We start from the raw sequence: 144179 nt of genomic DNA, 5'->3' as shown, positions 1-144179 counted from the left end.
CCGGGCGCGCAACGTACACTTTTAATAAATAATGTATGCTGCGTGTCAGTCGCTTCGAGTGAACATTTTAGCTCCGACTCTGTATCAGGCCTACTTTTGCGCTAAAAATTACAAAAAAAAAAGTATTTTTAATCTTTGATTAAAATATAACCATTGCACTAATTTTTGACATTCTTTGTGAGTAATTAGTTTGTACCATAGACTCACATTTAAGCTTTGAAACAATTAAAACAAATTATAAACAACGGAGAACTCGTATATTAACTTTGCTGTTTCATAACTTTTTTGCAAATGGTTATAAACAATTTTTAAAGCATTCATTTTCAAGACCTTTAAGTATTTTTTAAAATTAGAATATAATAAACAATTTCTGAGAAATGTTAATTTGTTTATAACAATTTTTTTAAACATTTAAAGATTATGCAAAAAAATGAAAAATTTATATTTTGTCGACAAAATATTAAATAGGCATCACACCTTTATAGTCTTTCTAAGTTTGATCAATGTCTCATTATTATTTTGGTTGTTATTGCGACTGTAAATTGTTAATTAACAATTGAATTATTGCTAAAATATTCGTTTCATTTTCACTTTTCGCTTCTGAATTTATAATCTATACCATATAGAAAGAAAACTTTTATTTCACCAAGCTATATAATTATTGATAAATAATTACTGGCCCAAAAAATTTATTTGATAATTCGAGATTTTGTTGGGAATACCCACATTTTCCGAGGAAAATTTTCGTCGGAGCAAATCGGGAAAAACTTGCCACTATGTAGAATTAAATTGGGGTGAATTTTTTATTTTTGGTGTAAAGCTAAAATCTTCGGAGTTATAGAGCAATAATTAAAAAAAATACAATTTGTCGGCGCCATTTTGTTTATAAAAAGTAGCACACTATCTGCGGACTTTGCATACCTATATTAATAATATATACGATCTTATAATTCGATTACAGCAATAAAATTGCTGGTAAATAACCTTTCTTTGTACTTTACTAATTAGACCAGCGTATTATAACTATTTTTTTTTCAGAATTTAAAGATTATGCAAAAAAAAGAAAACTTTATATTTTGTCGTATATAATATCACAAGAGAGAAAATTTTGCCGGCAATATTTTCGACTAGTATGAAAGTTTGTTGCCTGGCAATTTTCGCGTATTAAATTTTGACTTAAATCACGAGACGTCAGTCGAGTGATTTTGTCAAAATTTCATAAGCGAAAATTACCAAAAGGCAACGAACTTGAATGAAACCAGGAGAAAATTTTGCCGGAAATAATTTTCTCTCGAATGATATTCGACAAGACTATTTCACGAGACAATTAATGCACCATATCAACGAAATATAATCTTTATTTATTTGTTATTACCATACACTTTCGTGACGGATCTGTCATAATTTTTTGCTGAAATTTCACGTCGTTAACCCCCCGTTACTCGCACAGAAATAGGTCCAGATGCGGTCGTTGCATATGCGGTCAAGGTAATTTTCGTTGCAAAAGCGGTCAATCCAAGATATTTTGGCAGGTAACGTTGCACTTGCGATCAGACATTTTACTTAAAAGCTAGAAATGTAAGAAGGTCGTAAATTAGTAACCACCCGAGTTATTAGCAGGCCCGATCGACCCTATTGAAATATTTTAATCCGCTTATCTATATTTCCAACAATAGGTAATGAAAACAGTAATGACTAAACCACAATAATCCCCTCATTACGGATTTTTGGAAAGTTTGTATTTGCCTAATTATAAAGGTTGGGGGAGAATTACCAAAATGTAAACATAAAAACAAATGCATATTGTTTGTATATTAATAACAACAATATATTAATAATAACAGTAACAACTTTTAATAATGGAAAATTTTGAAGTGATTGAAACTACCAAGGGAAAACCTTCTGCTCTTCACGCTGGATATCAGTATCGAAAATATGGGAAGAATAAAGAAGATGTTGTAACTTGGGTTGTAGCGTTTTACATGTCTGCTCAGATGGGGACAGGGATAAGACTAACTATTTAGATACTGGAGGGTCGAAATAGGGCTAATAGAATCTTCATGCGAGACGGCAGCTCATGGGTTGTGCGGTGGCGGGTCGTAAAATCGTTAGGGAGGTGATTAGCATGAATATGTGGAACTGCCATGGCCTCCGGCACCGAACAAATAATGCCGCCGTGGAAGGATGGAACAACCGGTTAAACAGAATGTTAAAGAAACCTTATCCAAACATATACATTCTCATGCTATATTCTCATGCTATTCTCATTCTCAACTATTGCAGCGCTCTTGTGATATAAAATCATTTTTGGTGTCCTTGGCAAATATTCAAAAATTTCACTAAAAAAACATTAAAATAAAAAAAGACAATAAAAAATAGAGAAAATATATCAAAAAAGCTAAAAAAAAATTAAACATGCCTATGATTCATCATAGCCAGTCCTAAGCCTGGATAAAATATGAAGGATTTTTTTAAATGTTTGTACTTAACTAATACACATTAAATATAAAAAGACATGAAAGCATCTTAGACAAGGAACTCCCATTTTTAAATTTATAATACTTTTTAACATTTGACGCAAACAGTAAGCTAGCCAATTTATATAGAAATAATCAACAATTCGCTAATATTTTATTTATGTGACACTAAGGTTTATTAAATCAACTATCTTCATTTTTTTAATTAGTGCACATAATCTCACTAAACTCTCAAAAGAAGCAAGTTTTTTATATCAAAATACTTTTTGCCGTAATAAAATTATTAGTAAGCATTTTCTCCTCTTATAAACGCCTATGGTAAATATTATTTAAATCTTAAAAAAATTTGGTTATACAATTATTCATGTGATAGTGGTAGAAAAAGGTAAAAATATTATTTGTTTATTAGGCAATGACCGCACATGCAACGATAAAATCAACATATTTTTGTATGACCGCAAATGCAACGATAATAGCCGTGATCGCAAATGCTACGACCTCATCTGCAACGACACCCTCGCACACGGTGTATGAGACCGGGCCTCTAAATAACTGCCTGTAACTCTGATTGCAGTGCATATTTTCAATTACTGCTGCATATACCTCTTCAGTCATCAGTCAACTGTGTGTGAAGTCCACGTGCAGTGTAAAAAAGTGTATTGTACTTTAATTATTAGACAAGACCTATTAATTAGTCAGATAATTAAAAGTAGTAAGTTTTAATTAGTCCGGTATTTTAAGGTCTTTTTCTTATTTTTAATGCTTATATATTTGTTTATTTATATTTAGATATGGATTACGAGAAGGAGAAGCAAAGATTATTAAAATTATTTGAGGAAGTATCGACTGACGAGGAAACGTATGAAGATGATGATTAACAAAATTACTTTTTGTTAAAGTAATATAATGTTGACACAAACGCATATTTACACAATTATATGATCATATATTCATTAAATAATATTGTACACAATTTTGCAAAAAAAAATTTTTTTCAAATATTGCTGACCCATATTTTTGGACCCGGTCGTCTGCACCGTGCGCGAGTAACGGAAGGTTAAGGAGTTTTGTCAGTAGGAAACGAAGCGTTGCTATGCCGTTTTTTTTTTTTTTTTTTTTTTTTTTTATGGCATAGACTTGGGTGTCATTTAGCCAGTCACAACTTTTTTTGTTTTCTGTTCATACATAAGGAAGGCAATGAGGTCCTTAGAGTTCCATAGCAAACTCTTCTACAGCTCTCTACTCAGTTCAAAAGCTGGCCGCTATGGACTGTCCAAGTTGCTCGCCACATTTTCCATTATGTATCTTCTTCTTCTTCTTTTTTCATATGTACATAATATACCAAATTATCAGGATTAATAAGTTTAGAGGTTAATTTTAGTTTCACAGATAAATTTCATTAAACAGTCATATATGTTCTTGCTGTTCAGAGACAATAGATAGGATACATTGAAAGGTGGAAAAACATTACATTTTATTAAATCTTGGATTAAATTATATGTGCATGGAATATATTTTGCGCACTCAAAGAAAGTATGATTTAAGTCACCAACCTTCTGACATTCTGTACAAAGATTTGAATCAAAAACTTTAATTCTTGCTAGATGTAGAGGGAAACATGCATGTCCAAACTTCATTCTAATTAATGTTGTTATATATCTTCGAGGTACTACATAATTTTTAAACCAATATATTTTTGGAACAGAAGGTTGAATCAGTGAATACTGAGATTTGGATTGTTTACAAAGATCTCGCCAAGATTGACTCCACTGATTTTTAACTCGATGCTTAATAGTGTTAACTAAGTCAGATATGCAAAACTTACGATTATGTGAAGTACCATATTCAATAGCTTTTTTAGCCAAACTATCAACATATTCATTATGCGTTAGTCCTATATGAGCCTTAACCCATAAAAAGTTCACTCTTCTTTTATTTTTATGAATTTCAAAAAGGATTTTCTTAATTAGTAGGATATAAATATTTGAATTGTTATTGGGAAAATCTATAGTTTGAATAGCAAGAAGAACAGAGAGTGAATCGGAAATAATTGTTGCAGATATCTCTTCTGATTCTTTAAAATATTGCAGGGCCTCATAAATTGCTATGGCTTCAGCACTGAAGATAGAAAAATCATGGCCTAACTTAAATATTTTTTCTGTTTTAGTAGCAGGTATGAAAAAGGCACATCCAGTGCCAACTAACGTCTTAGATGCATCTGTATATATATTTATAGAATCTGGCCAATTATCTAAGAATGTTCTTAAGATGTTAGAGCTAATATTACTGTTTTCATGGTAACTTGGTTTTACTAATTTAACTGTATGTAAAAAAGAATGAAAATCTTCAAGTCCAAAACTATCAATCATGTTAAAATCACAGTCAAAATTTAACAGATCTCGAAAAGCCTCGCAAAGTGGAGGAGAGTTCTTTAGCTTCCAGTATTTATTAGTTAAATCCGCTACATTCAGCTTGTTAATATTTTGGTAAAGACCGATATTTAGGTAACGAATTTTCATTAAAAATTTCTGGCTGAGATATTTCCTTCTATAATTAAGTGGAATTTCTAAAGCTTCTACATGTAAAGCTTTATTTGGAGTTGATTTCATAGCTCCCAAACAGATACGGAGTCCTAAGTTCTGTACAACGTCTACTTTGTTTAAAATATGTTTAGAAGCTGAGCCATATAGAATACTACCATAATCAATTATAGATCTAATATATGATCGATAGAAAAGCAAGGAAGTTTCAACATCAGCTCCCCACCAAATCCTTGAAACTGATTTAAGAAAATTTAGACCCTTATTACATCGATTTATTATAAAGTCAATATGTAATTTCCAAGTCAATTTACGATCCAAAATCATTCCCAAATACCTAATGGAAGAAGCAAATGCGTAGTCGTAGCCATTAAGTTTTAAATTTTCTATTTTTGGGATATTATGTCGAGTGAAAATACAGACAGTAGATTTATTTTGAGCTATTTCGAATCCGTTTTGATTGAACCATAAATTAACACAACATTGAATTCGTCCTAAGGTTTGAACCGAGTTATCATAAGTTTTGGCCTGTGAATACAGGAGAAAATCATCAGCATATTGTATTATTTGAAATTTAAAAATGTCAGTAGGGACTTTATGCAAATCCGCAGTATACATATTAAACAAAAGGGGACTCAATACTGATCCCTGTGGTAGTCCTAAATTATTATATCTAGGGCCTATCAGTTTATTATTATTAGTTCTTAGATATATCTTTCTGCAGGAATAAAAATTATAAAGGGCTTCAGCCAACTGAGGCGGTATATGAAAATGTTTTATCAATTTTTCCCTTAAAATGTCAAGACTGACATTGTCATATGCACTTTCAATGTCTAAGCATATAGTAGGTAAATAGGTGTTGTTGGAAAATGTGTTTTGAATGTCTGTTACTAGTGAAGAAAGTGCGTCTAAAGTACCATATCCTTTTTTATAACCAAACTGAAAATCTGGAAGAAGTTTATTTTTTTCTACCCACCATTCCAACCTGTGTTTTATCATTCGTTCTAGAGTTTTCAACATACAGGACATAAGAGAAATCGGTCTATATGACTGAGCCAAATTTGAGTTTTTACCTGGTTTTAATATTGGTAAAACAATTACATCGTGAAATTGATCAATAACTGATTTAATGCTGATTACACAATTAAAAATATCTAACATTAGAAGTTTGGCAATTTTAGGGAGATGTTGAATCATTGGATATTTAATATTATCAAATCCTGGACTCGTGTTATTTCGATTTTTTAGAACATATTCTAGTTCTGTAATATTAAAAGGTTCTAGTAAAAAATGGCTTTGTTTATCTGGAATATAATTATGAGTATTAGGTGGTTTAACAGATGGCGGAGCAATTTTATCAAAGATTTCATCCTCTAAGGTGTTATCCAAATTGTATGCATTTGGAATTGATTTTCTATTTAGTTTTCTGGCTTGCTTCCACAACGTTGTAGTTGGAGTATTTTTGTTTAGAGAAGACACAAAATCTTTCCAACTCTTTTTAGCTATCAATTTTAGATTCTTCTTAGTTTTAGCCATGCTAGCTTGACACTTTATATAATTATTAAAATTAGCATTTTTTTTATATTCTGTCAGTGCTTCTTGCCTTTCTTTAATAATTGTATCACATTCTGTATTCCACCAAGGTGGGGAACAACGAATTTTACTTTTAAAAGTTTTATATTGCGGGATTGAAATGTGCGCAGCATGATTCATACTATCTATTAGAAAGCTATATTTATCAGATGTTCTGTCCATTTCGTAAACACTATTAAAAAAATTTTCAACTGATGTTGTGTATAGAGTCCAATTGGCTTTTCTAATGTTCCACTTACTTCTGGGTATAAACTCTTCAGTTGTAGTACTATCTAATATTTCCATATTGATAATAAAATGATTAGAGCCTAGTGTGTCAGAATGTATGTACCAGTGGATTTTATTAGCTATGTCAGGAGTAACAAAAGTTACATCAATTGCTGAACTATTTTGATCTGGTCGAGTAAGAACAGTAGGCTCGCCATTATTTATTACGATAAGGTTGAGATCATCTGCAGTATTAATAAGCTGTGTTCCAACTGTGTCATTGTAACTAGATCCCCAAATAGTATGGTGAGCATTAAAATCTCCTCCTATAATTGCTGGATTATTAACTTGCGAGAAGATGTTTGTCCAATCATTTACTGAACTTTTACTTTTAGGTGGTCTATATATAGATAAAATATTCAGATCCTTTGTTTTATATTTAATTGTTACACCACAAACTTCTATTTCCGTATTAAAATTAGAGTTTAAATTTAATTCACTAAAAGTAATTGAATTGTGGATGAGAATAGCTACACCACCGAAGCCATCATTTCTGTCTTTTCTAACCAAATTATAATTTTTAAAATGATAACTAATATCTTTTTTGAACCATGTTTCACTAATTAGGAGGATGTCTATACTTTTATTATTTAAATAATGCATTAAACTACCTTTGTTTGATATAGCAGATCTGGAATTCCACTGACTTATTTTTAAATTATGTTGTATTGACATTATGAATTAATTATGAACTGTTCTACTTCTTTAATAATTATTTTGTTGTCTAAGGTTTTTATGTCTTCTACTGTATGAATATTTTTTAAAAAGTTTATTATAAATGTTGCTACAGATTTAGCTAGTTCAATTTTATTTTCGATATTATTATTCGGTGTATAAGAATTAGTTGGCAAAGGTTGAGACGGTCCAAAAGTGAAGGGGAACTTCGGTTTATGAGATGTTGATTCTAAAATAGGTGAATTTGCTTTTCTTTTCTTTCCTGAGTGTTCATTTGAATTATTTATATTAGAGTTTGATTGAGTCAAAAATTGAGATCTATTAATTTCTACAGTTGGCCGAGTCGGACCAAGATTTTTATCTTTATTATTAATTGGTAGGGATGGAAATTCTTTTTCATTATTATTTAAACAAGAGAAAGAGTTGGGACTGATGAGTGCTGAAAAGGAGTTTTCACATATTAATCTAGCTTCCACAAAAGTAGTTTTTTGTTCTATCATAATATTCTTAATTTTCTTTTGTTTTTCATAAAATGGACATTTTTTGATATTGTCACATGTTCGTTATTTTTGCAATGTATACAAAACATACTTTTTTCGCAATGATGGTCTTTATTTTTAATTTCACCGCACTGTATACATAGTTCCTGTGTACTTCGGCATTGCCCTGAAACATGCCCAAATTTTAAACACTTATAACATTGAACAACTCGGCCAAAAAACTGTTCAACAGAAAAATATACTCTATTAAAGGCAACATAATTCGGTAAAATATTGCCTTCAAAAGTTATAATTATAGTTTTTTTGTCCACATATTCAATTTTATCTTCTTTCTGTACCCTACGCTTAGTCCTATATATACTCAAAACATTAGAAGGAGTTTCGATGTTATCCATGAGATATTTCACATCATATCTAGTGTCAACGTCTTTCACCACACCTTTTATTTCTAGTAAATGACTAGGAATATATGCTTTCAAATTTTGTTCTTTAAGTGAGCTGTTATTGACGAGGTTATTTGCCTCTAACCGAGAAGTAAGCAAAACTTTTACACGGTTCCTACCTATACTTTTAATTTCTCGAACATTCGTTAATTTTAATTTTTTAAAAATAAGGTGCCCAATCGTCATTGCATGTAATTTTCCCAAATTAAGATCATCACCAATCCTTTCAATGTAAACCCAAATATTATCAAGATTATACTTATCTGAAAGCAAATTGAATTGTTTAATGTTCTGTCTCGTATTTTGTCCATCATCTTGCATATTCAATTCCATTTTACTAATAATATCACCATTATCCGCAGTCACTCGCGTCAAAAGAGACGTCCCTGACTCACTTTTATCCCCCATTTAGGGGGAAATAAGTTTTAAACCACTATATACTGAAATGTTTTTGTTTATAAACACTAAACTAATTATTAACCACTACTTTATCTTCCAAAAAACACCAAAACTTTTATCTTTTACAGGAGCAGATCAAAATATCAACATCAACTTTGACAGTTGTTGCTATGCCGTTTTATCAGTTAAAAACAGTCTAGTGAAATAGTCGATAAAATATTAAATGAGCATCTCATCTTTATAATCTTTATAAGTTTGATCAATGTATCATTATTATTTTGGTTATTATTGCGATCGTAAATTGTTAATTAACAATTGAATTGTTGCTAAAATACTCGTTTAATTTTTACCGGCTTCTGGAATTACAATCTATACCAAGAAAGCTTTGATGTCACTAAGTTATTTAAGTATTGATTAATAATTACTTACCTAAAACTTTATTTGAAAATTAGAGTTTTTGTTAGGAAAACCCGCATTTTCCGAGGAAAATTTTCGTCAAAACAAATCGTGAAAAACAGATCTCTATGCAAAATTTAATTGCGGTGAATTTTTATTTGAGTGTTTTTGTTGTAAAGTTAAAATCTTCGGAGTTATAGAGTTATAATTGAAAAAAATACGATTTGTCGGCGCCATTTTGTTTATAAAAAAAGTAGCACACTATCTGCGGACTTTGCATATCTATATTATTAATATATAGGATCTTATAATTCCATTCCAGCAATAAAATTGCTGGTAAATAACTTTTCCATGAATTTTGCTAATTAGCCCAGAGTATATCTTTACTCTATTTACTGCTGTTCTGAAGAGTTCTGTAAAACTGCATTTAAACCAGTCTCCCTTGAATTTATCAACCATGACACTCTCCTTCTTCCTACACTACTACTTTCTCCTCTTATCTTTCTTTGTATTATTATTAGTCTTAGCCTTTCATATCGTTGTACCCTCATTACGTGTCCCAGATATTGTAACTTTCTTATTTTTATCGTGTTTATTATTCAGTATTCTTTACTCATTTTGTATATTTCCGTGTCCGTGTTAGTTTCCTTCTATGTCCATGCTATTCTAAGCATCCATCTGTAACACCACATTTCATTGTAATGTGTCTCTGGTCAGGAGATTCTAAGATTATCTGTCATTCCATCACCCAAACTACGACGCATACACGCACTCACTAGTGAGTGCAGAAAGATAGTAGGTAACGAGAACCTGCCAATCCAAGATATAGATGCCACCAACGGTAACCGTCTACGCTCCAGACGACCACCAATAAAAACAGCAAAGATTGCTGTGGAGGGTGAGTTCAATTTAACGACAACATGGACTCGAGAATGGATGGAACAACAAAATAGCAACTTACCCTGCATCACACAAAAACCACCAGGCTTTGACTTACCACGCAACACATGGTCTGTGCTGAACCGAATCAGAACCCAACACGGCAGATGTGGTTACATGATGCACAAATGGGGTAAACGACCATCCCCACTCTGTGACTGTGGACAACCGCAAACCATCTATCACATCACAGAACAGTGTCCCACAAGATTATATCATGGCAGGTCAGAGGATTTCCTGATGGCGACTCCAGAGTCGATAGACTATGTAAATAAGTTAGATGTGCGTTTGTGAACCTATGTATTGTCTTATACAAAATATATGTAAATGTAAATGTGTCAGGTGCCATATGCTAAATAAAATAAATAAATAAATAACCACATTTCAAATGAATGTAATTTATTAATATGTTCTTGCTTCAATGTCCAGCTTTCAAGTCCATATTGCAGTTTCGAGAACAAGTAGCATCTCAAAGTTCTTACTCTCAGTTTTATTCTAAGATCTTTATTGCAGAGAATTGTTTTCATTTTTACAAACGCATTTCTTACTACTTCTATCCTGGCCTTTATTTCTGTTGTTTGATCATTATGGTCTGAAATCCAGGTTCGTAGTTATTCGTATTTACCAACCCTTTCTATCGGTATATTTCCCAAATGTATGCTTATTGATATACAGTGTGGGCCAAAGAAAAGAGTCCACCTCGATATTTGGCAGTATTTATTAGATTTTAAGTAAATGAAGAAACAGGTCGATTTTTTATTTAAAGGGGGCACATCTTGACGGTACATACATATGTCATTTATTTGTCAACCTCCTCCCTTCCACTTTCCCCTCCACTTATTTTTAAATAGGGAATAGGGGTCGTGTGCTAGATCATTTGAAAGGTTATTCAATTCTCTATTCAGTAATATTAACATTGATATAATTATTTATACAGAGTGTCCAAGAAAAATTATTTTGAATTAAATTAATTAACACAAAAAGAAGAATGTATGTAATTATTTATTTAATTCAAAATAAATTCTACTACTGACAGAAAACAAAAATAATGTTTATTTGATAAATACACATTGTTTGTTGCTTAAATCCAATATTCAACCTACCAAAAGGCAGATGGGTGGCAGCTTGAACATTGAAATTAAGCGAAAAGCAATGTTTATTTATCAAAACACATTTTTTCTCTTTTGTGACAGCAGTAGAATGTATTTTGAATTAAATAAATTACATACATTCTTCTTTTTGTGTCAATTCATTTAATTCAAAATAATTTTTCTTGGACACCCTGTATAAATAAATACGTTAATGTTAATATTACTAAATAGAGAATTGAATAACCTTTCACATGAGCTAGCATACGACACCTATTCCCAATTTAAAAATAAGGGGTGGGTGAAGTGGAAGGGAGGGGGTTGACAAATGACAGATGTATGTACCGTAAAAACGTGTCCCGCTTAGTTCAAAAATCGACCTGTTTCTTCATTTCCTTAAAATATAATAAATACTGCCAAATATCGAGGTGAACTGTTTTCTTTGGCCCACACTGTATGTAAACTGCTCGTCAAAAGATAGGGATATAGAAAATTCTGCTGATTTTTTCGTGGCCAGATTAACGGATTCCGCTAATTTTTTTTTAATATTTTAGACTTTTCTTTAGTATTTACACAGTTATGCAAAGGTTTACTCAAACTTTTTTTTGTACTTATACCGGGTAGAAGAAAAGAAATGTTTTTCTTATGTTAACTTTAAAATGCCTTGTAGGGAGGACGAGGTACAAATGGGAGTAAATATCGAAATCGTATTGTAGTCTTATATTTTGTAAACATTTTGTTTTTTCAATGTCCTTGGTATCTTTAGAAATAAAAAAATAGACGGTTTTTGTAATTTAACATGTGTTTTAACCGAAACAAAAGTTTGAGACACCTTGTAGGGAGAAAAAGGCACACAGGTATACCTCGATATTTTGTTGTAGTCTCATATTTTGTGAATATTTTATTTTTTAAATTTCTCTGATATCTTTAACAACAAAGAAACTAGACGATATTACTCTTTAATATGTGTTTTAACTGACGACATTCGTCACATCACACATGTGAAACATAGAAAAACATATTAAAGAGTAATACCGTCTAGTTTCTTTGTTATTAAAGATATCAGAGAAATTAAAGAAATTAAATATTCAAAAAATATGAGACTACAACATGATTTTTGGGTATATCCACCTTTCTGCCTTTTTCTCCCTACAAGGTGTCTCAAACTTTTGTTTCGGTTAAAACACATGTTAAATTACAAAACCGTCTATTTTTTTTGTTTCTAAAGATATCAGGGACATTCAAACAACAGCATGTCCACAAAGCATGAGACTACAATATTATTCTGATGTATACTCACATTTGTACCTCGTTCTCCCTACAGGGTGTCTCAAACTTAACACAAGAAAAACATATTTTTTTCTTCCACCCGGTACAAGTACAAAAAATAAATTTAAGTAAACCTTTGCGCAACTGTGTAAATACTAAAGAAAAGGCTAAAATAAAAAGAAGTAGCGGAATCCATCTGTTCGCGAAAAAATCAACTATGAAAATCAGCAGAATTTTCTATATCCCTAACTTTTGAAGAGCAGTTTATTTCTTATATCTATTTTTTTGTATATTTATTTTGTAAAATTATTTATATACGGGCAATTTTTTTTTTAATTAAATTAATTGACAGAAGAAGTGTGTGTTGTAATTTGTTTAATTCAAAATACCTTTTACTGCTGTCCGAAGATTGAAAAAAAGTTTATATTTGACAATTGAATACTGTTTTTCGCTTAAATTAAATGTTCAAACTGCAATCCACTTGTGGATCATTTCTGGAGTTATACTACGAATTTTAAATTTAATTATATTTTTTAGTCTTGTAAATTTTGTAGTTATAACAAGGATGTAAAAATAAAACAAAATAAATAAAAAAGAAAAATACATTGAACAAGTGGACAAAATAACATACATATTATTATGTTCTGCATTTTCTCTCTGTCATGAGATTGATCAGCATCTTATTAATTAAATTAATTAATTAATTATTTTAATTACTACTCACGGAAACAAAAACAAAACCCAATAAAACTTTCCAATAAAAAATATTCTTAGGGCTAATTGATCTTAATGTATCACCTTTAGTTTGTGGCTTCTAGTATTCCTCGTTGCTTACTTTATCCAGGACAAACAGGGAAAATAAATATACTCAAAATCATAAAACTTTTATAAATATTATTTATTTATATACTATACCATAAATGTAAGATTCAAAGTGTATGCTAAAACTTTATTCTGTTGTCAAATTTTCTTATCTAATAAAAATAATCTTTAATTCTGCTATCTACTTTTCCTTTTAACAAATTTTCATTTAAATGATTCGGTAGACTGTTCTTATTATTAAAAAAACAATATTTAATTTACCTTTTAAATAGATTATTTATCTCTTCTATAAATTTATGAATGAATAAATTATGCTGTAAAAACTGTTAAATTGACAAAAAAACAAATATGGTATGTAATATACAACAACTCTCTCCTTTTCACAGATAATCTGACTAACCTTTTTATCTTCTTTATTTCTTCTTATGTATTCTTTATTTCTTCTTATTATGATTTCTTCTTATGTTGTCCTCGGTTCTCCCACACGTGCTCCTCGGATGCTGCTACGGTCTTTCTCTTCCAAACTGTTTCACAAACAAAAAACAGCACTCGCTCGTAATCTCTCCTCTATTTAGTCTCCGACTCGATACAAACAATATCAATCTTTATAATTCCAAGATTTTTTCTCTCAGCTCGATATCTTGTGCAAAATTGATACAAACCGGCTACTCGTTCCAGACAGAAAACTGGAATCTCTTCGGACACAAGGAGATTGTACTTCTCGACTCGATCACGATTTCGTCTCAACAGGAATCTGCTTACACGGCCACCAAATTCACCACTTTCCACAAAATTACTATTTTTCTAACTGGACGGCTCCCTTCCGATCTTAATTACAGAGTAAATATTTTTACTTTCGTTCGTTGCAATTCGGGACTGCACGCTGGGGTTTGTTTTGGTTGGATCAGGGAGAGCAGCATATGTGCCTCCTGATGAGAGACTAATAAGTTTCGAAACCGGTAGAGGTGCTTGCGGCACTCTCTGATTGGACTGGAATATGGTTCGGCTGTATTTTCGTTTTGCAACGAAATTGAAAATGGTTATTCATTTTTTAAATATTTTTACTTCATCAATCTGAGACTCAACCACTCTGTTCTCCCTCCATCCATCTCTTCGCCAACCACAAGCATTCTCTCTACACGTTACATCCCTACTTTCATTTCTTAAGAACAAATAGTCTTTTATACAAATTTTCTGTCTTGTCAAATTTCCAGGAGATATTAAAATTAAATGTTTTCTTACATTTTACAAAAACTCTATATTCTAAAACTAAACAAATTGTTTATCGTCGATTCTTTCTAGGAAACCATTTAGAAACGTTTTATTGTCTACTCCAACCGCGAGTACATTCACTTTCTAATCCGCTCGCATTTTAGTTTATTGTTTAATTTTTATAAGTTCGTTCGTAGAATCTTTATCACTAAACATTTCCTCTTTCCACGAAACACTGCTTACGGCTAAATTGTATGATTTACAAATTTTGGCTATATACAGGGCGATGAAAATTTACGATATCGTGGTCTTTGACATAAAATTAATTCTCTAAATTTTCCTTATAAAAATGATTTAACAATACTTAGGAGTCTGGATTACGAAAGATCTAAATCCGAAATCAGAAATTCGGTCAAGAATAGAGCAATCAACAGCAGCCTTTTGGAAGGAGAGAAAATTTCTGAGTAACCGAAGGCTCAATCTGCAAACACGAGGTGCCGAAGCTTGGATTGTTAATGTTGACTTAATGTGAAAGCTGGATGCTTTTGAGATGTAGCTTTTTAGGATAAATTTGAATACACCACGGACCGATCATATTATGAACGAAAGATGGTATTATGGTGTTGCACAGAATGGGACCAAAGAACTTTTGACCACCAGTAAAAGCAGAAAGACTGCATGTTTGGGGCACATACTTAGAAATGATAAGTACGAGTTGTTGCAGCTGATTATGAAGGGTTAAATCGAAGGAGAAAGGGATCCTGTAGACGACAGATATCCTGGCTGAAAAAAATTCGTGACTGGACCAGGTTAAACACACAGACAACCGCTTTTAAGAAAATCAGAAGATAGATACGAATTTGCAATGGGTATAGCCAACCTTCATTAATGGAGTCGGCTCTAGAAGTAAATTTTGTGGTCGATGAGTCATCCAGATCATCCTCATTGATTTCTTAAAATGATTTATTTAATATAAAATTTAATATCCTTGTACGACTATCACACAATTCATTGTTAGTAAAATTGAGAAGAAATTTAGAAAAATTGTTCATGCGAAACATGTTGATCGTGTAAATAATGTAAACTTTGATGTATTATTAAGTGCAGCAGATAATGCTTAATTTAGTTCACGACAAATTGCAGCTGATACAAAAATGTTTCTATTAAAGTCTGTTTTGCGTATACTAACACAGCGACATATCAAAAATCTATTATATTATTATGTGTATACATACCAAAGTAAAAATCAATTTAAAATAATATCTTTTGTTAGCATTAGGAAAGATGTTTTCAAGGTAATACTGCCAATATGGTTAACAGCATATTTGCTTTATTGTTGATATTTTATAGACAACAATTATTATAAGAAACTGATGTATTTGGAGCTTGTTTAGATGCCTGTCCATTTTAACATTATTCTTTGCTTCACCTGTTTGCCATTAATAATACATTCAAAGATCTTACACAATTAGGTACTCACGTGCAGCTGGAAGTAAACATTTATATTGTCTTAACAATGACAAAATATGTAACTTCTGTAATTTGAAATGAACAATTAAAATATTATTGTTAATGCGTAATTATACAACAGAATTGGTACAGAACGACAACTGCTATGCACAATTAAACAGAGAAAAACGGCATACCTGGGGCATGTAATTAGAAACGAAAGATACCAATTTCTGCAAACCTTAATTGAAGAAGAGATCGAAGGAAGAAGAGAAGTGGGCAGGAAGAAAATGTCATGGCTCCATAATGTCAAACAATGGACAGGGCTAAGAAACATAGACCTAATACACACTGCAAGGGATAGAGAACAATGGTCAAACGTGTTCGCGAACATCCATTAGTGGATTGCATAAGAAGAAGAAGAAGAATTATATAACTGTAAAGACAGGACTTTTTATCTTTGTAAATTTCTGATTAAAACCTATATAATTTGTAATTTACACATTTTTGTATTTAGTTGCTCCGCTATTAGTTGCTCTGCTATTAGTACGGGATCCGAATAGGAGGTCAAAATGTACCCCAGAGATCAACGTGGTTGATAAAAGACACATTTTTTCTGAAAGCCGTCCTGTACCTGTTCTAAAGGTCTCGTGTATGTGTTTTTTTAATACATAATATGTTTTTCATAAAATATGATGGACTGTTATTTAGGATGTACACTTCGCGTCAAAAAAAACTGGTACAACTCTTATAACCGAAAATCGTGTTTTTCAAGTTGTGTAAGTTGATCTTGTCAAAAGTGTCATTCTAATTTATAGGGCAACGTTGCCAGTTCAACGAAAATATTATATCAAACTAGGTAAAAACGGGGCTGTGCGACAGACCGCATTTTTTAATATACTAAAAACTAAAACAATTGTAATTTTCCATCATCTCAATTAAGTATTCATACATTGATTCGTGTTTAATTATAATTTATGAAAATATTTCAATTCAAAAATAATGATAGATAATAAATCTTGACATGACTTTAAATTATTATGTTTAATGTCAAATCGAGAGGTGTGATTGGTTTCTCGTAAATTGTAGGACAAAACTGCATTAAGTTGTGTAGAATAAATAAAACACACTGGAAAAATTAAAAATTTAATTTGAAATTATTACAAAATAAATAACTTTTACTGTGAACAAGTGTGGAATTTAAATATATGTACATATTACAATTGGAAATATACATTTTAAACGTTATTTTTTTGTATTTAGATTTAGTGCAATTCCGTTGTCGGTGATGGCAACAACGAAGGGATTCACGAACAATAATTGTCAGTCTGAACACAGGTTTACATTGGGAAAAAAAAGTGTACCAGTTTTATATGACGCGAAGTGTACGTCACAGAGTCCACAACTTGAGCCTCCACGGAACATCTCCATGCTCCGATGCATAATCTTGTTGAAGTTATACTTCTTTACGCGCGATATGAGGGTGAATTTTTATATGTTAAAACCTACGATCCCGGCGCATGCGCATTATAACTTTGTTCTGATTGGATGTTCAAATGACATGTCAAAAATTATCCAATATGGCAGCTGTAGCGCAGCTGTGGTTTGGACGGTTGACGGTTTGGTTATTTATGGTTCTTGCGTTTTAAAATTTGTGGGAATAGAAACAACAAAGGTTAGTTAATAGTTATACAGCCTTTTTAAATAGTTTTCATATTATATTTGTGAAGTTATACTCCAAAATGTTTTAATTTATGTGTGTATCAGTCCAGAAAAGGTGTGGAAAGAATATATTAGTGTTTTTAAATATATTTTTCTACAAACGTGTTAAAAATGCAATTTTTAGGACTCCACAGGCGCGTTAAAAATGCTACTTTAAGGCACTAGTGCTTTAAAAATTTTAAGGCACTGCAGTTAAAAGTGAATTGTCAAATTGTGAAACGTCAAAATATTTATATTTCATTGATTAACATTAATATTAAAAATACAACTTGCGCAATTTGAAAAAGGTGGTTTAAAAGGTTTTTTATTATAATTTTGTGTCTTTGGATTTGTCTTCCTTGGGCGTAAAATAATAAAACATCTATTTTTATATTTCACTTGTCACCGTGATGTATAATTATGTATATCTGAAAGGTAAGTAGCATGCGGCTTGATGGCCTTGTTGGTAGACCATTGGACCAGAGATCAAAAAATCGCGAGGTTGCGGGTTCAAATCCCGGACGATTCATATTTTTTTCTTTTTTTTTAATATTTGGCATTGTTAATTTTGGTTCATTTTTGGTAATTATTGTTAATTTTTTGTATTGTAACTGTTAAGTAGGTATATTTATTTCGTTGAAATTATATTATAATAGAAGTATAACTTCTTACGTGCATACAAAGTACACACACATTCTTTTTTCTATAAGCTGTATTTTTTTAAAGTCTATCAGTAAGATGCTAAGCTGGTTGTAGACCCTCTCCCTTTATCTGGGCTTGTTATAGGCAGTAGTTCTGTCGAGCTACTTGATCCATCCAATAAAACTGCAGAGGATAACTTTAGCAGATAAACAACAGGGTTCTCGTACTGGAAGATAGTGTACAGATGCAATATTCGTCATAAAGTAAATTAATATACTGAGGAATCACTAGAATATAGTAGACCAGCATTTCTATGTCTGATTGACTTGACGGAAGCATTTGACAGAGCAGACTCCAAGATGTAATCCATCTTTTGTATAATAGAGACGTTTCCCTAGATATCATAAAAACTATTGAAAATATCTAACAAATCAACAAAACGAAAGTCAGAATAATGGACAACGTACACAAACTATAGACATGGGCAACGGAATAAGGCAGAAAGACTCATTGAGACCTTTTCTCTTCAAAAAGAACAGAATATCCACATAATCAGAACCATATCAAGGACTTCAATAGTGGTAATGAGATGGAGAAGACATTTTTGTGGTCAAAATAACTAGAGATAAATCACCAATCGGTAGAAGAAATATAGGCCGACCGCTCAAAAAATGGAGTGACAACCTTCAATAGAGGTACCAATCCACCAATGAACCAATCCACCAGAAATAAGAAGAAGAAAAACAAATTTAAATGGCTTTGCAATTATTAGGTTTTCAGAAGCAAACAACTCAAAATAATCATATCAAAATCGTCCCTTTATAGTGTAGAAACCGAAGCTATTCAAATCGCAATTTTTACAGAATGGATCGATTTGCTTGAAAATTTGAGACTAAGGGCCGGTTGTTCGAACGCTAATTAACAATGATCATTATCAAATATTTAATTACTGTCACCAACTGTCAATGTCTACTTTGTTTGGGTTGCTGAAAACATAATTGATTACAATTATGAAATTACTTAATCAATTATGTTAATAATTGTTATGTTAATTGATTAACTAATCTCATAATTATAATCAATTATGTTTTCAGCAACCCAATCAAAGTTGACATTGACAGTTTTGGTGAGAGTAATTAAATATTTGATAGTGATCATTGTTGATTAGCGTTCGAACAACCGGCTTTAAGTAATGGATAGGGCTTTTCGTTCACAGTCATTTGTTTCGAGCTTCTGTCATGTGTCACATAATATTAATATATTTACGTCATACGTTATTGGTATATACCTTGACACAAACCAAAGACGTATGACGTAGATATATTAATATTATGTGACACATGACAGAAGCTCGAAACAAATGACAATCGATGAAAAGCCCTATAGTCCAAGGATCAACATCTATATGATGCCGAAAGGCGCTTTTACCATGGGGGTGGTTGCCACCCCATCTCAGAGCTGGATATTTTTTATTATATTTTGACTGCAAAATTTGATAAAAACATTCATTCTAAGCAAAAAACTGTCTATACATTTTTTTTTTGATAAAACTTTTTAGTAGATTTATTCGCTATCGAATATGTTAGTTTTATATCGAAAAAATCAATGTTTTTCAATATTATACTCATTTACGATTCACTCAATTTTTGCCGTAGAAAAAATTTTTTCAGACCAAATTCTTGGGAATTTCAATTTCATATTTAAACATTTTTTCGTATCTCTGATGCTGATCTTTCAATTCAGAAAAAAAGTGCATTTTTTACCAAACTACACAAATTCGATATTCGCTTTTAACTCTAGTTTTTTGAAAACTAATAATTTTAAGCTAGTCAAACTTCTAAAATCTGTTAATAATAATAAATAAAGAAGAATGAGTAAGGCTTATGACTAAAAACACCACTAAATTACATTATTATGCTTCCAGCTGGATTTCTCCTTTTTTTTTTTCAAAAAAATATATTGATATTTTAACCGTAATTTTTTTATTAGGTAAGGAAAATTATAAGGAAATTATTAGGAAAGTTAGGTAAAAAAGAATTTTGTAGGTTTTTACAAGATCTATAAGGCTGTTAATATTAAACCTTTTTAAAATCCTCAGTCGCAAAAAGATGTGACTTTGAAAGGGTTGGTAAAGGTGGTTTTGCATGTTATTAAAAGTTTTAGTTTTAATAGCTCACTCAATTTGCATTTTTTTGCCAATAAACTTTTTGGGAATTAAATAAGCTACAATTTCGTATTTAAACTTTTTCGTATTTCTAATGCAAATCTTTTTATACTGAAGAAAATGGCATTTTTTACGAACCTACAAAAATTCGTTATTCGCTTCTAACTCCATTTTTTTAAATAATCATTCTAATCCGGTCAAACTTCTAGAACCTATTAATAATACATAAATAAAGAAGACCAAATAAATGACTAATTTAAATTAGGGTGGTGATTAGGAGGTTGTGTCGGATCACTTTTTTGCCGAAAAAATAGGGACTGAGCTTCATTACAAGTTACTTAATTTTTAAGCTAGTGACTTTTTTTATTTCTGGAGATAGATATTTTTAAATACTTTAAATTAGTTTCAACAAGCTATCCTCGAAAAATGCATAGTTTTCCCGTCTTTTGACTTTGAAACTACAATATTTAGCATTTGACGAAGAAGAGCTACCATATAATAAAGTATAGCTAGATTACTATTGGTTATAAAGAAAATTAGAAAAAAGATTTTATTTATTTTTTCAATAGATACATTTTTGTTAAGCGAAGTTGTTTTGATAAAACGAAAACTTTTTGAGTTATTAGTAGAAAACTGATTAAAAACATTGATTTTTTCGATATAAAACTAACATATTCGATAGCGAATAAATCGAAAACTATTAATTTTATCAAAAAAATGTATAGAGCATTTTTTGCTTAGAATGAATGTTTTACCAACGTTTATGGTAAAAATATAATAAAAAATTTTCACCCCCGAGATGGGGCGGCAACCACTCCCATGGTAAAAGCGCCTTTCGGCATCATATAGATTTTGATCCATGGACTATCCACTACTCAGTCTCAAATTTTCAAGCAAATCTATCCATTCTGTAAAAATTGCGAGGTTTTCTTCTATTTTAATTACTTGGATTATTAATTTTTTACTCGTTTATACAAACAATAAGGCTGATTTGACGTGCCCATAGATTCCCTAACTAAATAAATTATGAATTATGTATATTTAAGGTGTTTAATCCTTGAATTTTTTATTGAACATTGCTTTTGTTATTTTCCAATAGTCAAAGTTCAACCTTATTACAATGTACATTGCATTGAATACAACTGACAACTCATGTTAACCAAAATCAATAAACCTTATAATAGTATAAATTATCTTATATTTTATTTATATTTCAAAAATATCGCATTTCTTATAATGCAGAAACTTTTTATAATATAAATATTTGATGGGATACAGAGTAAGTGCAACAGTAAGAAAGCGGCTATAAAAGTTTTGAAATGGACATATCAGGGTTATTTGTTTGATAGCATTTGAACGGTGCGTCCGGCACAAGGCTTTTGAAGTTCTGCACTCGGCGCGAGTGATTGTGGTGATTGTTTTTGGTTTTAGTGTGTTTTCGAAAAGGATTTAGGTAACAATGGTCAAAGGTAAATATCTTCACTTCATTTTATATTATATTAATAATATATAAATGCCATCCAATATGCCAGATGTGTTCAAAATCAGTTTAAACATCCCTTTGATTATCTACTGGTACTGAGAGAAATCCAGGCACTGATTTTACATTTTTGTAAATTTTCACAGCATGCATATATTAATTATAAAGGAATATAGAGTAAGTGTAGAGGGAATGAAGCATGGAGCTTTACTAAAAACACGCCATCGAGTTCTTTTCTGCGTTAAGATATTCACACCTCATTCCAAGACTTTCTTTGACATGTTATCTCGTCCAAGTTTGTTCTTTTTCAAGTTTGTGCGGGGATCTGTTTCTGTTTCCTTGGAGATTTCTCTCTAGGGTAGTCTGTGTAATAGTGGAGCGTGGAGCTAGTTTTTCGAAGTGTACGGACTTTTTTTACTGGACTTTATTTCATTTTCTATCCTCCTTTATTCTTTCAGGTGTAGCAGATCTTTGTTTCTGATTATGTTAAAAATGATTACGCCAAAAAATAAGAAAAATTCTTCGTTGTCATTTGATAACAAAGGCTGGAAATTTGTATGAAAGAGTTTTTGATATTTTCTGTTAGGAGAACAAGAACAGACATGACATTTGACTGGAACATTCAGATCTTTGTCTATGTACTATACTAGGCAGATCTCCAAAAAGGTTTGATTATACTGAATGCTTGTTGAGCTTTCCGTATCGTCATATCAATATCGTCTTCTGTACTACTTTCTGTTATAAAACGTCCAAGTTACGTAAAATTTTCCACATTTTTAATTTAAATGTTGTTAATGGTAAATACTATATTGTTCTAACAATAAAACACTGAAAACTTTTGTTTTCTATACTTCCACAAAATTTATTACAACTATGTGACTACAGCTGTTTCGGCAGAGTGCCTTTCTCAAGTGATTTAGATTACTATGGGTTTGCCTTTTTAAAGTCTTTAACTAAAGAGGTTGAGGAGTGGGGAGCTGTTTGTCTCGAGTTGGCCATTCAGAATTATATCTGTATTTTCAATTTATTAATTTCCATAGATTCTAATAAAGATAGCTTAGGGCCTTTATTTTGAATATACAGAATTTGAAACTGTTCATTAAAAGAATGATTATGATCTAGATCTAGAAGGTGAAGTGCGTATGTAGAAGTGTCTGTTTTTCTATTGTTGAAAGCCCTTTTGTGTTCTGCTATCCGTTTGTCAAAGGTTCTGCCAGTTTGACCGATGTAAGTTTTCGGACAGTCACCACAAGTTAGTTTGTAAACACGACTCTGTAGTTGTTTTTTCTTTCGGCTCTTATTGTTCTTAATATATTTGTTTAAGTTGTTGTTACTTCTGAAAGCTGGTGTTATTCCTTTCTTTTTTATGTATCTGGCTATTTTTCTTGTTATCTTGCCAGTATATGTGACAGAAGAAGGTACTGGGTTCTTTCTGTGGTGGTGGATAAACTAATTTCAGGGATTTCTTATGGAGTTTTTGGTTTAAAATTTTTTGAATTGTTTGTTCTTTATAGCCATTGTTTATTGCTATTTGTTTAATGGTGTTCAGTTCTATCTCGAAGTTATTTTTTGGCATGGGAATTTCTGTCAGTCTATGTATCATGCTGTGGTAGGCTGCTAATTTGTGTTGTGTAGGATGGGATGATGAATTGTGTATAGTTGTGTCAGTATGGGTGGGTTTATGATATACGGAGAACTCGTGTTTGTTGTGTAGTTTGGTAATTGATACATTTCGAAAGTTTATAGACTTATTCTGTTCTGTTTCTATTGTAAACTCAATATTACTATGAAGTGAATTAATGTATGATAGAAATTGGTCAAGTTGCCTAATAGTTCCTGTAAAGCATACTAGTATATCATCCACGTATCTCCACCAATATAAGAACTGTTTAAATACGGGATGTTTAGAAATTGTTGTTTCAAGCTGGTGCATAAATATATCTGGTAGCAATGGGCTTAGTTAGAGGATTACCCATAATAAATCCTGCACTGTTGTTTGTGTATATTTGATTATTGAATTCAAAATAGTCTTGATCTATGCAAATCTGAAGAAGGTGTAAAATTCCAGATGCAATGATCGGATTTGTACTACTATGGTCTAAAAGATTTTTAACTAAAACAATAGTTCCTCTGGGAGGAACATTAGGAAAAAGATTTTTACGTCAAATGAGATTAGTCTGGAGTTGTGGGGCAATTGAAAATGTTGTATTTTATTAATTTTAGTGTATTTTTTACGGTGAATTTAGAAAATTTAGTTTATTCCGTAATAATATCCGACAGTTTTTTTGAAAGATTATATGACGGAGCTGTATAAAAAAACTACAGGTCTTATTGGGTGGTTTAAAAAGGCAAACCCAAAATCACTTGAGAAAGGCAATCTGGCGAAACAGCTGTAGTCACATAATTGGAAGTAGAAAAAACAAAAGTTTTCAGTGTTTTATTGTTAGATAAAATGAACTTCCATCAAGTAACGGTCAAATCCATCAATTGATATATTGTTTCTAGCATTTATCTCATGGATTTGGTTTTATTAATATTAATTTTCAAACCTATTTTATTGGCTTAAATGGAAAATAATTTCAGTTGGTCAGCCAGATCTTGGAACCTTTGTCCAAAGAGGCAGGTATCTTAGGCGTATTCTACGTAACGTTCTTTTTATACCTGTTGTATCGAAGTCTAGTTTAGAGATAACATTGTCTTGAGCTATGTTGAAAAAAAAACGGACAAAGTACGCATCCCTGTCTAACTCCAGTAAGTATATTAAATTCTTCACTATTAATCCTACTGTTTCATTGTGTATCACGCTGTATTCCTTTTCAGTGTAAGTGACTTTATAATGGAAATGATTTTTTTGGGATGTTCTCTAGCTCTCAAATTTTCCATATAGCAGCATGAGAGTGTCAAAGGCACGCTCGAAATCAACAGAAACCATGTTTAAGGGTTTATTTTATTTAACCTATTGTCCCATTATTACCCTAACAATATTGATGTTGTCTACACAGAAGGGTTCTGGTCTAAAGCCTACTTTAGCTTATAACTTATAAAACTATCTAATTTCTTATAATGCAGAAACTTTTTATATTATAAATATTTGATGGGATACAGAGCAAGTGCAATGGTAAGAATGTGGCTATAAAAGTATTGAAATGGACGTATCAGGGTTATTTGTTTGATAGCATTTGAACGGTGCGTCCGGTACAAGGCTTTTGAAGTTCTGCACTCGGCGCGAGTGATTGTGGTGATTGTTTTTGGTTTTGGTGTGTTTTTGAAAAGGATTTAGATAACAATGGTCAAGGGTAAATATTTTCACTTAATATTATAATGTATTTGGTGTGTAAAATAATTAGAAATATTAAAAATCTTCACCTAAGGAGCTGATTTTAAAGCATTAGCAGGCATGATTTTCTAGCATAACTTTACTTTTGGTTTCATTCAGAAAGGATTTGGTTAATCGTATTATGTTATCCGAAAAGTCAAAATATTTTAATGTTTCGGTCATTTATGTTGCTTTATTTTGCCATATAACCGACCCCCGGGCACCAGGTGCTGCTTTGTCGGTTCTGATAGTGTATTCGTGTTCAACGACCCCGAAAACCCCGAGTAATATATTCGCATTAACCCTTAAACGCCCAAGGGTTTACGTGTTTAAATTTTTTTTAAAAATTATTTATTGTTAAAAAGACAGCCCATTATTGAATGTTAATTTGGTTCTACCAATATTTTTGAAAATAAAAGCAGCATCTTGAGTTAAATATGGATGGGCATAAAAAGTACACCCTTGGCAAAACTTGTTACTAAAGGTTTCTATATAATTTCTCGTTGGTAGGAAGATAATCCATATAATTATCAATGTATAATTACATAATCTACATAATTATCAGCCAATGAGGAGGCTGAAAGAAAGAATATGGAGAAAATCGACAAATCTGAATTACTGGTATGTTAATTTTGATGTACATTGTAATTTTGTTGTAAGGTTTGTAAATTGTTTATATTAATATTTTAGAAGATGCTGTGTTTATTAAGCATAAGATTCTTAAGTTTAATCTATTTTCAACAACTCTCAATAAATATATTAGCTATTTTCGAGGTGGACATTTTATACCCACCCTTGGGCGTACATGGAACCTAAAAAAGGTTGGGCGTTTAAGGGTTAAATTAGTGTCGAAAATCATCGAAACTACAGAAGATGACGTGCCTTAGGAATGACTCTAGACAACAAGTGCTCCGGGAGTCAGTTCAGTTCTGATGGCCTATTAATGTTCAGCTACCCCAAAAACCATCGAGTAACAAAATGTGGCCCTTAATACATATATTGATTTTGACATATTTATGCACTTTTGGATGCATTTTATGCACTGTAAATGCAGTTATACATTTCCACCCATTTTTTTATTGTAGACTTTTTTCCTGACGTTATTGCGAACACAATGCAAAAAGTTGCAAGTCTCTATAGTCCAGTCGGGTTAGACGAATAACAGGCCTAACTTTGCATTAGGAACTGACCCAAATTTTATTTTTCTAATCTTTAGGGAGGGTCAATATTAGTATAAATTTAAAATCTCGACTGAATTCCACCGTTGCGTTAGCCGCCATCTTGATTTTAAACGAGAACTGTTTTTGCTCAATATCTCCGCCATTTTCAATTTTTTGACAAAAAGTGTAGAAACTGAAATTGTTGAAAATACGATTTTCTATAATTTCATTTATTATAATTTTTTTCATGAGGTCGATATTTTCCGAGTTATGAGGGGAAAATAGTGACAGTTATAGCATAATTATTGAATTATTGAATTATCTCGTTTATTATTAGTTTTACAACAAATATGTACCTGTATAAAAATGAAGAGAATTAAATTCTACACAATTTTGATCTCTTTCATTTTTTTTCTAAAATTAATATTTAAGGTAGTACGTATGCGGTAATGGCGCGAGCGTAAGACCGGATTGATTTTATAGCAATTGTTTTTGTTCAATATCTACGCCATTTTCAACTAAAATTGTTCAAAATATAATTTCCTACAATTTCTTTTTAACAATTTTTTCATGCGGTTGATATTTTCCGAGTTACATGGGAAAATAGTAAAAAGTGGTGGGGGGACCATAATTATTGAATTGAATTTTCTATCCGAGCTGCCCCAAATTTTATAATTATATCCTTTAGGAGAGATCAATACTATGTAGTGTAAATTTAAAATCTCGACTGAATTCCGCGGTTGCATTAGCCGCCATATTGATTTTAAATGAGAACTGTTGTTGCTTAATATCTCCGCCATTTACAACTTTTCGACATAAATGATGGGAAAGAAAATTGTGGGAAATGCAATTTCCTACAATTTCTTTGGCACAATTTTTTTATACGATCAATATTCTCCGAGTTAAGGGGGAAAATAATGGAAGAGGAGGGGAAGCATAATTATTGAATTGTCTCATTTAGTATTAACTTTACGACATAATTGTACATAAACAAAAATAAAGAGAATTATATTTTATACAATTTTTGAAACTTCCAATGAAACATCAACCAAACTAAGTATATAAAAGACATAAAAAGACATTATATACATTAAGTTAAATTAATTTTATTAACTAGCGGGTTTTATTGGTTGAATTTGTCTGTCGATATTTTAAGTTTTATGTCAGCTAATATATCGTGATAATCCAACAATTTTTTTTTTTATTTTGGACCCTGTTGGGGAAAATTTTCCCATTCCCCCCCCTTATAGACCCGCCACTGGCTCTCTCGAAAAATTGTAGTAAATCGTAATTGCAACAATTTCAGTTCTTACAATTTTTGTCGAAATGTTGAAAATGGCGGAGATATTGAACAAAAACAATTGCTACAAAATCAATCAGGTCTTACGCTCGCACTTTTACCGCATACGTACTACCTTAAATATTGATTTTATCAAAAAATGAACGGCATAAAAATTGTACAAAATTTAATTCTCTTCATTTTTGTATAGGTAAATATTTGTTGTAAAACTAATAATAAACGAGATAATTCAATAATTCAATAATTATGCTACAACTGTCACTATTTTCCCCTCATAACTCGGAAAATATCGACCGCACGAAAAAAATTATAATAAATGAAATTATAGAAAATCGCATTTTCAACAATTTCAGTTTGTACACCTTTTGTCAAAAAATTAAAAATGGCGGAGATATTGAGCAAAAACGGTTCTCATTTAAAATCAAGATGGCGGCTAACGCAACGGTGAAATTCAGTCGAGATTTTAAATTTATACTAATATTGACCGTCCCTAAAGATTAGAAAAATAAAATTTGGAGCAGCTCCTAATGCAAGGTCAAATGCTATCCCGACTTGGCTACTAGGTGCAGTATTGAAAAATCGATTCATTCCGGTATTTTTTGTTCTACATGCCCTGATCTATAAAGCGCTAACTCAGCTCGTGATTGTATAGTTTTTCTCGTAATAACAAATATTATTTTTTAATGTTTTATTTCTTGTAAATTATTTGTACATAATATTTTTTACATTGATGGAAATAAATTAACAAGGAGTGATTTCTGATTATCATAATAAGACTGCCGATTAGATTCTTTAAATAGAAATTTAATCAATATGTTCGATAAAAAAAAAACAAAACTTTAATATAATTACTTGCGTAAATGTAGTAAAATACATAAAATTTAACAATTGCGATCAATATCCAATACATATACACAAACAACATACAACGTACAAACATATTTATTTTTTCTCAACGAATGGCAAAAAAATCCATTTTTTTGTTAAATTATTTACATTGCTGTACCTATACCCTAAATCACGGGTGGGCAAATACTTTTAAGCGCGGGCCAAAATAAAATTTTCAAAATGTCTCCCGGGCCGGAGACCTATACCATACCCAGTATGTACGCTGCGCACACGCTAATGTTTTTGTTGGATGTTTTTCACTGCCCATGAAATTTTTTTGACAACAAAAGTATCATTTTAAAGAATTTGAACAAAGACATTGGACTGTTAATAATAGATAATATATATAATGGATTTCTACGGCTGTCGCCGCCTCTCCATACCCAGCTTCCAATTTTTTCTATCGTAACACGTATCTTCATTTAATTGCCTCGAATCCATTGCGTCCTGAATATTGTCCCTCCAGCTTCTCCGTGGTCGTCCCCTTCTTCTTCTCTCCGGTGGGACCCACTCTAATATTTTTCTCGGCCAGCGAGTCTCATTCATTCTTTTAACGTGCCCGAACCATGTCAGCTGTCTCTTTTCAATATCGTCCATTATAGTTTTTTCCACCTTCATACGTTCTCTAATTGTTTCATTTCTTACATGTTCTAATCTGGAAACCTGACAACTTCTCCTCAAGAAGTCCATTTCTGTACTAAGTAGCTTCTTTTTATTTCTTGCACTTATGTCCCAAACTTCTGCACCGTAGATTGTAGCGCTCTTCATTATACTTTCATATATTCTTTTCTTTGTTTCCTTCCTGATATCTTTGTCCCATAAAATTGAATTGAGGGATCTAGTGATGCTTCTACCTTTATTGATCCTGTGTTGTATTTCATCTTCACTATTTCCTCGTTTGTTAAATATAGCTCCCAAATATTTGCATTGTTTCACACCAACAATATGTCCTTGTTCCAATGGTAGGTTTTCAATGGTTTCGTTTCACACTATGAAGTATTCTGACTTATCCATATTTATTACTAATCCTGCCTGTTGGTAATGCTCATTTAGCTTCCGTATCATATAGCTTAAGTCATCTTGATCTTGGGCTATTACAACTTGGTCGTCCGCAAAGTATAATGTAAATAGGGAGTCATCTCCCACTTTCAGTCCCATCGGTTTTACTGCTTTTGTCCACCTCTGTAAGGATTGGTCAAGTATATTTTAAAGAGAGTGGGAGATAGACTACATCCTTGTCGGAGGCCTTTTGAAGTATTAAATGCCTCAGTGAAATTTTTGCCGTTTTTGATTCTGGTGTTAGTGGTCTCATACAACATTCTAGTTGCTTGTATGAGTTTTCCATCGATACCGATGTCTTTCATTGAATTCCATAGTTCTATAATGGGGACACTATCATAGGCTTTTTCTAGGTCGATAAGAGCGATGTGGGTTTCCTGATTTCTTTGTATTCTTTTTTCTAGTGCTATTTTTAAAGTGAAGAGATTATCTACCGTTGAACGTCCCGCACGAAAACCAGCTTGTTCTTCAGCTTGCTTTCCTTGAATTTCTTGTTCTATTTCATTTCTTAATAGCCTGGAGTATAATCTTCCAATGGTGCTGATGACTGCAATTCCCCTATAGTTTTTGGGGTTATTTTTAGGTCCCTTCTTATGTATGGGAGTAATATGTGATGTTAGCCATTCATCTGGTACTTTTTCTCCATTCGGGCATCTTTCGAAAAGATTTTTAAGCATATCCCATAGTTTGGGTGGTCCATATTTTATTAATTCAGGATTAATTCCTCCAGCTCCGGGTGCTTTCCGGGATTTCATATTTTTAATAGCTTCTTCCACTTTGGTTTTATCTAGTTGTATTTCGTGTTCACTCTGTATATCATTCTCGTTTTCTTGTATTCTTGTTATGTATTGTGGTCGTTTTTCTACCAATAATTCCTTAAAATGTTGTTCCCATTCGGCATCAGATATACTCTTAATTGTGTGTCCACCTTTATGTGATGTTCTGACATTCTTTATCATCTTCCATGCTTCTGAACTCCTAGTTCCTCCTAATTGTTGATCTATGTATTCACATTTTTTGATCCAGGTTGCGTTTTTTCTTTTAATCACTTCTCTTTTTACTTCTCTATTTAGGTCCCTGTATTGTTGTTGAATCACAACGTTTTCCTGATTTTGTAGACGTTGTAGGTGAAGTTGTTTTTTCTTCTCTATTTTCTCTTCGATATCTTTATCCCACCATTCTGGTGTCTTTCCATTTTCTAAGTTTCCTAGTGCTTCTTGTGCTGCTTGTTTTATGCATGCTTTTATGTGATTATATTCTTCTTCGGTTGTTCTTTGTTCTTGACTTAGTTTCTGTTCAAGTCTGTTACGGTACAGATATTGTGTACTTTCATGTTGTAAGCTATTAATATTATATTTTTCTATTTCTGGATCATATGAATTCCTTTTGTGTTCTTTTTCTTCGGAGTTATTTTATTTTGGTATAAATGGAACATAAATTTTACCGATTACTAAGCAGTGGTCTGATCCGCAATCAGCCCCTCTGAGAGCTCTAACATCCTGGATGCTAAATTTTGCATTTTGTCTCGAGATTAGATAGTCAATGATTGACTTAAGTCCACGTGTATGTTGGTACCAAGTAAATTTATGGATGTCCTTATGTTCAAAGAATGTGTTGTATATTTTAAGTTCATACTCCTCGCATAGATTGATCAACCTTATCCCATTGTCGTTAATTCTTTCTTTTCCATATTTTCCCACTACATTACTGTGGTCTTGTTTGCCTACTCTGGCATTTAAATCTGCTATAATCAATTCGTGCGTATTCGGAACCTGTTCTATTTGATCTTTTAATATTTCTTCAAAATTGTCTTTTACTGCTATCTGGGCATCGTCATTGGGAGCGTATACCCCTAGGATTGTAATCGTTCTTCCTCTAATTGAGAGGGTCAGTTCTATTATTCTTTCGTTTATAGCATCCCATGATTGTATTTGGTTTTTCCATCGTTTGTTAATCATTACTGATATCCCTGCTTTCGCTCTTTCACTTTTTAATACTCCCGTGTAGCAGTGTATATAATTCTTAAGATCTTCACAGGCGTTTCCCTTCTTCTTTGTTTCCGAGAGGATAATCAGGTCCAAGTTTCTTTTTTCTACTTCCATAAGAATTTCTCTTTGTTTATTTCTAATTCCTTGTATATTCCAAAAACCAATATTCAATGTCCATTTTCGTTGCCGTGTTCGTCTTTGATTAAAACTGTCCCGTTTCCGAGGCCAATTTCTGGGTGTTTTAGCTTGTTTATTTTTTTACGAGTGTAGGGTTGCTGGCCCTACGACCTAACCCTCCTCCTTTTTCCGGGCTTGGGACCGGCAAGAATGACCGTAAAGCTACTCGATCCACCCAACAATCATTCCAGGCGGAGTTAATAATAGATAATACTAATAATAAATTGTCATAGTTGGGTGTGGGTGTACATGCGAACCATTTGTTCCCAGTAAAATTACGAAATTTTTAATGTGGTCCATTATATTAAGCCATAACAAGGATCCAGATAAAAAATGAAATTCAGAAATTCCAGAGCAGCCTTTATGAAGATAAGGAAATTTCTGAGTAACCAAAGATTCAATCTGCAAATCTGATAACGAATGGTAAAACGTTATGCCAAGTCAACCATCATGGACGAAATTCAAAGAAGACAACTGATCTGGTATGGTTATGTAGAAAGAGTGGACGACGACAGGCTGCCAAAACAAATTTTAAAATTGACGCCAAGGGAAAGAAGAGAGGATGGCCGAAACAATCCTAGCTCTGTGGCATTCAGAAGGTAATGTCAAAAAGGAACCTTCACCCTGGCGAACGCAACGACGGACGAATGAGGCTGGAAACTGGGAACCGGATGGCAGAGAACCCTATAAAAAAACGGGATAATAATAAAAATGGTATGTCCACTCTATTCTCGTTTATTGAATTGTTAATGCTGACTTTAATGAGAAATCTGGAAGCTTTTGAGATGTGGCTTTTTTGGAGAATTTTGTAAATACCATGGACCGATCATATTACGAACGAAATGGTGAGAAATCATTAAAAGGAGAAAGACAGCAAGGAGAAAGGGCACATACTTAGAAATGATAACTACGTTGTTGTAAGTTGTTGCAGTAGCTGATTATGAAGGGTAAAATCGAAAGAAAAGGATCCTGGTAGACGACAAATACCCTGGCCGATAAATATTCGCGCCTGGACCGGGTTAAACATAGATGCTTTTAAGAAAAGTAGTAGATAGAGATTCATTTCATTGAACACTACGAACACTAATACTGTTGTTTTCAACAAAATCGCATAAAAGAGATGAAGAGCGTAGGCGCAAAATTTCGGACCAATTTTTTTTAAATGGTTTCCTTTTTTCGAATCCTGAGAAAGCTAAAAAATATTTTTGAAAAATTTAAACGCAGAATGAAAGAGTGCATTTTTACCGAGGGCCGAAAGTCCCTCAGTAAACAGTTTCTTTTGAAAGAGATATTTGAAATTAAAAAACACATTAAATTTTCTCTTTTTTTTTCACACCTGTGATTTATTAAAATAAACATAGAAGTTTTCAGGGCCTTTCGGCCCTCGGCAATAATGTAATATTTGATTCAAAGTTTAAATGTTTTAAAAATACTTATTAGTTTCCTCGGGATTCAAAAAAATGAATGGATTTAAAAAGCATTGCGCATATGCTCTTAAAAAATTGCTTGCGGGATTTCTCAACGGGCCGGATAAAGTAAGCAAAAGGGCCGGCTTTTGCCCACCCCTGCCCTAAATCTTTTAGTACTTGAGATAGTTTTTATTTTTGGTAATTTTAAAGATTAGAGTAAAAGGAAAATTACTTTTTCTTTTAACTGTATCGTTCTTATTAGATGGTCAAATTTAATATTACCTCTAAGGCAAGCCGCAAACCAAAGAAACATGAAACGAAAAACATGAAACATGAAACGTGAAACATGATTCATGAAAATAAAACACTGCTAAACAAATCTCAAAGTCCGCCTACCAATGAAACGAGTGTGATTCATGCTCATGACACATTTTTATTTTCGGAGAGTTTCATAAATGGCCGGACGTATATTTGTTTAGCAGTGTTTTATTTCCATGAAACGTAATTTACGTTTCATGTTTCTTTTATGTGCGGCCTGCCTTAGTCTTTATTTTTTCTGTTTGGGTACGTGTTGTTTGTAATGATATAATTTATAAAATTTTTATATGCATTTTTTCCTCTTGATACTAATAGGGCTGAAGCAGTGCAGAAAACAAGCAGGAATTAACTCTGTAATATTATAACACGCTTTCTTATGGTAGGGGAGCCCAAGCGGGGATTTTTGCAGTTACTCGAGCGCATCAGATTAGCATATGGGGAGAAACCTGGTACCCTGCAGATGTACATCTATTGTCCTTTTCATGATCATTTTTCAGTGCGTAACAAATGATAGGAAAAAGGATAAGTCCGTGATAATACACATTTATGACATTTATTCTAATATGACATTTTAGTTAAATCTGACAGTTGTCACATTTTATTTTCAATTTGAAATAAAAACAAATCAAATGTGTTTCTTGCATTTATAAAATCGTATTTTCTTTGATTTGTATAGTCTTATAAATTATACAGATTATATTTGTAATATTATAATCTAATTAAAAAAAATTATTTTTTTATTATGGCGCCATCTATCGACAACTAGAATAACTAGAAGAAATGTTATAAAAATGTCACCGACGAAATGTAATCACCGACGTGCCTTTTTTTCTGTCACATACAATTTAACGCGTTAGAAAGAAATCGAAAAACTGTGACGCACTGAAAGATGATCATGAGAAATACTGTACCATATATTGGCTCTTAACACAGGGAAGTTCGTTAAGGGGGGCCCGAAAAATAAAATCTATCCTTAAATAAACTCGAAATTGTCAGATTAAGATAAGGTAAGTTAAGTACATGCAAAAGAGTGTATATTTCAAAAATCTGACGATTTGAGCCGGGTGTAAGGAAATGGGTGAGTCCCAAAGTTTCACAAGAGAAAAGCCAATATTTCGCGAAATAAATGACAGATCGAAAAACTAAAAAATATGTGCCCAATATTTTTTAAAAATCTATCGAATGATACCAAACACGACTTCCCACGGAGAGGGGTGGGGGGTAAATTTAATATTTTAAATAAGAATCCCGCGATATTTCGCGAAATGAACATCAACTCGAAAAACTGTAAAATACACTTATTCAATATTTTTAAAAAATCTATCGAATGGCACCAAACACGACGCCTCATGGATGTGGGGTGGGGGGTTACTTTAAAATCTTAAATAGGAGCCCTCAATTTTTATTGCAAATTTGGATTCCTTACGTAAAAATAAGTAACTTTTATTCGAAACATTTTTTCGAATTACGGATAGATGGCGTTATAATCGGAAAAAACGATTGTTGGAAATGGAAAATTAAATTAAAAAATGGCAAGCGCCCACTAAAATGGAAAACTTTACTTAACTGTTTTTGGTTTTAGGACCTACTCTTCACAACCCAGTAGGTCCCTAAAGCGCTCGAGTGACTGCACATTTAGCATACTTTGCTCCCCTACCATAGTAGACATTCAAAAAATCATTTGCGTATCTCAAGTTGCGTACTTTTTATCTTCCGCTGATAGTGATGACCCCGTTACATCCTTCAATTGCGTTATTCCCAATGTCAGTAATATATAATGTGTCACACCCTTGGTGACCTTGAATCCTTCGTATCATCATCATCAACAGCTATGCTATCCATCGTCTGGTGTAAACCTTTCTTAGGTGTATTCATTCATTTCTGTTTACTGTGTTTCGCCTGATGTCCATCAGTCCATCTTGTTTGAGGTCTCCCTCTACTTCTTTTACTTGCACTTGGTGCCATTCAAGAATTCGCTTCGTCCAAAGGTTGTCTTCCATTCTTCCTATGTGTCCTTCATAGGCTAGATTAGGTAAGGTTAGGGTAGATAAGGCATGGTCGATAAGATAAAATTCAATATGCCGATCAGATCGGATAAATTAACAAAAAACTTTTATAATACTTACTAAATATAGCTTTCGGAAAGATTAAAAAAATATTCATCGTCTTTTTCGTTCCTTGATTCCTCGTCAGGGCGAGGTCCCATTCTAAAAAATGTTAGCTTGCTGTCTCCATTAGTTGCGATTATTTCCACCAGAGTCTACATTAATTTGGTCTGCCCCTTGTGTTGGAGATTTTCCTCTTGGCCTTTGGTGTTCTATCTTTTCTTCTACCAGCAATAGTTCCATGATCTCCATTCTTCTGACTATGTGGCCAAAGTAATTTAGGTATGCTGGTTTTCTTTTTTTAATAGCTTGTCTTTTATATAAAGCTCTTCTAGAATTATAGGTTGGCTCTGTACTCTATCCAGGACATACGTAGAGTCCTTCAGTAGAATCACATTTCGAAGGCTTCGATCTTAGGCGACGGCCAGACAAGCGACAGTTTACGGCGCTGTAGGAGCAGTAACATGAAGGGGGGGAAATGGTCCCACGGTGCGTGTAGGGTAAAAAGCAGGAGTCACCAACTAGCGGACCGCGGTCCGCATCCGGAATACCCCAGGCTGTGGGTGAAAAAACGTGATATAATTCAGGAATTTTTGAAACCTATCAGGTGTTGTAAAGGACGATGCCAGGAATAACTTCTACTAAAATGTAAATTTGCAATTTTTATTGATTTTTAATTTTGTAGCTTAGGATATTGATTTTAGAGAAAAACTTTTTAATAGAAAGTTGTAGTAAATTAAAAAATCTACAATTTGAGCTATGGTAAGTTTAATTTCGTTAATTGGTTATTGCAAAACAGCCTGCGAAAGGGCCAAAATGGCCGTTTTTTACAATTGCATTATTTATTGTACAAATATTTTTTTTATTTTTTAAAGCTTTAAAATGAAGATCTTTCAATTCCAAACATAAAAAAAATTGTAAAGCCAGATTAACGAGTTTGTTGCTTAGATATTATAAATTGTTTATCCCAAGAGGTCAAATGTCGAAGACTATAACTTTTTGAAAAAAAATCGTAGAAAGTTGGTGAAACATCTAATCTCCTTCTAAAGAGTTATATTTTCATATTCTGATGTAAATAATTGCTTAAAACATTTTTAAACCTCTAATTTTTGGATTTGAAAATAAGGGGGCAAATTTCGTTATAAACATTTAGAGCTGAAGCGGCCCTGTACATCCTATGAGTTTTTAACTTACATATTATTGTTGCTAAAGATGAAACGAAGAGTTATAAAAAAATAAAAAATTTCTACGATTAACTAAAGCCGAGATAATTTTTGGGTTTGAAAATAAGGGAGCAAATTTCGTTATAAACATTTAGAGCTGAAGCGGCCCTGTATATCCTATGAGTTTCTAACTTACAGATTATTGTTGCTAAAGACGTAACGAAGATTTATAAAAAAATTAAAATTTTCTACAACCAACTGAAGCCGAGATAATTGTTTTTTTTTCTTAAATCATAGTGCCTTTATTTATAACAATTAAGAAATTATTTTACAGTCATTGATTAAAGAAATACTTATATTATCTTAAAATAAAGATCATTATAAAATATAATTACATTTAATTATTAAAAATTATATTTTAAATCGGTGCTTTTGCAAGCGGCCGAATTTTGCAAATCGCCCGGCTCGCTTTATATCCGCGCGCTCGGAAAATTTTTACGTAGCTTGTATTAAATTTTGACAGAAAACAATTTAATAATATTACCATTATAATATACAGTCTATTTACCACTGTATTTGTTTTTCTTGATAAACTTTTATATGTGAAATCCAAAAAGAATAGTCACTGCAAGAAGAAAAAGTTTTATATTGTATATTATAGTAAGAAGTAACATTATTATTATTATATTTATATAACAATGAAAAAATTAAAAATATAGTTATATATTTCATGTATATGTATCATTTTTTTAATTATATTTCTTCAGAAATGAGATTTCACATATAAAAGTTTATCAAGAAAAACAAATACAGTGGTAAATAGACTGTATATTATAATGGTAATATTATTAAATTGTTTTCTGTCAAAATTTAATACAAGTTACGTAAAAATTTTCCGACCGCGCGGATTTGAAGCGAGCCGGGCGATTTGCAAAATTCGGCCGCTCGCAAAAGCACCGATTTTAAAAATAATTTTTAATAATTAAATGTAATTATATTTTATAATATTTATTATTTTAAGATAATATAAGTCTTTCCTTAGTCAATGACTGTAAAATAATTTCTTAATTGTTATAAATAAAGGCACTACGACTTAAGAAAAAAAAACAATTATCTCGGCTTCAGTTGGATGTATAAAATTTTTATTTTTTTATAAAGCTTCGTTTTGTCTTTAGCAACAATAACCTGTAAGTTAGAAACTCATAGGATGTACAGGGCCGCTCCAGCTCTAAATGTTTATAACGAAATTTGCCCCCTTATTTTCAAACCCAAAAATTATCTCGGCTTTAGTTAGTCGTAGAAATTTTTAATTTTTTTATAAATCTTTGTTTCATCTTCAGCAACAATAATCTGTAAGTTAAGAACTTATAGGATGTACAGGGCCGCTTCAGCTCTAAATGTTTATAACGAAATTTGCCCCCTTATTTTCAAACACAAAAATTAGTGGTTTAAAAATGTTTTACGCATTGCTTTACATCAGAATATGAAAATATAACTCTTTAAAAGGAGATTAGATGTTTCACCAACTCTCTACGATTGTTTTTCAAAAAGTTATAGCCTTCGACATTTGACCTCTTCAGATAAACAATTTATAATATCTAAGCAACAAATTCGTTAATCTGGCTTAACAATTTTTTTTATATTTGGAATTGAAAGATCTTCATTTTAAAGCTGTAAAAAATAAAAAAAAATTATTTGTACAATAAATAATGCAATTGTAAAAAACGGCCATTTTGGACCTTTCGCACGCTGTTTTGCAAAAACCAATTAACCAAATTAAACTTACCGGTTTTTTAATTTACTACAACTTTCTTTTAAAAAGTTTTTCTCTAAAATCAATATCCTAAGCTGCAAAATTAAAAATCATTAAAAATTGCAAATTTAACAAATGAAAATCGCAATTAAAAAAAAAGCGCACAATATTTTTGGTTACATTTTAGTAGAAGTTATTCCTGGCATCGTCCTTTACAACACCTGATAGGTTTCAAAAATTCCTGAATTATATCCTGAAATCGACCTATTTTTCACCCACAGCCTGGGGTAGAACGTGAGCTAATTTTGTGCAATATTTTGTCAATAAATTCAGAATATACCTAGTATTTGGCAATTTTGAAAATGTTTGGCCATGAAATTGTGTACCATGTTTGGCTCAACTTATGTGTGCGAAGCCGCTTTATCAAGAATGAACTTTATTAAAAATCGGTAGAGATCTCACTTAACAGATGAATATCTCAACTCCCTAATGAGACTCAGTTGCACTAAACTCACTCCAAACTTCAGACAGGTTGTTCATAAAAAAATGTCATTTTTTACCTCTGATAATTTAATTTTGTAAAAAGTTTTCCCCCTTGTTGTACTTACTAATCATTAATTTTGAAATTAAGTAAGCTGTAGTATAAAATTGTCATGTGCATTTTTTTATATTCATTTCCTGTCCAATATAGTTAAGTAGGAGTACTTTTCAGATGTGCATTTAATTAAAATACTTTTCAGATTTAATAAGTTTGCAACAAACACCTTGCATTGAAACTAATGTAGAAAAGATAACATGTTAATTAGCATTTTGTGCTATGATTATTTATTTTAAATTCCTCAGTTTCCTTTCTACAAAATTGAAGATATCTAAAAACATATTTACAAAGAAAATAGTTATCATTTAATTTTTTAATGGTGATATAAAAATACAAGTAATTACTAACGCAAAATTCATTAGCATTCAAAATATAAATTCCTAATTTTTAAAATATTCTCAGTAACAATTTAAAATACTGCTGTTTTCAAAATATACTGAAAATAACATCAAAACAATACACAATGACAGGAAAACTTACAGAAAAATACAAAGTAAAAAACAATCATATATTATTAGTTTTTCTTTCCATATTAGTCCATGTATGAGGCCACTTTCGTATGAAAAATGTTTCTGACTCGATTTCTTTGCAGATTCCTGTTCAAAAATGTCCCCTTTAAACAAATCAGAAGGGTGCCGGGTGAAACAATTTTTTAAGCAAATTCAAAGTTACTTTTTTGCCTCGAAAAATATATTTTTAGGTTTCTTGGGTAATAATTATTATAAACAATAAAGGTCTCTTGTCATATTTCTGAAAAGTTGATAGTTTTCGAGTTATAAGCGATTTAAAATCTGAAAAATGCGAAAATATGCATTTGCGATGCTTGAAAAGTTTTAATAAAATGACAGATCTTTTTTATTTAAGCGGGAAAAAAGGTGATGTTTTGAATTTGTTAAAAAATATATTAAACAATTTCTGTCCAAAAATTTCGTCCGGTACCCTTCTGATTTGTTTATAGGGGGTTTGCAATCACCTGGCTATCGTCTGATCATGTGGTCAATCAGACGGTGTTTTTCTCTTAATATCCTCTGGATCCTGTTATTCTCGAGGATATTCCTGGTCTTTAGGAGTCTTCTTGTGGCCTGGTGGAAGAAGTAATGTGTCCTTTTCTCGTCCACCTCCCTCAGTGGTGAATACTGGAGCCTTTCCTGGATGGTTGCATTTGTCACCCGGTCCTGCCATGCTGAGCCATCGATGATTCTGTAGCATGACGTTTCGGTGCCTTCTAATCTTCTCCAGTTGGTGCTGGATGTGGAACTCCATACTGGTACGGCGTATAGCATCATGGACCTCACGTATGCTTGGTACAGTTGAATCTTCTTCTTCTTTGACAATGGAGATGACCTGAAAATATAAGGCAGAAATAGTCTTTTTACCGTAGTGGCTTTTTCCTTAATTTTCTTTGTATGCAGAGTGAAGTTGAGTCTACTGTCCAGGTGCACGCCTAGGTACTTCACTGATGGTGTTGATTGGATGATGTTTCCTCTCATCGCTAGTTCAGTTGGAGGTGGTCCTGATTGTTGTGTGAAGATGATGAACTGCGTCTTCTCAGTGTTGATTTTTATTTTCCATTTATCAGTGAAGTCAGCTATCCTCTCTAGGTGGCTTTATAGTGTTTGGACTATTCTTCTTTCTTGTTTACCTGAAGTGTAGACTGCTGTATCATCTGCATACAAGGCTGTGCTGGTTCTCGCGTCAGTTGGAAGATCTGAAACAAAATATTATATAAAATTGGGGACAGAATACTGCCTTGAGGTATCCCTTCCTGTACTTCTTGCATCCTGGACATCTTTCTGTCAGCTGAGACCTGAAAAGTTCTATTAGTTAAATATTTGTCACAAATGTTAACTAAATAATGAGGTAGCCTAGCCTTGTCCATCTTGAAGATTAGAGCTTTCTTCCATACCGTGTCGTATGCTTTTTCTATGTCTAGAATAGCCATTCCTGTTTTCTGCTTTCTGTTGAACCAGATTTTGGTGTCGCTGACAACTCTTACTAGTTGTAGTTCGCAGTTTCTTCCTTTTCTGAATCCGAATTGGTCTTCTTGTATGATTCTTCTTCTTTCTGCGTGTTTCTTCAGTCTCTTGTTGATGATTTTTTCCAATATTTTTCCTAGAGGTTCCAGTAGAGATATTGGCCTGTAGTTTTCTGGTCTTCTTCCATCTTTTCTTGGCTTCAGGAGTGGAATCGTCTTGGCGTGTTTCCAGTTGTTCGGGAAATGAGCCTTTTCAAGGCAGTATCTGAAAATGTAGTACACTTGTACTATCATTTTCTTTGATAGTTCCTTGAGGACGATGTTGTGTATACCTTCGATTCCTGGAGCTCTGGATCCTTTGAGCCTTTTGATGATCTTGTGGACTTCTGTTGGGTGTAGATGGTCTTCTTCTTCTATGTCGAACTGGTTTCTTCCTGTTATCCTGGTGTACGCTCTGTTGACTTCGTCGATTGTTTGTTGATCTGACATGTCCTGATTTTGCCTATGTGTTGCTTCTAATCTTCTTGCAATGGCCTCTACTTTTCCTTGGGCTTCGTAGTGAGTTCCTTCTTCGTCCATTATTGGAGGCATCCTCTGTTTTATTCTTCTTCTGGCTTTCATCATTTTCCAGACGTTTCCGTGGTTTTACTTTCCCTGCGTTGGGACCCTTTATTTATATTTTTCTTTTTCTTCTTTGTCTTCATAAGCAATTCGGCTTGTTCATTGGCGAATTGGTACCTCTATGAAGATTTCTCACTCCATCTTCAGCACGGTCTAAGGAAATAAAAATGTATCCCTTTTACTTTCTCAATATACTCTATAATTGTCTGACAATGGATTGAAAAAATACTTAAATAGTTCATCGATGACATAAAATGGATATAATTAAATATCATTAATACTTTTGTACATTGTTCTTTCAACTATGGAATTGATAATCTGCAATATATAGATATCGCAACCACAAGATTTTCTAGGGATTAAATTAATCATAATCTTTGAGAATTGTTTACCGTGTAGTGTAAATTATTTTAGTTTAGGTTAAATGTAGACAATGGTGTGAACAATAAACGGATTAAAGTGGCGAATAGTGAGAAAAATAAATATTATTATACAATTTTTTATTCAAAAGTTACTCAGGTATGATAAAAAATCTTATTTCTAATAAGTTAGTATGCTAATAGTAGTTAATAGTCATCGACGATAGACTTGAACAAGTTAATTCGCTAGAATTTTTTTAAAGTAGGTATATTTTTTATTTGCCTTTTTAAAATAATTTCTGATTTTTTATTATTTGTTAAATGGTATTCTACCTTTAAAATGTAGTAAAATCAAGAGAAGTTGCCTAGCAATAATTGTTAAAACCTTTCCAATCCTTTCTAGAGTAAAATAATATAACAAAAACGAATTAAAATTGTATACACATTCAGCAAAATTACTTAAACTTATGTACATATAAAGTGAGGGGCAAAATTATGGAATAAATTAATTTTTAAGGAATGTTCTATTTGGAAAAATAGAACAAGAAAGGACAAATCTCGAAAATGGTCGACGTAATCGATGACTTTTAGATGACAATAGGGGTCGTGTACTAGCTTATTTGAAAGTTTATTCAATTGTCTATTCAGTATTAGGTTTGTTCTAGCATTAGTTTCAAACTATCAGTAACATGCGCATTATTTAATGGTGTTCAAGTACACAAATTATTAGCTTGAAACTACTAGTCGAGCGTTCTAAGCAGGGGCGATTTCTCCATTGGTTCACTTGTGCAGTGAACACCCAATCAAATTTCATTAAAATACATATTTTTAAAAATCTCATAAATATCATTAAAATATTTTTTCTTTAATCTCATAAATATCATAGTATCATTAAAATATAACTGTATATATTAATCACATAATTTGTTTGCAAAACACCGCTACGCTAGATGTACGTGGTAAGTGCAGAATTCAAATTGAGCCCAGCCACTATACGGTAACTCTATAGACTATAGAAGAACGAGAGCTCTTAAATCCGTGAACCAGTGATTCTCCTATCTTAAAACATTGACGATTTGTGCACTGCACACAGAGACCGGTTCGGAGCGTTTCGATTCACATTTTGGCATTTTCTGTTGTGGGATTTTATTAAATACAATATTGGTAGGTAGTTTTTTTAGGATGGAGCCTTATTCAGTGAAGTTTATAAAAGAAAATGCAAATAGTTTTGAAAATCGACTTCTTATAAAAAGAATGGACTAACTTGGCCAGAGATAAACTTGGTACAAGAATGTGCAATAAGAAACAAAAAGTTTAAACATTGTTTTAAAGTTGAACAATGTAGAAAAACTTAGTGATTATGTGGGTGTGATAAACTACATTCTTTATTTTGTTTTCCATGTTTAGTATTTTCAAAGAATAAAACTATAATTTCAATCTCGGTCTTTGGATGCCGTTAAAATAGACGGATTTTTAAACAGTTTTGACAAAGCCATTTCATTATTCGTAACTTCTGCCTCCACCTTCACCACCGAAGAAGCGCCATCATTCAGTAGGTATCATATTCTTCACAAAACAAAAAAAGTGTGTAACATCCTGACTAATCGGGTCAAAGATAGGTTTCATTTTACAGAACATCTTTTGGCGAGGCCCCAAAAATTTTTCGCCTGCGGCGCTTATTCACCGTTTTTATAATTACATTTTTTAATTGAACACCCTCCTTAAATTACCACGAGCCGCCACTGGTTCTAAGTTTCTAACAAAAGTAAATTTTGATTTGGAAACTGGCTTAAAACGGTCAAAGAGTTTGCAGATTTTGTTCGGATTTTCAGTTTGTGAGTTGCACAGTGGAATTCTTTGTTTGACTTTTACAAATTTTAAATTAAAGTAATATGTCTTATGCCATTATTTACGTTTATAACATTAATTTTCAATATTTAGTATAAATCTTGAAAATTTGGATACTTTTAAGAAAAACGTGTTTCTAATCTAACCTCAAAATTATAAATAAAGACAAACAATTTGACGTTGGTATTTACTCCGACAAAAAAAGCGTTCTAGCAAAAAACAGTTTGATAGGTACCAGTTTCTGGATTGAACATACGCAGTAAAACAGTACAATAATCTGGTGTCAGACCATACAAAACTACATGCGTACATGCTAGAACAAACCTAATATAAACAATAACATAATTATTTATACAGATTAATCCAAATCGCCAAATTAATTTTTCGAAATAATGCAAGATTTATGTAATCAAAATTCACGCTTCATTCACCAAATCCAAGCAACATTCTGTTTACATGAAACAGTAAATCGGCAAAACTGCAGAAATTGGATCCTCCTCCCAAAATCTCCAGATCTTACACCATTTGATTTTTTTCCTATTGATTATTTAAAATCACAAGCTGTACATCGATCGACCACAAAATTTACAATAAAAATATGATTAGATTGGAAATTTGTAATATAATTCTAGACATGATCCATAACGTTCAAGAAGATTATTGGCCTCGGTTCAATTACCTACTGCTACTGGTAGGGGAGCCCAAGCGGGGATTTTTGCAGTTACTCGAGAGTGTCAGATAATCCCTTAGGGAGAAACCTTTTTCAATGCTTCTGAAACTTTGAGCGTTCTTTAAAATAATATGATATTTGTTCGAAGATATTTTTGGAAGTTGAATACTATTTACTTTAACGTAAACATTGGCTTGATTTTGTATTAAAACAGGTATAAAGTGCAAAATATTAGGAGGAAGGTGATAAAAACTTCTGTTGTATGTTGTTGTATAAAACAACTCCCAGCAAGTTGTTCTTTCAGAAGACGCTGAAGAACAAGCCCACATTATGTGGTAGAAAACGAGCATAGTAGTCTATATAATCTTCTGTGTATTCTTATTTTCTGTGGGTCTTTATATTTTTCACTCTATTTTACTTTGCACTTTATTTTTACACTCTAAAATTTGCCCTTTTTTGTTATCTTTTCATCCATTGTTTATAAAACACTTTTAAAACGGATAATTATTCTTTTGTAACTTATCATAGTTTCATACTTGTTATTTGACTCATAGTGTATGTATTTGTATTGCTGTGAGAAATAAGTCAAACTCCCGTCCTATAAAATAGTTTTATATCGTTATCGTTTTTATAACCAGATACTAGAAGGTTATTTATTTTTGTAAATTTTATTATTGTATTGTGCCAAACAGATATAACATATTGATATAAACCCACAGAAACATTGGTTCCGGTATAAAGAACGGGTCAAGTATTCCATAGTACAATAAACAAATTTATAAAGAAATAAAGTCAGTTTAATCAGGATTAATCCTCAGTGACAACAATTATTGGCGGTTATATTCACCTTTTAAACAAATTTATCTTAGTTTCCATTTATTAACGAGTTCCTGAGTGGAAATCGAAACGTCAAGTGTTTTTATTAAAATATGTAGTTGTCATTACAACCCAACTATGGCTGATCCCATATAAACATAATATTTAATTTATAAGTAAGTAGTTTAATACAAGACATTTAACACTATACAATTAAAACAACAGTATTTTATTACCAACGTGTGGCATTGAGGAACTAGAAATAATACCTACTAAAATGTTTTTATAATACTCATACTTACATAAGTAAACAAAATATTAATTTACCAAGTAAATACATTTACCTGGTAAATTCATTTGATCTCAAATAAATTCATTTACAATAAAAGTATTTACCATCTGTAATATTTAAACAGATACATGACAATCAATGAGAGTGAGGAATGTATTTAAGCAAATATTTCAAAAATTGAACATAACACTTTAATTCACAATGACATTGATTTTTTAGTAACCGTAGTTACATTTTATTTAAAGTGAGTCAATAGACAGAAGAGCGGCAACACATACACTCACCGGCTAGTCCATTCTTTCACGGTTTTTGCTCTAAATTTTAAAGAACCGCTTGGATTGACATGCAATTTGGCATACGTATAGCTTACATGTCAAAGAAAAAAAGTGATATTATGCCGATGTGTGCTTTTGCCTTGGGGGTGACTTGCACCCCCTTTTGGGGGTGAAAAAATATATGTCCAACATAAGTCCGGAAATGGATAAACTGACTAATTTTAAGTAACTTTTGTTTTATAGAGCTTTTTCGCCAAGTCAACACTTTTCGAGTTATTTGCGAGTGAATATGTTCATTTTTTAACAAAATAACCACATTTCTAGACGGTTTTTCGCAAATAACTCAAAAAGTAAGTATTTTGTCGAAAAAAAGGTTCTTAGCAAAAATATAGCTTATAAAAAACTAAAAAAATGGTGTACGCGTTAGGTCTGTGGAGCTCGTAGAACCAGAGTTATAGCCAATGAAAAATAGATTCATATTCACCAAATTTCAAATAGAATATTTCGACGTGAAATATCCAAAAAATTAAGCACTTTTTGGGGAAAACCCATTGTAACTTTTTTAAATCGTTTAAAAAAAGCTTTATTTCTGTTTTTACAAAAAGTTTCTAGCATTAAATTTAAGTAAGTTACGCTCAAAATAAAGTTGGTCCATTTTGTTTTTGCAAAAAAAACCGGGAAGACCACCCCCTAATTAGCAACTTAAATGAAATTAATCGTTACCGCTCCACAAATTATTTTACTTATGTTGTGTTTATATGATCTGTAAGTTTCATCGATTTAAAATAATATAACTTTTTTTAAAATAACTTAAAAAGGGTTGGAGATGCCAAAAATCTAGAAAAATAAAAAAGTCAGATTTGCTTTTCTGAATAACATGTATTTTTTTGTTTTTCTCTTAGAAAAACATTGATTAAGATTTGGTGTTTCTAAATTTGCATACATTCGTGATCAGTGACTCGTTTAACCCCTTTTAACTACAGCCCTTTCAATAATAAGGACTTTGAACCGATGAAACTTACAGATCATATAAATAATATATACACGAGTCAAGAAACCTGTGAAGTCGTAACGATTAAGTTCATTTAAGATACTAATTAGGGGGTGATTTTCTCGATTTTTTTACCAAAACCAAAAGGGACTAACTTTATTTTGAGCGTAACTTGTTTAATTTTGATGCTAGAAATTTTTTTTATAAAACAAAAATGAAGCTTTTTTAAACACTTTAAAATAAGTTGTAATGAGTTTTCCCCGAAATATGCTTCATTTTTGGTTATTTCACGTTAAAGTATTCCATTTGGAATTTGACGAATATGAACCTATTTTTCAGTAGCTATAACTCTGCTTCTACTAGGTATAGAGACGTGACATATACACCATTTTTTTTTTAAATTTTTTACAGGCTATATTTTTGCTAAGAATTTTTTTTGACAAAATACTTACTATTTGAGTTATTTGCGAAAAACCATCTAAAAGCGTGGTTATTTTGTTAAAAAAAATGAACATATTCATTGCCAAATAACTCAAAAAGTATTGCCTTAGTGAAAAAACTCTATAGAACAAAAGTTACTTAAAATAAGCCAGTTTGTCCATTTCCTGACTTTCTTTGGACGATTATTTTTTCACCCACAAGAGGGGGTGAAAAGCACCCCCAGGGCAAGAGCACATATCGGCACAATATCACTTTTTTTCTTTGACTTGTTAGCTATGTGTATGCCAAATTTCATGTCAATCCAAGCGGTTCTTTAAAATTTAGAGGTTTTGCAATATTTTACCGTTAAAGAACGGACTAGGCACAAAATTCCGCCACCTAAAATTTTTGATTAAGTTTAATTTATAACTTTATTATTTGTGCTCCGATTTTCAAGATTCTTGCACCAGTTTGTAGGTGCATGTATTGGTACCGTTTGGTATTATTCCGGCAACAAATCATGGCTTGCATGGCGTTATACAGGGGTGAATGGAAGCGTTGTATTTTCTCCTAACTTTAAAAAATTCTGTGGAAAAATGGAATAGCTGATTTTGTTTCATAGTCCTGTCATATTATTCCGGAGGCATCACTAAAATTTTGTTTTTTGAATTATCCGAATACCTCTTTTCTTGTAAGAGCTGTACCATTTTCTGTAAATAAAAGCACTGATTGACTCATAAAGTAGAGGATTGATAAGATTAGAATGGCCCGCATGCAGTCGAGATCTCAATCCTATTGAGCATTTATGGGATGAATTAAAAAAAGCTATTCGCCGTCATCCTAGGCCTCCAGAAAATTTGGTACAGTTATGGCCGATTTGGTACAGAAATCACCGAAAAATGAAGTACTTTTGGGGAAAAACTTTATTAACATTTTTAAAGTACCCAAAAAAAGATTTATATTTGTTTTTTACAGAAGTTTCTAGCACCAAAAATAAACGAGTTACACTGAAAAAAAAGTTGGCCCCTTTTTTTGGTAAAAAAAATTGTGAAAACCTCCCTCTATTTAGCACCCTAAATAAAATTAATCGTCACCGCTTTGCCATTTATTTTAACTGCATGTATATTGTTTATATGATCTGTAAGTTAGATTGGCTTGAAGTGCTTATTTTTGAAAAAAATTGGTTTTATAGTAAAACAAAAGTTTCTAAAAATTTTTGAAAAATTTCCTTTTTTCAAAATAACTTAAAAAGTATTAGTGATAAGAAAAATCTTAAATAGTAAAAAATATAGGTTTTGTTATTATAAATATGCTAGTTTCATTTTGTTTTTCCGCAAGGCAAAAATTGGTTAAGATATGGCTGTTCAAAATTTGCATACACTCGTGATTAGTGACCCGTTCAAGCTTTTCTAACTATAACCGTTTCAAAAACAAGCACTTTAAACCGGTGAGACTGACAGATCATATAAAAAATAGATAAGTAAATAAATTTTTTGTAAAGCGGTAGCGATTAATTTCATTTGAGGAGCTAAACACGGGGAGATTTGCATTATTTTTTCACAAAAAGAAAGAGGGCCAACTTTATTTTGAGCGTAACTCGCTTATTTTTAATGCTAGAAACTTTTATGAAGAATTCTAATAAAGCTTTTTATAAACAATTTAAAAGTTTAAATAGGTTTTTCCCGAAAAGTGCTTAATTTTTCGGTGATTTCACCTTGAAATATTCGATTTGGAATTAGACGCACAAGAACGTACTTTTCATGAGCTACAACTTTGTTTTTACTCGATTGATAAACTTTACTGATACACATTTTTTTTTCAGTTTTTTATAAGCTACACTTTTGCTAAGGATATTTTTTCGATCAAGTATTTACTTTTTGAGTTATTTGCGAAAAACCGTCCGAAAACGTAGTTTTTTTGTCGAAAAATAAACATTTTCAATCGAAAATAACTCGAAAAGTATTGACTTACATAAAAAACTCTATAGAACAAAAGTTGCTTAAAATCAGTCAATTTATCCATTTCTGGTCTTATCTTGAATATATGTTTTTTCACCCCCGAGAAGGGGTGACTGTCACCCCCCAAGTAAAAGCAACCAACGGCACAATTTCAACTTTGAAGTGGAGGGTAAGTGGAACCTACATCCAAATTTTCATGCAATTCGGAGTTGCTCCTGAAAATTACACGGTATCGCCGTATTTTCCGTTCATTTACTGGGCTAATTGTGCCGTAGTTAGACTCTATACAATGACCTCTGTCTATAGTTTTTCATACAACCAAGGGAAATCCTTCGTAACTGTAGTTAATTTTTTTCTCAGTGTAATTATATTATATCTTGCAGGAGGAAGTGTATCTTTACCTATTTAACGCAAAATGGCCGGTTTTTAATCGACAAAGAAATCTAACGATCGTTTCAATGTTGGACCCGGTTTCGTGGGATGCAGGAAGCAAAATTAGTTGATAAGAATAATTATAGAACAAATTTTTGTCCACTTGAAAGGTTACGGTTGTGGGCTATCAACCCAATTTTCGGCTTTACTCGGATAAGGAAGCGATTATTTTGTTAAACAATTAATTGACGACTGAACTTCACACTTTCGGCAGTATCAATTTCAACAGTTTAACAACCAAACCATTAATAATACACGCATTATAAGAATGATAATGTTAAATATACTCAGTAACATTAGAAGTGCTTTACCCAGAAGGAATAATTTATTGAACTTAATTTTTTGACAATAAAATGACTATATTTAAAGCATGATATGATAACAATATCAATGTTTTCTCTTTTATCATCATCATCATTTTCAACGGCTATTCCATCCATCGTTGGATGTAAGCAGGCCCGGCCCCAGGGGTGGGCGAACTGGGCGGCCGCCCAGGGCGCCGAATTTAGGGGCGGCAATTTTAAGAGGACAGCCAATTTTTGAAAATGAAGAAATAATAAATTAATCCACGAGGAAAAATTTCCTGTAGTTGGCTGTATACCATTACAAAAACATAAAATCCTTTATAAAAGGTATATTTGTTCTTGCTTGACTTGCTTCCGTACAGCCATGATGTGAACTTGTCAGATAGAGCTCATTGGTACCTCGGGCGAAAAACATTGGATATTTTATTCATCCATGTTATAATTCACATCTTTGTCATATGTTCCGATGACGGATCAATTGTAAAGGGTTTTTACCCATATATTTTTACTTTGATGGTTAGCATGTAGATTCTAAGATTGCACTGATGATGATCGGTCAACCGATCGAAAACTAGTTCTGTCTTTGATGTAGCCCTGTATAGGGATTTTAACAAATATACCTTTTATAAAGGATTTTATGTAAATAATAAATTATGTTTTTAATATTATAAAAAATGAATATTATGAGCAAGAGCATCAAAAATGCAACTGTAAAAACCAAAATTATTAAGTGAAACAGTAACAATTATTGCAAGGTTTATTCGACGGGAAATCGACAACACCGCCTTCTTCATCGCATATGAATAGTGGGACCAGAACTAAATTAAATTCACTGAATTCACTTAAAGGTAAATTTACTGAAAATGGATATAACAATTTGAAAAATCTAGCTGAAGTTTATTGCTAAGCTGACAGAAGTTATTTTGCAAAAATTGAATGAACTGAAACTGAGAATATCTTTGGACGATATGAGAGGACAAGAGTATGATAATGGGGCAAACAAGGGAAGAACTTTTTATTCCATGTTCTAGCCATTCACTCAACTAAGTCATGAACGATGCTAGTATAGCCTCACAGTTTGCATTTCTTTCTTTTCCTTAGTCACAAAAATTTACAACTTTTTTTCACCATCTATTCATCGTTGGGCTATACTAAAAAATCATATTTCTAGCATAACATTGAAACCTTTGTCCGAAATTATGTGTAGATGGGAACTAGATGAGAATTGATTCAATTACTCCGATCAGATACCGAAATGAAGAAATCTATGCTCTTTTAGAAATCACTGTCAATAAAGCCAACGATGAAATAGTTGCTCATGAGGCAAGCTGTTTGGAAAATCAAATACGTGATTTAACTTATCATTGCTCTGTGGTAATAGGTATGGCATGATATTTTACTTCACATCAACGTAGTCAGCAAATCACTGCAGAGTATTGATATTAAGTTGAGTGTATCAAGCTGTGAGTTTATTAGAAAAAACAGAAATCCATTTTAAGTCTCTCAGAAGTGATTTAAAATTCCAGGACTATTTGACAGACGCAAAAGAGTTCCATCAAGAAAGAGGAAAGTGAAAAGACAATTCGGCTATGAGACTGAAGATGAAAATGTGGACCTAGATCCAGAGACACGATATATATTTATGTTGACTTCAATTTGTGATAGATTTCAGCAAATTAAGAGCTATGGAAAAATTTTTGAGTTTTTGTACGACATAAACCAAATTAAGCATATGACTGCTAGTGATTTATCAGGTAAATGTTTCAAGCTATGTTATGCTTTAACTTTTGATGAGTCAAAAGATCTAAATTATGCTGATGTAAAAGATGCACTTAAAATACTTTCCAAGATTGTGAAGCCCAAGAGAAGGTACACCTCTAGAGACACTAAAAATGATTAAAGAGTATGATTTTGATTTCGCACCCAACGTTAGTGTTGCTTTGAGGATTTTTGTAACCCTACCAGTGGCAGTGGCCTCTAGAGAAGGAAGCTTTTTAAAGCTAAAATTAATAAAACATTACTTAAGATCAACTATGTCCCCAGGAACGTTTGAGTGCACTAGCGACAATCTCTATTGAACACGAAATAGCGGAGTCGGGATCTTTGAGAATTATTAAAGACTTGACTTTCTCGTGTCAAGATAAAAAGAGTAGTACTTACTTAAAAAAGTAAGTGTGTAATTATGGATATGCATAGCGAGTTTTTGGATATTAAAGCATATTTTAATATAATAATAGTAATGTAGTAAAATTTCATTAAAATATTGCAAACATATGTATTTTTAAGCGTGTATCGTTCAAATACAGTGGAAAATGGCATATTAAATAATTTAGCACAAAGCACACATCAATAAAAATACAATTGTGATTTAAGTTGGCGATCGCTGAAGGAAGGTGGTGAGTCATGGGTCTACCAAAGGGGGAGGGGGCGGCGCGGTCGCCAATCTTGCCCAGGGCGGCAAAATCCCTAGGGCCGGGCCTGCATGTAAGTTTCCCTTAGGTGTGTCCATTCATATCTGTTTGCTGTTTTTTGTATCCATTCGTGGCAGGGGCGTAACAGAGGCCCCGCAGCATGAAGCTTGCGGCGAGGCCCCAATCGATGAGGGGCCCCATATTGTCGTTTGATATTATATAAAAATCTGTTATTTTTATATTATTTTACGTTGCGTGTTTAAATTTCTTCTTCTTCTTCTTCTTCTTCTTCTTCTTTTTGTATAGACATGACTCTGTCTGTTTTTCAATGTGCCTCTAGTTAGTTGCCGTTCCATCGTTTTCGTGGTCTTCCCACAGATCGTCTTCCTATTGGGGAACCGTCTCTCGCTGTCCTGACTACCCTATTTGTTGACATTCGGCTTATGTGGTCATTCCATTCTATTCTTCTGTTTCTTACCCAGTTGTTAATGCTATCCACCTTGCATCTCCGTCGTATATCTGTACTTCTAGCTCTGTGCCATAGAGTCTTACCATCGATTTTTCGGTGCTCGATTCATCTCCGCTGTTTCGAGCAATCTTTTTGTCCTCTCTGTGTCGGGTCGTGTTTCTGCCGCGTATGTCATTATTGGTCTGATGACTGTTTTGTAAATTCTGCCTTTCATTTCTTTTCCGATATTTTTATTGCAGGTATTTAAACTCCATCACTTGTTCTATTATCTGACCTTCCAGCTCCAATTTACATCTTATTAGATCTGCTGTTAAAACCATGCATTTTGTCTTTTTTGAGGAAATTAATATGTTAAATTTTCTGGCGATTATGTTGAATTGGTGCAGCATATGTTGTACTTGATTTCAAGACAAGATCAAGACAAGAAGTAATTTTAGATTTCAAGACAAGACAAGAAATTTTATGTCAATACCAAGATTTCTTGTTAAGAAAACAAGAAATCTTGAAATATCTTGACTAATATTGAAAAATTGAAAAATTGGCGGTTTGACCTAATATTGAAAACTCTAAAATGTGTTTATTTGTGAAAAAGGTAACATATTTTAACATAACATAACATATTTTAATGTATTTCACACTTTTTTGCCAAAATCATTTACAAAAATGTAAAATAAAAATAATAAAAAAATACTATAGCGTCGATAGTTAACTAGCCCTGTGCCATCATTGCTGCTATTAGTGGTTGCAAATAGAGTGTCTGCGTGTTTGTAGCTTTATCAAAAACGTCAACGGAATTAGTTCGCGCGGGCGTAGTTATTTGGCTTATGCAGTCAAGAATGTTTTAGAACGAAAACTAAAGAAAAGCTTAAAGCAAAAAAGAAAATGGGAAAAATCATGGATAAGAAAAAGCGATAAATATGGTGCTTCCTAAGGTTTATTAAGAGAATTGAAGGACGAAGATCCCTTTGCTTATATGCTTATAGGAGTGGCGGCTCGTACCACTTTAAGAAGGTAGTGCCAGAATTTGGACAGCCGCCAAAAATTTTAGTGACGGGTTCACGATATTGTCAAAAAAGTTATAAAAAAAAATTAAAAAAAAAATAGGCGCTGCTACTTTTACCTTATGTGTTTTATGTATATTTATCTGAGGTGCCAAGAAATTGTTCAAAATTTATCAAAACAGTTCCGTAAATTCCTTAACAATAAAAAAAACTCTCAACTTACAACCATTATTTACTGCTAATTTTACTTAGCTTGTACATAATATTACGATTTAGTCTCTATTTACAAAATTATAAAAATAATACTATTTCATTATTTACACACATGCACAAAGTTGTGTTAATACCACTTTTAAAGTTTAAGATACATTCTTCTTGTTTTTTTGGTTGCAAAGTTTTCAATGACTTTATTAAAATTATCAATACCATTTACAAAATGCTTTTCTGCAGATACCTAAGTCGTTTTTCTTTCATTGTATTTTTAACTAATGTTTTGATTCGTTTTAACATCGAAAAACGCATGCTTCAGATATTGATATAGGAATGGTAATTAAAATGCTTAAAAGTTAAATAGTTTCTTCCAATGTGCTTCTTAAACCTTCCTCATTTAATAAAACTCATAGCGGAATAGCCCCAGAGGTAGTACTTAATTCGTCTCACTAATACAGTACTTCTAATTCAGTTTTAAACCGAGTTTTGTTTAAAAATTAAAATTGTCTCCATGTTTCATTAAAAAATGATTCGGGGAACCGACGCTTGTAAGCAGAAAACTTGTACGACATAAATAAATTAGAAGCAACTACATGTCAGGAGAAGGTAGGCCTTTAAAAGATCTGGAACTTTAAATATTATGAACCTTTAAGTCGTTGTCTAATTCGGCGCTAAAATTGACCAGTTCCTTAAATATACCTGTATTTTGTGAATTTTTTTTCGTCGTGACCTCTTTAAGCTAACTCGAAAGCTCCACAAAATCTTATCAAATTTGTAAAGAAAAACCACCAAAAGAGTTTTTTAAGATACTAATCTGAGTCATTGTCAATTAATAAATTAAAATAATAATCAAAATATTATTTATACTACACCCACGATCATGATGCACTAAAAGTTTAATAATAATATAAATATTATAAATACAAAACCTTTAACAGAAAATAGATATAACAAAAGCGACAAGCCAGCACCTAAAGAAACTCAAAATCTTGTGCCAGGCACGAGATTCCCATTTAAGGTATACTAAATAGTCCAATATAGCTCTCTCTCTGTCACTTATATTCGTAAAATCTTTCTCTTTTCACCCGTGGTAGTACCAATTTTGGCTCGAGATTCTCCAGCCGAATAATCTCCGCTGTAAGTGGCAGCGATTGTACTGCGCGCACAGTTGCCAGAGTTTATATAATTTATGAAGATAAAAAGAAGTACACACAAAAAATTAACCGGCATTAAAAGATTTTAAAACTAAAATATGCTTCTGCATAGTTAGTAAGGTAGTGCCATGGCTCTATGGCACTACCTCACGGGCCGCCACTGGCTTATAGAAATAATGCTGTGTAAAGTTTTATTTGTTATCGACACTCGTTGACTCGCTCATTTGCTAGCTTTTAAACTCGCCGACTAGTAGCTTGTAAACTAGCCCCGTATCATCGACGCTTACCTTATCCTGTTGAATATAAAATTTTAAACTATATTTTATTTTAAATAACAATTTAGCACATTTTTAAATCGGAATTGATAAGTCATGAATTAAGACAGAGCAACTACACATAAATTTTGCGTTCGTCGTGAAACAAAAGCAGATTGGGGACTCCCCGGGGTCGGGAGCCAGTGGCAGTGGAGGCCGTGTTGGCAAGCAACGCAATAAAAAAGGTCGCCGGGGAATCACCAGACCAGGTAATCAAGAAAGGGTACCCCCCGTTAAGATAGGCAAAATGCGCTCACTCCCAGAATACAATATATTTATTTTTTTTACGCTCTATGCAATTAAAAAATGAGATAACGCGGATTTTTAGGTCGCCACCCCCCTTACCCCTCCCCCAACAGCCAAAAAGCCGAAAAATTTACGTTTTTGGCTGTGGGGAGGGGTAATAGGGGAAGTGGACTAAAATTGCGGTGAGTCATAATTTTTTAATCACATAGAACGTAAAAAAATAAAAAATATATTCAGGCTGTATCGACCTCAAAAAATATGATTAGACCCGCAAAACCCTTACAAAACTTTAACTAAATAAAAAAATAAAAGAAATGACGTTTTTGTGGGGGCAGGGGGAAGGGTTGGTGGGCTAAAAATGCGATGAGTCTTATTTTTTAATCACAAAGTAAAAAAATGAAAAAAATTCAAAATTTTTAGGCTGTATCGATCTCAAAAATGTCATTAAGCCAACAAAAACCCTTATATAACTTAAAAAAAAACATTGTTTTTGGGGGGCTTGGGGTATTTTGCCCAATTTTTGATAGTCGTAAAATACTCAGTTATTTCAAATTCTACATAATCTATTAACAAAACCTTGAGTTGATCTATGTTGCAGTCTATAAAATGGAGAAAATCCCCAAAAACCCCCTAAAAAACAGTTTTCCGGATTTTTCAAGATGGCGCAGGTAACGGAAAAATCTAAAAAAAATCAGAGAGATAGCTTTTGATAAAATTTACAAAATGCAAAAAAAATTGGACCTGCAGCCCCCTCCAAGAAAAAGTTATAAGCTTTAAAAAGTTAAAAAAAATTTTGAGGTTATGTACACTCGACCTACGGATCCATAAAAAATGGACATGTTTTGAAAAAGTCTCAGATACATGTGTGAATTTTTTGAAATTTTTAAATCAATTACAACCCAACTAAAAAAAATTAAATCTAAAAATCTACCTTTTTGGCTGTGGGGGAGGGGTAAGGGGGGTGGCGATCTAAAAATCCGCGTTATCTCATTTTTTAATTGCATAGAACGTAAAAAAAATAAATATGTTGAATTCTGGGAGTGAGGGCATTTTGCCTATCTTAACGGGGGGTACCCTTTCAAGATCTTGAAATTTCTTGAGTCAAGACAAGATATAAGATGTGAAGAAAACGTCAAGACAAGACTTTTTAAATTTTCTTGATTTTTTTTCAAGACAAGACAAGAAGTTGTTAACAAGACAAGAATTCTTGCCTTGTCGACCCCTACAGGGAACATAATTGGTGATCCCTGCTCTAGGAATTTCTCTATTTATTTTTTCTCTCCATTGTCTTTTTATTTATTTCTGGATATTTAGGTTGTCCAGGTTTAATTTTACTGAAAGTGGGTGTTTCTTCTTTTGTTGTCTGTTTATGCGGTATCGACATTTTATTTTTTAATAGGAAGTAATTACAACCGCATATTACTTCCCCTTTATAAGTATTATTTTTTTATACGATAGTTATAATTATTGTTTTGGACTATATGCAACATCTAATTTCATAATAATTATTTAAGTAGATAATAAATAAGAGCATAAACTTTTATTTTATTTATAACATAAAGACCACGACCTTAGATAACATACAGGGCAAATATTTAATGTTTGTTTAAATAACTAGATCAATAGAATCCGGTAACTTATTTAAACAATCTAAAATATAACACAAGATATACATATGTAATATTAATTAATGTCTTAAAAATTATATATACAAACATATTTTTATCACATAATTGTGTTAAAGATACTGTAGAAATTATTAATAGAACTATTAAAGCCATATCCAGTAGGGTGGGTCGAAAAAAAAATAATGTTTCATTTTTTAATCGCTTTACCGCGGAAAACTTACCTTTGGGGTATACATAATATTTGGGGTAAAATGCGAAGTAAAATAAAGTTATATATTGAACCCCCAGGTAGCGTATCATACTTAAAATTTAGTTTTTTTCAGAAATCAAGGCATTTTTCAATTATTTTTACAATCTTTAGCCAATAATATTTGAACGTGTTATATAGGTCTGGATCAAATGTATGAAAAAAAGTTGATTAATAGCAAGCTCAAAATTTGTTAATAGCTTAAGGGTGCCTAGTCAGACAAACTTTGATATATGGGAACACTGGAACAGGGGAAGTTTTAATTGTGGAACAGGTTAAAAATTTGGAAAGGCCAGACCACGAAAACGGCACATGTATTTTGTCCGACAGAACAGACTTAAACTCTTCGAACAGAGATTAAACTCTCATGCAAAAATCAGACTGCTATTTGTCACCAAATGGGCGTTTTATTGAGTGGAACATGTAGAATATGTCAAATGACAGGAATTATGACAGGTGATAAATAGCAGTCTGATTTTTGCATCAGAGTTTAATCTCTGTTCGGAGAGAAATTTTTAACCTGTTTCACAATTAAAACTGCCCCTGTTTCAGTGTTCCCATATATCAAAGTTTATCCGACTAGACAGCCTTAAGCTATTAACAAATTTTCAGCTTGCTATTAATCAACTTTTTTTTCATACGCGGGATCCAGACCTAATAGTGAAAACTGTTTAGTTAATAGTTTAAAAAATAGGAAATAAATTTGAAACAGACACTATCTTTTAATTTTCGGTAGCGCAAAATACTCAAAAATTGGTAAAATTTACATATTAGCACCTTAAAATAAGGTGTGGTCTAGTGGGTGTTAATAGCACAATCCATTTTTTGTTTTTTTTTACTTTACACTCCATTTAATTAGAATATTATTATTATAGTGTGTTTAAAGTTATAAAGGATATAAATAAAACAACTTATAATTTTAATAACATGTTTAATTGAAACAAAAAAGAAACCAAATTGTAGCCAAACAATGTCAACAAATTAAATGAAATTTTGACTTTACAAAGAGTCTTTTACTCACTATTTCTGAGTGGGTACGTTGAAACTGCGCTTGCTGTCAAACTTTGGCGTTGAAGCTCTGGATGCTACGGCAGATCTTACGAAACCATCTCGTTCCTTAGTACCGACGACTTTTTTAGATATTTAGTCACTAACTTGACGCAGGGCCCGATAAAGTCAGGCAACTGCCCTGTGGACTCCTGTGGACTTATCTGTTCGAGGACCGTGTCCACTTTCCCACTCTCGATGGTTGACTACAGCTAACACAGTTTTGAGACTGTATGAGTTGAACATCATAAATTGTTAGTATCCTTCACTCTTAAATCATACATACTTCTTTGGTTTAAAATAACGAACAGCAAATACATAACGATGGACCTGAACACGTTTTTGAGGCTATCAAATCAACCAGATTTCTACCAGAGAATTTGATTAAAATAGTTGATTCTGTAATCGAAAGAAATGCATTTTTTCCCACCCAGAAAATCTGCTACTGAGGATGATAGTTGATGAAAGGAAGCACATAAGAGAATTAGGATTCCGAAGAATAATGGAAGCAAGGATGTTAGCTACAAAAACAGAAATAATTAGGGTTTTTCGACCTCCAAAAATCAACTTTCATGCGACTGACTATACTGAATTAATTGATTGGAACACTTACGGAGAGTCTCTCGTGATGAAGTTTGGGATAAAATCACTGCTTGTGAAACACTTGAGGATTGGAACTTTGGAATATTTCCATGTCATACTTAAGTCGTGGAACGCTGCGTTAAGTTAGTGACTGAAGCATCTAAAAAAGTCGTCGGTGCTAAGGAACGAGATGGTTTCATAAGATTTGCCGTAGCATCCAGAGCTTTGATGCCAAAGTTTGACAGCAAGCACAGCTTCAACATACCCACTCAGAAATAGTGAGTAAAAGACTTTTTCTAAAGTCAAAATTTCATTTAAATTGTTGATATTGTTTGGCTACAATTTGGTTTCTTTTTTGTTTCAATTAAACATGCTGTTAAAGTTAAAAGTTGTTTTATTTATATCCTTTATCACTTTAAACACACTATAATAATTCTATTCCAATTAAATGGAGTGTAAACTAACAGAACAAAAAATGGATTGTGCTATTAACACCCAACACAACATACTAGACCACACCTTCTTTTAAGGTGCTAATATGAGAATTTTACCAATTTTTTATATTTTGCGCTACCGCAAATTAAAAGATATTGCCTGTTTGAAATTTATTTCCTATTTTTTAAACTATTAACTAAACAGTTTTCACTATAGCACATTCAAATATTATTGGCTAAAGGTTGTAAAAATAATTGAAAAATGTCTTGATTTCTGAAAAAAAAAACTAAATTTTAAGTATGATGCGCTACCTGGGGGTTCAATATATAACTTTATTTTACTTTGCATTTTACTTATATACCCCAAAGGCAAGTTTTCCGCGGTATAGCGATTAAAAAATGAAACATTTTTTTTACACCCACCCTAATATCCAGCATATCTGTGTTTGTGTGTATTTTTATAAAAAAAATTAAAGGTGAAAAAACATGTCCATACTAAAAACAAGTTTCAATTCTTCATCTCTTCTTGTCTATTCTTCTCCTTCGCCCCTCTAAACTTCTCCTTTGTCTCTTCTGTCATTTCTAAAAACCACACTGGGGATCTGGACGTTTCCATTTCTTTATCAAATTTAGAAGATTATTTACCATAATTCTTACTAATATTTCTTTAAATCCACCGCTGTCACCAATGTTATTCTGCTTTAAAATCAGTTTTGTTCCATAAGTGGTTTACACCCTGTATATTATAAATATGTTAGTTTTCGAATATTATCATAATAAATATTTCATGATGTTATTCATAGGAAGCAGTCATAAATTGATTGGTTATTGATTAAATAATATTTTTATTATAAGTGTACTACTAACATTGTCTACTATTTAGGTATATTTTATTCATGACTGTTTCGTAAGTAAATAAAGAAAAAAGAGTAAATATTTTGAATTTTTGGATACTTTCATTGAACGAACAAAAAAATCATAACGGCAGAAAATTATTGTTCAGGTAATAACATTATTTGTATTAAAACGGGATGGTTCTCGGGAGTTGGCTGTATACCATATACTTGAAATAACTTCTAACATCGAAGTAAACATTACTTGGCCAACAGTATTTGTCATTTTAGCAATTTTCAGTTGAAAAATAATAGGAGGGGGATAGTCGGCTGTTAAAATTTTTAATGGGTTTTAAATGTATTCATTTTTTTCAAATCCTGAGAAAACTAATAAGCATTTTTGAAAAATTTAAACGCAGAATGAGAAATGATTACGTTAGTACCGAGAGCCAAAAGTCCCTTAGGTTAAATAGGAAGTTTCTTTTGAATGAAATATTTGCAGTTAAAAATCACACTAAATTTTTTTTTATTTTCACCCCTGTAACTTATTAAAATAAACATTATCGAAGTTTTCAGGGACTTTCTGCCCTCGGTAATAATGTAATTTTTAATTCTGCGTTTAAACTTGTTAAATATATTTATTAGTTTTCTCAGGATTCGAAAAAAAAAATAAATACATTTAAAACACATTGAACATTTTGACAGGCGGCATTTTGCACCCATGCCCTTAAATTCAGAATCTTTGCATAGTTCTTTTATTTTTATAATTTCTTCAATATTTCTCATATTTTTTAAAAATTTCTCACAACAAATTATTAATATTAAATTGTTTGATTATTATGGTAGTGATATATTTTGAACACTATAAATAATTCAGTTAAAATCTTAAATATTTGGATAAACTTTGTAAAAATATTCTTATATAATATTGTGTAGTTACCTATTTTATTACTTTATTTACAAATGTTTTACAAAAATCGTATGCAGTTAATAAAACTGACTATGATTTACGAAGAATATACATTATATTTAGATAAGATACTTGAGGTCTTCAATATCATTATATTATATCTATTAACTATTTCAAAATCTAATTATTATACTGTGTATTTTTTTGCTGTTCTCCGGTAAGAATATATTAATCTTATTTAGCTTCCTTTATTTTTGTTTGACATTGTGATTGGTGTGCTCATTTATTATCTTGTGTTGCACTGTTGTTGTATGATACTGTCAATATTAAATACTATTCTACATAGTCTTCTGTAGGAAATTTTGCTTGTGGTGAAATGTTTAATACGATTCAATACTTTTGGTGTTTTAAGTTTTCTATCATTAGCTTTTTCTTGTCTTATTGATGATCCTCTCCAATATTGACAATTCTCAGGAACTTCTTTGGTGTTCAATTTCGACCTAAATAATTCCTTCTTTATTTATATTGCCTTCCAAAATTGCTAGAAATTATACTATATTATTGTTTTAAACTAGATATTTATTTACTGTAAAGTAAAAAAACAAAAGAAAAAGTAGCATGTAAAAAAGCATTGGCTATTAATTTTTGTGCAAGGGCTTATCCATTACAATTAAAACATACATATCTACTTTAATGTTTAAGAAGTATATTTTACCTACTAAAAAATTGTTTTAACAGAAAGCCAAAAATATATTTTAGAATTCATGTTAGAACTTCTCACATTAAAGGGTAGGTACCCCCGTTAGGAAAGGCGAAATAGCCTCCCTCCCAGGATTAATTTTTTATTGTGATTAAAAAATCTTAGAATAAAAAAGAGTAGTTTTAAACCGCCACCTCCTTCACCCTCCTCCCACCGTCATCGATTTTTCGTTTTTATTTTTTTTACGTGGAATGAAATCGATTTAAAAATTTCAAAAAATTCCCACACATAGTTGAAGCTATTCCAAAACATGTCTAGATTTCATAGATTCGTAGGTCGAGTGGACATAACCTCAAAATGCGTTTTTATTTTTTATATTTTTTTTGAAGCGTAGAATTTTGTTGGATATGGCAGCAGGTCTAATTTTTTCTAATGTGGGTATTTTATTAAAAACTATATTTATAATTTTTATCTGATTTTTCTGTAAGGTGCGCCATCTTCAAATATCCTAAAAACTGGTTTTTAGGGAATTTTGGGGATTTTCCCTATTTTATAGATTATAGATTTAAAACAGATTAAATCAAGATTGGTCCTTTGTCCTTTAGCATATTCAAAATGGGAGAAACACGTTCAAACTCACAAAAATGCTGGAGTTTTTTGAGGGCCTTTTTAACCCCCGGATGGAAAAAACTCCACTGAGTCTTATTTTTTAATCACATACAACGCAAAAAATGAATTCTGGTACTGAAAGAATTTTGCCCTTTTAACAGGGGGTAACCTTTATAATGTTTTATTAAAAACTTACTGTACTTAATCAGTAGACCCATTTGTACCTTTCGGTGTCGGGTATTAAAGAAATAATGTAAAATAATCAAAAGTATGGTCCGGATTCCGGATCCATAAAATAATTATTATTGTTCATACCAAACTCTTCTTTCAGTGCTATAAAGATGTCGAAATATACTAACCTAAAATGACAATTGTAATTTTACCCCTTGAAATTGTGAAAGTATGCAACTATCCGTCAACGAATACCTAATTTTCTGAGTTCTATGTACAATAATCACGATAGAGAACCCCTCTGTGGATCAGTGGTAAAAGCGCCTACCTTTGGACCGAAAGGTCCGAACGGTCGTGAGTTCTAATCTCACCAGGATCAGAAATTTTTCGTTTATTATTAATGAATGAAAATAGTTTCTGTCCTTGTGGGATCGGTACTCACTGGAGGGACCGCAGACGTTCGGATACAATTTTTGCGTCTCTTTGCAAAGACAATGACGTCAACTTTGTAAAGTAACAAGACACTTACTCAACACACACTCTACACATGACACTAGGTACCTAACTGCAAAAATTCACCGTACCTACCATGCCAATGGCCATTAGTTGTCGAGGCATTAGCTAAATGAAAAAAATCACGATAGAGAGAATTCGATAAACTATGATGCACTGAAAGTAGGGTGTGGTACGAACTTTTATATTAATATGCAGTATTTTCTCCATTTTGAAAATTTTTAAATTGTTAGTAAACACCTATCTCTAATCTCCTCCTTTTGTATGTTCTTAGGAAAAGTAATACAACTTACCGACAACATGTCGACCAAAGACAGAGTAACAATATGCGCCGCAGAAATTGGAGGAACAGCCATGCTCGTTTTTTTGGGTTGCATGGGCTGTGTTAGCTCCTTGGCTTCCGGAGGTGTAATTCCCCACGAACAAATTTCCTTTACTTTCGGATTAGCTGTAATGGTAGCAGTCCAGGTAGGTACCAAACATATAGTTCTAGTCAAATATAGTTATTTTTTATTAAAAAAAAAACAAGAAAAGTACTTGTAGATAACAGATCTAAATATAGTGCAGTTACTGAAGGTTTTAACCTCCGATTTCGTTGAACCTAAATCGATTTTCATGAAAATTGGTGAGCAGTTAGAGGATATCTCAAGGAACAAAGGTGACAGTATTCCAACTTCAATCAATACTTTTTGAGTTATTAAAGATCAAAGATTTTATTTTTTCGTAAAAAAATACATGTTTTAAAGCTGTTTTTCACGTATAACTCAAGAACTATTAGCTTTTACAAAAAAGTTATTTTACCAAAATTGAAGACAATAAAAAAATGAATAGACTATTCCTTTAAAGTACTAAACTAATGTTAATTTAAAGTGAGTTAAAGGTAATTGAATGTATTTTTTTTTTTCGATGAGTACTCAAATCTTTTAAGCTTAAATAACGGGAAAACGATGCATTTTATAAAATATACCTGCTAAACCCTTATCAAAGTACTTCAGAATACCTAACAAATGAGCCCCAGAAGAAGTTAATAGCATCAAAATTAAGCAAGTTATGATGAAACTAAGAGAACCCTTTCGAATTATTCAGGAAAAAGTGAAAAATAAAACATACGCTATTTCCACAAAAATTAAAATTTATAGTAATCTTTACAAAAATTTCTTTGAATTAGCATAAGTAATGATTTTAACAATTTTCACCGGTTTAGAATGCATATTTTTGAAAAAAAGATATAATTTAAAAAATCAGAATTTTTAAAATTATCGTCATTTTCATTTTCTTTTGATAATAACTATAAAAATACTCAATATACGTAAGAAATTGTAAATCACCAAATTTTAGATTTTTTCTAAATCAAATATTATACCTTTTTACCATTTCTGTAGGGTAAAAAATATCCGAGATAGAAACGTTTAAAGCTTAAATTTTGCTGCGAGAACCATGTAACCGTGGCCATTTAATCTTTGATTTTAAAAAAAGTAAGGGGTTTAAAAAATTAAATTCAACGCGTTTTACTCGCCTTTGCAATTACCTTTCAAACTCTTTTTAGGCGAACTTGATATCTTAAAAATTGACGGAGTTATTAAAAAAATGATAACATTTTTTTGAAAAATTTTTAAAAGGTAAAGTTTGAAAAATTTTTTGAGCATAAATTTAAATGCTATTAATTTGTTCGGTATCTCATTTGATAGATATTTCTAAGTACTTTCACAAACGTTTAATTAGTTTATGTTATAAAATGCATCATTTTCCCGTAATTTAAGCTTGAATACTTAGATTTGTGTAGGTACTCACCGAAAAAAATATGCATTCAATTACCTATAACTCACTTTTAGTTAATATTAAAAGGTTTTTTAGTAAGGATTTATTTAATTTTGTATTAGCTTCAATTCTGGGAAAAAGTAACTTTTTTGTAAAAGCTTACCGTAAACTCGGGCTACTTTGGCCCATTTATTGAAACCTTTTAAATTAACTCTCAATAAATCTTAGCACTTTTCTACTACTAAGCTGTGTTCATCTGTTTTACATAATTAAACTATCTTATATAATATGCATAGAGCATTTTAGTGTTTTTTTAAAAAAATATATAAACTTTTTTAAATTTTTTACCTGGGCCAATGTTAGCCTTATGTTAGGGTTACTTTGGCCTGTTAGGGTTTTTTTGGAAAAGGTACAAAAATGAAGCTTTAGCAAACAATTCATGTTTTTTACAAATTACTGACGGAAAATAGTCCTCTTTTTAACAGTTTTGGAGGTTGGATCTTTTTCTTAATAGCGCTCCATTTGTAAAACAAAGAGTCCTTTTCTTTTGGCCACTTCCAACACCTGTTGGTACGTTCCATGCATTCAACAACAGCACCTTCTTCTGACACATTCACAGCTATCCCAGGGAACATTTTACACAGGGAACAGGGAGCTTATTCCATTCAACAACAACGAAGTTTCCTTTTTGCAGATTTGACTTTAATTCTTCTTCTTCGTTTTGTTCCTGGGGTTTTTTGGCACTGAAAGAAGTAGATGCAACTGGATCGACATTTGTGTGATTTACCTGGAGACCACTGATTGTTTTGATTTCCTCTTCTTCGTCCGTTGAAAGAACCATGTCACTATGACCGGATGAAACAACGCTGTAATTGTCACTATCTTCTTCCGAAGTCGAAAGTTCCATGTCTTTTTTATTCATTTTTCTCTTTTGTCTGTTAACTTCTTGTTTCTTTTCTAAAACCGCCTGTCGCTTTTTTTCAAGTTCCTTTCTTTTTCTCTTTTTTTCTTCTCGTTTTCCATCTTTTTTTCTTTCTTCTTTTGACCTTTTTGATTCATTTGGTGTTCTTGATACTGAATAATATTGTTAGCTGTTATGCTTTTACCAGCAGGAACTTCTATTTTTTTTTTCTTTTTATTAATCGGGGTTTAACAACTTCTTGCCTTTTCTGTTCCAAATGGCAGATAAATGTTTGTCCTACCAATTCCAAATTAACTGTCACATTGTTGGAAGGTAAGCGCTTCAATACTTCTTCTTTGTCTAAGGGATGTATGCCGGATTTTTTAAAACTAGACTTTAAGTTTTCCTTTTGATGAAGCTCCAACTCATCCAAAGATTTTTTCAACAATCTTGGAAAAATATCTTTTGGTAATATGGCAACAATTTTGCCACTATCAGACTGTTTTCATTCGGTAATAATCTGTCGCCACTTACTTTTGAGAGGTCTAAAATAGGCTACATCAAGTGGTTGTGTTAGGTGCGAGGAGTTTGGAGGCAAGCATACGAATTGGATATTGTTCTCTTCGCAAAGCCTGACCAAGTTTAAGCTTACATGTGAGCTAAGATTATCACCGATAACTACTTTTTTACCTTCTTGTTTCTTTAAGATTGGAAGAAGATGTGTAGCAAACCAATCTTCAAATGTTGCTCCGTCGATCCAACCTTGTTTTGTCCTGTTGTAATGCGCTCCTTCGGGGCCACCTTCCAACCATGTGGTCCACAAATGTTCAGCCTTATAAATAATATAAGGTGGCACAGAGGTACCATTGGTATTACCACAAAACATAACGCTAATGTTGGACTTCGTCGAATTTATGATACGCTCTGGGTACTTTGAACCCCTACGACAGATTACTTTCTTCCTGCCTGGATCGTCAGACATGCATGTTTCGTCGTAGTTATAGATGTTTTGAGGCGGTACATTCTCAACTACTTCTTTTAAGTGATCGAAGTAGTCTGAGATTATTTTTCTATCAATCTGGGCACGATTTCTTTTTATATTTGATGCAAACCTGACTGTAAGCTGAGGATGCCTTTTTAAGAAAGACTTGGTCCAGTCACGGCCAGGCAAATTATTGCAAAAACACTGTATTGTCTTTCCTTGTCTTGTGACATAAATTTTTACAATATATCTCAAATCCAGTTCATCAATTGGGAATCCGAATTCACACATTTTGTCGATGTGACTAGCAAATGCTAACTCTTCTTCCTGGGTAAAAACTTTGGGATGACCCGGTGAGTTCGAAAACAGATTTTTTAGTTTGTTTTTAATAGTGCTTCGTGGTATTTTAAAAATATCTGCGGCTTGCCTTTGTGTCATTTCACCAGATCTGATTGCTTCTAAACAGTTTTGGAGATGATCTTGACTGTAGTCGGCATAACTCCGGCTTACTGGTTGGTGCTTGTAGTTGTAGGGCATCTTCCGTAATCTAAAAATAAATTTATTCATTAAAAGAACACCCAGAATGTTGATTTAAAGCAGTAGGTAGGTAATAATGAAAAAATAAAACAAATAAAACAAACATCAGACCTACTTTGGCCCAAATATAAGTTGGGTCAAAAAAGGTCATATTTTTGAGGTTATCTGAACTGGTTTTATTATTGAATTTTAAAATAAAAAAGCTGAGAATAATGCAAATTATAACCATTCCACTGATTAAGTATTAAATTCTGATGTTAAAAAAGTACTCACCAACATTGTAACAGACGTAAAACGGTTTTTGCAGCTAAAAGTTTTAGACATTAAAAAATCACTTGTTGCACATACAACATCAAAAGTACTCATGCTGGTTCTAGGAGGCGATACGTGAAACATTTGAAGGTCGTTACGAGTTGCGCAAGTCTGCACTCCATCGGAAACTACCCACATCGGCTTAAAATCTACTCTCTCGAGATACTTTGAAAACGTTTTATTTTATTTTTAATTTGGGCCAAAGAAGGACCCCAGGGCCAAAGTAACCTTTATTTACGGTATAGTTTTTGAGTTATCTATGAAAGATCGGTTAAAAACATTCATTTTTCTTATGAAAAATTAAAATTTTTGATCTTTAATAACTCAAAAAGTTTTGATTTATTTATAATAATAACTTTAAATAACAAATTTTGCTTAAAATTTGTCCCCCTATCTAATTATGGGGTTATTTTTAATAAAATAATTTACACCCCGAGAAGGGGTGGCATCATGGGTGGCATCCACCGCCAGGGTAAAAGCGCAAGTTTGCACTATGTCACCTTTGTTTCTTGAGATATCCTCTAACCACTCACCAATTTTCATGCAAATCGATGGAGGTTGAACGAAATCGGAGGTATGAGCTCATATCCACCTTTAGTGACTCCACTAATAGCTAAACAAATATTTCATACAATTATGAAATATTGTGTGAAATATGATAGTGTATAGTATATCTCCACAATTATTCAATATATGTATATGGGGAGAATATTATTAGAATACATGATACTATGACAAGAGTATCATGATTGTCATAATATCATGATTAGAAGAGCACTTGAAGGATGGGAAAAAGGCATCCCAATAAATGGTCATAAAATAAACAACCTATGTTTCGCAGATGACCTTACGTTTCTTGCAAATAGTCAAGCAGAGCTGATTGATCTTACGACTGGTTGAAAACGGAAGTCAAATATTTGATCTGCAATAATTAAACATATCAAAGACAAAGATCATCATAGTGGATAGACTACATAACAATCATCCGCACATCACCACAATGGACCGGTTTGAGTTTTGAGGTTGTGAGCTCATACTTATAATATCTGGGATCATTAAGCACTAACACAGAGCCACGAAATGTTCTGTTGGAGACGAATGCTACGAATTCCTTGGACCGACCATAGGACAAATAATTCAATTTTAAGAGAGCTAAAAGTTAGCCAACGACTCTCCAGTAAAGTCCATGTCCAACAATTAAAATACTTTGGACATGTTATGAGATCAAACACAGAAATCATGGAAAGACTCATTATATAAGGAAAGGTGGAAGGCCGAAAATCACGAGGAAAATCCCAACAGGATGAATCGATCAAATTACAGGAATATGCAAAGGACATATGCATGAGTTAAAGGAAATGACCAGAGACAGAGATCTTTGGAGACCAACAATACAGAACATCACCTCGACCACTACACTCCCTCCGGGGGGTCAGGATTGAAGAGAGAGAAACAAATATTTACCTTCATAAATGGGTTCTCCATTAGGGTCAATATACTCCTACATGTCATATCAGTTATTTTTGAGGAATTGTTTTAAGAACAGGAGAGGGAAACATTTTTAACATCCCCTTTATTTACTATCTGTAATAATGATTACAATAATTAAATTGTATAATTAAATTATAAAAGACTTGCATTAAAGTGTCCAGTCCAGTTAGAATAACCTATGAAATCATAATTTTAGTCACAAAATTATTTATGGCTTTGGAATAAATGTGTATAATAAATATTAATTAAAGAAAATAGGTCCAAGGATACTACTCTGAGGCAATCCAGCTTTAATTTGATATAAGCTATTGCACTAATCCTTTACTTTTACAAGGAAGTAGCGGTCAGAAAGACAGGACTTGAGGATTATAAAGTAGATGAGCGGAACGACTTGTCTTATTTTGTAAAGCAAATCAGTGTGCTATACTGTATCAAAAGCCTGCAAGATATCCAAACAGGCTACAGAACAGTATTTGTTATCTTCTAAGGCTTATAAGGCTATGGAATTGCAGATTCGGTAAATTTGCTCGGTGGTAGCATATTGCTGTTGGGAATTAGCTGCTCTTTCACGAGGATTGGCTATAATCTGTTTAGTAGTAGTTTTACAAAAACCTTTGACATCACTGAAAGTATGTAGAGTGATAGGTCTATAGGGGAAACATATTTACTTCACAAAAAAATAATAAAAAGATGGATGCAGTAAATTAAAAAGAAAATAACAGAATGGAAAGATGATCCACAAGAAGTCAAAAAGGGAGGGGAGATTGAATAATAGACGAAACAAATAATTGAATTGATTGAACAAGTAATAGACAAAATCACAGAAGGCATAAATAAAAATTTGGGAAAATTTTCAAAACATGAAAAAATTAGCGTTGTAGCGGCATGGGAGAGAGAGAGATAGAGATAGAGAGAGAGAGAGAGAGAGAGAGAGAGAGAGAGAGAGAGAGAGAGAGAAACATTCACGAGGAAAAAAATTTTCCTGTATTTTACCATAAAATCCTTTATAAAAGGTATATTTTTGTTCAAATCTCTATACAGGGCTACATTACAGAACAGAACTAGTTTTCGATCGGATGACCGATCATCATCAGTTTTTACGTGAATCTAACATGCTAACCACCAAAGTAAAAAATATTTGGGTCAAAACCCTTTACAATTAATCCGTCATAAGAACATAGAAATAAAATGTCAAATTACATGGATGTTTAAAATAGCCAATGTTTCATGTTTTAGGTACCATTGAGCTCGAATCTGATTTGTTCCCATCATGACTGTGACTTGTTGCAATCTGACTTGCTACCATACAGTCATGAAGTGAACAAGTCAGATTCGAGCTCAATGGTACCTAGAGCATGAAACATTGGATATTTTAAACATCCATGTTTAATTTCACATTTATCATCTATATTCCTATGACGGATTAATTGTAAAGGGTTTTTACCCAAATATTTTTTACTTTGGTGGTTAGCATGTTAGATTCACGTAAACACTGATGATGATCGGTCATCCGATCGAAAACTAGTTCTGTTCTGTGATGTAGCCCTGTATAGGGATTTTAACAAATATACCTTTTATAAAGGATTTTATGGTTTTTTTTAGAGAGAAAACAAAATTCACGGATTAATATAAATAAACGTTTCAATCTTTAAGCTGTATATTCACATTTATGAATGAAAATAATTTATACATTATGATTATACTCACATATGTTTTTACTAAGAGGTGTTCAATTATATTAATTTAACTTTTACTCATGGTAATCGGCTGTATGTTTGAATAACAATATATAATTAGCATAATAATTATGAAACTACATTTATTAACGGCAGCAGTCTGATCAGTAAACTTGACCTTCTTGAAAATACGTTTTTCTATACGAACAAATGTAACAGTGACCGTATTTAGTAGGCTTTGAATGTATTTTCAATAACATTTATCATTCTTTAGCAATTATAAAAATAAGATAGTAGCCTTAACTTCAATACCTTAGGCTGATAAATATTCAAATAATATAGTTGCTTTAAATGAATAATGTACCTACTACCAATCTAAATAAGGTTTGGTTCGATAGTGCAATTAATATTATGAAATATCTATTTCATTTTGCATAAATATTACCTAATCTACTACTAAGAAAATATTTGGGCTGCAGAGAATTGTTGTTCGAATATTTTGTTTATATTTAACCCAAACGAACTGTTATTTAAAATTCAAAATACATTATATTTGACGTTTGGCTGTTCACCTCAGAAATAGTTTTTAAAATATAAATTGTTCTTACGGCTATCCCTACTTGTTTTTTATTTACACGGCAAATTACGTGTATTAGTAAAATTCTGACTGGTATGGAGATGTAAACATTATTTGACAATGACATTGTCATCATTAATTTAGTTAGAGGTAGCTTTTGAATGTTCTTGGATAACCGTTACTTTTATAGTCGCTTAAATTACTTATTAATTCAGTGAATTAATAGGATCATGTTTTTACTAACGATGTATTCAGTGATTAGGTATAATAAATTAATTTACTATACATTGAAAACTAATACTTAATCGAGAAAAGAGGAAAAATGAGAAAGTGATTTTTTTAATAATATATTATTATTATGGAACGATTTTGACCATATTTAACAACAATATACTTGGAGCACAGAATGTCTCCTGGTGTATTGGATCTACTTGGATCTTTCATAAATAATAAACAATAAAAAACTTTTATTAATTTCACGTCTCTTAAATCAATTATTTATCAAATACACTAGCAATTTTATTTAATAAACAACTCAAAATATTCCTGAAGCCATGTCAAATATTTAGTAGCCTTTGTAACTCTCTTGTCACCACTTTCTGTTCGACTGAGTGTATGACAAAGTGTTCGACTTCTGTATGACAAAGATAGCGAATGGTCGATTTGGAAAATATCAACACGGACAATGGTGTTCATTTTTTTCAAATCCTGGAAAAACTAATAAAAAATATTTTTGAAAAATTTAAAGGCAGAATGAAAGATGACATAATTTTCTCTTCTTTTTCACCCCCGTCTATCTATCTGTTAGCCTTGCAACATCCAATATTGGACATAGGCCTCCCCTTCGCTCCTCCATCTTTCTCTATCCTGAGCCATGTGCATCCATTTTGAGCCGGCTTGGTGTTTTAGGTAATCTACCCATCTCATATGTGGTCTCCCTCTCTTTCGTTTATATGTCCATGGTCTCCACTCTGTAATAATTTTATTCCATCTCTCTTTTTTTTTTGTCTAATCGTATGACCGGCGAATTTCCATTTTAGTTTAGCTGTTTGACGAGTAGCATCTTTAACTTTTGTGATATTTCTTACCCAGGAATTCCTTTTTCTATCTGACAGTCTTACGTTGATCATTTGTCTTTCCATTGCCCTTTGTGTTTTCGCAATTCTGTCCATATTCGCTTTTGTGAACGTCCATGTTTGACATCCATATGTAAGGACCGGAAGAATACATTGGTCGTAGATTTTCGTTTTTAGATACTGAGAGTATTTTTTATTCTTCAATATGAAGCTGAGCTTACCAAACGAGGCCCACGATAACTTCGTTCGTCTCTTTATTTCCTGCTGTTTGGTTGTCTCTATTCAAGTTTATTATTTTTCCCAAGTATGTGTATTCATTCACTTGCTCTATTTGGTTTTGTTTAACTACGATTCTTAACTCATCTTCTTGATTTGTTATCACTTTTGTTTTGCTGTAATTCATATTTAATCCAACTTTACTGGCTTCTTGATCTAGTTGTTGTATCATTATAATTTGTAGTTTTTCCTTGTCTGTAGTGATGAGGACGATATCGTTAGCGTATCTTAGGTGATTTAAGTATTGGTCGTTAATGATGATTCCATATTCTTCCCATTGTAATCTCTTGAAAATGTCTTCTAGTGCTTGGTTGGAGAGTTTCGGCGAAATCGTATCTCCCTGTCTGACGCCTCTTTTGATAGGTATGGTGCGTGTATTCTGTTCAATTTGGATCGTAGTTGTGGCCTTACTGTATATATTAGAGATTAGTTCTGTGTACCTGTAATCTACTCTGCTATTGTGTAGTGATTGTTTCACTGCCAGTGTTCTATGGAGTCGAATGCCTTTTCAAAATCTATAAATGCCATTATTTGGTATTCATTTATTTTCTCAATAAGTAACTTCATTGTCAGTAGGTGATCACATGTACTGTATAGTCTTTTCTGAAGAGCCTGTTTTTTGGTCTGATATAATTATTGTCGAATTTAGGAGTTAGTCTGTTGGTTAATATTTTACTTAACAATTTATACATAACATTAAGCAAGGTAATCGGTCTATAATTTTTCAGATCTTTTTTGTCTCCTTTTTTAAACAATAATAGGGTGATTGCTTCATTCCAATTACTGGGTATGTTTCGTGTATTTAGTATTTTGTTCAATAATATACTCGTATATATAAGACTTTTCTTGTAATTTTTCCGCCATTTTTAATCATCTCCACTGTAATGCCGTCTCTTCCTGGAGATTTAATATTTTCATTTCTCTCAGGAGTTTCTTTATTTCTGATTTGCTAATCTCTGGTTGTAGGTCAGAGTTAGCATTTTTTATTTTAGTTTTCAATTTTTGAAGAGTTTCTTGTGTCGGTGGTTGCTTTTCTTGATATAAGTCTAAGTAATACTGTTGTGTTATTGCTAATATTTCATGTATATCGGTGGTCTCTTCTCCATGAGAATTTTTGATGGCATTTATTTCTGTTTTTCCCAGTTTTGGTTGTAAGCACTTCATATTCTTGTTTTGTTGAATAACTTTTTACCTTGTTCTTCTTGTTTCTTTCTTTTCTCTTCTTTTATCTTTTTCTTGATGCTTTTGTTTATCTTCGAATACTCTGTTGTTGATCTCTTGTTTTTCTTTCTCATGGGTGCCACTTTTTTCCCGGCTTTCAGTAATGTTTGTGTTAAAATGTTATTGATTTCGTCGACGCCTTTATTTACGAGTTGATTTTTATCGGGCATGATGTTTTTTATTTTCTCTTTATACTCTTGTTTATTTTCCCTTAATTTTGTAAATTTTGTGTTCTCTTTTTCATTTCAAGTTGCCCATTAATGCTTAGGTTCGCTCTAACTAATCTATGGTCACCACCAGTTGTAAAATGGTTAAGAACGGTTACGTCTTGTACAACAGACTTTTCCGATGAAATTATGTAGTCTATTTCATTTTTTACTTGACCATTAGGACTGATCCATGTCCATTTTTGTTGCGGTTACTTATTGAAGAACGAGTTCATAGCATATAGTTTCCTCTCTTCCAGGTAGTTCATTAAGGTATCTCCTCTATTATTTCTTGACCCATATACGAAATTTCCCATCCTTGTTTCTTCTTCACCCTGCTTTATTCTTAATTTTGCAATAAAATCTCCGATAATTAGTGTTATTCTCGTTTTACGTTCTTTCATGGCCATTTCACCCCTGTAACATATTAAAATAAATTTTTCCGCGCTGGACAGATGGGATGTGAATTGCAAATTATAGAATTCCCTCATCTTCCTAGCTCCAGCATCCGCTTGGCTTGCATTTTTAGAAGCTACGGAGGTGTAACCATAAAATGGTCCTAACAAAGTTTTTAATTTAATATTATTTTATATTTTTTTAAGTTGAAAACTTTGACTTTTATTCCTTTCATTTGCACCGTACTGTATACATGTAGTAATGGAAATAAATCGAATCTTTGTGTATGTTACTCTCCTTCTTCTTCAAGTGCCCGTTCCGAAGGTTGGCGATCATCAGGGCTATACGTATTTTCGAAACTGCTGACCGAAACAATTCGTTGTTGCTACAGCTATACCATTCCCGTAGATTCTTTAGCCAGGAGTTTCGTCTTCTCCTTATGGACCTTTTTCCTGCTATCTTACCCTGCATAATTATTCGAAGCAGTTCATATCTTTCGCCTCTTGTAATGTGTCCCAAGTATTGCAGTTTTCGTTTTTTGATCGTAAATATGACTTCCTTTTCTTTATTCATTCTTCTCAAGACCTCGACGTTTGTGACTCTCTCCGTCCATGATATTCTCAAGATTCTGCGATACATCTACAGTTCAAATGCCTCTAATTTTTTGGTATCAATCTTTTTTAGCGTCCATGACTCCATTCCGTAGAACAGTACAGAAAGTACGTAACATCTCATCAGGCGAAGTTTCATTTCAAGGCTCAAATCTCTTCCACAGAACACTCTCTTCATTTTAGTGAATATAGATCTGGCTTTTTCTATTCTTATTTTGATTTCTGCTGAGCTATCGTTGTCTTCATTTATTAAAGTGCCTAAATATTTGTATTTGCTAACTCGATCGATAATTTCATTGTGTAAATATAAATTTTGAAAATTTCGAGTTGATTTCGATATTACCATAGATTTCTTTATGTTCAAAGATAGTCCATATTCTTTGTTGCAGTCTGCTATCTTATTCACCAATGTCTGTAGCTCTTGAAGTGTTTCTGCGATCAGAACGGTGTCGTCGGCAAATCTCAGATTGTTTAATCTAACACCATTTATTTTAATACCTATAGATTGCTCAGAGAGTGTTCTATTCATTACGTCTTCGGAATAGAGATTAAACAGGGTTGGTGACAGTATACACCCTTGTCTCACACCTCGCTCCACTATTAACGCTGCGTCATTGAGGTGGATTGTATGTTTCTAAATAAAAATTAAATCTTATAAAATCATGTTTTTTTTTATTTTAGACTTTTGGACACGTTTCAGGATCACACATTAACCCAATAGTGACTGTCGCAGCGGCAACTTTGGGAGATATAGCTTTAATTCAGGTTCCAGTTTACTTTGTCGGACAAATGATTGGAGGATTGTTAGGATATGCTCTTCTTTTGGTAAGCACGTTTAAACTTTGAGTTATTTATAAGTGTAGTTATAAATTGTAAAATGGAAAAACTCAGCTTCTTCTTCTTTCGTTTTAATTGTTCAACATTTAGTTCTACATATCATAGCTATCCCTATAGCCGTTTTAAAGAATTTTCTCCTGATTTCGCCATCCACAATTATCATTTTTTTGGTAACTCTAACTTTAGATAAACATTTCAAATACTCTAGTTTTGTCGTAGTTACTAACATTTTAATGTTTTTATAACTATTTACTATTTGTATAATTTCATCACCAGCTGCTGTTTGCTTTAATTTATAGGATGGTCAAAAATGAATCACCAAAGTTTGTAGATCCATCATATGAGGCCAGTCAAAGCCTTTTTTTCCTGTGCTTTACAGATTTTCTGATCTTAAGGAGCACATACCTCTAGGGGGAGCAAGACTAGTTGTTATACAAATCGGTACTGCTGTATTTTTGCACTATTTTTACTATTGTTAATTATCTTCTTCTTCTTTTCGCATCATAACCCTTAATGGGTCTTTGACTGTCTGGCTAAGTCCTTCCATTCAGATCTATCATGTGCCCTTCTCCTTCATTGTCGTATATTCATGGTTTTCAGGTCGTCTTCCACGTCATCCACCCATCTCGTTCTAGATCTCGCCTTTCTTTCTTTCACCTTGCTACCAGGGCCTATTTTATCACTAGGCCCGTGAGATACCTGCCTCGGGCCCGTGTTTTAATGGGGCCCGGAAAGATCACAAAAAAAAAACAATTTTATTGCAATAACAAAATAAATTTTCAAAATTCTTTCATTTTACGAACAGGAAATAATAATTGATGACAATAAGAGTTATAATTAAATAATGTTTAATTGGTTACATATACATTTGATTTATTGTTAATAAAAATTTAGATTTCTGGTGCCACTATATTTCTATAAATTGTATATTATATAATATATTAAATAATTAATACATTTAAAAAAGTTATTATTATTATTAAATTATATTTAGGGGCAACAAGGGTTGCCCGATCTAATCTTGTTCTAACTATAATTAATTAATAATTAAAAAATTGCATTTTTTTTATAAATAAAAAAAATTTCGACCCTCGCAGATATTATTATTTCACATCCACGTGCAAGTCATATCCACGCGCTCATCAAGCAGAGAAAATACCCGACGACTGGAAGAAAAGTATAGTATGTCCGATCTATAAAAAAGGAGACAAACTCCAGTGCAAAAACTACCGTGGAATCTCTCTACTATGTACAGCATATAAAGTCCTCACGTAATATTATAAACCATCGGCTCCAACCACTAGCAGAAAATAATATTGGAGAGTATCAGACGGGCTTCCGACAGGGAAGATCGACAATGGACCAAATATTTACAGTCAAACAGATCTCTAGCAAATCATAGGAACACGATATTGATGTTCACAATGTGTTTGTAGACTTTAAACAGGCATACGACGACTCAGTCAAAAGGAACAAACTATACTATATATTGGCTGAATTGGCAATAGCACACAAGCTAATAAGACTCATTAAGGCCACAATGGATAAAACTCAGGCATTTGTACGAATACAAAACCACCGGACAGACTTTTTCAAAATTTCGCAGGAGCTAAAGCAGGGAGATGGGCTGGCCCCACCATTGTTTAACCTGGTACTGGAGTATGCGGTTAGGCAAATGCAAACTGGACGAGGAAACCTACTAATCAAGCGAATGGTTCAATTGGCCGCTTATGCCGATGATATTAATTATGAGTAGAACATCAACAAAACATTATACATGAAGATGACATTGAAACGGTTGGAAAGTTCACATACCTGGGAGTAGAAATATATGCCGACGGATCAGAAGACGGAGAAATACGGAAGAGAATAACGCAGTCAAACAGAGCTTATTTTGCCCTCTCCCATATATTTCAGTCTAAAAGCGTCCACCGAAATACAAAGATGAGAATCTATAAAACCTTAATTCGACCAATAACAAGCTATGGCAGTGAAGCCTGGGTCCTGAAAGAAACATCCAAAAACAAACTCGACACATTCGAAAGGAAAGTACTGAGGAGAATACAAGGACCTGTGAGGGAAAACGGAATCTTCAGAAGTCGATACAACAACGAGCTTTATCAACTCTATAAGGAAACACCCCTGTCAGACTTCATTAGAATACAAAGATTGCAATGGGCCGGACATGTGATAAGAATGGGAGAGGATAGGCTGCCAAAAGACGCACTAAATGCTAGAATGCAGGGAAAGAGACCGGTTGGAAAGCCAAGAAAGCGCTGGGAAGACACAGTAACAGCGACGCACAAGCCCTTTTAGGAGTCCGTGTATGGAGAAGAGCAGCCACCGACAAGCAAGGGTGGAGGAAAAAAATAAAGGAGGCCAAGGCTCAATTTGGGCTGTAGTGCCGTAGAAGAAGAACATATTATTTCAGATTTTTAGGTCATTCTAAACAAAACAGGTCTTTTGTAATTTTTCACTAAAATTGATCGTTTTCTAGTTATAAACAATTTAAAACTGAAAAAAGAACGAAAGATGACGATTTTCAAGGCTCAAAAACATAAATATTAACTATCATTTTTGAAATTACGAAGTACTAAATTCAAGTAAAACCTTATTCTATCAGTTCTTGATAAGTCTTTTAAACTTATTTCACTCTGAAACATTGTTTTTTAGTTGTTAATGCCCGTCTCCCCAAAAGAAACCTTCCTCATTAACAATTAAAAAAATATGTTTTAGAATAAAACATGGCTAAAATTCTTGGAACTTGAATTTATGTACTTGATGATTACCAAAATGATATTTTTATTTGTTTACTTTATGTCATTTTTTAATTATTAATTAATTATAGTTAGAATAAGATTAGATCGGGCAACCTTTGTTTTTTGTAATTGTTAACATGATAAATTACATATCCAATAATTTTTATCCATTAAACAGATCGGTGCAAATCAACCTTATATATCGGATCCTCTACTATTTCAGAGATTAGTATTGCGTCGTCTCTATAATAGCAGATTATTTTTTTCTCCCATTTGGTATCCTCTTTTAGTTCTTATTTTTTTTTTAATTTTATTCATGATAAGGTTGAACAATAGAGGGGTTCACAGAAAAAATATTTTGTTAATGTAAATTTATGTCTAGGTTGCAACCCCTGATGTTTACATGGGCAACGTATACAACAACAGCACTGGTGCCAAAATTGGAACAGGAGTATGCTCGCCAGCCATTAATCCCTTAATAAGCGCCCCTCAAGCTCTCTTCGTAGAATTTATGTTGTGCTTAATCCTCGTCCTTTTCTGCTGTGGTGTTTGGGATTCCAGAAATAGCACAAAGCACGATTCCGTAGCTATTCGATTTGGTCTTCTCATTGCTGTATTGGCAATGGCAGGAGTAAGTATGAATAATATATTAAACATTGAAAAATTAAAAATTACGAAAGGTGCCATAAATGTTGTAGAGTTCTAAGTTAAAATCTGGAAAAGAAGATTAAGAAATTATTCAAAAGAACAAGCATTCACTTTAATATAAATTTTTATTGACATATTTGTGTACCGTAACAATAGACGGTGACATGATTTCATACTCTTCTCACCCCATTACGTTAAGTTTGCAAATCCTAGACACGGACTACCCCCTTAAACTCCCTCTCTTAGGGGGTCAAACAAAAAACATCGTTTTACCAAGAATGTGTACGCCGTAGAAAAAAATGTTTCAAACAAGAAATGTAGCTGAGATCATTTGAACAAAAATATTTATTAGTTCTTTTTGTGTACAATGAATCGTTCTCTCAGAAACAACGGTTGAAGCTACCGGCGATTTTGAAAAAAAAAACAGACTATAGTAAACACAGCTAAGCAGAAATGGATTTTCTCCGAAGAGCGTATCGAATATCTAGTAACTAAAGTAGAGTACATACCGCATAATGAAATTAGGCGATGCACGACTTGAATACACACATTAAGTTAAAGAATAGAGACAAGACAGATGATATGGTATGGTCACATGAGGTGCATGTGAAAGCCTACGCAGTATCATAGCCGCTGAGCTAGGTCCGCTACAATTTCTACTAATGGTCTAAGAGCTAGCAACGTTTTCGAGAAACTATTTTAAGACAGCTGATTCTTTCATATATTGTTCCCTATGCTTCCTCGAACACCGTACCGGCCATCTGGCTGCTGATACAGGTTGCGTTCATTACTGCGCAGTACACCTGTACAGGTAAATACAAAATCAGGGTGATTGATTAGTGTGATAAAGCTTAGTAGATCCGCTATAGTAATAGATAGCAATAAAAGTTAATAACAAAGCTTGTAGCCAATTTTGAGCTTCACATTACAAAATTAGTTAGAATGTTACAGGGTGTTCGATATCATAGTGGCAGACCAAACTTATGCTTTTTAAATGAAACACCCTATATTTTATTTTATATTCGAAGTCCTGTTAACTTCTCCATCACAAAAATATAAAGGTTTGTTATGTTATACAGGGTATTTACAAAGTTATAACCAATGTTCTACGAAAATCGTAATAAGTTCAGCTCCCTGTATAAATAAAAATAAGCGCAATAGCAATGGTTTATTGATGCCATATTTTTTTGTTGATTGTCAAAATTTATAAAAATGGTTGATATTGCTAATTTTCTTTATGGTCCAAGAGCTGTGAGACATTTTTGAGTAGGTATTTTAGGCAACCTGAAAATTTTAGAGGTGACTCTTCCATCATAGCGTAATACAAAAATGCCGGTCTGGCTGGATGGTAGCGGTTATTTTCCCCAAAAATCCCCCCCAAAGTTAAAAAAAGGGTACAAATTGTTATTACAAAAAATATCACTGACGTGACTTTAAGTAAATTTAAATATTCAAATATAAAGGAAATAAACAGGCCAGGCGATTTGAGGGCGATTTTAACTCTGCAAGATACTTGCATGGGCGCCCCAGGATTATTTTCAGGGGGTGCATCTGAACTTTAGAAGATTTCATCTTAATATGTACATACTGTTAACGAGTATAAAATATACAACTATACATGCATAGCTATGTACATTCCTTCCCGACAGGGAGGTGCAATTGTCATTTTGACAGGGTATTTTTTAATATTAAAAATAAATATTCTAAAAAAGACAGGATTTTTTTGGTGAAATCTTTCAACTGCGAGCTGATCAAACAAATTACACGTGCATGTAAATGAAAAGCGTTATAGGTAAGCAGCAGTGTGAGAAAGAGCGTATACCGATAGCTGTTTGCGTTCTCTGTTGTAGATGAGCGAGTCCGTTCGCTCGAGAAAAATAACGTGACCTGGCGATTCCCATGTTTTTGTGCCTCGAAAGGTTAGAATAATTATTATATATTATAGTTTTTTTAATAACTTTTTATTAATTTTGCAAATATAGTAGAAAAATACAAATTTATTAATATAAATATAGATAGGTACAGGTAGAAGAGTATAAACCTATAAACTAAATTAATTATGTGTCAGAATCTTGTATTTCTTCTTCAAACTACTCATCTGAGCTTAAATATTCATTATCTTCTTCTTCGTCAGACTCCCCTCGAGACCCAGATTCCTCTTCTACATGATCTGTAAATAGTTGTAATATGTATTTAGAATTAATTAGAAATTAATTAGTGACTAATTAATTGAGTTGCTACGTATTCTCTGTCCTTTTAAACGGAGTCGAAGCCTGGACAATCACGGGCGCACCTGAAAAATCTTGCCATTGTTGAGATGTGGTGTTATCGAATAATGTAAAAAATATCATGAATATACTCAGCTCGTGATATACTGAGTTTGTTATTTTTTATATTTAGATTACACTCCACTACTTTAAATTTTTCAACTAGGATAGGCATCGTCTTCCCTGTTCTCTTTTTTCTTGCATTTTTTCTTATATAACCAATCACATCACGTTTTTTATTTCTTAGTATATGATCAAAGTAGCTTATTTTTCTTTCCTTCATAGTGTTGAGTAGTTCTTTTGCCTTTTTCATCTTTCCTAATGTTTCCGTGTTTGTTACGTGTTGTGTCCATTATATTATTTACAATATTTGATAACACCACATCCTAACAATGGCAAGATTTTTTCAGATGCGCCCGTGATTGTCCAGGCTTCGACTCGGTATATCACTAATTAATTTTTAATAATTCTAAATACATATTACAACTATTTACAGATCATGTAGAAGAGGAATCTGGGTCTCGAGGGGAGTCTGACGAAGAAGAAGAGAATGAATATTTAAGCCCAGATGAGTAGTTTGAAGAAGAAATACAAGATTCGGACACATAATTAATTTAGTTTATAGGTTTATACTCGTCTACCTGTACCTATCTATATTTATATTAATAAATTTGTATTTTTCTACTATATTTGCAAAATTAATAAAAAGTTATTTAAAAAACTATAATATATAATAATTATTCTAACCTTTCGAGGCACAAAAACATGGCAATCGCCAGGTCACGTTATTTTACTCGAGCGAACGGACTCGCTCAGCTGCAACAGAGAACGCAAACAGCTATCGGTATATGATCTTTCTCACACTGCTGCTTACTTATAACGCTTTTCATTTACATGCACGTGTAATTTGTTTGATCAGCTGGTAGTTGGAAGATTTCACCAAAAAAATCCTGTCTTTTTAGAATATTTATTTCTAATATTAAAAAATACCCTGTCAAAATGACAATTGCACCTCCCTGTCGGGAAGGAATGTACATAGCTATGCATGCATAGTTGTATATTTTATACTCGTTAACAGTATGTATATATTAAGATGAAATCTCCTGAAGTTCAGATGCACCCCCTGAAAATAATCCTGGGGCGCCCATGCAAGTATCTTGCAGAGTTAAAATCGCCCTCAAATCGCTTGGCCTGTTTATTTCCTTTATATTTGAATATTTAAATTTACTTAAAGTCACGTCAATGATATTTTTTTTAATAACAATTTGTACCCTTTTTTAACTTTGGGGGGGATTTTTGGGGAAAATAACCGCTACCCTCCAGCCAGACCGGCATTTTGGTATTCCGCTATCATGGAAGAATCCCCTGACAAATTTTCAGGTTGCCTAAAATACCTACTCAAAAATGTCTCACAGCTCTTATACTATTATATCGAATACAGGATGAGTCAAAACGCAAGTACATTATTTTCTCAGTAATTTTAAATAGACTACCTTAATTAACAACTTGCTCAGAAAAATGAAAATATCTCAAAAACTAACAAATTTAGTCATAGGGAATATAATACAAAAATTAAAGTACGGTAATGATACTTTTCGATGGTGATATAAAATACAGGGTGTTCCATTTAAAATTTATGAGAAAAGAATGTACTTGCGTTTTGACTCACCCTGTATTCAATATAAGGAAAATTAGCAATATTCACCATTTTTATAAATTTTGACAGTCAACAAAAAAATATAGCACCAATAAACCATTGCTGTTGTGCTTATTTTTATTTATACAGGGAGCTGAACTTGTTACGTTTTTCATAAAAAATTGGTTATAACTTTGTAAAAGCCCTATATAGCATAACAAACCTTTATATTTTTTTGATGGGAAAGTTAAGAGAATTTCGAATATAAAATAAAATATAGGGTGTTCCATTTAAAAAAAAGTATGTTTGGTTTGCCACTATGTTATAGAACACCCTGTAACATTCTAACTAATTTCGTAATGTAAAGCTGAAAGTTGGCTACAATTTTTGTTATCAACTTTTAATATTACTATAGCGGATCTACTGAACTTTATCACAGTCACCAATCACCCTGTATATTGAATTTAAATTATTTTAGGACGAAACATTTTTTTGTCATTACTTTTTAAACCACAAAAATGTCTGGCAATTATAGTTCATATTTCTAATAATGTTTAAAAAGTAATGACAAAATAATTTTTCGTCTTAACAATAATTTTAAATTCGATATGTTTACCTGTACCCGGTGTCCCAATAAGAATGGCTCTCGGCCATATCTCAGGAACCGTTTATAGTAGAGCTTTGAAATAAAAAATTTTATAACAAAAGTTGCCTCAGGAAAAGCCTGGAAATTATTTTCATAATTGTGGGACCACCGCTAGAGGGCGTAATTGAATATCAAAAATTAAAAAATCTAAATTTTACAAAATTTTCCTAATGAAGGGGCACTGGAAATCCGATCGTCGTATTCTTCATAAAATTCTACGCATATCTGATTTGACAAGTTTAGATCTACCTTTGGAAATAAGAGGTGGGGGTGAGTGGGAACCTTGTTATGAAAAACTGGCTGTGAGTCCGGTTCTGCTTAATAAAATTTTACAAACTTGGTCTTGTTGAAGACAGATCTTTTTCGTCAATGTAAAAGTTATGATTTCGAACCAACTTACTGAGTAATATGCCAGCTAGAAGGCGTTATTTAATTTTTTTCAGAAATCTAGTGTTCCTTGGAAAATATTAAATACAAACATGCATTTCTAATACCATATTACAAAATTAGACAAAATTAGCAACAGAATAGCGAAAACCGCATGTTAATACCTTTTTTCTATCTAGAGATATCTTACAAAACGTGTAAATTTAAAAACATAACTGTTACTGTCACCGGTAAACGAAATTCATTAAAAGTAGTGTGCTATGGAAATAACAAAGAAACATTTTCCAGCTGTCAATGTATATTAGGTCTTTTCAACGCTTCTCATTTGTTTCGAGCCTCGTTCATATCTCGTATATTAATATTATACACGGATTATACGGCATATGACAGAGGCTCGAAACAAATGAGAAGCGTTGAAAAGCCCTATTACAAAGAAATAAAAACAACTATTTAGTGATGACATAAACGTTCAAAATTTTGCCCATCATTTTCGTTGCAAACATTTACTCTTTCAAGAGTAGATTGAACAGCAGTCTCAATTTCTGCTCTCGATATGCTTTGAATGGCGTTTAGTATTCTCTGGATAATGTATTCTAGAGTAGTGTATGATGGGCAACAATTTGAATATTTAGGTCGTCACTAAGTAGTTCTTTTTGTTCTGTGTTATATTTAATTTTAATAGTATTGTTTCTCTTTATATTGTTGTTTTAATTAATTATATTTTTATACGTTGACATCTGGAAAATGTTATTTTGTTTTTTTCCACAGCACACTACTTTTCATTAACTTAGTTTACCGGTGATAGTAACAGTTATGTATAAAATTTACACGTTTCTCGAGATATCTTGAGATAGAAAAAAGGTATCGACATGAGGTTTTCGCTATTCTATTGCTAATTTAATCTAATTTTATAAAGTATGATTAAAAATGCATACTTGTATTTAATATTTTCCAAAGAAAACTAGATTTCTGAAAAAAATTAATTAACGCCTCCCAGCTGGCTTATTACTTATTAGGATGATTCAAAATGATCACGCTTACATTGAAGAAAAAGATCTGTCTTCAACAAGACCCAGTTTTCAAAATTTGATTTAGCAGAACCGGACTTACAGCCATTTTTTCATAACAAGGTTCCCACTCACCCCCACCTCTTATTTGCAAAGGTAGAGTTAAACTGGTTAAATAAAATATGCGCAGAATTTGATGAAGAATACAATAATCGGATTTCCAGTGCCACTTCATTAGGAAAATTTTGCAAAATTTAGATTTTTTTATTTTTGATATTCAATTACGCCCTCTAGCGGTGGACCCACGATTATGAAAATAATTTCCAGGCTTTTCCTGAGGCAACTTTTGTTATAAAATTTTTTATTTCAAAGCTCTACTATAAACGGTTCCTGAGATATGGCCGAGAGCCATTCTTATTGTGACACCCGGTACAAATGTGCTGCGCAATAATGAACGCAACCTGTATCAGCAGCCAGATGGCCGATACGGAATAATATATTAAAGAACCAGTTTTCTTAAAATAATTTTTTTCCGACGTTGGTAGCTCTTGGTGCACAAGAACATGTTCTATTTCAATATTTTGGTATTACCCTATTAGAACTTTTATAGACAATATATTTGACGCTTTTAGATATATAAGAAATTTGGCGAGTATTTCTCGCAAAATTTTAACTAATTTCTTCATTCTGTTTATTTTTAGGGACCGTACACTGGGGCTAATATGAACCCAGCAAGAAGTTTTGCACCTGCGTTGTTTAATGGCGACTGGAACCATCACTGGGTACGTATATTTGTTAATATTCAGATTAATGTACATCTTCAAATCCAATATTATGTCGAATTTTCAAAATTACCTAAAACTGTATCTTTTTGACCTCTACTCTAAATATCTATGAGCTACATCCGTACATCCGTTACATCTATATTAGACAACCTATATTATTTAATAAAACAAAGAAAATCATCATAATTTTATAATTAAATCTACAAACAAGGCAAAATTCTAATATAGAGCAATATTTGTTTACTCTTTTAATTTCCTTATAGTCTAGGGCGCATCTGTTTTGAGATGGAGATTGAGAGGTGACTCAAATTTTTTTGCAGAAATTGCTTGAAAATAACTCAAATAATAATATTTGAGTTGTCCTCCCACTCAAAATGGTCCGGAACATTGTTTAAATAATCAAAATGTCAAAATATGAAGGAAAAATTCGATTTTTTATTGGTTTTTTGATTATAATTTTAAAACTATTCATTTCTGAGAAAAGTTGTACTGACATAAAAAAAAGACATAAAAGTTGCGTAATTAAATTTCCTACAATATAAAATTAGCTAAAATTTAAAAAATAGTCACCCTTGTTGCAAAATAGCAATCATTGCGAAAAAAAACCATACAAAAACAAGTATTTGCATTTTACGTTTTTCAACCATTTATGCTACACTTAGAACCTTCATATTTTACCAAGAAAAACTTGATGATATATTTAAACAACACTGTAAATTTCATTAAGATCGTTGTAATAGATTTTGCAAAATAAATTTTGCAATCCAGCTTTCGCAAAAAAATTCATTTTTTAAAATGTTGCAGGACTGAAAATAAAGCATATAGCAAGCTGAACTTTTTTTGCTTATAGAAGTGTACTGTATCTTTTATTTGCAATTTGCAAAATTAAAATCGATAAACTGCTACGGCCTCAGGAATTTTTTTAAATAAACATTAATTATTGGTGCTACGCGCAGGACAGCGGTGTTCGAATCACACAAGTTGATTTTTACCAAAATTTCTTCCAATCTTTATCTAATATATTATTTTTTTACTCTATATTTTGTTGTATTTTAATATTTTAATTCCACAAAAATCAAACTAATTTCATTATTGTTTGTGAAATATTGTTTAAACAATTGCATATGTTTAAAAATAATAAACTTTTATTCTCTAAGTTAAAATATATGAACAAAGAAAGTTTTTGCTAACAAAAAGTGTTATTTCAAAGGATAGAGTATGTGTTTTTATTTTGCAATAGACAAATTTATTTATTTATATCGAAATGTAATAAAAATTAGAATGTATCAATCATTATCAAAGGTCATTGGAATGCCCAATCAGAGCAAACTATCCTCTGTCCTGCGCGTAGCACTAATAATTAAGGTTTAATTTAAAAAACTTCCTGAGGCCGTGGTAGTTAATCGATTTTAATTTTGCAAATTGCAAATAAAAGGTACAGTACACCTCTATAAGTAAAAAAATTTTAATCTGCTTTATTTTCAATCCTGTAACATTTTGAAAAAATGATTTTTTTTTGCGAAAGCTGGATTGCAAAATTTATTTTGCAAAATCTATTAAACCGGTCTTAATGAAATTTACAGTATTGTTTTACTGTATCATAAAGTTTTTCTGTGTGAAATATGAAGTTCCTAAGTGTAGCATAAATGGTTGAGAAACGTAAAATGCGAATACTTGTTTTTGTATGATTTTTTCGCAATTATTGCTATTTTGCAACAAGGGTGACCATTTTTTTAATTTAATTTTTGACCAATTCTGTATTATAGGAAATTTAATTATGCAACTTTTATGTCAGTACAACATTTCTCGTAAATGAATACTTTTAAAGTTATAATCAAAAAACGAAGAAAAAATCGAATTTTTGTTTAATTTTTTGACATTTTGATTATTTAAACAATGTTCCAGACCTTTTTGAGAGGGAGGATAACTCAAATATTAATATTTGAATTATTTTCAAGCACTTTCTGCAAAAAAATTTGAGTCACCTCTCAACGTCCAAATGTACTAATATTTTTACAGATGCGCCCTGGTCTATTATGCCTTGAGAGTACTGAAAGATGAAATCAAGGAGAGTGAAATATGTGAAATCTGTGGAATTTCTTATGAAATTTTCTTAGGAAAATTGAATTTTCTTTTGTGAAGAGATTCTAAAGAGAATCTAAAGAGATTACAATAAGAAGAAGAGTTCGACAAGGATGAACTACCCCCACATTAAAAAGTAGCGGGACTACCCCCTCTACTTTTTAATATGTGCTCAGAAGAGATGTTTAAAGAGGCACTCAAAGACTCGAAGATATTCGAAGACTCGAAGACACACTTACAAGACCTATATTCGACCCATAATTGAGTACAAAGCAGGTCTCTATAGCCTTTTTAGTACAGCACAGAAAGTGAGGTTGTTGCGAGTGGAACGTAGAATCCTGCGTAGAGCAAACTACGAGCACTGGAGATTCCCGTCTAATGAAATTCATAACCTTTCTAATATCCCCACAATTATCGAGAGAATAAACTCTCTGAACAGGAACTTCACATCTAAAGTAATCAACGGTCCCCTCTCTGACAAACAACAATCTCTTAAATGTTCCTATTCCTCTCTTGGCCACGTATTCTGCCACCGAAAGCCCAAACAGAAAAAGATTCACCCACCGTCCGCTCTAATGCAAAGATGCATTGACGAACTCCCGGCAGAATACGAAGAAATCCTTGAGGCTACCCCGCTAGCCTACCGTACCCTCCTCTTCTAACTCCTCTTCCCTACCCCGAACAGGGAGAAGTTGGTTTTTTGCGGTTTCCCAACTTCATTGCACAATTATACCTGTTCGCCCTAAGAAAATAGCCGCAACTATTTTCTACCACTTGAGCGCACACTGTCCATGCAATGCCCAAAACCACCTCCTGACCGCCGAAGAAGAATGCAGACTTGCCTGTCCATTGTACAATGGTTTCTAGGGAGCTTGGTAGAGGGCAAAGCACGGACAGTACACACACTTGTCTATGGAACCAACACCAATTCCATCAAACTTTCTTCTCTGATCTCTGACAGCCAGCTGAACTACCACCGTCTGGCAACACACACACTCAGGCCAACCACACCTTGCCCCACTGTTTTTTCAGACTGTTTGCTTTTTCTGCCACACAAACTAAATTCAACACATACCCTGAAGAGGACAAAATTCTAAACAGGGACAACTCAATGAATCCTTTCCAAATAAAGTAATCCTTTATCCTCACACGAAACCCACATTGAGTACCTCGAAGACATCAATAAAGACATATCAATTAACGGAGCACTAGTGAATAATCTCAGATATACAGACGATACAATACTGCTTTCGGACAGCAGAGAAAGGCTGTAAATTTTTACTGATTGCATTACGCAGCACTGCAAGACATACGAAATGGCTCTGAATACAAAAAAACAAAAATCATGACTGTCACTAAGAACAAGATTGAAGACAAAACAATCTACGTTAAGGAAAAAGCTTTAGAGAAAGTACCCAGATACATTTTAGGATGCGAGCTAAATTAAGAATGGGACCGCAGCCTTAAAGAAAAAGGCGCGTAGAGAAAGCGAAAAGCAGTTTCGATAGGATGGCTGGCAATCATCATTGCTATTCTAACTTTCGACACTACAACCCGAAAGAGTTCAGTTGAGCTGCATCCAAACCATTCCCTGAGATTTCTCAGCCAGGACATTTTTCTCCTACCTATGCTGCGCCTTCCTTGAATATTTGCATTATGCATTGGAAAACTACAAATAGAAATTAGAGCTAGAGTATTGAGATGTTACGTTCTCTTTGTTCTTTTATATGGAGTTGAAGCCTGAAAAATAATTACGGACGCAACTGAAAAAAAGCTTGCCACCTTTGAGAGGTGGTAGTACCGATAAAATTTGAAAAAAATTATGGACACAACACGTAACAAACACGGAAACGCCAAGAAAGTTGAAAAACCAAATATCAATACTCAACACTATGAAGGAAAGACAAATGAGCTATTTTGGTCACATGCTAAGAAATGAAAAAAGTTGATGCGATCGGCTATATAATATATAAGGTTGTATTTATATTATAAAAGGTAAAGTGGAAGGAAAATGAGGACCGATGAGATGACTTCTTTCTTCTTAAAGTTCCCTCTCCCATCGGAGGTTGGATATCATAATGGCTATGGTCACTTTGTTGGCTGATGACATGACAGTTGAGTTGAAAAATGTAAGACAGTGAAGTGGAAAAACAACAACAGAACTCTTCAAAATGGGTTGATGATCGCCAATGTCCTTAAAGGATGAGGCAAATAAAGAAAAAAAAGAAAATCGCATGTACTGTTGTCTCCCTTAGGGCAAAGGAGGGTAAGAGTACGCACTTAGTTTATTTTGGGTTGTAACTTCGGGAAAGAAATACATACCATATTGGTTGAATATCGATCTTTATTTATTACGTAACAATAAAATCGTATTTTGTTATGTTTAAACAAAAAAACATCCCTGTAATAAAAATATTTTAAAAAAGTGTCATTTGCTTACTCTTGAGCTCCAGGGAGGCTAATAGTACGAATGAGTTAGGGTAAAAGTACGCACTAGCTAAGAGTCTTACAATGGTCGCAAATGAAAGGTCCGCTTCCTTCATACGCTGAACAGGCCTCATGTCACCATTCTGCACATATTTCACATTGAATCCAATTGTCATTAAATAACTGACCACATCCTGGGCACTCAACAGTCTCTTCTGATTCTCGGTTTGAGCTGGTAGATGGTTTGGATTGCTCAATATCAAAACATAGTTTAGTTTTGACGTTTAAAGCTTTCTTTTTGGTTTCTTTGTCACTATCGTTCATATTTTTCCTTTTGATCCGCTTTTCCAGCCTTCAAATTTTTAGACTGCGTACTTTTAGACTCATGTGACCTGATTCAAAAATGGTTGCTACGTGCCTGCACTAAACAGACTCTTCTCTTTAACTATACTCATTAGATAGCTAATCGTATGGTCTTTGCCTTATAGTACGTTGTTTAACGGTAAAATATTGCAAAACCTCTAAATTTTAAAGAACCGCTTGGATTGACATGAAATTTGGCATACACATAGCTAACAAGTCAAAGAAAAAAAGTGATATTGTGCCGATATGTGCTTTTGCCCCGGGGGTGGTTTTCACCCCCTCTTGGGGGGTAAAAAAATATTCGTCCAACCAAAGCTTTATTTATACGTCTTTATTTATACGTCCATGGTCCAAAGTAAGTCCGGAAATGGGTAAACTGACTAATTTTAAGTTACTTTTGTTCTATAGAGTTTTTTCACTAAATCAACACTTTTCGAGTTATTTGCCAGTGAATATGTTCATTTTTTCAACAAAATAACCACGCTTTTAGACGGTTTTTCGAAAATAACTCAAATAGTAAGTATTTTGTCGAAAAAACATTCTTAGCAAAAATATAGCCTGTAAAAAATTTTAAAAATTGGTGTACATATCATGTCTCTATACCTAGTAGAAGCAGAGTTATAGCTAATTAAAAACAGGTTCATACTCGTCAAATTCCCAATGGAATACTTTAACGTGAAATAACCAAAAATGAAGCACATTTCGGGGAAAACTCATTACAACTTATTTAAAGTGTTTAAAAAAAGCTTCATTTTTGTTTTATAAAAAAAATTTCTAGCATCAAAAGTAAACAAGTTACGCTCAAAATAAAGTTAGTCCCTTTTTTTTGGTAAAAAAATCGGGAAAATCACCCTCTAATTAGTATCTCAAATGAACTTAATCGTTACGACTTAACAAGTTTCTTTCTTGTGTATGCATTTTTTATAAGATCTGGAAGTTTCATCGGTTCAAAGTCCTTATTTTTGAAAGGGCTGTAGTTAAAAGGGGTTGAACGAGTCACTGATCGCGAATGTATGCAAATTTAGAAACACCAAATCTTAATCAATTTTTGTCTAACAGAAAAAGAAAAAAATACATGATATTAAGAAAAGCAATGCTGACTTTTTTTTGTTTTTCAAGATTTTTGGTATCTCTAACAATTTTTAAGTTATTATGAAAAAAAGCATATTTTTCATAATTAAAATTTTTAAAAATTTTACTTTAAAACCAAATTTTTTCAAAAATAAGCACTTTGAATCGATGAAATTTACAGATAATATAAACACAACATATGTAAAATAATTTGTGGAGAGGTAACGATTTATTTCATTTAAGTTGCTAATTAGGGGGTGGTCTTCCCGATTTTTTTTTGCCAAAACAAAAGGGACCAACTTTATTTTGAGCGTAACTTGCTTAAATTTAATGCTAGAAACTTTTTATAAAAACAGAAATAAAGCTTTTTTTAAACACTTTAAAAAAGTTAAAACGGGTTATTCCCAAAAAGTGTTCAATTTTTTGGATATTTCTCTTCGAAATATCCTATTTGAAATTTGATGAATATGAATCTATTTTTCATTGGCTATAACTCTGGTTCTACGAGGTCCATAGATCTAACGCGTACACCAGTTGTTTACTTTTTTACAGGCTATATTTTTGTTAACAACGTTTTTTCGACAAAACACTCACTTTTTGAGTTATTTGCGAAAAAAACCGTCTAAAAATGTAGTTATTTTGTTGAAAAATGAACATACTCACTCGCAAATAACTCGAAAAGTGTTGACTTGGCGAGAAAGCTCTATAGAACAAAAGTTACCTAAAATTAGTCAGTTTATCCATTTCCGGACTTACTTTGGACATATATTTCTTCACCCTCAAGAGGTGGTGAAAGTCATCCCCAGGGCAAAAGCACACATCGGCACAATATCACTTTTTTTATTTGACATGTAAGCTATGCGTATGCCAAATTTCATGTCAATCCAAGCAGTTCTTTAAAATTAAGAGCGAAAACCGTGAAAGAATGTACTATTAATATTAATACAAAATATGCCTACCACTGTTAAGTAACCTTATACTCTAACGTTTTAGAGTAAAAATATTACATTCAGAAGCTGAAAGAGAATAATTTACCTTGTAAAATCCAAAGAGAGAGTGTCAGGTGGATGACAATATGGCTGGTTCCTCTCCAGTTGAAGGCACACTAAAACGTGATATCACGAAATTCCTGCAGTAATGCCAAGTGTAGGGCTTACAATACCGAGCCAAAATCTCAATACCGGTATTTGGTATTTCAAATTTCAAATACCGGGATCCCGGTATTAAAACCGGTATTATGAATAAAAAATATACACGTTATAATTATACTATCCTCAGTTGTTATACCGACTTGTTATTAAATAATATATGAAACCTATTAAATTTTGTTTTTAAATGAGTAGATATTCTTTATAACATTCCATAGAAAGTAGGAATAGATAGATACAAATAATGTGCAAATAGAAAAACTATACAGTGAGCACGTAGAGGTTGGAATAAATTCATTTTCTCGAAAATGGACGATTTTGGAAAAAAATCCCAAAACAGGTCAATTTTTATTTTAAAATTACGACTTACTGACATATTATATATCATACTAGTGACGTCACCCATCTGGGAGTGATGGCGTCATCGATGATTTTTTTAAATGAGAATAGGGGTCGTGTGAGAGCTCATTTGAAAGGTAATTCAATTCTCCATTCAGTAATATAAACATTAACATAATTATTTATACAGGGTGTCCGAAAAAAATTTTTTGAATTAAATTTATTTACATAAAAAGAAGAATGTGTGTAATTTATTTAATTCAAAGTACATTTTACTGCTATCAGAAAACAGGAAAAAAATGTTTATTTGGCAAATAAAGATTGTTTTTTTCTTAAATTCAACATTAAAGCCGCCACCCACCAGCCTCGTGACAGTTTAAACATTTAATTTAAACGAAAAGCAATGATTATTTTTCAAATAAATATTTTTTTCAGTTTTCTGAGAGCAGTAAAATGTATTTTGAACAAAATAAATTAAATACAATCTTCTTTTTATGTCAATAAATTTAATCCAAAAAAATTTTTTTTGGACACCCTGTATAAATAATTATGCTAATGTTTATATTACTGAATAGAGAATTGAATTACCTTTCAAATGAGCTATCACACGACCCCTATTCTTACTTAAAAAAATCATCGATGACGTCATCACGCCCAGATGCGTGACGTCACTAGTATGATATATATGCCAAAAATTCGTAATTTAAAAATACAAATTGACCTGTTTCGGGATTTTTTCCAAAGTTATCCATTCTCGAGAAAATGAATTTATTCCAACCTTTACGTGCTCACTGTATATTTGATTCTAGGATAAATTTTGCATATCATAGGAAAGTACTTTTACTTATGAAATTTGCTATTTGTAAATTAATTTACTTTAAAATATATTAATACAAAGATTAACTACTGTGACAAATATTTTATGTGGATTACTCTGTATTTAGACCACTATAAATTTTCAATTATTATTAATAATTCAGAAAATAAGTGAACCTAATTTATACACCACAATACACAAAAAAATGAAAAATAGATCTGAAAATGTAACAACAATTCTGATTAATAAATCTTTCGGCTTATTTATAAAATAAAGTAGTCTAATTTTAAATATTTAAGAATTTTTATATAACTCATTTTATATATTTGTATACACGAGATTTAACCATTTGGATGTAGAAGCTGATATAACCCTTCGCCTTAAATTAACGACATTCACGCTTTTAGAAAGCGCTATACTTGACTTATATGTGTAATAAACGTGTTTAATAAATATTTTTTACAATGATATTGGTTGTTTATCTTCAAAAATAATTTGTTGTAATAGCAAAAAATATCTTAGAAGAAAGATTATTGTGCATCAATTCAATTTTTATAAATTAAGCTCATACCGAAATACCGGTATTTTATTATAAATACCGGTATCGAATACCGGACAAAAATCGTCCGGGATCCCGGTATTAGGGATCCCGGAATCCCGGTATTGTAAGCCCTAGCCAAGTGTTTAAAAATTCCCTGCGTACTTTTAGCCGACCGCGTACTCTTACCCTCCTTTACCTTATGCCATTTTACGAATCGATAGAGAAGCGTTGATTCTATTTTGAAAAATTTTGGCATAACGGCTATTGGTGCCCTAAAGGTGTTAATTCTGATCTTATACATGTAATGTTAATAGGTCAATTTTACTTTCAATTGAACAACTAATTTATAAATTTTTTTTTAAGTCAAAAGGCAGATATCGAGCACTGAATTTAATTAAATCTTGCCCAAGTATACTTTCGCTCAGAAGAGCATCCTCAGGGGCATTTCGTCAATAAAAAGAAGGTATCCTCGAATGTCATTTAATTAGTATAGATCATTTTGGTGGCAAACTTAAATTAACAACTAACTACACACTGAACAAGGGACAAACATATAAATTAAATTGCCAGTAGGTTCTACATTTTAAATATGGAGGCAGAACGAAGAATGTTCTTCGTTCTGCCTCCATATTTAAAATGTAGAACCTACTGGCAATTTAATTTATATGTTTGTCCCTTGTTCAGTGTGTAGTTAGTTGTTAATTTAAGTTTGCCACCAAAATGATCTATAATAATTAAATGACATTCGAGGATACCTTCTTTTTATTGACGAAATGCCCCTGAGGATGCTCTTCTGAGCGAAAGTATACTTGGGCAAGATTTAATTAAATTCAGTGCTCGATATCTGCCTTTTGACTTTAAAATTCATTTATTCGAGCATTCAACCATTTCCTAATTAACTAATTTATAAACATATTAATTTATCTGTATTTCAACAGGTCTACTGGCTAGGTCCACTGTCGGCTGGATTTGTCGGAGCTGTTCTCTACCGTTTGATCTTCAGAAAGACTGAACCTTCTTCTAAAGAAACCTTACCTTTGCCCGAATCGTTTCCGCTCAATCCCAAAGCATGAGAGTTCTAATTCCTAGGGATACTTTATGAAACTCTACAACATTGTTTACAGTTGTTTATTCTTTTTTGAATGATCTAATGTTTATTGTATTTTGTTATAAATAAATTTAATATAAAATATATATTATGTTTATTTTTTCCCAAAAATGGTTAAATTAAATAAAAGGTTTATTGATTGTGCATTAAAAGGAGGCATGGTGCAGAAGCTATTTAATACAAAAATCCACGAGGAAGAATTTCCTGTATACCATAAATTACAAGTAAAATTTAATAAAAAAATTTTCTTTCTTGGTAAAAGGTATATTAGTTTAAAAAGCCCCTATAGGGCTACAAACATAGAAACAAAAGGTTTTCGCTCTGTAACAAGAGCATCATCAGTGTTACAAGAACATGGTGAGCCAACCAAAAAATACAAAGGTCAAAGCCTTTCAAAAACAGACTAAAAGTCTCATATAGATGCAAACATGTCAAAATCCAAAGGATGGATATAATTACTATGGCTACGGCCCTAGGGCAAGATATGACTCCCACACGTGGTAAGTGGGTCAACAGGTAACAATTAGGTCATTATGTTACAAGAGGTGACAGGTGACTCTATCTAGAGCTATTCTAAATAGTTGCTTTGCTTTCTTTATACCTGTCCACTCCCTGATATTCTTCAACCAAGAGGCCTGTTTTCTACCAATTCCTCTCAGGGCTGGATTTACATATGGGCTGAATGGGCTATAACCCAGGGAGGCAGAATTCAGCCAGATATCCACCTCTGCCAAGCATCAGTCGCAAGGCACAGAGTGAGATGGATGGAACACATGATAAGAATGAAAAGGAAAAGGCCACCAAAGTTTATCCTAAAACGTTGCCTAATCACGAAAAGAGGAAACAGACGACCGTGGTTTGAAAGCGTAGGTACAGAAAGGTCTCAGAAAAGAGGGAATTGAGGGTTGGGAAGAGAGTGCAACAAATAGGGATGAATAGACGAGAATAGTAAGTGAGTTGAGTAGGCAAAGAGCATGATTGAACAAGAAGCCATCCCACTTAGTACAAGTTTTTTAATAAGTATAAGTACATATCATATAAATTATTGTATTTTAGCCCTCGATCTTCAAGGTCCCTTGAACTTTATGAATAAATAAAGTCCTGAATGCTTCTCATAAGAAATAAAAAATGAATAACCATTTTCAATTTCGTTGCAAAACGAAAAAACACAGCCGAACCATATTCTAGTCTAATCAGAGAGTGCTGCAAGCACCCCTACCGGTTTCTCAAAAGATTTTTCAAACTATGGTAACTTCCAGTCCATTTTTGAGGCATACCTGGGTATATGTACAATTCGGTACAGACCACGTGGAAAATTTCCTCCATGGTCAAGATGTGAGGGTCCTCCAAATAAAAAAACAACAATAAAAAATATTTATTCAAAGATATAAAAATATATTGAGTTCTATGTATTATTTTTTAACAAATTTAATATTTTTACTCACAGCCTCTTTATTAATATCCGATCCCCATTTAGTATAAAATTCGTTTCTTTCAAAATCAAGTGATTTTTCTAAAGATTCCTCTGACGCTACTTCTGTCACTAACTTCATGGACTGTGTGATAGTGCTATGAAATGCTGTAAGACCTCTGACGAAATCCAAAGCTTGCTCAAGTCTCTGTTCTGCACTAACAATTTTATATGCCAAATCTAGTTTCAAACATTCTTGTGCATTAAAGACTTTTCCAGAGGCTAGAAATTCCAGTGCCTTTCTTTGGCCTACTATTTGAACTAATCTGAAAAAGGTACCATTATTAAAGAGCCTATTATCTAAAGTGACATAAATTTTACAAAATTTTGTCATGGTTGGTAATCAAATGTTTAAGTAGTATTTACATGATATTGCCATCAATACACTCGTATACAACTCAATGAATGAATGAATCAAAAAGCAAAATGTTAAGAAAGCCTAAGGCTACAGATGAGTTTTAATTTCAATATTTTATATACGCTACAATATTCCACAGGATGTTAGCAACAATATTATTACATCGATATTCTTGAAGAATGAAGTTATAACATACTAAAAAAATCACTAAAATCGGATAACAGATTTAGGAAATTCGAGACATCAAAAATGTCCCATTTTTAAGATGGTGCGTTAATTTTGCTGTTTAGTGTAATTCGACGACTTTAAAACAGTACTTTCGATTGCAACTCTGGAAACGGAAGTCCGAGGTCAAAGGCTATAGCGAGATAAGATGGCAAAATCTGCACTCGGCTGTTCCCTATCGCAAATATGTTTTTTCTAAAAAAATTTTTGTGCGATTCTCTGCATAAAAAATCTGAAAAAACTGATTAAAACATAATATTTTTGAAGTTATACTTCTTTACCGGCGATAGAGGGTGATTTTTTTATATGTTAAAACCTATCAGCCCGGCGCATGCGCATTATAACTTTGTTCTGATTGGATGTTCAAATGACATGTCAAAAATTATCCGATATGGCAGCTGTGGTTTGGAGGTAAAGCTAAAGGTAAACAAATGTATAATATATTAGTTTTATTGTTGTGAGGACAGAAACAAAAAAGTTTATAATATTGTAGTGACTTTTAAATAGTTTTTAAAAGCAACAGGTACGTAATAATTGTTAATGTAGCATGGGTATAAACCTACCTATTTGATCTGCCAAAATACATAGTATGTAATACTTTTATTTATATAATTTGATTACCATCAAAATTTCTATCAATATTCACCTAATATATTGTTTTTTACTCTATGTTTTGTTGTATTTTTTCAATTCTAAATCATTTCAATTCAAAATTAAAATAATTTGATCAATTTTCAAAATATCAAAATATCACAAGTTTAATCCGTTTAGTTAGTCGATCTTCGTAAATAATGACACATAGTGTCCGTGGCTAAGCGGAGAAGGCAAATGAATTCCAATACCAACCGCTCTTATCAGCGCTGGTTCGAGTCCCAATAGAAACTTTCTTTTTTGTTTTTTTTTAATACATTTTATGATTGTAAGTATATTTATTATATAAAGTATATTAATTTCGTTTAAATCATATAATAGAAGTATAACTTCTTACGTGCGTACAAAGTACACACACATTCTTTTTTTATGCCTACAAACACTTCAATTTTTTTCAGATTTTTTTTATCTAAATTGGGCTCAGGAAAATTATCTGAATTTAACAAAAAAATAGGTTATCTATTAAAAGCAAGGGGGAGAAGCACTTACAACATGGATATGTAGCTTGCTGACGAAAATCTGGGAGCGAGAAGAAATGCCGGAAGTATGAAGAGAGGCATCCAAAAGAAGGGAGATGGAAATTCTGGAAAAAATTATCAGACTAGTAAAAATGACCATAAAGACCAACAATAAAGTAAGGATAGAAGTAAGCATAACAGGAAAATTTTAAGTAAAAATAGGAAGATCCTCTGTTCACAGTATTCTGTAATTCCTTGTTGGAAGCAATAGAGAGAGAGACAGAGAGAGAGAGAGAGAGAGAGAGAGAGAGAGACAGAGAGAGAGACACAGAGAGAGAGAGAAAGAGAGACACAGAGAGAGAGAGAGAGAAAGAGAGAAAGAAAGAGAGAAGGAGCGAGGAATAAGAAAGAAAGGGTATGTGTTAATAACAAGAACTGAAAGGGAAGTGTTATGGATTCTCAAGCTCTTTGAAGTAAAGGCTAAGATTATGGACTGATTATTAATGAGCAAAGTATATGGAAATGGGTTAGATAACATTTGAAGACATACAACTAAAGACTACCACAAAGAACGAGAGTAAATAACTTCATAAAGGTGACGGAGTTTGAGTATCTAGGAGTAACCCTAACAAGCAAAGGGGAAGAAAACTAAGAAATTGAGAAGCGAATTTCGTGAGAAGGAAGACTGTCGGAGCCCTACACAAACTACTAAGAGCAAAAGTCATTCCAGATAGGGAAAATTGAGACTATACTGAACAGTGAGCCAGCCCACAGTCCTATGCAGAAGCGAAACATGGATTATGAACAAAAATCAAACCAATATGCTAAACAACTGGGAGTGAAGTGTTCTAAGGAAGGTATTCGGTGGTATAAAAAAGGATGACGATGAAGACGTTTGGAGGAGACGAATAAAATGCTAAGATCAGAGAGCTGTGCCTGGAACTAGAAATTAGCGAGATCGTTACAACAAAGAAACTTACGGTTAGGAAATCTTTCGAGACTGGTTGATGGAAGAGGGAAAAATGGAGAAAACAGTGGAAAAATTCCAAGCCATGTGCGTTTAAGGTCTGTTAAACTATATTAATAAGTTAATTAAACTATATAAAAACATCACTTACCTTGTTCCACCACCCCATGCCGTCGTGATACCCATACGTCCCTGTACAAATCCAAGTTTGGTATTATCAGAAACTAAAATATAGTCACAAAATGTACTAATTTCAGCTCCACCTCCTACAGTTGCTCCATGAACTAAACTAACACTAATAAGAGGTAGTTTTCTTATTCTACAAATAAAAAATGCATAGCAATAAAATTATTTCCAAATATAATATATAAGTTAGTTTGTAACGTTTAATGAATCAATTTCAATCAACGACATATTTTTTTTGCACGATTGATCATTTTTGACTGTTTACCGTGACAGATTTTACGTCAGTAGCTGACATTTACTAGCAACTCGACAGTAAGTAATCCAACTCGACGGTAAGTACTCCAACTCGAGGGTAAGTAATTCACTTACCGTCGAGTTAAAAAATCTCTTAATTTTAATTTATTTTTTGAAAGAATAAAGAAAACTAACGAATTATTTATTAATATTGAAACTTATGGTACATTTTGTTAAATTATTTAATGAAATCCCACTTGTTTGGGCTGTGGTTTCACTTCTAACAAAAACTCCTGCAGAATCGCATACATTAGTAGTATTACTAGTATTGCACAATATTTTTTCGGCAAAATCTATTTTATTTTGAAGAGAATCTTCTACATAGCTTTCTGCCACTGTCGATGAACGCCAACCTCCCTGACGCTTTAATCCGAGGACGCTTTAACACCTTTATTAGCCAAAAGCGTTGCTTATGTCCTCCTGAACGAATGGCCAGTATAGTTCTCGGGATTAGGCAAATTTAAGAATTTGGCAATTTGAGAAGGCCAGCCCCCGATTGTCCCTTTCCCTATTACTTGAGCACAACATTTTCCTTTGGCGTATCTTAAGAACAAATGATTTGATTTTACTTGTAATGGACGAAGTTTTATATACTTTTGCAGAATTTCTAAATATTGAATTTTATCGTCTGGTTTATTAATTTATTAACGACTGTAAAAGTACGCTGGATGTTCGTTTTTGTATTGGGTACTTTTACAATAATTAAACCATCGGTTTGTTGGATGTCATTCATAGTAATATTATATAATTCTTCTCTTCTACAGGCCCAGATATTCCCAATATCATTGCGACCTACAAGTTATGAAAACATCTTCATTAGAGTATTTCTTTTACCTAAACTAGCTTATATTACCTTGTGAACTAGAAGTTCTTCATCCGGTGCTTCCATCAGAAATTTTTCAAATTGCTCCCGTGTAAAAATGCTCGCTTTCTTAGGCCTATAGCCAACATTTTTTCTCTTCAAATACGCGATCAAAGTTGAAAACTTGGAATTATCAATGCCATCATAAAGAAAAACGGTGGATTTAATCATTGAATATTCTGCCCAGAGGCTTCCAGGAGCTTTCAACTGCATATGTCTTTGAACGAAATATGCCAATAGAGTATTTTCTTCGATTCTTAAATTCTTGCCTTCGCACCATTTTTTAAAACTTTGGTAGGTATTTTGATAACGGATTTTGGATTTTTCGGGAATAATTGCGGAACACCCTTCTTCCCAAGCCCGTTCAATTTCTTCAAATTCACTTTCGCTCATATTTTAATTTATAATAATCAAAATTGTACTTAAAATTATTGACAACTAAATAAAAACTCAATTCTCCATTGTTGTTATGCACCCTAGTTACTACCTAACAACCAAAGTATCTATCTTGATAAAATGAATGAAACTAGTCAATATGACGAAAATGTTTAATTTTATAATTTATAATGGTATCAATCGTGCAAAAAACGTTATAAGCATGTCGAACGTTAAGGGTAACCGATCTCAGACAATAATTGGAGTCGTCGCCCCGCTCCTCCTCCAAACAATTGTCTTCGATCGGTATAAAACCCTTACCGTTCTCCATACTTAATATACTATATTTAAACAATAAACCTACACTTAATTTACAATTTTGATCAGTATTTTTTCTTTACCTAATTTCCCTAAAAGTGTTAAACTAGATGTCACCTGGTCCATCCTAGCTTTTTTTACATGAAATGACCACTTCTTTGTTGTGGCTACATAGCACAGCACTGACTCTGCTTTTCACTAATTGCCCACGTCTTTGTTGTGGCTACAATACAATGCACAGCACTAACTAAGCCCGGCACAACTTCACACATTACACAAGCTCTAACAGTTTAGTCTTCTTGAACCTTCGCATCTGGGGTTTGCTGACAAGAAGCTGAAGTACTTCGTGGTTGGGATGCTTATGGAGCCTCTCTTCATGTCTCCAGGCGACTTTCTTAATTTCATTTGGAATAGATTCGATTTTAAGGTCTCTACGTAAATCATCATTTCGAACATATCAAGGAGCACATACAATATTCCTTAATATTCTGTTCTGGAGCGTTTCTAAATTTCGGTAATTGCTTTTTTTGGTACAGCCCCATAATTTTAGGCCATAGGTCCACACCAGTTTCAATATCTGTTGGTAAATCAGTACTTTGTTCTGGATGTAAAGTTGAAAGTACCTACAGTCGGAAAAATGAAAGAATACCCATGAACGAACATATAAAACACGCTGTATTTTCCTGTCACCGTGTCACAAAGAAAATTGCCCAGCGCAAGTACATGTAATAATAATTATTACATGTACTTGCGCTGGCCAATTTTTTGTATGACACGGTGATAGGAAAATACAGCGTGTTTTATATGTTCGTTCATGGGTATTCTTTCATTTTTCCTACTGTATCTAATATCCAATACATATTTTTGTACTTTATCTTCAACTGTTCAGTTTTCTTTTTAACATGCTCCTCAATCAACGACATGCATATAATATTATACTAAAAATTACATAATATTGTATAAAATTTTTTAATCAATTACTGACAAGCTACAAATCTTTGCTTGTCCACTGCTGGGTATAAATCTCCCTCATAATTATCCATTTGTTTCGATCTTCTGCCTCTTGCGTCCAATTCCTATGACAACGTTTTAGAACGTCAGTCGAATGTGTTGGTGGATACACCTCTACTTCGGTAGGTATCATCTCTTGGTCTCGATTCCAGTATCCGCTTTGTCCATCTGTTATCTCTTATTCGAGGTACATAACCTGCCTAGTTCTACTTCAGTGTTGCTATTCTCTCTACAGCATCAGCCACTTCTGATGTTTGTCGTATCTGAGGGTTTTGCATCTTGTCTAGCAGTGAAACGCCCTACACAGCATGCTCCATCACACTTTGACCACACAGATCTTTTGTACTGTTCCCCTTGTTGTGGTTAACGTTTCCGGTCTGTAAGTCAACACTGGTAAAACTGGTGATTTAAGGTTTTTCGGTGCCGCCCAAAATCCCGACAGCCAAAATCCCGACAGCCAAAATCCCGACAGCCAAAATCCCGACGACCAAAATACCGACACGCCAGAATCCCGACAGGCCAGAATACCGACAGGCCAGAATCCCGACATGCAACAATCCTCGCATAAGTAAAAATTCCAACCACTACATTTTGTTTAGTAACAAAAATTAAAAAACAGATGGCAATAAACAAAAAACAAGAACTACATGTAATTATAAAATTAGAAAAAATCCTTTGTATAAGGTATAAATTTTTTTATTAAAATCCCTTAGAAGGGCTACATCACAACAAAACGTTTTCGATTTTTATAAAAAATCATCATCAGTGTTCGATCTAAAAATAAGTATAACCGATTTAATGAATATAAAGTTAGTATTTAAATTTTGACAAAGGTTAGAGCAAGTTGGTTATACTTACTTACAAACTGGATGCTAGCTGCGCCACAAAAGAAAAATATCTGGGTAAAAACCCTTTACATATCATATAGATGCCTTAAAAGTGCACACTTCAATAAAAAGCCCTGTGATGGTCACATGGCAACCAGGATAATGCCCTAAAGTAATGTATACAGATTTCCCAACACGTGGGATCCAAAATTGAGTTGATTACATTTCAATGACTTAATGGCAACTAAGTGCGAAATGAGTGATGTTTCTGAAAGGTGTCAAAAGACAGATGGACAATGTGACGTGGAATTTACCCTGTATTACCACAGCCAACTAATTGTAGTAAAATATTTTTTAAAAATTTACATAGTAATAACAAACATCAACAAAGTTGTGGCTATAATTACATTTAAGTACCTTGAATATGTAAGATGTACGTAGAGTATGAAATGCTTTTTATAATGTAAACAGAGAATTAGCCAGAATGTATGCAGCCATCTATACATAATTCAAATGAAGTTGAATTAGTTGACAAATAATGGATCCGTTTATGGTAAAGAACAACTTGGACCAAATAATTAAGTGTTAAGTGGAGATATTTTCGCTAAGATGTTTTATTTGTATAGATAGGTTGATGATTATGGTTCCTGTTCAAATTGAAGTTAGTCCAACTGTGCTGCTGAAAGTTTAATTTACTATGAATTAAAAGGAGTTTTTGGTTTAATTGTACTAATTGGCAGAGTAAATTAGAGAGTCTGTAGTAAATGGAATTCTGATATCAAAGTAGTGTTGAAATTAAGATAAGTTGTATGAGTCACAGGAGGAGACTGATATGATATAATGATATGTGAATTAATTGGTTATAGGTACCTGAGTGTTGATATTGGAAGTGAAGACAGAATATCAATTGAACTAACAACCTGGCAAAGGTATGAGGTCCTTTTATGTAACATAGACATCTAGGACTAAAATGTTTATGAATTAGGGATTTTTTTATTTTTTATACCAAGTTATCGAGTTGAATTGAGAAGGTTTGAAACTGGATGGATGGATGAAGGTGTTTTGGAAAAATAAGCATTATGTGTAAAATTAGTAGGTAATGAATAATGAATAATTTATGGTTTGATATCAGAATTGTTCACTGTAATGAGGTGTGATGAGAAAGGCTGAGCGCCCCAGAAACCAGACCCCACACCCTATGGATAAGAGAGTGGAAGAATTAAGATAAAAAATTTTTTATAACTATTTTTTCTGAAGTTTAGTTGGACCTAGAACGAAAACCTGATCAAATGGCGAAATGTTGTGAAATTGGATGGAAGAAATCAAATAGTGTTAGAGTTGTGACTGGTCGATTTCATAAAAACTGTGGAAAAAGTTAAAGTAGATTATTTTGGAAGACTAGTAGAAGTTAAGGGGTAATGAGTTGATTTTGGAAATGTCAACTGTTAGATAAATAAATATGGAGGAAAAGTTAATACAAATGAAAAAGAGTTTGGAAACAGCAAAGAAGTTTGGAAATTTAGGTTAAGAAAAAAGTTGACGATGTAAGGGATTGAAGTCACGATTGAAAGACACATGGCGGTTAACACAGTTAGGGCTTCTTTGCTTTTCTCTAATTATTTCCAAGTCCTCGTATAGGTCAAGTCTTAAGAAATTCTTTTGAGATATGTTGTGTATTAGAGAAACATTTTCCGGAATGTTAAGAGTATGACTGTTTTGTTTTCAATTTTGACTGTTTTGTATGTACGATTCATGTAGTTGATAGGGTCTTTGGAGTTGGAAAGACATTGTCCTAAATTATTGGAAACCTTAAAAGAGATGTGTATGTTGTCAACTGATCTCTTGATAATATTATTGATATCACCAGAAAGGCTCTCCTGATGGAAAGGTAATGAAGCATAAATGGGTCTGGTGTTCAGGTCCCTGGGAAACGCAGCCTCCCTCAGAACCCTCAGTTGTCTCTTATGAAGGAGTTTGGTTATAAGGTTCGGTTCGTAACCGTTATTGAAAGCAATTTGTTTAAGAGTGTTGAGTTCTTTAGTGTATTTAAGTATGCACTTTTAAGGCGTCTATATGATATGTAAAGGGTTTTTACCCAGATATTTTTCTTTTGTGGCTCAGCTAGCATCCAGTTTGTAAGTATAACCAACTTGTTCTAACCTTTGTCAAAATTTAAATACTAACTTTATATTCATTAAATCGGTTATACTTATTTTTAGATCGAACACTGATGATGATTTTTTATAAAAATCGAAAACGTTTTGTTGTGATGTAGCCCTTCTAAGGGATTTTAATAAAAATGTTATACCTTTTACAAAGGATTTTTTCCAATTTTGTGATTGATGGTATACAGCCAACTACAGGAAAACATTTTCTTTTCCTTGTGGATTTTTTTTTAACATGTAATTATATGTTAAAAAGAAACTTATCAAACCTGTCGGGATTTTGGCCTGTCGATATTCTGGCGTGTCGGTATTTTGGCCGTCGGGATTGTGGCTGTCGGGATTTTGGCTGTCGGGATTTTGGCTGTCGGGATTTTGAGGTTGAACCTTGCAAAATGGACACAAGTCCGGTTTTTTTTTGGTATATCAAGGGGTGCTTGTAAGACTAACGTTTTCTTAAAACATTTCGCCCCGGAACCCCCCTTTCCATCCCTTTAAAGGGGGTAATTTGTGGTTTTTGCGAAACGTAGCCCCTCCTGTACGTTTTGCAAAAAATTTACTTTATTGTAAAATGAAGAGGACTATATTTCCTACTATTTATTTCCCGACAGCATATGTCTATCACCCTCCGTTTAGCGGAGGTGGCGCCCCAAAGTGGACAAGTTTTTAAAAAAGATGTTTAAAAAAATATTTTTCTCTAACTGTAATGAAATTTAAGAAGAAACCCTGGGGAGTTTAATCACAAATAACTGGCTGATTTTTTGGTATAGGTTTGATTTAAGGGTAGTTGCCCATTTTTTAATTACAGGGTGTTACATTTTAAAAAACCCCTTTATATACCATCTGAGCCGCCTATGCTAGAGTAAACAAACTTTTAGCGATTACTCATGTACTGGTGTTATTTACAAATTTCTATAATGCACCCCCATTTTTTTCCGAAACCACCCCAAAAAAAAAGGAGAATTAATCAAGAAAGTGATTTTCTTTGAATCATTCACACACCATGTCCTTTATTAAAATGCTTCATATATCATTTTGTGCACGTTCTTATTACCCATGCATGAACACCAAAAGCGATTTCTTGATGCAACCTATGTAGCCAAAAAAAAAATAAAGGGGGGTTGAAAAATTTTTTTTTTGCTTTTTGACCCATATCGTCATATGCTCCACCAATAGGGTTTTTCATAAATATACAGGGTGATCAACTTCTGTGACAAAGTCCAATATATCTGTTATTATACAATATATGAAAAAAAGTTGTTGATAAAAGTTATAGACACCTTTAATGTACACATTTTAAAATTAGTGAGAAATATACAGGGTCCTCCATAACACGGTGCCAAACCAAAGTTATGTTTTTTTAAATAGAACACCCTGTATTTTATTTAAAATCTTGTTTCTCTACATTTTTTTGATTCTAAAGATATGACACTTGTCTAGGGTTATACTGAGTGTTTCAAAGTTACGAGCACTTTTATTAAAAAATCATACTGATTTGATCGCCCTGTATGTTTCTAACGGTGTAATATAAACTTGTTTTTTTAATACTTTTGACTGTCAATATTAAAGTAGTTTTGCAACAATGTACAATTTTTTTATAACTTCACAAATTGTATACAGGGTAAGTCAAAATGTAATTACAAGATTTTCTTCATATTTTAAATGGAACACCCTGTATTTTATATTATTATCGAAAAGTTATACCGCTATACTTACATATCTTTTAAATATTCACTTTACCTATAGTTATTAGTTTTCGAGATATTTTAGTTTTATTGTTGATAAAAACATGTATTACTTAGTTATTAATAACAATACTTTATTTTATTAAAATTTATTAAAAAAACTAAATTAAATAAAAAAAATGTTCAACGTATTTCTCATGTTATAAAAGGTGTTCAAAATGACCTCCCATAACGTCTACACAAGCCTGGAGACGAGTTTCGAAAGACCTACTCATGTTTGTAAGCATTTGTTGTGTGACACTTTGAAAGGCGTTTTGAATCCTTATTTTCATATCGTCAACTATTGTTGGAGGTGTCCTATACACTACGGGCCGGTTGTTCGAACGCTAATCAACAATGATCACTATCAAATATTTAATTACTGTCACCACAACTGTCAATGTCAACTTTTATTGGGTTGCTGAAAACATAATTGATTATAATTATGAGATTAGTTAATCAATTAACATAACAATTATTAACATAATTGATTAAGTAATTTCATAATTGTAATCAATTATGTTTTCAGCAACCTAAACAAAGTTGACATTGACAGTTGGTGACAGTAATTAAATATTTGATAATGATCATTGTTGATTAGCGTTGGAACAACCGGCCCTTAGTCTTTAATATAACCCCAGAAAAGAAGTCAACTTCGTTTAATTCTGGTGATCTGGGTGGCCAGCGAACTGGCCCATCTCTTCCTATCCATCTTTCAGGAAATAGTTCATCGAGTTCACCGTTGACAAGTGCGTTGTGGTGAGCAGGGGCTCCGTCGTGAAGCTACCACATATGTTGGCGGATGTTTAATGGTACATTTTCAAGTAGAATAGGTAAATGATTCACTAGAAAATTGAAATAAACCTCACCATTTACCGATTCCTCAAAGAAAAAAGGACCTATAACGTAATTGCCTTGCCCATGATTCCACCCCACACATTTAAGGACCATCTCGTTTGACTATGCGTCTGAGCACAGTACGGATTGGTTGTGGAATAATAATAAAAATTTTGTCTGTTTACACTACCATTTTTGTGAAATGTTGCCTCGTCTCCAAAAAAAAAAGAGCAAACTCAAAAAAATCTCTGTGTATAACTATTTGTTGTGACCATTGACAAAATTGTACTCTTGGTTAGAAATCATCCCCAACAAGTTCCTGATGTAATTGTGTATGATATGGGTGCATGTTGTATTTATTGAGTATGTTTTGGATAGATCCATAACTTATATCTTGCTCTCTTGTAATATTTTGAATACTTGTCTTGTATGAGGATTTTCTGTAACAGGCAGTAAAACATTTAATTCATTTTCATCCATAATAATGATTTTTGTTTTTTCCTTTGCTTCATAAACAGAACCAGTACGATTAAACCTGTGTAATAAGTTGTCAAATGCTCCCTTATTTGGTTGTTGATGCTGTGGACACCGTTCCTTATAAATTATTGTGGCAACTAATGAGTTTTTGAAACACTCTCCTAAAATCCATATAATATCTGTCATTTCTTCACGACTAAAATTTATTGTAAGGTAAAAATTACAACAATATGGCAAACAATTGTAATCAATAACAAAAATAAAAACGTACAGATAATTAAAATCTTACATCTGACAGTTCTTGTGTCAATTATTTCAAAGCCACCTTAAACAAGAACTTGCAGCAATTTATAGTTTCCATTTCTTCGCGGAAAATTAATATCATTTTGTTAGTAAATATAAAATTGTCGTTATTGTATAGAATTTACCATAAACTTGGAGAAAAGCTGAAATGCAGCCTAATTTTAATTATCATTAACAAACTCATTGGAGGTTTCTAATATTAAGAGTAATTAATTTACTGTAATAAACGTATCTAAGAGTTATCAACAATAAAACTAAAATATCTCGAAAACTAATAACTTTAGGTATAGGGAATATTTAAAAGATATGCAAGTACAATGAAAGAACTTTTCGATGGTAATATAAAATATAGGGTATTCCATTTAAAAATATGAAGAAAATCTTTTATTTGCATTTTGACTTACCCTGTATACAATTTGTGTAGTGATAAAAAAATTGTACGTTGTTGCAAAACTACTTTAATATTGACAGTCAGCAGCAGTAAAAAAATAAGTTTATATTATACTGTTAGAATCATACAGGGCGATCAAATCAGTATGATTTTTTGATAAAAGTGCTCATAACTTTGAAACACTCAGTATAACCCTAGACAAGTGTTATATCTTTTTAATCAGAAAAATGTAGAGAAACCAGATTTGGAATAAAATACAGGGTGTTATATTTAAAAAAACATAACTTTGGTTTGGCACCGTGTTATGGAGGATCCTGTATATTTCTCACTAATTATAAAATTTGTATATTAAAGGTGTCTATAACTTTTATTAACAACTTTTTTTCATATATTTTATAATAACAGATATATTGGACTTTGTCACAGAAGTTGATCACCCTGTATATGATTATTGCACCATCCCTGCCGAAACTACCCCTATCCTTGAAAATAAGCTGCAGAAACTATCCCTGTCCCTTGGAGAGCATGTTTTGACATTTTCTCATTACCTATGCATTTTTTTTAAACAAAACTTATACAGAATTAAAGAACACTATTTTCTCTACAAATAAGGTTGTATGCAGTTTTTTCGTATAAGCAACCGTTACGGCACAGCGGCGCCGTAAACCTCAGAAATGCTTTGGCGAGCTCCAGTTTTTGTTTTTTTTTGTCACTTATTCATTTTATGGATAACATACTTATGGAAAATAAAAGAACACACTGTCTGCTACATATTATGAACTATACATATTTTATTTTCTCTGCATCCTAAAGCCACAGTGGTGGCCCAAAATCAATTTTTAATTATTTTCTTTATTAATGTTGTTCTGAAGATATTTCCTTGTGGCATTTTTATAATTAAGTATTTTCGATGGAAAATAAGCCACAATTTTACTAAAAAAATGAATTTATTAACGTTTCGACGCCCAAGTCGGGTGTCGTTGTCAGTATTATTTTGTATTTTGAGGATCTGTATTTCTGAACATTTTCAGATTTTAATTTAGGTTTAGGATTTAAAGTAATTTAATATCACTATTTTTTGCATTTTGTACCGCTATAGCTATTTATACCTTATTGTTTACGAGTCCAAATTTCATATTTTGCTTGTAGTAATTACGACTGTAGTTTATTACTTTTATGAAAACGTTGAACCACTTATTAATGAAGGTCTAGTTATAAGTGAGATTACATGTAACGGATAAGATACATTGTCTTACACACTAGATTTAATTAACAAAATAATTAACTTAATACTTCATTTGGAATATTAATCTTAACATATAAATCTATTTGAATTTGTAAAGTATGAATTATAATAAAAAATTATAATAAAAATTCTAGCTATGTTCTTTATTACGATAGTAGAATTCAACTTAAGTTTCAACATACGTATTCAAAAAATATTATTAAAAAAATAGTACCTTCTTTCACGGTTTTTGCTGTAAATTTTAAAGAACTGCTTGAATTGACATGAAATTTAGCATAGGCATAGCTAACATGTCAAAGAGAAAAAGTGATATGGTGCCGATGTGTAATTTTGCCCTGGGGGTGACTTTCGCCCCATCTGGGGAGTGAAAAAATATATGTCCAAGATATATGTACAAGTCCCGAAATGGATAAACTGACTATTTTTGAGTAACTTTTGTTCTATAAAGATTTTTCACCAAATCAATACTTTTCGAGTTATTTGCAAGTGAATATGTTTATTTTTCAACAAAATAACCGCTCTTTTAAACGGTTTTTCGCAAATAACTCAAAACGTAAGCATTTTATCGAAAAAAAATATTCTTATCAAAACTATAGCCTAAAAAAATGAAAAAAATATGTATATATATTAGGTCTTTATACCCAGCAAAAGCAGAGTGATAGCTAATGAAAAATAGGTTCATATTCGAAAAATTCCAAATAGAATAATAATTATCAATGTGAAATATCCAAATAATGAAGCATTCTTGGGGAAAACACATTACAAGTTTTTTAAAGTGTTTAAAACAAGCTATATTACCGCTTCACAAGTTACTTCACTTATGTTGTGTTTATATTATCTGTAAGTATCACCGATTCAAAGTGTTTATTTTTTAAAAAAATTGGTTTTAAAGTAAAATTTTCTTTCAAACTAACTTAAAAATTGTTAGAGATACCAAAAATCTTAAACAATAAAAAAAGTCGGCTTTACTTTCCTGAATATTTTGTATTTTTTTTTTTTTCTATAAGACAAAAATTTGTTAAGATGCGGTGTTTCTAAATTTGCGTACACTCGTGATAAGTAACGCTTTCAAACCCTTTTAACTACAGTTCTTTCAAAAATAAGAACTTTGAACCGACGAAACTTATAGATCATATGGCTAATTAGGGAGCGATTTTCCCGATTTATTACCAAAAAAAAGGGACCAACTTTATTTTGAGCGTAACTTGTTTACTTTTGATGCTAAAAATTTTTTTTTAAAAACAAAAATAAGCATTTTTTGAACACTTTAAAAAAGATAAAATGAGTTTTCCCCAAAAAAGTGCTTCGTTTTTTTGGTTATGGCACGTTAAAATATTCGATTTGGAATTTGAAGAATATGAACCTATTTTTCATTAGCTATAACTCTGCTTCTTCTAGGTATAGTGACTAATATATACACCATGTTTTTTATTTTTTTACGTGACATATTTTTGATAAGAATTTTTGTTTTTCAACCAAATACTCACTTTTTGAGTTATTTGCGAAAAACCGTCTGAAAACGTGGTTATTTTGTAGAAAAATTAACATATATTCACTCGCAAATAACTCGAAAAGTATTAACTTGGTGAAAAAACTTTACAGAACAAAAGTAGAAAATAGAACATATATTTTTCACCCCCAAAAGGGGGTGAAACTAACCTTTAGGGCAGAAGCACACATCGGCACATTATCACTTTTTTTCTTTGACTTGTTAGCTATGTGTATGCAAAATTTCATGTCAACCCAAACGGTTCTTTAAAATTTAAAGGTTTTGCAATATTTTACCTTTAAATAACGTACTAAAAGGAAATTTTGTTGAAAAATCGTGTCAAGTTGTTGTTGAGGTTACGCTTTATCAAAAAATTGAGGTTTGACGTACATTGCACAAATTCTGGGGAAAGGCGTATATGCGTAGTGTTATAGTCGGTGTATGAGAGAGAAAGCATTGGAAATCATGAAATAACAATTTTTATACTATTTGTTATTTAATTATTTTGAATACTTTTACTCTCATACACCGACTATGATACTGCGCATAGACGCCATCCTCTTACTCCAGGGTATATAAGCTAGAAATAGCGGCGCACATGGATTCGCTCCCAACCCCTATAAAACCACTTTTATTGTACACGAGTTGGCTCCGAAACTCATACCCGAAAGTTAAGTTATGACCGAAGGGTTAGGTCTTCCTACCTGAACCCGGGAGCGAATCCATGTGCAGCCAGAAATAGACCATGTTCGACACACTCAAAGATCCAGGTAGCTGTTTACATGTTTTACATGTTTAAATTTTTAAATATACAGTGGAACCTCGATTATCCGTCAGGGCACAGGACCAAGGGTATGACGGATAATCGAAAAGACGGTTAACAGAACATTAAAAAAATTCATAGTATTATGGTGACACACTGAATTATGGTGACATACAGATATCGACTAAATAATGCTTATAATTATTGTGCTGTGCGTTTTCATTTTCGGCTTGCGATTCAAAAAATAGAACTCTAAGCCCGACCGCACATCAAAGAAACATGAAACGTAAATTACGTTTCATGGAAATAAACCACTGCTAAACAAATATACGTCCGGTCATTTATGAAACTCTCCGAAAATAAAAATGTGTCATGAGCATGAATCACACTCGTTTCATTGGTAGGCGGACTTTGAGATTTGTTTAGCAGTGTTTTAGTTTCATGAAACATGTTTTTCCTTTCATGTTTCATGTTTTTCGTTTCATGTTTCTTTAGTGTGCGGCTTGGCTAAAAGCACGGTATCATTTATCCTTACCTATTTAAATTGAAATTTAATCCAGAGCCCTGGATAAGAACAAAAATTATTTACATAAAAAAATGCGGTGGTGGCATAACTGTACATGTACATTTCAACGAATTTCGTTTGGCATATCGCAATGCTCAAACAAAATGAATTGATGACTAAATTTTTACTTATGTATACAGTGGTACCTCGATATACGAGCGCCCCAATATAGGAGTGTTTTGAGATACGAGCCGCCGAGCGAGCGATGTTTTGCTTTGAGATGAGAGCAAAATTTGAGATACGAGGAACCGCTTTTTATTAAAATTCATGCCTCTTTTTGACTACCTGCTTCTAACTTAAAAGAGGTGATAAAGGATATAATGCCAGCTAAGGGCGTTACAATAATTTCCAAGCTCCGGACTTCTCTCCATGAAAAGATGGAGAAACTACTGATGGTATGGGTGACAGAGAAGCAGCTTCAAGGAGGAACCTTGACACAAAGCATCATATGTGAGAAGGCACGAGCGATTTATGAAAGGGAGGAAGAAACAAACCTCTTTGGACAGTTTTTTTAAACGAGCTGCAGATGAAAATGAGCAAAGTGTGACGAAGAAAGCGAAGACCACTGACGAAAATTAAGCGCTTCCGTAAGCACCTCACTTTTTCTTTTGTTTTTACAGAATATGTATGTATTTTTTGTTACTTATAAATAGATGTTTCTTCTTGTAAAAACATTTTTCTCATTTAAAAACACTTAACAAAAACAACTAAGGTGGTTTTTTGGGAATGGAACGGATTAATGACATTTCGGTTACTTTCAATGGGGAAAATTGCTTTGACATACGAGCAATTTGACATACGAGCAAGGTTACGGAACGAATTACCCTCGTATGTCGAGGTACCACTGTACAATATAACTTATATATGGATCCTGACGGTTAACAGAGGTGACGGTTAATAGAGAGACGGATAATCGAGGTTCCACTGTATTATAGCAAACTTAGCACTGAACAGTAAAAGGTTAACATGAATTACTATTAAATTTTGCTAATGATGATAGATAGATAAAATATCAACTTTTTCTTTACTTACTTTTTTACTTACTTTTTAAGTACATGGTGCATATAATAACTCATGTAATAACCTGCAGTACTATTACTTTCCTTTTTTGCAAAATCTAAATCTCCTCCAGCACAAAAATTTGTTCCTTCGCCATATAATATAAAAGCTTTTCCATTTTTCCAATTTTCTAATTCCTGAACACATTTCATGAAATCTACATACATTTTACCTAAAGAATGAATTAATAAAAAATCAGAAAAGGGATATCATTAGGATATTATTAAATGTATCATTTAAACTCTGTCAATTACTTTATTCAGTTATAATAAATATACTGTAAGATTGTTTTTATTTATTACATTTATCACCTCGTGGTATGTTTAATGTATAAACCAGAGTAGACTATATCCTAGTCCTAGTCCTAGACCATAATATATTAGTAAGTAAGCAAGCATTCTCAAAAAAAAACAGTACCAAAAAACTGTATTAAGGAATAGACGTAATGTAATGCAATGCATAAAATCGAAAATGTCGAAACGAAAGCCATAGAAATTAAAAGATGTGTAGAGAGGGTTGCGTGTTGTCTCCATTGTTATTCAATCTGTACAGCGAAGCTATTTTTAAGAAATCAACATCAGAGCAAGATCAGGGTATATCAATAAACGGAAAAATCTTGAACTACGTAAGATTCGCCGACGACACCGCTATTTTTGCAGACAGTCTAAAAGCACTGCAACGGTTAGTAAACAGATTACATCTAGTCTGTATAAAATATGGACTACAAATGAACGTTAAGAAAACCAAGTTGATGATTATTTCTAAGCAACACACAGTAGGAAGGCTAGGTATCGAGGGAAAGCAAGTAAAAGAAGTGAATAACTACAAATATCTGAAAACCTGGGTAACATAAAACAACGACCAAGGTAGAGAAATCAGGACACGCATCGCAAGAAAAGCATTCATAAAAATGAAAAAAATGTTTGTTAATCGAGACCTTCCTCTGGAGCTGAGAATAAGAGCCTTAAGATGCTACGTGCTCTCGACTTTGTTGTATGGAATGGAAAGCTGGACACTCAAAGTAGACAACATAAAAAAGTTGGAAGCATTTGAGATGTGGTGCTATAAAAAGATTTTGAAAATACCATGGATCCAACGAGTTACGAATGCAGAAGTGCTAGAAAGGCTACGAAAGCTTTCCAAAAGGTGCTAGGAAGGCTACAAAAGATTGCAAGGTAATAAAGAACATCAAAACAAGAAAGCTGGAATATTTGGGCCACATTACTAGAGGTGCAAAATATGAGATATTAATTATTAAGGCTCGTAACGCAGGACAAAATTAAGGGGAAAAGATCCATAGGTAGAAGAAGAATTTCCTGGCTGAAAAACTTAAGAGAGTGGTATAGTTGCAGCTCAGTAGATATTTTCAGAGCCGCTGCCAATAAGGTACGGATAGCTGTGATGATAGCCAACCTCCGATAGGAGAAGGAACTACAAAAAAAGAAGAAAGCTTGTAAACTTTTATGTATTTTCTGTTCTTTTGTATAATGTGGGGACATGGACTCTTAATAAACAATGTTAATAATAAATTAGAAATATTTGAAATGTGGACAGTAAGCAGTAAGCGAATGGATGCACTTGAAAACTCCACCATAACACTGAATATCAGTACCAAAGGCTGTGGGTGAAAAAACGTGATATAATTCAGGAATTTTTGAAACCTATCAGGTGTTGTAAAGGACGATGCCAGGAATAACTTCTACTAAAATGTAACCAAAAATATTGTGCGCTTTTTTTTATTGCGATTTTCATTTGTTAAATTTGCAATTTTTAATGATTTTCAATTTTGTAGCTTAGGAAATTGATTTTAGAGAAAAACTTTTTAATAGAAAGTTGTAGTAAATTAAAAAACCTACAATTTGAGCTATGGTAAGTTTAATTTCGTTAATTGGTTATTGCAAAACAGCCTGCGAAAGGTCCAAAATGGCCGTTTTTTACAATTGCAATATTTATTGTACAAATAATTTTTTTATTTTTTAAAGCTTTAAAATGAAGATCTTTCAATTCCAAACATAAAAAAAAATTGTAAATCCAGATTAACGAATTTGTTGCTTAGATATTATAAATTGTTTATCCCAAGAGGTCAAATGTCGAAGGCTATAACTTTTTGAAAAAAATCGTAGAGAGTTGGTGAAACATCCAATCTTCTTCTAAAGAGTTATATTTTCATATTCTGATGTAAATAAATGCGTAAAATATTTTTAAACCTCTAATTTTTGGAAGGGGGCAAATCTCGTTATAAACATTTAGAGCTGAAGCGGCCCTGTACATCCTATGAGCTTTTAAGTTACAGATTATTGTTGATAAAGATGAAACAAAGATTTATAAAAAAATAAAAAATTTCTACGACCAACTCAAGCCGAGATAATTTTTGGGATTGAAAATAAATGGGCAAATTTCGTTATACAAATTTAGAGCTGAAGCGGCCCTGTATATCCTATGAGTTTCTAACTTACAGATTGATTATTGTTGCTGAAGACGAAACGAAGATTTATAAAGAAATTGAAATTTTCTACAATCAACTGAAGCCGAGAAAATTGTTTTTTTTTTCTTAAATCGTAGTGCCTTTATTTATAACAATTAAGAAATTATTTTAGAGTCATTGACTAAAGAAAGACTTATATTATCTTAAAATAAAAATTATTATAAAATATTATTACATTTAATTATTAAAAATTATTTTTTAAATCGGTACTTTTGCAAGCGGCCGAATTTTGCAAATCGCCCGGCTCGCTTCAAATACGCGCGCTCGGAAAATTATTACGTAACTTGTATTAAATTTTGACAGAAAACAATTTAATAATATTACCATTATAATATACAGTCTATTTACCAGTGTATTTGTTTTTCTTGATAAACTTTTATATGTGAAATCCAAAAAGAATAGTCACTACAAGAAGAAAAAGTTTTATATTGTATATTATAGTAAGAAGTAACATTATTATTATTATATTTATATAACAATGAAAAAATTAAAAATATAGTTATATATTTCATATATGTATATGTATCATTTTTGTAATATTATTTCTTCAGAAATGAAATTTCACATATAAAAGTTTATCAAGAAAAACAAATACAGTGGTAAATAGACTGTATATTATAATGGTAATATTATTAATTTGTTTTCTTTCAAAATTTAATACAAGTTACGTGAAAATTTTCCGACCGCGCGGATTTGAAGCGAGCCGGGCGATTTGCAAAATTCGGCCGCCCGCAAAAGCACCGATTTTACATCAGAATATAAAAATATAACTCTATAGAAGGAGATTAGATGTTTCACCAACTCTCTACGATTTTTTTTCAAAAAGTTATAGCCTTCGACATTCGACATTTGATCTCTTGGGATAAACAATTTATAATACCTAAGCCACAAATTCGTTAATCTGGCTTTACAATTTTTTTTATGTTTGGAATTGAAAGATCTTCATTTTAAAGCTTTAAAAAATAAAAAAAATTATTTGTACAATAAATATTGCAATGTTGTTCTGAAGCTATTTTCTTGTGGCATTTTTACAATTTTAACTATTTATAATGGGAAATAAGCCACAATTATTAAAAAATTATTTTTATTAACGTTTCGATGCCCAAATCGGGTGCCGTTGTCAAAATATTTTGTATTTTGACAACGGCACCCGATTTGGGCGTCGAAACGTTAATAAAAATCATTTTTTAATAATTGTGGCTTATTTCCCATTATAAATAGTTAAAATATTGTAATTGTAAAAAACGGCCATTTTGGACCTTTCGCAGGCTGTTTTGCAATAACCAATTAATCAAATTAAACTTACCGTACCTCAAATTGTAGGTTTTTAAATTTACTACAACTTTTTATTAAAAAGTTTTTCTCTAAAATCAATATCCTAAGCTGCAAAATTCAAAATCATTAAAAATTGCAAATTTAACAAATGAAAATCGCAATAAAAAAAAGCGGCCAATATTTTTGGTTACATTTTAGTAGAAGTTATTCCTGGCATTGTCCTTTACAACACATGATAGGTTTAAAAAATTCCTGAATTATATCCTGAAATCGACCTATTTTTCACCCACAGCCTGGGGTAAAAGTCCATTAAAAGAGTGAGCAAATTTAAATACCTGGGAACGTGGCTTTTTGAAGACTGGGTATCGGACAGGGAAGCAAAATGTCGCATTGAGCAAGCTCGACAAGCTTTCGTAAAATTCAAGAAGGTACGGACCTGTTCAGAGGTCGATCTTCATCTGAGACTAACGTTTACTAAGTGCTACGTATGGTCGGTGCTGCTATATGGCGTAGAGGGCTGGACACTCAAAACGAGAGATATAAACAGATTAGAAGTTTTCGAAATGTGCATGGCTTTATCGCCGTGTCCTAAAGATACCATGGACGGCGAAAGTCACAAATGTAGATGCCCTTAAAAGAATCAAGCAAGAACGTTAACTTTTCGAAACCATCAAGAAAAGAAAACGGCGTATCTAGGTCACATCATGCGAAATTAAAAATACCAGTTTCTCCAACTTATATAATCGAGGATAAAATTGAGGGCAAGAGAGGAATGGGACGCATCAAAATGTCCTGGCTCCGAAACATTGGGCAATGGACAGGGATTAACAACATACAATCTCCGGAAAAAAATAATACACAAAACACAATGAATGAGAAAAGATATTGCCTGTAGTACCTCACCCATTCTTACTTTTCAAAATTGTGTACCTAACATATTTCATAATATGATAAACAATATAGATTTTTTTTAATAAATATCTTAATAAAAATATAAAACTTCTACTTACCACTAATAGCATTTCTTTTTTCCAAATGTTCAATACAAACTAAAGCAATTCCTTCGTTCCAATAATCTTTCTTCAAATATATTTTGCCGCCATCGTATTTTTCTAAAAACTTCCCCATATAACACAACTCCGGTGAGGTAGCCATTTTGATAAAGTTAGCTTGTCACTTTTTCTCAGTCTTACAATAAACTAAATGTTAACGCCGTGCACGCTGGGTTTGAATATTGCCGTGGACGAATTTATAAACAAACCAAACTCAAAGTTTAAGGTCAAATTAACGGTTGGTGAATCTGTATACCGCAGTAATATACTAGGGCGGTCCGATAAGTACTGAGTCTTCAAAAGGAGAACCGAGATTTTGGAGTTGTCAGGGCCTATTTTACCGCTAGGCCCGTGAAGCACCTGCCTCGGGCCCGTATTTGAATGGGGCCCGGAAAGATCACCAATCAAAACATGTTTATTACAATAACAAAACAAATTTTTAAAATTCTTTCATTTTACGAACAGGCAATGATAAATCATAACCATAAGAGTTATAATTAAGTGTTTTTTAATCCTATTATATTTAGTTTTCTAGTTTTATATCCTGAAAAAACTAATAAATATTTTTAAAAAATTTATACGCAAAATGAAAGATATTATTACTGAGGGCCGAATGTCCCTTAAAATAAATAAAAAGTTTCTTTTGAATAAGCTACAGTCGAACCCGCTTACTGGAATAGCCTTCGTGCCAAGTAAAAGTATTCCTATAAGCGGGATATTCTACTAAACGATCATTAGTGGCTAGCAGAAACTTTTCGGTACCTCAAATTTCTATTCCCTAAAGCGGAATATTCTTTTCACAGATATTCTTATAAGCGGGTTCGACTGTATTTAAAATTAAAAATCACACTAAATTTTCTCTTTTTTTACCCCTGTAACTTATTAAAATAAACATTATCGAAGATTTCAGGGACTTTCGGCCCTCGGTAGTAACGTAATCTTTCATTCTGCGTTTAAATTTTTCAAAAATACTTATTAGTTTTCTCAAGCTTCGAAAAAAACGAATGCATTTAATTAGCAGTGAAGCTAAAAGTTTGCGCCTATCCCCTTAAATAATGTTTAATTGCTTAAATATAAATTTTATTTATTGTTAATAAAAATTTTATTTTCTTGTGCAACTATATTTCTATTAAATAATTGAAGAGCTTATTGTAACATAATGGTAAGCCACAAAATAATAAAACCGAGATATCAATGTTTAAAGTTTTAAAAAAATCTAAAAAATATTGGTTTAAATGTAAAAACCTGAACGCTTGTTAGTTAGTTATATTAGTTATTAAAATACATGTACATTTATTATTTCACAAAAAAACACATGTCTATATTAAAAAAATAAGTTTATTAAAAAAAAATGTGGCTTAACATGTTCTTAAATTTAAAAAATCGCAATACAAAAGAATCAACTAAGTTATGTTTCTACAATTTCCACTTCTTCATTAACTTCAGAAGCTGCGTTTAACTGATTATAGAAAGTGTGGTACACTGGCGGGATATAAACAAACTTTTTATATTGTCCAGTTTATTTTTCGCAATTTTCAGAGGTTCGTTATATTTCTTGGGAATGTTTGACAACTCTATTATTGCAGGTCTGCCTTTCCGTAAAACGGAATTTTCTTCGCCAATTTCACGTGAACTAATAATCGTCTTGGTTTTCTTAGAAGTATACTGCTGTCCTGAATTACGGCTTCTTTTTCTTTCATTTCGATCATAGTGTTCCTCATTTCGTTGTCTCCATCTTGTTGGTTTTTTCTTCTCTGAATTAACCTCCTTATCTTTAAAAAGCCTGGGTATTGGTTCCTGCAATTCATCCTAGAACAACAAAAAGAGACTGTATTACACTCTAGAATTTGCGAATATTTCAAAAATTTTATATCAATAACTCGATAAGCCACATGGCATACCATATTGTTCCATGTAATATATATGAATATTTTTGTGCAAAAACATGGTAAGCCAAAAAATCAGAAAATAAAGCTTACCTCACTAGATTGAGACGGAAAATCATCGCCACTGGGCTTATAGTCTTTGTCTGCTACACTGTCATCCCTATCATCAATAAAATTGACATTTAAACTGCTATTTTCGCTTAAAACCGCTCTTAATTCAGCACGTGCACCTGATGTCGGCACCATTTTAATGTGGCTTACCACGTTTTACGCGAAAAAGTGAACAGAAATGGGCGATTGTATAAACACGATACAGCAATAACTCCGCCATCTATTGCAGTAATCACCAAATAATTTTTATATGGCTTAACATAGGTTTCTTCAAATACATAATGCAATAAAAGAGAATTCTGTAGAATTGTGGCTTACCATTATGTTGCAATAAGCTCTTCAATTAATACATTTAAAAAAGTTATTATTATTATTAAATTATATTTAGGGGCCCAAAAATTGTGTAGTGCCTCGGGCCTGATTTGAAGTAAAATAGGCTCTGGGAGTTGTGGTGATTTATTGACTTAGGCAAATATGCAAATTACACATTTTGCATATTATGCATAAAAGATGCAAAAATATCAAATTTTGCATATTTTTATCTAAATGTGCATAAAGTGCATATACTTATTTTAAAATTTTGGTTGAATATATATTTTTATATTCATGTAGCAAATAGCTTGAAAATCTCAATATTTAATTTTGTTTTATAATCTCTTGGTATTAAAATTTTTGGTATCGGAAATAATAAAAGATAGCGGCTTGTACATAATTTTGTCACGTTTTGTCCTTGATACAAGAGTTCCAAAAGAATTTGAATCATTGTGTCAAAACGTTAAAAGTAATACATATTGGAAAGAAAACTTTCCAAACATTTTCCAACAACCATGGAAAAAACAGTGGTTGCCAGGTTCTTCCTGAAATAGTTTAAATAGTAGCTTGGACATTTTCCGAAGCACTTAATTTAGAGCAAACTATTATGGTGAATTTGAAAAATGCCCCAGTTACATCAGTTGATGTTGAAAGAAGTTTTTCTATGTACTCAGATAGAAGCCATATGTTTCTGTTAGAAAAAAAAAACAGCATTTGATAATTTTGTTGTTACCACAATTCGAAATAATATCGTTTATTTGTTAAGGATATTTTAAATATTTTTGTAAATTAAAAAAATGTTGTAAATATTTTTTTCTGCAGCCGTCCCGAAAATAAAACTTTCGGTATGATTTATTAAATCGAAAGTACCATTTTACTCAACTTGTACCGAAAGTAGTTACTTTCGGGACTAATTTTTTTTACTTTCAGGGCCCAGAGCACGCCAAATGGAATTCTATTTTGCTGACGTCACAAAGTAGAATTTCATAATGGGAGAATCAACGGTTGCTAGGCAACGTGACGTCACTAAAATAGAATTCTATTTGGCGTGCTCCCGCATCTGGATTTTTTTTACTTTCGGGACGATTTTGGGTAGCTAGGTTATGGCTTTGACAATAACATCAACTTTGTATTTTATTATGACAACGCTTGTCATAATTAAAGTGTTTAATAAAAGTTCATAAGTAAAGTTTATACATATATTCTTTTTAACATACAAAAACGGCTGTAGAAAAAATATTGTACGTAACACGATCCAAAAGTGATTTTACGAGACTCGCAAGATCCAGGATTCGCCTACGGTTCACCCTGGAATTTTCCTACTCGTGTCGTAAAATAACACTTTCGGAACTTGTTACGTAAATTACTATTTTCTACAAACGTGTTAAAAATGTAATTTTTAGCACGTCATAGGAGCCTTAAAATTTCACTTTAAAGCACCGGTGCTTTAATGTCACCGGTTGCTTTAAAATTTTTAAGGCACTGCAGTTAAAAGTGAAATGTCAAATTTTGATATCATACTGCATTCTAGATTTCCTCGGCAACAAATCCAGAATAGCTCGACTGGCCGCTACCTCTATATCTTGAAATTGATCTTTTTCTAAGACATTTTCTTGCATTTTAACGAAAAATCCACAACCGCGTTTTAAAAAACTAACTGACGCCTGACAGATGCGTCAAAACTTTCCGTAAACAATTAATTCAACAATGGTCCGTAATATACGATGCAATTTAAAACTATCTCCTTTCAATGTATTAAAGGTTTTTTAAAATTTAATTTAAACTATAGTATTGCATTTTGAACACGTTTGTAGGAAAAATATTCGCTTCGCTCATTCTGCAAAACTTCACATGCGTGCCTTAAAATTGTACTTTTAACACTTATATCATAAATAACTATTATCTACTCTATATAATATTAGGTTTGTTCTAGCATCAGTTTCAAACGGTTTGAAATCATCAGCGAATAGTCGACCAGCGCGAGTAGAGGGGATAGCACTGGTGACTGTATTATGTTCTCTCACTGACCAACTGTTTGCTGACGGTTTCTGACTAGTTTGACTGTTTGCTAGAGCAAACCTAATATGTGTAAGTTTTTAGTTTGTGAAAACTGTCATTAAAGAGAGAAATGCGGGAAGGGTTTAAAGTGTACGTGAAGTAACAATGTATTTAAAATGGGATTTACTTTTTCGTACTGTTTTTGGCACACTTTCATATAATAAACTATTCTTAACTTTCGCGTTGTCATGGTGATGACATGTGAGCAATAAATTACAACAAAAGTTTTGACATTTTATTGTTTGAAAGAAGTTTGAGTTTTTAAATGTCAAAGTTCTAAAAATTGTAGAACAGGTAAATGTATTCCAGTGACAAAGAGTTGCAGGTTTTTTTCCTTGTTTATCATAGATAAAATATTGTATGAAACTGTGCGTGAAGTACTTTTTGCGCACTTACGCGATATAAACATCGCGTGCGTGAGCAAAAAGCATAAGTACTTCACGAACTGTTTCATAAATAACTATTTTATTACATGCATATTTTCTAGATAAACTTGCATATTTATGGGTAATATACTACATATTTAGGCGCATATTTCATACCTTTTTATTTGCTTATTTGCGTAAGTCTATGATTTATTTCTGAACGTAGGCTTCTTTTTTCTCGGTACCTACACGTTACCCAGTGATGCTCCATTTTTTTTAACCCCTCTCAAAAATACACTTTCTCGAGGTGTGAAAAGTAGCGGAGATGAACTCCTCATTCGACTTAAATTTCTGCCCGATGAGTGCCTTTTTCAGGTTTTGAAACAAAAAGAAATCATACAAGGCCAAATCTGAAGAATAAGGTGGTAGTCCTGTCGCCAGGGGGGTACAACGGCCTCGTTAATTCAGATGGACTTACCCAAGTTTTTTTTATGTATTTTGACCCGTAGAACACGAATTTTTTGGGTAACAGTTGATCCGGATGTCGATAAGATTGTTATAGACCAAGAACTTGAGGAATCAAATAACAGCGATTTTTGGCAAAACAAAACAATATTTTGTATTTTTTGGGTCATTTTAAGCAAAAAATATTTCTACAAGTTTTTTAGTAGGATGCACAGTTTTCGAGATAAACGCGGTTGAACTTTCAAAAAATCGAAAAACTGCAATTTTTAAACCCGAATAACTTTTGATTAAAAAATAAAATAGCAATTCTGCTTAGCGCCTTTGAAAGTTCAAGTCAAATTATGTCGGTTTTGATTATTTGCATTGCTAAAAATTTATTGTGTTATTGTTAAACAAAGCTACAAACAACTAGTGCGTGAGTGATGTTTCTATGATTTCTCATTTAAAATCGAACGAGTAGGTAGAATAGGTACTAGTGCAATCAAGACTATTTCTACGTTACATGCGTTAAAACACATGTAAAAGCACGGGAAACCCTACGTGTTTATAGCTTTGTTAAACAATAAAAAAATAAATTTTTACCAATGGAAATAATCAAAACGGATATAATTTGACTTAAACTTTTAAATGCGGTAAGCAGACTTGCTATTTTATTTTTTAATCAAAAGTTATTCGGGTTCAAAAATTGCAATTTTTCGATTTTTTTAAAGTTCAACCGCGTTTATCTCGAAAACTGTGCATCCTACGAAAAAACTTGTAGAAATATTTTTTACTTAAAATGGCCCAAAAAATACAAAATAGTGTTTTGTTTTGCCAAAAATCGCTGTTATTTGATTCCTCAAGTTCTTGGTCTATAACAATCTTATCGACATCCGGATCAACTGTTACCCAAAAAATTCGTGTTCTACGGGTCAAAATACATAAAAAAAACTTGAGTAAGTCCATCTGAATTAACGAGGCCGTTGTACCCCCCCTGGCGACAGGACTATGGATGGGGCAGCAGTTCGTAGCCCAATTCGACCAATTTGGCCATGCTCTCGGTAGAGGTATGAGCCGGTGCGTTATCATGGTGGAGTTTGGTTTATTTCCCAATTGGGGCTGTTTCTTTGTAAAATTCGGCGTCGAATCCGCCCAATTATGCGACACAGTAAAGCCCTGTGACCGTTTTGCCCTTTTACTCGAAGTTGATATAATCATACCTTGCGAATCCAAGAAAATGGTGGCCATCACCTTTCCGGTCGATTAGAGAGTCTTCGCCCTCTTCAGAGCACGTTCACGGGTCGATTCAGACGTCGACTGCATCGACTGTTCCTTGGTCTCTGGTGTATACCAGTGGAACCATTAATCCGTTCTTTAACGGTAAAATATTTCAAAACCTCTAAATTTTAAAGAACCGCTTGGATTGACATGAAATTTGGCATACACATAGCTAACAAGTCAAAGAAAAAAGTGTTATTGTGCCGATATGTGCTTTTCCCTGGGGTGGTTTTCACCCCCTCTTGTGGGTGAAAAAATATTCGTCCAAAGAAAGTCAAGAAATGGATAAACTGGCTAATTTTAAGTAACTTTTGTTCTATAGAGTTTTTTCACTAAGTCAATACTTCTCGAGTTATTTGACAGTGAATATGTTCATTTTTTCAACAAAATAACCACTCTTTTAGATGTTTTTTCGCAAATAACTCAAATAGTAAGTATTTTGTCGAGAAGGCATTCTTAGCAAAAATATAGCCTGTAAAAAATTTAAAAAAAAAAATGGTGTATATAACTCGTCTCTACACCTAGTAGAAGCAGAGTTATAGCTAATGAAAAAGGTTCATATTCGTCAAATTCCAAATGCAATATTTTACGTGAAATAACCAAAAATGAAGCACATTTCGGGGAAAACTTATTTTAACTTATTTAAAATGTTTAAAAAATGCTTCATTTTTTTTATAAAAAAATTTCTAGCATCAAAATTAAACAAGTTACGCTCAAAATAAAGTTATTCCCTTTTTTTTTGTAAAAAAAATCGGGAAAATCATCCCCTAATTAGTATCTTAAATGAACTTAATCGTTACGACTTCACAAGTTTCTTGACTCATGTATATATTGTTTATATGATCTGTAAGTTTCATCGGTTCAAAGTCCTTATTATTGAAAGGGCTGTAGTTAAAAGGGGTTGAACGAGTCACTGATCACGAATGTATGCAAATTTAGAAACACCAAATCTTAATCAATTTTTTCCTAACAGAAAAACAAAAAAATACATGACATTCAGAAAAGCAAATCTGACTTTTTTTGTTTTTCGAGATTTTTGGTATCTCTAACAATTTTTAAGTTATTTTGAAAAAAACCATATTTTTCAAAATTTAAATTTTTAAAAATTTTACTTTTAAACCAAATTTTTTCAAAAATAACCACTTTGAATCGATGAAACTTACAGCAGGGCCGCGTTTAGGTCAATTGCCGCCCTAGGCAATTCTCTAGTAGCCGCCCTTCAAAAATGTACCATTTTTGCGAAAAAAAAAATGCAAGCAGAATTTTTTATTTAGGGAGCGTTCAAGTATTACGTAACGCGATTTTTGAAGATTTTTGACCCCCCTTCCCCCTAAGTAACGCAATTTTTGAAGATTTTTGACCCTCCCCCAACCTGCGTTACGTAATACTTGAACGGTCCCTTAAATAAGAAATGTATTGTTTGGAAATGTATTAAAAATATTCTTTATTTTACATCAAGCGTAATGTTACATATTACTATTATAAAAAGACGCCATACATTTATTTTGACAATATTACTATATGACATGAGAGTTCTTACAAAGGACAGAAATTTGTCACTCACTGCTGCCAACACAACATTTCAAAGGTTTGTTCCCACAGTTCAGTGTACTCTAACACCCTTCCTCAAACGTGTAAAATGCTTGGTGGTGAAATAAAAATATCGTTTGCTAAAAAGAAGTGTTTCAGGAATTCAATTCGGACTTTGCGGTGTGTTTTAGTTAAACGATAAAGTACCTTCGGTCTAATTACTGGACTGCGTACTCTCAATAGCTTTGGTATTAATTACTGGACTACACATGTTTAAACCTTTTGTTTTGTTGAAAACTCGGAAGTGATTTAGTACCAATTTGTTTCAAGGTTATATTTAATACAGTGTCTGCAGAAACTAAAGTCTTGGATGTATTTTATTCAAATTTGGACATACCAGCAACTTGGCAAGTATTTTCCAATTTTACTGCATGCAAAACCATTCGTATAATTTTCACTCTACTCAAAATAGAGACTTATAGAGACCTTCATGAACATTTGATGTCGACAAATAATTTCGAAATATTCCTCCCCACTTTTTTTAACACGCCCTGTATATACATATTGTAATCATTTTATTTTGATATAGTAAAATCCAATATTATCACCGAACATAAAATACAGGAAATTAAATATTTTTACTTTTCAAGCAATCGGAATTAAATATTAACGCCCCACTGTTTGAGGTCCACTGATCATATATTAATTACATATCGGCCGTCATAGGGTAAAAGGACTTTAGTGTAAATATAGGATAGGAATGTGTTGCGATAACAGTAGCCGTTATTTTTTAACTGTTATTTCACTGAAGCTGATTCACACTGTTACATCATTTTCATAATAACTGAAATATTCAGGTATAGTCCGTTTGCTAAACTCAGACACAACTAGCTAGTGATTTTTGTACCTAACTTTTCCAATTTAGTAAAATTGGCAAAATAATTACTAAATAGTTAATAATTACTAAATAGTTAGTAATTTTGTCAATTTTGGCAAAAAAAATACGTACTAAAATAACTAGCCAGTTGTGTCTGAGTTTAGCGAACCGACTATAGCTGACTACTCTTTTAGTTATTGTAGCCTTATAGGAAGAAAACCTACCCGTGTCCTGTCTAGAGTTCACCTCCGTTTTTTAATTATTAACAATTTAATTTGTATGTAATTTCTACATAGATTACATAAATATGCAATTTTATTATAAATGTATTAATTAATAAAGGGTTAACTTTGTTTAAATATTCCTTGAAAAAATTATTTGTTTCCAAATATCTATTTTCTTAATCATATCATTAATGATCATAGAAAAAGTTAAAGTATATTTTAATAAATAAATTATTTTTAGTAAATAATAATTTATTGAAAATAATTTATTAAATGTATTCATTAAAATATACCTTAACTTTTTCTATGATTAATAATGATAGTATCATTACCAAAAATGGATTTTTGAGAAAAGATTATTTTTTCAAAAATTGTTTAAAAAAATTAGACTGTTTATTAATTAATGATTGTCTAGACAAATTGCATATTTGTAATGTACACAAAAGTACATACAAATTGAAAGAAGAATGAGTAGATCCCAAGATATAGAAAATGGTATTAGTTTCAAGTTGCTTTTTTAGTTTTTGAACTCGTGCATTTTTCGGCTCCCGCGAGGTAGCTGACAACTGTTTTAATTGTTGACCTATAGGATGAAAACCTACATGTTTCCTGCCTAAAGTTCGCGTTCGTTTTTTAATTATTAACAATTTAGTGCAATCAACGCAGAAGCTCCCCCTTCACTTATTATGAATAGTCATCATTTGAACTACATTTTTAAAAAATACCTTTGAAACGAAAGGTCGGGAGTTCGAATCCTACCAGGGGCAGAAATTTTTCATTTATTATAAATTAATAAATGGAAGATAGTTTCTGTCCTTGTGGGATCGGTACTCACCGGAGGGACCGCAGACGTTCGGAAACAATTAGCGTCTCTTTGCAAAGACAATGACGTCGACTTTGCAAAGTAACAAGACACTTACTCAACAGACACACTACACATTACTCCCCTGACTTAGTGATAAGTTATACAATTACGTGGCTAAAGGTTCTAGTTCTAAACCAAAGCCAGAATCAGAGAAAAAATTTTTTTTTAAAAATTCGAGTAAAATATCATCTTTCCGAATACCTATCTAAGGAGATGTTTTCTACGGACAAAATTTTTAATGTTATTGTAAATGTTTATAAACTAATATTTTTTACTACATTAGATAATTTTTTATCTTTTCTTAATACATTTTGATAGTATCACTTTTCTACTTTCATTTGGCATACGCATCTTCATTATTTTCTGTCATTTGTTATTGCAAAACAAAGGTCTCTGGGATAAACAAATAGAATACCTAACTTTTAAACTAACTAATGGATCGGTCTCAAGTATTGGGAGTTTGTTATGTACCCCAATATCCCAATAAATAACGATTTTCAGTTATTTTGCAGTTTACGAAGCAACAAATTAACTTTTTAACTTTCGAAATCGTCATTTTGAAGGTTTTTCAATGTTCTAAAAAAATAAATTTTGTAATTTTATGTCAACTATTTAGCTTTTTAATTGAGTGCAAAAAATGAAAAAAATCGCGTTGATTGCACTAAATTCTTAATAATTAAAAAACACGAACTCTAGGCAGGAAACATGTAGGTTTTCATCTTATAGGTCAAGTCAACAATAACTGAAAAAAGTCAGCTACCTTGATATTTAATTGTCCCGAACATGGTCTATTTCTTGCGTATTTCCCTGGCTGGAGTATATCAGTGCGACGACACGAATGTAATGTTATGTATTTGTAATAATACAGTTTGAAAATCCCAACTCTAACTCGATTTCCTACTTAATCTTTAGTTTCTGCAAATGTGCAATATTGCTGTATTCAGTCAATCATCGTCTTTGCCGAGCTTTTGGCGGCCCAATAATCACTAAATTTGACTTCCGTTTTTTTGGATGAATAGTGTTAGGTTTAAGATAACATAATTCTATATGTTTGTTTTATTTTTGATATGAATGCAATTTCTTTTATTTAAAAACGAATGCCCACTTCTATTTCATTGGTGGATGAATGATGAATATACATATTTATTTGGTATTCGATTTTAATTTTTAAATACAAATATTTTTTGTACAGTATTTTTGCCGCCCCAGGGGCGTCATTTGATAGGGTTAGGGGAGGCAGTTGCCCCCCCCCCCTGAAACTGAAAATGACTGAAATTTACAAAAAATACTTTCATTTTTTTTATCATTACATCATATATAATGTATTGTATGACGCCCCTGTGCCGCCCTCTCACAATTTGCCGCCCTAGGCAGCTGCCTATATTGCCTAATGGATAAAGCAGCCCTGACTTACAGATCATATAAACACAACATAAGTAAAATAATTTGTGGAGCGGTAACGATTAATTTCATTTAAGTTGCTAATTAGGGGGGGGGGGGGTCTTCCCGATTTTTTTTTTGCAAAAACCAAAGGGACCATCTTTATTTTGAACGTAACTTGCTTAAATTTAATGCTAGAACCTTTTTGTAAAAACAGAAATAAAGCTTTTTTTAAACACTTTAAAAAAGTTATAATGGGTTTTCCAATACGGGATCATGGATTCTTCTTCTTCTTCTTCGTCTAGCCATTCACGTCCACATCTGAACATAAGCCTCTTCAAGTCTTCCTTTCCATTGTTTTTTGTTGTACGCTACTTGTAGTCAATTTTACCCGGCAGTTCGTTTCAGATCATCTGTCCATCTCATAGGAGGCCTGCCTCTGGGTCTTTTGTGTTGGTATGGTCTCCAGGTTAGAATTGTTCTGTGCCATTTGTTTAGATCGCTCCTAGCTACATGTCCAGCGTATGCCCACTTCAATTTTAATGATTTTGGTACCACATCGGTGACTTTGGTTTTCTGTCTTATCCATGTGTTTGTTTTCCTGTCCTTAAGTGATATGCCAAGCATTGCTCTTTCCATCGCGTGTTGAGTGACTCTGAGTATGTTCATATTATTTTTTGTGATTGTCCATGTTTGTGCCCCATATGTTAATATCGGAATAATGCATGCATCAAAATTTTTAAATCTAAGATGTAGTTGAATTTGCTGATTTCTGAGTATATAGTTCAGTTTCCCAAATGCTGCCCATGCTAACTTTCTTCTTCTTTTTATTTCTTCCGTTTGAATTTCCCTATTTAGTATTATTTTTTGTCCTAAGTATATATATTCTTCAACTTTTTCTATAACTTTGTCGTTTATTATTGTCACGGTTTCTTCGGAGTGCATGACTTTTGCTTTGTTTAAATTCATTTTCAGTCCTATTTTAGAAGATTCTGTGTGTAGTTCTGAAAGCATGGTTTGCAGTTCTTTCTAGGTCAGTAGCTATCAGGATTATGTCATCCGCAAATCGTAGATTACTGAGGTAGCGGTCATTGATGTTTATTACCTTAAATTTCCAATTTAGATTTTTAAACACGTCTTCCAAAACTAAGTTAAACAGTTTGGGTGATAGAGTGTCTCCCTGTTTGACTCCCCTGTTTAATGGTACAGGGTTCCTGTATTCATTTTCATTTAGGTAGTATGTAGCTGTAGCTTGGTTCATAGTTTCTTTTATTAAGTTAATATATCCGCTGTATATTCTACAATTTTGCATTGCGTTTATTACGGCCGTGTGTTCTATAGTCTCGAAAGCTTTTTCGTAGTCTACAAATGCTAAAAAACTGGAAACTTGTATTCGTTACATTTTTCTATTAATATTTTTGTGGTTAACAGGTGATCGGAAGTTGAATAGAATTTTCTAAAACCTATCATATGGTTGGTATTCATCTAATTTCCTTGTTAGTCGGGTAGTTATGACTTTGGTGAGTATTTTAAACAGGTGTGACAGTAGACTGATGGGCCTGTAGTTTTCCAACTTTCTATGATCACCTTTCTTGGGTAATAAGATTACTTTAGAGTTGTTCCAGCTCTTAGGGACTTTGCCCTGGTGTAAACAACTGTCTATAAGCTTAGTTACAATTGCAATGAGTTCCTTACCTCCTTCTAATATCATATCGGTGGTAATCGTATCTTCTCCTGCAGCTTTATTTCTCTTCATGTTTTCCAATGCTGTAGTTACCTCTGAAATTGTTACTTTTGGCATTATTTCCGATCCAACATCTTTTATTAATTTCCATGCTGGTCTCATTTCATCGTCTTGTTGATGTAATCTGTAGAGTGAGATCGTGGATTACTTTCACATAATCCTCCATGGTAGCTGTTTTCGGGGAACCTGGGCGTGACATCCAGTACTGACGTAAGACTGTATGACCACGTTGAAACTCGTTAAACTAATTGTTGACGATAGCCATCAATGTAAAAGAGTCATCATACACAGCATCCAAGCGCTCTTTCCAAAAACAAGAGTCGAATCACCGACTGATACTGCTCTTTTTTTATTTTTCTAAAATCCCCAGATATGCTCGCTTACACACGCGGTCAAAACAAAACTGCAAGTCCAATTGGGCTAAGATTTTGGTATACGCTATCTACAAGAAAACCATAGGATTCTAAACGACATTCCCAAAAGTTTTCAGGAAATGAATTTTAAAGTTTGCTGTAAAATAAAACGGTTCTAACAAAATTATACTTTGCCAGATAGGTTATATTGTTTAAGGATTTGGTAATACAGTGATTATGCTATCAATCAATGCTGTCGTTGTCGTCGTTGTGGTATAAAAAGCAAATTTCATGGTTTTTTCAAAATGTTACCTACAGTTGTACTTAAAACCTTAGGGCACTGTAACCGTTGTACTTGGAATTTTGTGTCCCTAAATACATTTGAAGTTTTAAAAATGTCATCTTCTTCTTCAGTGCCTTATCCAGTCCGGATGTTGGCGATCATCAAGGCTATCATTGTTTTGTTGACTGCTCTGCGAAACAGCTCCGCGGAGGTTATCCCAAACCATTGTCGGAGGTTTTTCAACCACGAGATACGACGGCGTCCCGGTCCTCTTCTGCCACTTTCTTTGCCCTGTATGACGAGATGAAGAACTCGATATTTTTCTTCGTTCCGCATCACGTGGCCAAGGTTTACGTTGTTTTACTAAATTAAACACTACTTTTTCTTTTGTCATGCGCTGTAGGACCTCAATGTTGGTGACATGGTCCACATAAGATATTTTTATTATCCTTCTGTAAATCCACATCTCGATAGCTTCAATCCGCTTTTCAGTGGCTTGCGTCAGTGTCCAGGCTTTAACTCCATACAGTAGCACTGGAAGAACGTAGCACCTCACTATCCGCATCTTGGTTCCCAAACTGAGATCACTGCAGCACAGCAAGGATCTCAGCTTGATAAATGTAGACCGTGCCATTTCAATTCTGGATCTAATCTCTTGAGCGTGGTCCCATTGTAAGTTGAGGGTAGTTCCGAGGTCAAAATATTGTACAATGGTGTACGAAATATTGTACGAGGCGACAAAAATGTCATATTATAAAATATTATGTCATCATTGTAGACTTTATTGCCTTTGTAGCACTGATAACAATAATAGCCTATACCATAATGTTGAAAAAAATTTTAAAAACAAAGGAAGAAGAAAATTAAGGAAGCGTGGAAATCTACTCAAATTAATTATTTTAGTTAACTAATTTACTTAATTGATTAATTTATTAGTTATATTTAATTAATTTATTGAAATTAATTATTGAACTTATACTTCTTTAGGCGCGATTTCATTGAGGGTGAAATTTTATTTATCTGCGCGCATACGCACACAGGCAGTATGGAGTTAGTTACTAAATGTTTTAATTTATGTATGTACCTATCAGTCCAGAAAAGGTGTGGAAGTGTTTTTAAATATATTTTTCTACAAACGTGTTAAAAATACAATTTCTAGCACTCCATAGGAGCGTTAAAAATGCTACTTTAAGGCACTAGTGCTTTAAAATGTTTAAGGCACTACTGCAGTTAAAAGTGAATTGTCAAATTGTGAAACGTCAAAATATTTATATTTCATTTATTAACATTAATATTAATAATACAACTTGCGCAATTTGAAAAAGGTGGTTTAAAAGGTTTTTTATTATAATTTTGTGTCTTTGGATTTGTCTTCCTTGGGCGTAAAATAATAAAACATCTATTTTTATATTTCACTTCTCACCGTGATGTGTAATTATGTATATCTGAAACGTCAGTAGTATGAGCCTTGATGGCCTTGTTGGTAGAGCATTGGACCAGAGATCGAGAAATCGCGAGATTTCGGGTTCAATTCCCGAACGATTCATACTTTTTTCTTTTTTTTTTAATATTTGGCATTTTTAAGTTTTGGTTAATTTTTGGTAATTATTGGTAATTTTTTGTATTGTAACTGTTAAGTAGGTATATTGATTTCGTTGAAATTATATTATAGGTAATAGAAGTATAACTTCTTACGTGCGTACAAAGTACACACACATTCTTTTTTTTAAATACAAACTGTATTACTCACCTTTAAAATGTATAAACTCACCATTATCACAATATTAAAACTTTTTCTTTGACTTCTCAAAAACAAAGCATGTGGCGCTTACAACGTTATTCAGCGGACCCATTCAATTATTGTGTATTTCTAAAACCATAAAATGAAAAATAAATCTCAAAAACGACCCAAATTCGACGTAAAAACTACGTTTTTCATATCACGTATTTAAAACGTGAATTATTGTGGGACAAATCGACGTAAAAACTACGTTTTTCATATCACGTATTTTTCGTCGTGACATATCACGGACATATTCACGTGATTTTCGACGTCGAAGAAACGTGATAAACTGACGTCGTTTGGTGATAATTATGACGTTTTTTCAACGTTTTGTAAACGTTATTTGGTTGCCTGGGGTACCACCAGTAGTTTACTAGATGGTTAGAAATTATCATTTCTTTATGAAATTTATCATTTCAACTTAAAAATCTTCCTCAAAATCGATATTTGACATAACATCGCTGTCTTCTATGAAAAAAATAATAAATTATCCATATTTTTAAGATTAATTTGAAAAAAAAATTAATAATTATTTAAACGAAAATCGAGATTCACAAGTAATAATAGCGTGGATTGTGGATATGCTGCATAGTTCCTTAAACTTTGTGTAGACAATATTAAAGGATGGCTTTCCGGTCTGTTTGTTTGTTTGTCTGAGAATTGCAATAAGTTTCCTTGAATAACTCATTTCCTGTTATTTCAAAACAGAGATATCAATTTTAGCTGTAGGTAAATATATAAATTAAGAAATTCTTGTTCCAATTGTTTCTTGTTTTCAAAAAAGCTTGTTTTAGATTTTCTCATTTTCTTAAAATTTTTACCTATAGAAAACAAAGATTTGTAAAATTAATGTAGATGCTGAAAATATATGAATAGTTGACAAAGATATTCGTGTTATTAAACATTTGTACTGGAATCAAATTACTATGGTAAAAATTGGAGATAACTATACCGACGAAATCCCTATATACAACGAGGAGTCAGACAAAGTTGCTTTTTGTCGCCAACATTGTTCAATATTTACTCAGCCAAGTTATTTAAAAATGCACTTAAGGGACAACCATATGGAATAAATATCAACGGGGAACTACTTGTACTTAATGTGGTTAGATACGCGGACGATACAGTAATTCTGTCAGATAATATTGAAGGTCTCCAAATTCTGCTCAAACTCAAACAAAACCAAATTTTTAGTTTTTAGTCGTGACCAGGGGCGTCATTTGAGTGACCAGGGGGGGGCATTGCCCCCCCTGACCCTGAAAATGACTGAAATTTACAAAAAATAGATCAATTTTGTATTATGTTTGCATATATAATGTATTGTATATATAATGCTTGCCCCCCCTATCAAAATTTCAAATGACGCTCCTGGTCGTGACCCACATCTAGATACAGAGTTTCAATTAAAGTCCAAGTTGAAAAAGTTCACAAAATGTCATATTTGCGAACTGTCATAACAGACAAAATAGATATAAAACGCAGAATAGCAATGGCTAAAACTACTTTTATTAAAATAAAATCTTTTCTTTGCAATAATCATCTCAGTTTAGAACTAAGACACACACAGTGCTTAAGTGCTATGTTTGGTCTGTACTTTTGTATGGTGTAGAAGTGTGGACATTAAAAGTATCGACCATGAACAGAATTGATGCATTGGAAATGTGGATTCATAGAGGGATGCTGAACATACCTTGGACAGCAATAAAAACTAATGAGGAAGTACTAAGGAGGCTCAATAAATACAGAGAACTGCTATGACTGTTAAACGACGGAAAATGTCTTATCTGGGACATGTAGTGAGGGGAAATCGGTTTAAAATGCTACAACTGATCTGATTTTTTCCGTGACGTTTATACTGTCCTTACTGCCCTTTTTACACACTATTTTCTGGTTTTTTAGACTATCATCAATGTTCGTAATTTTTATCGCCCTATTAGACAAGGCAAAAGCGGCGGGTTCGTTGGAAAAAATATTCCCATGAGATTTTTTTTGCTTAATCACATTCGTAAGAAACCCCAGAATAAGGCTCAAGAAGTCGCCCACGCGAAAAGTAGTCCAATTTTTTTAATCAAATTGCATAAATCAATATTTTCGGTTCGAACAATTTTTTTTTAAGTTTTTTGGACCATTCTGGACAAAAAATGTTTCTTGTAATTTTTCTCTAAAGTTGATCGTTTTCGAGTTATAAGCAATTTAAAATTTGAAAAACGCGAATATGGCCATTTTGAAGATTTAATAACTCAGTTAAAATTTATTACTATGAAATTCAGAAAGTGACTAAATCAAAGTTTAAAGCCTTTGTGTCATTAATTTATTACTAAGCTGTTATTTTTAATTATTAACAATGAGCGGTAAGATCGTATTGACTCGGCTGTAAGATTCACCATTGACTGCCGAAATGGCATCTCTCTCGCACTCACAATCGACGGCCGCCTAAAACGTGCATGGCGCTCATTATTTTACTTAAAAATAACAGCTTAGTAATAAAATAATGACAAAAATTTCTTCAGGATCTTGTAGGGAGGGCTTTAAACTTTGATTTAGTCACTTTCTGACTTTATAATATTGACTTTTAACCGAGTTATTGAGCCTTGAAAATCGCCACTTTTCGTTTTTTTTTCAATTTTAAATTGCTTATATCTCGAAAACGATCAACTTGAGAGAAAACTTATAAGAGACCTTTTTTATCCAGAATGATCCAAAAAAAACGTAAAAGAATTGTCGGGGCCAAAAAGGTTGATTTTCGCAATTTGATTAAAAAAATTTTGGACCACTTTTCATGTGGGCGACTTCTTGAACCTTATTCTGGGGTGTCTCATGAATGCGATTATGCAAAGAAAAATGTCATGGGAATATTTTTTCCAACGAACCCGCCGTTTTCGACTTGTCTATATAAAAAAAAATTGTAAAAACCTGTGAATAAACAAATTAAAGTATCAAACACCACTTAAAAGAAAAAGACATACAAAGCCCAGGAAATATTAATATGTATAACAAGATATTAAATCTTTTGAATTACTTAAATAAGTGGCTTAATTTATTGCTTTTTTAGACCTGCCTAATTTAGTAATTATATTTTCATGGGAAATTAATTTTTATATTACCATGCATTTTTTTCATCATCAGAAACAGTACACTAAGCATCAATATTAACGCACCACCTTAAAAATGGGACATTTTTTATGTCTAGTATTTCCTAAACCTGTTGTCCGATTTTAGTGATTTTTTTAATATGTTATAGCTTTATTCTTCAAGAATATCGATGTAATAATATTGTTGCTAAACAGGTAAGTGTCATTGTATACCGGGTGTAACAATAATACTGTGTTTTTTCCTCAAAGTTTAAAACACCCTGTGGAATATTCTGGCGTATATAAAATATTGAAATTAAAACTCAACTGTAGCCTTGCTTTCGTAACATTTTGATTTTTGATTCATTCGCTTATGTGGGATAATAAAAAAGTTAGGTCGTTTAACAACTAGCCATGTTATTCATTAATGCAGGGTGTTTCCAAATAAGTGCGGAAAACTTTAACGGGTAATTATGCATGAAAAAATAATGACCGTTTGCTTTATAATCATATGTCCGCAAATGCTTTGTTTCCGAAATACGGGATGTTGAATTTTTTTTTACAAACTGACGCTTTATTTATTGCTCTAAAACTGGTTGAGATATGCAAATGAAATTTGGTAGGTTTTAAGGGGTAGTTATTGCGCATTTTTTGACATACAATCAAGAGTTTTATATTCACCATTGGCGTGCATATGAAATGTATCTAAAATGTTTATACCCGTATGCACGCTAATGGTGAATATAAAATTCTTAATTTAATGTCAAAAAATGCGCAATAGCTACCCCTTAAAACCTATCAAATTTCATTTGTATATCTCAACCAGTTTTAGAGCAATAAATAAATCGTCAGTTTGTAAGAAAAAATTCAACATCCTCGGAAACGAAGCATTTGCGGACATATGTATGTTTATAAAGCAAACGGTCAGTATTTTTTCATGCAGAATTACCCCTTAAAGTTTGTCGCTTTTATTTAGAAACACCCTGTATTGATGAATAACATTGCTAGTTGTTAAAGTACCTAACATTTTTATTATCCAACATAATCGAATGAATCAATAAGCAAAATGTTAAGAGAACCTAAGGCTACAGTTGAGTTTTAATTTCAATATTTTATATACGCTAAAATATTCCACAGGGTGTTCCAAACTTTGAGGAAAAACACACTATCATTGTTACACCCTGTATACAATGTGCAACTTCTCTCACTACTTACATACATTCAAAATGAACAATTCCTCAGGCAGTGAGAAAAGTCGGCCATTGCAGTGAGAAATATTTTTTCTCACGGGTTCACCGCCGGTTTACATACATATGATCGCCATTTCCATGGTAACATGCACAATACAAACACAATTATTTTTGTCAAACAAAATGTGTTTAAACTTGTCAAAACTTATCAAAAATTACCTTTCAAAACTGTTCAACTGTGAAATATAATTTAAAATAAATAAAGTATATAAATATTAAGAATATTAAATACCTATTTGTATATATGCATTATATTTCAATTCAAGCATATAATATACCTAAAAGCACCTAAATTATTTAATTTTAAAGTTTGAACTCTTGACAAAAACGTATCCATAGAAAAAGTACAGTGTACAACACGAGAGAAAATTACATATTTCTCTCTCGCTTGATTTGCGGCACTCGCCTCGTGCCTCGGCTCGTGCCAACAAACTTCTGCGCTCGTGAGAAATATGTCTTTTTTCTCTCTTGTTGTGCAATATACTATATTACACCGATATTCTTGAAGAATACAGCTATAATATACTAAAAAAAGAATGTGTGTGTACTTTGTACGCACAAAAGAAGATATTCTTCTATTATAGGTAATTTAAACGAAGTAAATAGATATACTTAAAAGGTTATTTGTACTTATTTTATTTAAAAATCAAACTAACTTTCTTATCTACCACTTTCAAAAAAGAAGAATATCTTCAAAGATTATATAATAATATAGTACTTACTTACAATCATAAAATCTATAAAAAAATAAAAAAATAATAACTTGCTTGGGGCTCGAACTCACTTCACTTCTACCGCGCTGTACGAAAGCTGACGGCATGCCGCGGCATGTCAAACTAGACCACATCCGCGTGTACGTCATATGGGAATATACACAAAGTAAATGGTTACACCATAAATTTATATGAATTTAATAAAATCATTAGTTTGATTTTTGTCGAAATAAAATACAACAAAGTATAGTGTAAGAAAACAATATATGAGATGAAGATTTTTAGAAAGTCTGTTCGTAATCAGATTATGTAAATTAAAGCATTGCCTACTAATAGGTAACTACATTATTTTGTTTACATTTTCCTAATAGATAGGTATTGAAACTATTAGGTATTTCCAACTGAAACATTTAAAATTACGTACCTGCGGCTTTTCAAAACTATTTAAAAAGTCACTATAATTATAAATTTGATTTTATTTCTGTCCACACGCCACACATCAATAAAAACTAATATTATACAATATTTTTGTTTACCATAATCTCCATATTGAACAAATTATTGACAGATCATTTCAAAATTTCAACACCCAATCAGAGCCCGTATAACCACTAATACCATACTGTCGGTGTGCGCATGCGCGCGGTAAATCAAATTTTACCCTCAATAGATTCGCCTATGGTGGTGGCTGGATATTTACTATACTGGAATGGGGTTTGTTTAACAGGAAGGCACTATGAACTCATAACTCCTTTATTTGGTTAAACTTATACCATATAAATGTATTCAGTTGATAGGTGACATTATTCTGCTCTAACGGCAACAACCTCTCAAGCCTAACTAACTAATTCGACTGACCCACTAATCACTCAAATCTGATCGTGTTCCCATATTTATCAAATACTTCGTTTTGTAAATATGTTTGTATATATTCTCGTTAGTGTGTCAAAATGAATAATCACAACCTTGTTGAGTAAGCAGAACGTGGACTTTAACTAAGGTGTTCTACTTTGCAATTATTATAACAAATATGCGTAATGGTCCAAGAGCTGTGAGACATTTTTGAGTAGGTATTTTAGGCAACCTGAAAATTTTTCAGGTGACTCTTCCATGATAGCCTAATACAAAAATGCCGGTCTGGCTGGAGGGTAGCGGTTATTTTCCCCAAAAATACCCCCCAAAGTTAAAAAAAGGGTAAAAATTGTTATTACAAAAAATATCATTGACGTGACTTTAAAGTAAATTTAAATATTCAAATATAAAGAAAATAAACAGGCCAGGCGATTTGAGGGCGATTTTAACTCTGCAAGATACTTGCATGGGCGTCCAAGGATTATTTTCAGGGGATGCATCTGAACTTCCGAAGATTTTATCTGAATCTGTACATACTATTAACGAGTATAAAATATACAACTATACATGCAAAGCTATGCACATTCCTTCCGGACAGGGAAGTAAAATTATTATTTTGACAGGGTATTTTTTAATATCAAAAATAAATATTCTAAAAAAGACAGAATTTTTTTTGGTGAAATTTTCCAACTGCCATGTGATCAAACAAATTACGCGTACATATAAATGAAAAGCGCTATAGGTAAGCAGCAGTGTGAGAAAGAGCGTATACCGATAGCTGTTTGCGTTCTCTGTTGTACCTGAGCGAGTCCGTTCGCTCTAGAAAAATCACGTGACCTGGCGATCCCATGTTGTTGTGCCTCGAAACGTTAGAGTAATTATTATATATTATAGTTTTTTAAGTAACTTTTTCTTAATTAAAGGAAAATAATACGTACTATACAAAAGATTTTGCAAATATGATAGAAAAAGACAGATTTATTATTATAAATATATAGGTAGAAAAGTATAAAAGTATAAACTAAATTAATTCTGTGTCCGAATCTTGTACTTCTTTTTCAAACTCCTCATCTGAGCTTAAATATTCACTGCCTTCCTCTTCGTCAGACTCCCCTCGAGACTCAGATTCCTCTTCTACATGATCTGTAAATAGTTGTAATATGTATTTAGAATTAATTAAAAATTAATTAGCGATAATTTAATTGAATTACTACGTATTCTCTGTCCTTTTATACGGAGTCGAAGCCTGGACAATCACGGGCGCATCTGAAGAAAGACTTGCCATTGTTGAGATGTGCTGTTATTGAATAATGTAAAAAATATCATGAACACAACACGTAACAAACACGGAAACATTAAGAAAGATGAAAAAGGCAAAAGAAATACTCAACACTATAAAGGAAAGAAAAATGAGCCAAAATAAATATTCATTCTCTTCTTCTTCATCAGACTCCCCTCGAGACTCAGATTCCTCTTCTACCTGATCTGTAAATAGTTGTAAATATGTATTTAGAATTAATTAAAAATTAATGTATAACTAATACTTAATACTTTTCCTTATATTGTAAATTACATCACGTTTTTTATTTCTTAGTATATGACCAAAGTAGCTCATTTTTCTTTCCTTCATAGCGTTGAGTATTTTTTTGACTTTTATCTTTATTAATGTTTCCGTGTTTGTTACGTGTTGCGTCCATGATATTTTTTACATTATTCGATAACACCACATCTCAACAATGGCAAGTCTATCTTCAGATGCGCCCGTGATTCTCCAGGCTTCGACTCCGTGTAAAAGGACAGAGAATATGTAGCAACTCAATAATTAGTCACTAATTAATTTTTAATTAATTCTAAATACATATTAAAACTATTTACAGATCATGTAGAAGAGGAATCTGAGTCTCAAGGGGAGTCTGACGAAGAAGAAGACAGTGAATATTTAAGCTCAGATGAGGAGTTTGAAGAAGAAGTACAAGATTCGGACACAGAATCAATTTAGTTTATACTTTTATACTTTTCTACCTATATCTTTATAATAATAAATCTGTCTTTTTCTATCATATTTGCAAAATCTATTGTATAGTACGTATTATTTTCCTTTAATTAAGAAAAAGTTACTTAAAAAACTATAATATATAATAATTACTCTGACGTTTCGAGGCACAACAACATGGGATCGCCAGGTCACGTGATTTTTCTCGAGCGAACGGACTCGCTCAGGTACAACAGAGGACGCAAACAGCTATCGGTATACGCTCTTTCTCACACTCCTGTTTACATATAGCGCTTTTCATTTATATGCACGCGTAATTTGTTCGATCACATGGCAGTTGGAAAATGTCCCAAAAAA

General features: G+C 32.5%; 2 protein-coding genes across 4 annotated transcripts; one reads left to right on the top strand and one right to left on the bottom strand.

Moving 5' to 3' along the window:
• The first annotated feature begins 42276 nt into the window (after nucleotides 1-42276).
• Nucleotides 42277-96705, top strand: LOC126887418 (aquaporin AQPAe.a-like). Of its 3 annotated transcripts, none has more exons than XM_050654930.1 (6): nucleotides 42277-42405; nucleotides 64006-64199; nucleotides 76433-76576; nucleotides 79730-79978; nucleotides 86640-86720; nucleotides 96450-96705. In XM_050654930.1, the coding sequence occupies exons 2-6, from the start codon at nucleotides 64032-64034 to the stop codon at nucleotides 96582-96584; spliced, it is 777 nt and encodes a 258-aa protein (XP_050510887.1). In that variant the 5' UTR covers nucleotides 42277-42405; nucleotides 64006-64031; the 3' UTR covers nucleotides 96585-96705. The 3 variants fall into 3 exon arrangements, with proteins under 3 accessions (XP_050510887.1, XP_050510888.1, XP_050510886.1); XM_050654931.1 differs by lacking the exon at nucleotides 42277-42405 and adding an exon at nucleotides 42457-42507; XM_050654929.1 differs by lacking the exon at nucleotides 42277-42405 and having other exon boundaries at nucleotides 63996-64199.
• Nucleotides 96706-97979: 1274 nt separating this feature from the next.
• On the bottom strand, nucleotides 97980-120638 carry LOC126887417 (ethylmalonyl-CoA decarboxylase-like). The gene is made up of 4 exons (XM_050654928.1): nucleotides 120409-120638; nucleotides 115624-115810; nucleotides 100901-101068; nucleotides 97980-98356 (listed from the first exon to the last, which is right to left on the bottom strand). The coding sequence occupies exons 1-4, from the start codon at nucleotides 120551-120553 to the stop codon at nucleotides 98032-98034; spliced, it is 825 nt and encodes a 274-aa protein (XP_050510885.1). The 5' UTR covers nucleotides 120554-120638; the 3' UTR covers nucleotides 97980-98031.
• Between the last annotated feature and the right edge of the window lie 23541 nt (nucleotides 120639-144179).

Source organism: Diabrotica virgifera, chromosome 6, assembly GCF_917563875.1.
Source record: "Diabrotica virgifera virgifera chromosome 6, PGI_DIABVI_V3a".
Classification (NCBI taxonomy): domain Eukaryota; kingdom Metazoa; phylum Arthropoda; class Insecta; order Coleoptera; family Chrysomelidae; genus Diabrotica; species Diabrotica virgifera.
Note: the sequence above shows the minus strand (reverse complement) of the source record. Positions and strands in the feature narration are given on the sequence as shown.

Bases quoted from the DNA above. Each gene is read 5' to 3' on its own strand.
- LOC126887418 (XM_050654929.1), top strand. From the start codon at position 63,996: ATGTTCTTAGGAAAAGTAATACAACTTACCGACAACATGTCGACCAAA. The intron at 76,577-79,729 runs GTAAGCACGTTT...ATTTATGTCTAG, and splicing joins TAGGATATGCTCTTCTTTTG to GTTGCAACCCCTGATGTTTA. The intron at 86,721-96,449 runs GTACGTATATTT...GTATTTCAACAG, and splicing joins GCGACTGGAACCATCACTGG to GTCTACTGGCTAGGTCCACT.
- LOC126887417 (XM_050654928.1), bottom strand. From the start codon at position 120,553: ATGGCTACCTCACCGGAGTTGTGTTATATGGGGAAGTTTTTAGAAAAA. The intron at 115,811-120,408 runs GTAAGTAGAAGT...TTCATTCTTTAG, and splicing joins AAAAAGAAATGCTATTAGTG to GTAAAATGTATGTAGATTTC. The intron at 98,357-100,900 runs GTAAGTGATGTT...TACCTTTTTCAG, and splicing joins GCATGGGGTGGTGGAACAAG to ATTAGTTCAAATAGTAGGCC.